The following is a 144179-nucleotide window of genomic DNA, read 5'->3' on the forward strand; positions in this document are numbered from 1 at the left end:
TCATTGAAATCCCTTCACTTGCTTCTGGCTCATTCTCAACTTTCCGCTTTCCTTTGACAAACAAACCTTCTAAATCCAGCGCTGACCTCTCCTCGCCAGTGGGATGTAAATTGCTTAATTTCAACTAAATATAAATGATAAAACTGAGTCAGTTAACTTAATGGTTACTAAAAGTGAACCACCAGTTTACCAGAATTATATTGCACAAATAGATATTTAATGAATAGTTAGACTAATATATTAAAATACCTGGTCAGCAGTTTTATCAAATAGGTTTCGCAAGAAATACGAGCGTTCTTGGACCTCTAACACCTCCCAACGCAGTATACGAGGAATTTCATTTCCTGAACTAGTAGCAACTGCGCTTTCAATTGTAGGGCAACACTCAAAAAACCAAGTTTGGAAAGCCAAAGGGAATCCATCATATCGAGAGGAATTAGGATGACCAGTTTTTGAACTTTTTCTCTTTAAAAAATCACAATTTTTCCAAGTACTGAGTTTACTTTTCAAATACTCCACTGTAAAATGAAACAAATCCTTCCCCCAAGGAAAATTTTCAAATTCCCCACTACAAACAAGATCAAAATTCTTATCACGAACATTTGACTCATCTTTGTTGTTATATAGAAAATTCTCAATAAAATACAAAACAGCCATTTGAAAAGCCTCTTCCTCATTATTCCAACGCTTAGAAACAAAGCTATCCTCCAAAAACTTTTTTGAAACTTTTTTTACATTTCCAAAACAGTTTTTTCTAAAGTCAGAAGACACAGTATTCTGAGACTTAAAATCAACACTGCCATTAACTTTCAAACCGGTTATTAAAGCAAATTCGTCGATTGAAAACTTAAGAAACTTTCCTGACACCTTAATCCACAACTCATATTTAACAGGCTGTTTAACTTCTCTAAGCAGTAAACAGTGAATCAACTGCCCTTGAAGTTTATACTCTTTCATGCGTAAAAAATATCCAAAAACAGATTTTGAAAACCTTTCTAAAGTTTCAGGTTGTAAAAGTTTTTTGATATTAGAAATGACAGAAACACCAGCATTATGAAGAATCTTGTGGGGAAAATGCTCCTGAGGCCTAATGAAATAGTCCCAATCCTGAAAAGTAAAATTAAAACTGATAAACATATGAATAGTAAAATATATAATATAGCAAAAAGAAAAAACATCATTAGAAAACATATAGAAAACCATATAAATATTACAATAATATAAAGTAAAAAACTAGATTCCCATTAACAACCATTAGGTAAACTATGATTAAAACTAAATTTAAACAAAACATTTGTAATAAAAAAAATGAATGAAAAACAAGCTCTTAACTAACACATAGTAACACAAAAACAAACCTATATACAAATATATGTATATTATAACAAAATTAGAAAACAAAAATAAAAACAGATAACCATTAGAAACTAGTAAGATAATTATAATATAAATTAACAATATTAAATAAACGAGTAAATTAACCACATAAGCATTTATAAACTGATTAAAAATTCCAAATCACACAATATTCACATTATTAACTAATAAATAACAAATAAAATGCAATTAATAAAAAAATGTAACAAACAAAATAATTAAAATACCTTAACATTTCTAATGGCTTTAGAACTTTCACCAACAGAAAAGTTTGATTTCATTTTTTTCTTAACTTGCATCGGAACTTCCTGAAAATCGTCGTCATCGTCATCATGATCATCTGAAACTCTCATTTCAGTCTCCACAAAATCAATCTTCCGTTTCATCGCTGGATTCTTTCGTTTAGGGATTTTAGAGGGAGATTTAGGATTTTTTTTCGAAACTGAGCGAGTAGTAACCATTTTGTGAAGAGTATGAAATTAAAAAACTGAACGCAAAGAACACTAAGTAATCGTGGTTGAGCAGTTAAGAAAACACAAAGTCAGTAAGGAAATGGAGCGGTTAAAAGAGAAAAAGAAGGAAATTTAAACATGCAATGACAGACAAAACACCTAGATTATAGCGAAGGATTAATAGCTGAGAGATAATTGAAATGAGATTAACGGTAAAATAAGAAACGAAAAGTACTAATCTGCAATACAAAAACAATAAGATCGTAAAAAAGATGGAGGATGGGCCGCGCGGTGCTGATAAGATTATTTAGGCCTTTTAACGTGCTGGGCCTAATTTCCACTATTGTTTATAAACAAAGCAGACATGATGGTGAGACCATTATCATTTTCAATTTCAAACTATTTTTACGGAATCCAAATTTTTGCCAATTTATTTCAGATTTAATCACTTAAAAATTCCCCGCTTTTAAATTGTTTTTCAATTATATTATGACTAGGAAAATTCTCTCAAAACTCTTACACCTTTAGATTCTTTTTCAATTTACTCTAAAATATTAAATTGACCTCTTTTCACATGATTTTTTTTTCAAAAATAATCTTTTATTTTTAATTTATATTCTAATTAAACACTAATATTATTAATAATATAAAAAATTATTCTCTCTAAAATTATATCCAATAACTTCTTAAATCAAAACCATAAAAAATTTCAATTTAGGGTACAATTGAAAAAAAATATAAAGGTGGGAGGATTTTCCTATATCAGGGTGCAATTGGAATGAAATTTAAAGGTGCGAGGATTTTGAGAGAGTTTTTCAACGTGAAGGTGCAATTGAAAAAAATATTAAAAGTGCAGGGTTTTTAAGTGATTAACCCTTTATTCCATGCAAAGCTATATCATTTCATTTTTATTATAAATCAATGCGTATTTCGATATTAAAATATTCAAGTACTGTTTATTTTTTATTATATAACATCCTAATATTAAAAACATCTCATTGATTTGTTATAAAAATGATGTAACACAACAGTTGTGTTGTGGAAATATTTCAAATTTTTATTTAGTAGGATAATTATTTTGTTTTTTTATATTTGACCAAAATGTTGACTATTTCTTTAATTTTTTGTAAAAATATTTTAAAATTTAAACTATTTATTAAAATACGGTTTAATTATATTCCTTAAAAATACCCCCTCCGTTCTATAATATTTGTCGCATTTAAAAATTATTTTTGGTCCATAATATTTATCACATTAGAGTTTCAAAAAAGCATTAATTGCTATTTTTTAAAATTTATTTTTAACGATAAATAATTTAACAAGATTAAAAGAACCAGTTAAACATAAAACTAGCGATAATTAATGTGGACAATAGCAAAATTATATACAAATCAAGATATATTTATTAATTTCTTAATTTATGTGAAATGGTCAAATGCGACAAATATTATAGACCGAATGGAGTATGTAATTTGACTGAAATATTTATAAAATGTAATTTTTAAAATATATTCAAAAAAATATAATGTTTAATTTTTTTTGAGTAATAATTCAAATTGAATTTAATCAAAAACAATGATATTCAAATTTTAAGGTTTAACTATTTATTTTTTATTGTTGAAGTGGGAAATCTAACATGATATCAGAATTTTATTTATTCACACAATCCGAAATCTGAAATATGTATTTGACCCAGTTTACACGATGCGTGAGGTGAAGTGTTAAAATGGGATAATTCTAAATCTGTTATAAGTGTAAATGGATATTTGTTTATATATCAGTTGGACCTCTTCATTTGATATTAATTGGTTTTAAGATAAAATCTTACGTTAAATATTAACAAACCAAACTACTTTTAGTTTAGATTAGAGTATCAATGCTCTTTTTCTTTCCGTAACTTATATTAATGCGAAATATCATTCAAATCAATTTATGTATACATAGGTAGTGGGTGATTGTCACATTTCATTTATTATTCTTTCAACAAAGCCAATTTGACATGCCCTTTTTGCTTTCTACCATCTTATACTAATCTTTCTTCCATCATTATTTTATCCTATGGTTTAATCCATAATTTATAAATTCTTTTATCTAAGATATGTATTTAACCATCATTGCCAGCTCTTAGTCACGTCCATGTTTTATCTTATAGCTAAGTTTTGGGGAACAATTTGGTTGAAGTTTGGAGTTGCTTTTCATTTTATTTTTTTTAAGTTTGAAACCAATATTTTTTATATTGAATTTTTTATATTAAATTTTTTTGGAGACACGAGATCAAAAGATTTAAAGCAATTAAACCATTTTATGAACATTAAAATTTACAAGCAAAGGTACAAATTAATATACTGGATTACTAAATGCCGTCCCTTTTTACTACCCACCGCCCCTACACTTTACCAATTTGTCCTTTTCTCTATTTCTATACAAAACTAAAACCTCTCAATCCATTCAAACTAAAATCATATTCTACGTGGCTGTCCCCCTTCAAGAGACTGTTTCCGGCTGCGACCGGAAACGTCGCAGCCGGGTTTTTTTGTTGAAAAAAATATAGAATTAATTTTTTTTGTAATTTTAGTTATTTTAGAAACTTAATCGATTTAATATTTACTGGATATTAGTAGTATAGCTTAATATTTTTCGTACGGCTGAATCAGAATTTGTGACCGAAAAAGACCGATCACCGTAATCATTTTCGTCACCGCTAAAATTTTCTAAATAAACCTACACAACATAAATAATTACGTTTAACAATTTATAAAATTTAAAATAATTTTTTTAATAAATATACTGTCCGGCTTTTCCGAGAAAAAAAAAAGTTTTTTTTTAAAATTATTTTAGGGACGTCCCGGAGGGACGTCCCTCCTCATAGAGGGACGTTGAAGTCCCTCCTCATAGAGGGACGTGCAACGTCCCTCCATGTGGAGGTACGTCCCCAGGGGACGTACTTCCTTGTGGAGGGATGTCCCTCCGGGACGTCTCCGGAATAATTAAAAAAATATATTTTTTTTTTCGGAAAAGCCGAAAAAGATTATTTCCGAACGTCGATAATCATTATCCGATAAACTATAATCGTTGTCTGTTATTTTAATCAATTTTTTACGTATTTGTTCGAATGGGTTGAGAGAATTTTTTAGTTTTAGTTTTGCTAGAATGGCGAAAATGTTTTTTTAGTGGCGGTGTTAAGTAAAAAGGGGCGGCGAATAGTAAAACCCTTAATATAATATGATGAAAAAAAAAACAAAAAGAAAATGTAATATGATGAGTGATATAGGCCCCTGAAAGATCCACTTATATATCAGGTTGACGCTGTAACGTACCAAGACAAAGTTACGACTTAATATAGTTTAATATTTAATTGACTGATGTGCTTTTGTAGGTGACATTTCTATTAATCTTTTCACATAGCATATCTTTGAAATTTTACCAGTGGGGACTATAGTAATTTTATATTGGCAAAATCTGTATGGAGGCCCCTCTATTTTATCATTTTTGTTCGAGAATTATACCAAAATTCGTCACATCCGGATCCTTATACTTTACAGAATCACATTTTGATATCCCTTTTTATGTTTTTTTCAGTCCCTCTACTTACAATTTGTGATTTTTCTGGTATACAAAGAATGACTTAAAAGATTATAATTTATAATTTGAAAGACTGGAAGAACAAATAAGGTAAGTAGAGGGACTTTACGGACAAAAAAAGTACAGGGGCTATCTGAACAAAAATGATAAAATAGAGGGGCCTCCGTAGGAGTTTTGCCTTTTATATTTAATTCCTTTATCGACGATGGCAACTATGAAATACAAAAAGTGACGTAATTGACTTAATTTTAAAGAGTTTCATATTAGTATAATTTAGTTATACAACATAGTATTATATTTATTTTCCATCTCATACTTCATGTCAGTGTGCTAACAATAAAAGTGTAAAATACAATTTTCTTAAGCTGAGTATATATGCAAATTTATCATAGTCAGCTTGATCTACAAGTTGAGCAGAAGTCTAGAACTTTACATTATAACATTAATTTTGTTTTTTGAGGACCAAAATTTTATCCAAATAAATTGCTTTGCTTTGTGGTCTTCCTTTCAATAATGCGTAAAAGCAAGGCTTAACCCGTCTAGAGGCCCCTGCACTTTACACTTTTTTTTCTGTAGGTCCTTATACTTCATTTTTGTATTATTTAGTCCTTCTACTTACCTATTTTCGATTTTCAGGTCCTTTTTGAGTTTTTTCGAGTCCCTCTACTTATAATTTGTTTTTTCTCCAGTCCCTATACTTACAATCGTTTTTTCCTCCAGTCACACAAAAGGACTGACAAAAACTCAAAAAGGACCTGAAAAATAAAAATAGGTAAGTAGAGGGACCAGATAATACAAAAATGAAATATAAGGACCTACGGAAAAAAAAGTGTGAAGTACAGGGGCCACTAGATGGGTTTGGCCTAAAAGCAAAGAAGGAATATACATATCACCATTAGATGAAACAGTCATTTGTATGCTTTGTCATTCAATTTTTTTTTTTTACCCTTTTCAATTTTATTTTATGCTTTTAAATCGTCAATTTTACTCTTAACTACTGTACCCATTTTTACAAATTGATTTTTTTTCATTCAAAAAAATTAAATAGATGTCTTTCATATTATGTCTTGCATATTAGGCATTGTACATTAAATAAGCCTTTAATGTTTTAATTAGATACAGAAAATTTATAATAATTTTAAATTCTCCAATTCAAATATCATATTTCCAATTTATCAATTTCAAATCTCTTTTTTGATTAAAGAAAATTTTTCTCCGGCTTCTACCTCAATAAATTATATCGGATTTTGAAATGGTGTATAATTTGAGACAAAATAAAATTGGTATATAATTTGACACTTTTTCTAAATCATAATTAGACAGATTGAGAACGTATAAAGTTTCTAAATTTTTATGACAGTGGCTCTTAGAAATATTAGAATTAGTGATGTTTTAGTATATTTAAAATAATTAAATTAGAAGTATTATGAAAATAATAACTGATTTAATTATTATTTTCATTTAAAATTAATTTAATTTATTTATATAAGAGAGATTTCGAAGGGAACAGAAAAACATGACCCAACCAGTAAATTTGACTTATATTGGTCTAATTTGAGAGTTAATGTGTAAAACGTTGTGTTCATTAAACTATACATCAACTAGCCTTTTTAAAGTGTTCTCTGTTCGTCCACGATCCGTATCCTTTGTAATTATGAATTGTCTTACCAATTCAAACACAGACTATAGGCACATAAATGAATGTACCGAATCAGAGAAAAAGAAAAATGTACATAGAAATACATTATTATTTTGCATTACACTTGTGTATATTAAATTATCTATTTAATATAATGTCAAAATGTTATAGATGTAAATTTTATTTTGATGTATTATTTATCCCCAAACAAATTGGTAGAAATATGGTTTGGAGTCTGATTCGAGTGTGGAGGTGCGATGATAGTTGGACCGTGCGTGACTAGCGGATCTGTATAAACAAAATGTAGATTGATTTGAGTTTTTAGGCTCAGACTCGATGTTCAAATCGATAAATATATATTAAATATTTTAATAGTAATAAATATATATGTGTAAATAGAGAGATTGTTGCCCTTTTATAAGCAAATGTAATTGACGCCAATGTGGAATTTGAGAGTTACACCATCATTAATCGCCACCCCCACCCTCAGCCCTCTGAATTATACTGTTATCGATGATTGATCCGTTAGGTGATACATGTGTTTATGGTTCTGTTGGCTTTCTTGATTATAGTCTTTATTGCTATCTTTTTTTTACCGTTTCTCCTTTATTTTTATATTGTCTTTATTGCTGTCGATGAGATCTGCTATTTGTCTTTGTTGATTTGTCTAGTTCTCTCCATAAGTGACTGATATCCAATTTTAGATTAGAGGTGAGAATCAAAAGATTTGATTAAAATGAAAAACAGCTCAGTAGAGCAGTTTATATACAAAATGTTAAGTCTAGCTTAACTAAAATAGAAAGCACCATAGGCTTACAAAACTCAGCTTACTAACTAATTAAATAACTAACTAACTTAGTAGTTAAGTAATCAGCTGCTTTCTTTACAATCCCCCTCAAGAAGAGCATAAATGTAATGAATGCTCATCTTGCTTAGCAATCCATGAAAAATTGCAGGACTCAATGCTTTGGTGAAGATATCAGCAAGTTGCAGCTTTGTAGGAATATGCATTGGTTTAAGGACTCCAGCTTGAATTTTCTTTCGAATGAAGTGACAATCCAGTTCAATATGCTTTGTACATTCATGGAAAACTGGGTTGTTGCAGATATGAAGAGCTGAAATATTATCACAGAAGAAGTGCACTGGGAGAGAATGCTTGATCTGAAAATCTGTCAAAAGATATAACAACCAAGTGACTTCTGAAGCAGTTGTGGCCATAAACCTATATTCAGCTTCTGTAGAGCTGCGAGAAACAACTTGTTGCTTCTTTGACTTCCAGCTAATAAGAGAAGATCCAAGAAATATGCAATAACCAGTGAGAGACTTTCTGGTTTCTGGACATCCAGCCTAGTCATTGTCACGGTATGCAGTCATTTGAAGAGTTGCAGTGGATGAAAAATGAATATCGTGACCAGGAGAGCCTTTTAAATATCGAAGTACTCTCGTAGCAGATTGAAGATGAATAGGTGCTGGTTTGTCCATGAACTGAGTAAGAACATGAACATCATATGTAATGTCTAGCCTTGTAAGAGTTTCCTATTAACTGTCTGTATCCAGTAGGATTTTTTAAAAGATCCTCAGTTTGATGAACCAGTTTATGATTTGCTTCAATGGGGATAGAAAATGGTTTTGAACCTGTTTGACCATAATCTTCAAGAAGATCTAGTACATATTTGCACTGACACAGTTTAATACCAGAATGATTTCTTGCTATCTCTAAACCTATAAAGTATTTGATGGATCCCAAATCCTTTAACTTGAATTGACTGGCCAGGCTAACTTTGAGAGTTGAAATAGCAGAGACACTAGAACTAGCTATAATAATGTCATCCGCATATAGCAATAGAGCAATAAAACCAGTAGAATCTGACTTAGTAAACAAAGAGTAGTCAGATTTAGATTGAGTAAAACCTTGTGTGAACAAAGAACTGGTAAACTTCATATTCCATTGTCTAGAGGCTTGCTTAAGGCCATATAAAGACTTGTTCAGTTTGCAGACAAGTTCTTTAGCAGGTTTATCAGAAGACTCCCCCTGAATCTGATAACCTTGAGGAATATACATATAAATCCCCATTAAGAAAGGCATTATTAATATCCAACTGAGCCAAATGCCAGTGTTTGATAGCTGCTAGTGCAAGAAATAATCTGACAGTGGTATGCTTAGCAACAGGACTGAAAGTCTCTTGATAATTAAAACCATGTCTTTGAGTGTAACCCTTGGCTACAAGCCTGACTTTGTAACGTTCTATGTTTCCATTGGAATGAAATTTAACTTTATAAACCCATTTTGATCCAATGACATGCTGACCAGGAGGTAAAGGTACAACAGTCCAGGTATTATTTTGATTAAGGGCCAGTAACTCTTCCTCCATGGCTTGTTGCCAATGAGGAGATAAAACAACTTTATTGTAGCTAGTTGGTTCACGATGAACAGAAACTTGATTAATGAAGGTTCTGTAAGCAGGTGAAAGTTTAGAATATGAGAGGTAATTGGTGAGGGGATGAGAAGTAGAACAAGCAGAAACATTATGTTGGTATTGAGATAAGTAAGAAGGTATAGTTTGGGGTCTTGAACTTCTGCGAAGGGGTACATGAGTAGAAAGAGCAGGAGTATTATCAGATAATGTGTCTGGGTGTGAAAGATTAGCTAGAATGGCTGTTTAAAGTAGGTGTAGGATGAGTGAAGTTATAGGGAGGTACAACAGGTAAAATAGGAGAATGTGAATTATCTTGAGATTGTATTTGAAAAGGAAAAGAGGTTTCATGAAACAATACATCTCTAGAGATTAAAATCGAGTTAGTGTTCAGATCAAATACCTTGTATCCTTTTGTGTGCATACGATAGCCAAGAAAAATGCATTTTTTGGCTCTAGAATCAAACTTCTTCTTGTGGGGATCTACATTTGTAGCAAAACATAGAGAGCCAAAGACCTTGAAATGAGAGTAATCTGGCTTGAAGTGATATAGAACTTCATATGGACTTATGTTATTTAGAACTGGAGTAGGTAGCTTGTTTATGATGTATGCAGCAATAAGAATTACAAGACCCCAAACCTTAATAGGCAAGCTTGCCTGAAATAATAAGGATCTTGCCACATTTAGTAAATGTTGGTGTTTCCTCTCTGGCACACCATATTGTTGTGGTGTATACACACATGTTTTCTGATGTATAATCCCTTTGGAAGCATAGAAGGCAGACAAAAGCAATTATGTTCCATTGTCTATTCTAATGATTTGAATAGACTTTTGAAACTGAGTGAGAACCAGTTGAAAAATTGATCAACAATATCTGCAACTTGTGATTTGTATTTCAACTAATGAATCCAGGTTACTTTAGAATAATCATCAACTATTGTAAGAAATAGTGATTTCCATTCAAATCAGAAACTGAATAAGGACCCCAGACATCCAGATGAATAAGCTCAAAAACTGAACTTGAATTATTTGTATGAACAGGAAAAGGTAATCTCTTCTGTTTAGCTCTTGGAAAAATGTCACAAACATTAGACAAATCAACATCAGCAATTGATAAGTCAGCTTTAAGCAAATGCATCCTAGGTTTAGATAGAAGACCTAGTCTACAATGCCATACATATGTTTTATTTGCAGTTATTGTAGAAACAACACTGGTATTAATCACTTTACACGGATATTAAACTCTATAGATCACTAACCTTTTCTAAAACTACAGAAAGGTCACTAAATACATTTTTCTTACAAAATGGTCACTGAACTATACCTTCTGTTATAAAAATGTTTCTGTTGTTACGAAAAGATCACTAAAGTTTTTGTGAATTACAAAAAGGTCATTGAGTTATACCTTTTATTACAAAAAGGTCACTGAATTATGTTCCTTTTTGTAATTTCGGCTTGCCACATAAGCAAAAATGTTGTATTTTTGCGTGAAAACGGCATGTTTTTTATGGGTGTACCCTTTTGTAATAAAAGATATAATTCAGTGACCATTTTGCAAGAAAAGTTTGAATAGTGACCTTTCTATAACTTCAGCAAAGTTTAGTGACCTACAGAGTTTAATATCCAACTTTACACTAAGAAGCTGCAAGTTGAAGATAGTATAGCCCTTGTAAAACTTTAGCCTGACCAATCCTCATCATAGTGTTGTGGTCCTGTATCAAATAATGATCAGCAAGGAATATCAAACTACAATTTCTGCAAGTAGTTAATTTGCTGATTGAGAGCAAATTAAAGCTAAAGGAAGGGACCAGAAGCATATTATGAATGGTCAGTTTTGGAAACAAATCAATAGATCCAATGTGAGTAATATGAGCTTTCATTCTATTTGGTAATTGAACATTCCAGTTTGTGAGAGGCTTGTAAGTTGAAAACAGTTCCAATGAGCATACTATATGATCAGTAGCCCCAGTATCAACTATCCAAGTTTGAGCATTAACTTTTCCAGATTGAGCATTCATTGCAACAAAAATAGATGGTGAGATAGTCATACCAGATGGAGTGTTGAGTGGTTCTGGAGTGCATTGAGGAGCAGAGTTGCACTGAGAAGCATTGGTGGAATCATTAAGCAGCATGTACAATTTCTGAATCTGCTCTTGAGAGAGATTGAGTGAAGTTTGGTCATTTGTCATGACTGGATTTTCATTTATCTGAGCTTGCACATTGTAAGCTGATCAAGGAACTTGTTGATTTTGATAAGAACCATTAGACTGAACTGGAGGTCTAAGTGTAGTATGTGGCCTGTATTGATTGCTGCCTGTGTAATTATTAACCAGATTAGGATTTCTTGTAGGAGCATTCTTAAATTAGAAGTTAGGAGGGTACCCAACCACTCTGAATCAAGACTCTCTTTATGCCCTTGTTTTCCACAGTTGGAACATATAAGATCAAGTTTACTCTTCTTTACAGCCATAGCAGCAACTGTATCAGCTATACTGAGTTGGTGAAAAGACAAAGTTCTTTGACTTTCATCTCTAAGAATCATGTTGTATGTTTGATCAATGTTAGGAAATGTCTTAGTATTAAACACTTGTGACCTTTCATTATGAAATGTCTCATTCAAGCCATTCAGAACTGAAACACATAATCCTTTTGCTGACAATCAGCAAATTTCTGAAAACAGTTTTCATTACACTTTCCACAGTTGTAATGTGGTAAAGGTCTATAACATTGAAGTTCCTCCCAAATAGCATTTAATTTTGTATAATAAGTGTCAATTGATTTATCACCTTGAGTAATTGTGCACAATTTGTGTTGTAATTGACAAATGTTTGCATCATCTGGTTGCAAAAATCTCTGACTCAATTTTTCCCATATCTTTGAAGCATCATCCATGAAGAAGACAATATAAATAATGGATGGGGAAATAGAACGTAACAACCAAACAATCATCAAATTGTTACATCTAGTCCAGGCATTAAATAGATTATCAGTAACTGAAGGTTTTGGAATAGATCCATCTAGAAAACCTTGTTTATTTCTGATTGAAACTGCAAGAAGGAAAGATCTCCTCCATGTAGCATAATTTCCAGAGTTCAATTTTGGTTGCACAATCACTGAACTATGATTTTCAGTTGGATGAAGATGAAAAGGAGAAGCTGAATCTTCATTTTGTGAAGAAGACACCATGATCAATCAAAGAACTTAGAACTTTGAATGAGGAAAAGCTGTGATTATACTTCGAATCAATCGAAGAAAAATAGTTTTTCAGAATGTGATCAACAATGCGAGCCAGAATATGTGATTTGATCAAGAAATGATCAAGAAATAAGCTAAATCAAGCTTGTTTGGATGCTGAGAAAGTGAAAGAAAATAAAACGGTTATCAGAAAGAAAATGCAGAAAAGACCTGCTCGGATACCATGATAAGAATGCTTCAATTTCAGATTAGAGGTGAGAATCAAAAGATTTGATTTAAATGAAAAACAGCTCAGCAGAGCAGTTTATATACAAGATGTTAAGTCTAGTTTAACTAAAATAGAAAACACCATAGGCTAACAAAACTCAGCTAACTAACTAATTAAATAAATAACTAACTTAGTAGTTAAGTAATCAGCTGCTTTCTTTACAGTGGCCTCCAAAAGCCTAAGAGGATCATCACCTTTTTCAGAGTTTGTTGTGATCTATATGTGTTTAGCTGCTTTAGAGGATTGTGATATTATCGGCTTTAGTTGTTTATTCTAGGGATTATTTTCAAAATACCTCATTTTGAAATATATTTACAGTTTTTTCACCCATCTTTTCATATTTTTCCTCTCTATCTTTATGTAAAACATAATATCGAAAATACCCTACTATATTTTAGGGCTTTATCTCATTTTAGGTTATTTGATTTTCATAACCGTCACACTTTTTCTCTCTCTCCTCACACAAATTCTCTCTTTCTTTATCAAAATTTTCCCTTCCTCTTCACTTCTCTTTCTATTAAATTTTTCTTTCTCTTTTTTTTCCGATCGCCGCTTTCTTCCATCTCGCCGTTGCACATCTTCGGATGGATTTCTCATCGTGTTTATTTTGCTATCGCGTTTTTCCGGTGGATTTCTCATCGTCGCGATTCTTCCAATGATTTCTCGTCGACGCGTTTCTTTTGATAAATTCCTCGATGTCGTTTTTAGATTTATTTTTTAGATTTTTTAGATTTTTTATGATAATTAAAATTTTCTGTCAAGAAAGTATTATAGATTCATTATTTTTTTATTTATAAAATTCATTTATTATTCATATAATTATTTTTATTTCTCTTGTTCATAGATTCATTCATTTATTTTGATGCTATTGATTTTATAAAAATGAATAGATTTATGGTGTAGTTGTAGTGTTTCTATTATAGTGTATTTCTGGTGTTTTTCTAGTGTATTTAAAGTGTTTATGATGTGTTTGAAGTGTTTTTATGGTATACACTATAAAAAAACACTATATATACAATATATTACCATATATACACTATAAAACACTATAATTACACTAAAAACATCATACATACACTATAAAAACACCATAATTACACTAAAAACAAACGATTAAAAAAAACACCAAAAAAAAAATGAAAAAAATGTATTTTAAAATTAAAAAAAAAAGATATTTTTGGTTTAAAAAAGGTACGATCTGTAAATATGTTTGCAAGCAACGTAAAGTTGAAAATAAAATACAAAATAGTACTTTCTCTTTATTTTGTCGACGACTTGTACTTTTGGCTGGTTATGTGCATGACGTATCATCCTTCAAAGCTGTTTTAATTTAGCATTCATTTAATATTTTCTCGGCTTTCGTGTAACTCCTTGCTTTATAGGAGGAGATATCATTTTCATTTTTTAGTATCGTTAATTTTCCAATAACTGTTTTGTGAATGTTATATTCTTTTTTATTTTTGTAATTTATCTTTAGTTCTTGAATTTTCTCATTTTTTACCCTTTTGGTCATTAGCTTCCTCTTAAATGAATAGGCTGCAAGTAATTTGTGTATGTTTTCCTTTTTCTTCCATCGCTGTATGCTTCTTTTTTTATCAGGACTAAAAGCAAATTTTTGATACTGTAATATTCTTATTTCACAGGTATAGTATCACGATCCGATTTTACGGACCGTAACCGACTCTAGAAAATGGGAGTGGATGGTCTGAAATCCGTAGCAAGTCTAACGGAACAACGATAATATGATCCAAAACATCCATAAGTATAACATATAACGATACTAGGGGGCAAACAAGTCTCCAAAAGCAGACTATAAACGATTGACAATAATTGTCATACTCAGCACAATCCGAGATTCCAACCTTTTCTAAACATCAAATAATTGCTCAATCTCACATCAAGACTCCAACAACATTAGCAATGCATCATAAAATCATAAAATAAATCTCTATTAACATATTATGATACATAATCATACAAAGGTTGAAAAGCTCAAAAACAAATTAAACCAAACTAGTAATTAATACGGTCTAGAGTTTAAAACTGTTATTAATACACATCGAGAATTAAACTTTCAGGAAGAAGACTTCGAAAGTGACGCTGCACGTACCAAACCGATAAAATCTGAAAGTTAAAAAAAACACGGGTCAATACAAACTAAGTGAATTCATATTATTATATCTAATTATTAAATTAAAATCAAAAACCATTAAAATGCTTTAATAAATAATTGTTTATCATTATGGAAACAAATGGAACTCTAAACCACAATGCATGATATTTATAAAATATAATCAATCAAATCAAAGATCGTGAAGTCCGAAAGTTAAACTCCACTGAGTACATCACCGGTCGCTTCTTATCCATAAGGTGTAAAACCCGAGAGTCAAACTCAATCAAGTACATCATTACAAAAACCTGAAAGTCAAACTCTACTGAGTACATTGCAACCAATACCATATCCATAATCCACATACACACACACACAACTAGTGCGAACGCAGTCCTATTGTCGTCTAATAGGTAGCCCGTACTAATGTTTCCATAATGATAATAAAAACAAATCAAAAACAGTTTCGAAAGTATGTGTATTAACAACCATTTGAATTCCACAATAACATAAATATAATAATACAAACTCACAAGAATCAAAAACTACTAGTAACCCCGTCGAACGCATCACTATATTTATTCTAACTCCAATGCTCTCGCGGGCGAACCTAAGGATAGCATGAAGCTAAAATATAATTTAAAAAAAATAAATTACACCTGACTCTAAAGAATACTTTCTCCACATAATTTAATAATAAGTGTAACAATTAGCATCCCACAGCCAAACATAAACGCATCAGAATCAACTAGGCTTTTGCGTTTCTATTACGCTCCAATAATAAAATCAATTATGGATATTCAAATTTCTCTTCAATTTAAAAGTTAATATCATGTTCAAACCAGTTTTTTTAAATACATTACTCGGCCAAATATCGACGATTAAATGCCGAAGTCAATTTTACTAGAGAAATATAAATTTTCTCGGTCCCAAGATGTTGATCCCCCACGTTGTAAATGACCAAGGGCTGTGTATAGACTTCGTTTTTTGGACGGGTATGTTCTATCTATCCCTGTGCTTTTGGCATTTTCACATTTTTTAAATATTTCTCTAGCGTCTGCTTCCATTGTTGGCCAGTAGTACCTTTATAAGGATACTTTCCTTGCTATTATTGTTGATCATTTGTGTGCCCTGCATAATCCATCATGTATTTTTCATAAATTATATTGTCCTTCTCTTTTGGACATGCATCTAGACCATGGGTGGCTGACTGATATTTTATATAACGTGCCATAGTAGATGGCGAACATGCTAGTTGTGCTTCTTAGTCTTTTTGCCTCTTTCCAGTCGTTGGGGGTCTTTTTAGTTTGGCAGTACTGCATCATTGGTTGCATCCATTGATCTACTTCCTATATGTAATAATTTGCTTGTGTATCAATTGTTGGGGTGCTTATTTCCTCTTTTAGTTCCATGAGTTGGAATCTCTCATTCTTTTCGGAGGTTTCTTTTACTATCAGGTTCGCCTCTGCATTGTCCTCTCTTGCTATTTTAATGATTCGCCATCTTACTCTATTTTCTATCTCTTTCAGTAATTCTTTTCCCTCTCGTGGTATTTCTTTCAAGTTTTCCTCCTTTGTAGCGAAAGTTTCTCCGATTTGCGCTACCACTAGTTTGGATCGTAGATGACTTTAAGGTCTTCTGTTCTTACTTCCACTGTCAATGCCAATTCGATCAGAAGTGTCTCGTATTCTGCGACATTGTTTGTTGCTGCGAAATCTAGATTGATCGCATATTGGATTCGTACCTTGTGTGACCCTTTTAATATGACGTCTGCTCCTGCTTTTTTTCATTCTTTGCTCTATCTATGTATTACTCCTAGTGAATGACTGGATTTGCCTCTATTTTGGAGTAGCTAATAAGTTTCGCCATGAAGTCTGCTAAAACTTATGCTTTCATTGCTTGTCTCGGCTCATACTGGTTGTCGTGTTCTTTTAATTGTACGGACCAGTCGGCGGGACAGTTCGGGACGCTGGAGTGTTTTTTTGCCATTCTTTGTGGCCTTTAAATGCATATTTATTCATTAAAAAGAAGATGATCTTTTACTTGAATAAGCAAAGTACACTAACATTTCGAAAAAAGAAAAGTACACTAAATTACTTTATTCATTCTCCTCCATATGCTACATTTAAACAGAAAGACACCTTAACTTGATGCATTAAAATTACAATAACTCCTCACTGTCACATTGTATAATGTTTGGTTTAATTTCATTGAAAGCTTCATTAATACTTTCTGGTTTTGTGACGCAACTATTAAAATCTTTTGATAGCTCACTCTCTTCAATTGAACAACTTTAGACTCATACCTCAATTTAGCGACATATTATGTTTTTAGTACTATTTTATATAAAATTTTCTTTTTTTTATCTCCTATTCTCTTTGTAAATTTAATGTACAAAACTACCCTTAATAAAGATAAAATAAAAAAAGAAAATTAATATTTAATATTTAATATTATTTTTTACTCTGTGTAAAAATATGTGTTTTTTATGGGATAGATACAGTATTATATTTGAATGTCAAATAAAATGGATATTAAACACCCTATATCACTGAACTTATATGTTATTACAGAAAGGGTACTAAACTTCATTTTGTTACAGAAAGGTCACTGAGTTATACCTTTTATTACAACGGGAGGTCACTACGGCGGATTCGGTCAAATTTTGTTAGAAAAAAGCCACTAAACATATCGTGAATTACAAAAAGGTCACTAAGTTATATTCCTATTTGTAATTCCGGCTTGCCACATAAGCAAAAACGGTGCGTTGTAGTGTCAAAACGGTGAGTTTTATACGAGTGACATCTCGTTGTAACAAAATGTATAGTTTAATGACCTTTTTGTAACAAAATAAAGTTTAGTACCCTTTCTGTAATAATAAGTAAGTTCAGTGACTTGGAGTGTTTAATATCCCAAATAAAATTGAAATCGCTTAAATTATATAAACGGTAAAATTATCCATGTTAAATTTAAGTAATATTATTGTTTGGAGTTTAAATTTCTAGTTAAAATAACAATCTTTGATCAGTAATTTTGGTTGTAGATAATATTTATTTCTCGATAATGGTTTTTTTATCGGATGAAGGCGTACATGTGGGAGAAGTTGATCACAATTTTAATAATTTGATGCCAAACGTTTATACCATTTGAGTTATAACTCGTTATTCTTTTTTCATCGTTTTATAAGAAGCATATAAACAGTGTTTTTTGGTAAAACATAAAAACAATATTGATTTCCATTAAAGTTAGTTTTTCAAAAATTGAATTGATAATTGAACTGGTGAAGTAATAGTAAATATATCGCATTCTAATTTTCAATTTGCCATCGAACCGATTAAACCGTGCGGTCTTGTTGGGTTCTTAAAATCTTGCTTCAAGCAACTCAATTCTTTTGGTTAAATTCTGTCGGTAGTGGACATTGTTTTGAATTAAAGATTATAATTTCCATTTCCAGAACCTAAATTTAGTAAAAGTAAACCCTTCAAGTCTGGTTCTGTTTAGCGTTAAGGTGACGTTAGGATTAGGTCAAATACAGAGTCATCAACTCAACATAAACCTCTATAAATAAACTCTGTTACTGCCCTAAGTTTCATCAAAAAAATCACAGTAATGGCTTCTTCAACCTCCTCTAATTTTCTTACCATACTTCTGTTTTTTCTTCTGTCACCTTCTTACATAACTTCATCTCCACACTTAGACAAATTTCTTCAATGTCTGAAAGTAAATTCTGAAATTATAATCCCATTTTCTAACTCATTTTACACTCCTGACAACTACACTTCATTCTCCACAATTCTCCAATCTTCTGCTCAGAATCTCCGTTACTTAACTCCGTCGGTACCAAAACCTGAGTTCATATTCACACCTTCGCATGAAACTCATGTCCAAGCTTCTGTGATTTGCTCCAAAGAACTTGGAATTCACCTCAGAATCCGTAGCGGCGGCCATGATTACGAGGGTCTTTCGTATGCTACTGAAATTGAGTCACCTTTCATCGTCGTCGACCTTTCCAAGCTCCGTTATATTTCTGTTAATATCGACGATAATACAGCTTGGGTTCAGGCTGGTGCTACCGTCGGCGAAGCTTACTATAGAATATCTGAAAAAAGTAAAACTCACGGCTTCCCTGCTGGTTTATGTACCAGTTTGGGCATAGGCGGTCACATTACCGGCGGAGCTTACGGTTCAATGATGAGAAAATACGGTCTTGGTGCTGATAATGTTATTGACGCTCGCATTATTGATGCTAGCGGTCGAGTTCTTGATCGGCAAGCTATGGGTGAAGATTTATTCTGGGCGATTAGAGGCGGCGCCGGTGGTAGTTTCGGTATCATTCTTGAATGGAAACTAAAGTTGGTTCCTGTTCCGGCAACCGTTACAGTTTTTACCGTTACTAAAACATTAGAACAAGACGGTACTAAAATCTTGCACCGGTGGCAAAAAGTCGCGCCGGAGCTGGACGAGGATCTTTTCATCAGAGTGATCATATCCACGGCTAACATCGGAAACACTACTGAAAAAACCGTCGCAACTTCTTACCAGGGTCAGTTTCTTGGTGATTCAACAAGATTACTACATGTAATGGAGACAAGCTTTCCTGAGTTAGGGTTAACAAAAAAAGACTGTGTCGAAACCAGTTGGATCAAATCGGTGCTATACATCGCCGGCTACCCGGTTACAACCCCACCTGAGATACTACTCCAAGGAAAATCTTCATTCAAGAATTACTTCAAAGCGAAATCAGATTTCATCAAGAACCCGATACCCGAAACCGGGATCGAAGGATTATGGAAAAGAATGATGCAAGAGGATAGTCCATTGATGATATGGAATCCATATGGTGGAATGATGAGCAAAATTTCAGAATCTGAAATTCCATTTCCACATAGAAAGGGTACTTTATTCAAGATTCAGTATTTAACATCATGGGCAAATGATGAAGAAAAAAGTGAGGAAAAACATATGGATTGGATTAGGAAACTTTATAATTACATGGCACCTTATGCATCAATGTTTCCAAGAACAGCATATGTGAATTATAGGGATCTTGATTTGGGTATGAACAAGAATAGTAATAGTAGCTTTATTGAAGCTAGTGGTTGGGGTAATAAGTATTTTAAGGATAATTATAATAGATTGGTTCAAGTGAAGACTAAAGTTGATCCTGATAATTTCTTTAGGCATGAACAGAGTATTCCACCTCTTCCTGTTTCGTTGCGAAAGAAAAGAAGAGGAGGACGAAGGGGAGGGATTAAAGTTTAGAGACAGTCGTTCGTTCTGAAAGAGGATGAATAATTGTTTTACAGAAAGACTGGTGAATTGTTATGTAGGTCTCTATTATGTTGCACGTAAATTTCTTTCGAGTATTATGTTCTATAATTTTATTTATATTTCTAAAACAACTTCAAAAACTATAAAATTCTAATTTTATTAAAAAAAAAAAACGTTATTTAGTTTTTTTTTTAATTTTAGCATTTTTGCAATTTGTATTTTATTTCCATACTGCATAAGTCTCAAGTGGTAATGCAAATTTAGTATGTACTTTTGTTTTGTTGGAAAAAAAAATGAAAGAAAAAATTAAAAAAGAGAGAAATTGTATTTTTCTTAATGATCCATTGTGTTGTATAAAAGGTAATTAATGTTATGGTACTCTCACTTTTATTGAAGTAGTGTGTTCTGGCTTCATATGTTTTAATCTCTTTATAGTATAGTACTTTTCAATTGTTTTCTCTTTATTTCTTTCTTTCAAAAGTACATCTTTCAGTGATTTGCTTTTGTTATTATGTTTCCATTGATTTCTAGTACTATTGATCCATAAGTGATAACATTTTGATAGGCTTAGAAAATAAAATAAAAACAGAAATGGATTTGTAAAGATTAAAAATGAAATGGGATGGTATTCTTGAAAAAAATGCTACAAAAGAGTGAAGGGTCAAACAAGAATAATAAAATTTAAAAAATACTTTACTAAAGATAAAAAAAAATTAATGTTAATATTAGAATCCAATAAATAAGTGTGTTTCTTTGTTTTCTTCTGATTAAAAACAAGTAGAAGCACATGTTAGGTAATACTAGGACATATTCTGTCAAACTGTCGAGATAATTTTTTAATGACGAATTATTGATTTCAACAAAAGCAAAAAAAAAGTGATATGCGATAATTAAGGACATGGATATAATGTCTTTGACATGCCTCAATCTCACTTAAAGTATGAGTTTTCATACATTAAATCTAACCTACCTTTCCTCGAAAAAACAAAAATCTAACCAACCTTTTTATTGTTTTTAAGCTTAATCACTCAAAAGCCCTCTATTTTTAAAATTTTTTTAATTGCATCCTGATATAGAAAAATCCTTTCAAAACCTCCCCACCTTTAGAATTTTTTCAATTGTATCCTAAAGTATTAAATTAACCTCTTTTCACATGAAAAAAACTTTAAAATATTTTTTTATTTTTAATCTACATTCTAATTAAACACTAATATTATTAATAATGTAAAAAATTATTCTTTCTAAAATTATATTTAATAAATTTTTAAAAATAAAAAACATATAAATTTCTAATTTAGGGTATAATTAAAAAAAAATCTAAAAATGGGGAAATTTTGAGAGATTTCCTATGTCATGGTGCAATTGGAATGGAATTTAAAGGTGTGAGGATTTTGAGAGAAATTTTAAATATCAGGATGTAACTGAAAAAAAATTATAGGTGGAGGGTTTTTGATTAGGTCTTGTTTTTATTTTCTATTAAAAAAATTAAAAAATAAGCATAAAATCTCTAAATTTAAGTATAATATTTTCATCATTTAAATTATTCTCAAAAAAAATTTATTTTATTACTATTAAATAATAATGTTGATAAATATCCATCATGGATTGGCTCAGTTGGTACTTGGTACTAAATGTGAACAGAAAACATAAAACTAAAAAATATCACAGGTTCGTATCTCAAACCCACTAAATAAAATTTATTAGAAATATTTATAAATGAATTGTTAAAAAAACATATTAATAGGAAAGTTTTCACGGTGGAATGTTAAATTAGCCTTTTTAAGAGTTTATTCAGATAGTCGGACTCCGCCCCTAAAAAGTGGCTGGACTCCGCTGAAAATTTTCTTATCACTAAAAGATAATGTTTGTGAATTTGAGTTATTATTAATTGACAATTATAAATAATACAGGTTTTTGTAAAAAAAAAAAGAGATATTTCTTTAGAAAAGTTATTACATTGCTTGATACGAATTTGACTCTATATAATAATTTTTTTCTTTTATTTAGACTTATGTTGGAAAATAACAGTCATCATATACATAGACTATAGTTAATTGACAATCCATTATTTTGAGATAGAATAATTATACTTATATTAGTTACTAATCCTATAGAAAAAAATAGTAGTCTTTCAATTTAGGGTATTTCATGTACATTGTTATAGTTTATGCGAGAATACAAAACATTAATTAACAGCATAAAGAAGAAGAATTAATCATTTTATTCAAAATTTAGTAGTGAAGAAAATTCAAATCTTTATGATTTTTTGTAATAAACTAATTTTTTTAATTTTATAGAATTGTATTTTTTTTGTTATAATAATAGTCAAATTTGTATTTTTGTTTTTCAAATTTAACCACCAATTTGAATATTATTATAAAAAAATACAATTTAATTATTATTATAAAAATTAAAAAAATTAATTTAATATTTTTTTGAGAAAATTACATAAAAGACTCTTTTTCGACTTATTTGTTATGAATACCTCATTTTTAAAAAATTATTTTTTTTACCTTTTTTTTTATTTTTAGTTATACTTCCAAATAATTTTAATTTATTAGTTTTTTTACTCTTTGTTGGACCCGTATATAACATTTTCTCTCTCCTTTTTTTTCTTTTATTCCTTTCTTCTTCCTCCTAATCATATTTTTCTTCTTTTTCTTTCCGCCGTTTCTTCGCTACTAGAGTACAGAGAATTACCGACGGACACTACTAAAATGCTGCTTTTTAGCAACGGATTTTTCCGTCGCTAAAAAGCAGAAATCCGTCGGGAAATGGTTTCCCGACGGATTTTCCGACAGAATGAGTCCGTCGGCAAATGTGGCATCGCTAATTATATTAGCGACGCCACAAAAACATCCGCCGCCAAGTATCCGTCGCTAAATGGCGCATGGCCGTCGCCAAACGCGTCGCCAAACGACGCGTTTGGCGACGAGCCACGACAGATGTGGCGACGGAATGAATCCGTCGCCAAATGCATTATTAGAACAACGTTTTCATGTTTAGCGACGGATATAATCCGTCGCTAAACGTAATTATTCCGTCGCCAAAATGACTAATTCTGGGCTAAAATTTTTTTCCCGGATTTTTAATTTAATACAAATCCTGTTTAAATACACAAATTGCAGAAAATACAAACAACACAGAAAATAGAAAAGCATCTAATATATATATATATATATAACGTACGATACATGAAAATCGTATACAAAAAACGTCCCTACACTACTACAGTACTAAAAAACTGTGACGTCGTCATCTGGGACAACGTCATCAGTAGACGGTGGAGCCGGAGCGGGTAGCACATCTCCCGGGGCTCGCTGCTGCATCTGCTGCATCGCCGCTGCAACCGCAATCTGGACCTGATCACTGTCACGACCCATTTTCATGAATCGTGACCGGCGCTAGGGCATGGGTAATGTAGTACCAACACCCGTAGCTAGCCTTTCTTATAACATACAATTTAATTAAACCTGCAGAAAACCAATGCTCGGGGGCAACCAAGACTTCAGCCTAAATCTAGCAGTTATAATATTCAATAATTAATATAACATGCTTATCCCCCCTGAGTCTAAAAATAGGCATAACATAAATAATCCGAAATAATTATATAACATGCCAGAGCAATATAACTAGTCAGACCAATCCGACAAACAACTGTAATAATAAAAAGACGTCTAGTCAACTACTGCGGTCTAAGAATAAAACAGTTTTAATAACTTTATTAAATAAAGTAAAACCTCCGAGGAAATAAGGAATCGGAGAGCAGCTGACTCGCTCAAATCATAACCCTGGAAAAATTGGGAAAACAACGGGGTCAGATATACTGAGATGAGTTCATACCACTATTTACATTTATCAAGTGGAAAATCTTTAAAACCCTTTTAAAACATTTAATATAAACATTACGTATAATAGTTGGAACCCTAATCCACAATACTAAATATAACCATAATCCGATAGGCCTGGTCCCGAGAGCTGAGCTACACCGAGTTACCACCGACCATTCTTAATCCATAACTAGAGTCCCGAGAGCTGAGCTACACCGAGTTACTCTACTGGTCCCGAGAGCTATGCTCACACCGAGTTACCACCACATATCACATACCTTATCTAGATCAATACCGGTGCGCACGCAGTCCTAATGATGCCCATTAGGTAGCATGTTCCAACTAAGAGCCATAATGGAAAAACAGTTCGCAATTGTACGTATACAATATATATAGATATTAAAATAATAATTTACTTAATAAAGCGGTAAATAGCAAGTACAAACTCACTGCTTGCTAATCCACGTGAAAACTCCTGGCAAGCAACCTAGACTCGGTTCGCCTCAAAAGCACGAACAGTCGACGAGTCTAAACACAAATAAATAATTATTAAAACAAACCCTAACTCTAGAGAGTACTAGACACCACATAGGACTAGCACAAACAACAAGTCAAGGTGAAGCCAACCAGAGTAAACATAGTACTCAATTAATTAATAAACCACACAAGTCAAGTTTATTGAGTTCCCGCTTTAAAATCCATTTCATAAAATATTATTTAAAACAATTATTAAATAATAAACCAAGTAATTTCCAAATAGTGGGTTAGCCGAGTTACCGGTAACTACCAAACTAACCTCACATGTCGGGTGACCCAAGTCTAACCCGACCCAACCATTTTATCAAAATATAAACCATAGTTTATAATCCCAAGATATGATTTGATAAAATAATAATTGCAAGCGGAACTCAATATCCATAAACAAAAGTAACCTTTAGATACCGACTAACTTAACTAAATTAAGTTTAAGAAAACGTCATAAACTCAAAACGTAACTTTAGCCAACTTGGCACCTTAAGCCAATAATTCAAAACAATAATTACCCAAGTAATTATTCGATTTAACGATTATAAAACAAGTAACATTTTTAAATATAACTTTCAAAACGATTCAATCAAAGTCCACACAACTTTATTCCAAATTGAAAAACGTTAACAATGGGTAGTTTAGAAATCAAAACGATAGTTAATCCGCTAAACACAACTCATTATCAAATCCCACATAATATGATAATGAAGTATGGAATACCAATTGTCACAACAGGGAAACCTCTTGTTGACAGTAAACCCATAACCAAACCAATAATAATAAGATCATTAACCAATATCAAACACAAGAGGGAGCACAATTTGCACATGAAAGGCAATCACAATATGAACATCCATGTTTACACTAAAACACCCAACAATGGCAGCCATGAAACCTATGCTGAAATGGCGAAACCAAAAATCATACAACAACACAAAACCCAATTTGATTATCAACAATAAAAGAGGTTCACAACGGTAACAACAAACAATTAAAGGCAGCAACTAAAGGAATAGTAGCAGTCCATAATATCAAAGCAACGATGCAAGAACAACAAGTCATTCGACATACCGATCGAAGATAACAACGCGAGATGATCCGGAGATGGTATGGCACGAATATGAACGCAAGACAAGGGCCTAAACATCAGAATAACCATGCCTAGAAAAAATTAATAATCGGCAGCCACAACACGTCACAGCGAAGAACCGTACAATGCAAAACTAGGAAGATTGAACGTACCGTATTGAGATTTACAATGTCCAAGAATTTGAGAACGGTAGGGGCTGGTGTGGTGATGAGTATGAACTTACAACGATGCTAAACAATCAGAGAATAACGAATCACGAATTGATAACGAAGTAAACGAATGAATAAAAGTGGAAGGGATGCGAATAACTTACCGAATTCAACGCGATTGCGAATGAAAGAGGAGAGTATGACCTCAGAGTATTTCAGAGTGTGAGAGTCGGTTAGGGTTTTTGGTAAACGAAATAAAAAGAGTTTGGTCGAGTTATGGGGTCTTTTTATAGGCTAGGTCATTAAATTTGACAGAGGGGCGCGATGGGAGGCGCGTTGCGAAGCGCGTTGGACCCATCGCGCCTCAATTTTCAAAGAAAATGCAGTTCAGCATGAGGCACGTTGCGAGGCGCGTTGGTCCCATCGCGCCTTCCATCGCGCCTTACTCCAAAAAGCTGTTTTTCATGAGGCGCGATGCGAGGCGCGTTGGACCCATCGTGCCCTCCATCGCGCCTCCTCAGAAACACGATCCAACCGCACTGTTTCTAGCAAATCCTCTCAGGAACAACATATCCAAACGCCAGCCCGATCCAACGGTGCAATTGGGAGATATAGACGTTTTACTAAAGCATGACTGATTTAGAAAGCACACGAACACATCATCGATTATAATCCGGAAACAAATCAAATTAACATCGAAAACTCACACGACACATGCGACATATACAAGATACAACTCAAACCGCAAACAAAGTGTTACACTTGCTAAGTCCACCATTAACAATCCGAAACTAAGTCGGAAACACAACAAAACCATGACGGAAAAACACGGGATATTACATTCTCCCCAACTTATATAAAATTCGTCCTCGAATTTAAAAGAATACAACCCGCGTAATAACATATCATAAAACTATATGCTGACCGAACGAAAAAGCATAGAGCCAACGTAAACACATAAACATGACACCCAAAGTAATCAAAGAAAGCAATTTTTAACAATTCTGTAAAACGAACTTTGTTTCGCAGGAATACTCCTCAACCAAGTAACCAAACCAAACTGTAATCATAGAAATTATGTGCTTAACGACATAAGTACTTGCGTAAGCAGAAACTCAAAAGGTTGTTCCTCAAACGATAACTCCAAACCACCACTTTCATAAACCGAACAATCTCAAATGATCATAAACAGTATCAACACTAATTTCCACTTAACATAAAATGATAACGCCCTTTCTAGGTGAAATCAAACGAAGGAATACAAACTCTCCGACATAAAGATCGACTGAAATATTTAGGATAATCAAGAACGATCCTCGAATCTCTTTTAATTATAACTCTAGACAAAATTTCCACCCAGAGAATGTCAACACAAGACGAAACACGCCGAAAACATATGGGGTATTACATTCTCCCCAACCTAAGAAAAATTCGACCTCGAATTTCAAACTGAACTAATTCGCACTATAACGGTCACGACACACAAATGCGCAAATTTTTCTGATTCCGATAACTCGTTGCTCTAAAGATTAAATTGATCAACACAATTTAACAATCCAAAATTTCCTAACTGATAGTGTCAAATACACTTTACCGGAGTGGCTTCCAAAACCATCTCGCATATTAAAAATTATAAAAATCCTCGATTATCAAAATAAAGATCAAGCCCTTTGCTCGACTATAGTTCTATAATTCCAAACTCTTTTGCCTCAAACAAAACAAAGATATTGCAAACATAGCTGATAAAATCTATCGTCCTAAAACACTTACTTACTTCCACTTATAGCATCTCTACATTAAATTGACCAAAACAAAACCCAATAAACTCAGATAATATTTCGGTTTTAGAACAACATTAATAATATCTAATCCTAACGATTAGTACCAACTCGATAATACCATTATCTTGTGAATCATAAACACAAAAATATCGCAATTCAAAGGAAGCAAACTTCTCTCATGACACAAAAATCTCTAGATCTTTGATACACAATATCAATCATAATGATTCTTCCAATCATTCAGAACATAATGCCACAACTAAACTAGACATCTACTGAATTTCACAACTCAAAATTTTTATCGCCCACACCAAGGGTTCAACCACTTACCCGAATGATATTTAAATATTACAATAACACCATTAATCAACTAATGGTTGTCGAAACCTATTAATCGCAATTCCCGATTCTCGAATTAGCTAACTCATATATCCAAATTAAGTCACCAATTTATTCCATCAATTAACTATTGCCACGTATACAACGAATGATCACCACGATCAAATCACCACGACCGGATTGTTAGTTATGCTCAAAACCAACCCCTGTGGGTATAAAATATATTAATACAAAATCTTCCACCCTGTTTAAAAGACTGTACGTCTTACACCTCCTTTTTCATTCAAACTCAAAATACCTTTACCGTTGAAAAATCATCGGTTTTGCAAACCCTTGAAATTTTTCAAAATATCCACATTTTGAATCTGAAATGTTCCCTTACTTTTCAATACGTTTATAAACTAGTTCATTTGGCAAAATTTATGTTCTCATTAAACCAAACTTGCTAAAATCAATTTATCCCCTCTTTGAAAATACACCAACTGTGGAAACATCTATCATATTGAAAATACACATTAATGTTTCAAAATATCACAAAATTTTAAGTCGCTTCTAAATTTTCTCAAATAAAAACACAATTTGAAGAATCGTTCAACCGAAAAATTTATTATTCCTTTTTAATTAATTACAAAATTTATTCCTTTCTTCAGAAGGATAAAATTTAACAACGCAATCTCTTTGTTTATGAAAATACTTTTATATCCATTTACCCAAAGTAATTGGAAAAAATCTAATCTGAAAGATAACATTTTTTTTTTCAAACGCAGTGTATAAACACACATGGAGCATAACCAACATCCTTAATCCACAAATCGTAAATTATCACGAAAGCTTTCTATTCTAAATTACTCTATACTGCACTTATCACAACTATTTCTCGAGCGCAACCTCAAAATCATTCTTACTCATAACCACAAGATTCTGATCCTACAGACCAATCGCTCACAACGTAAACGTTCAATAACCATCACCATCATCACATAGTATTTGTCTAGCTACCTTTCGGTAAAAGTTTCAAAATCATTTGAAATCCAACAACTTTATATATACATTTATCACAATGTGACTCGCGAGATCGTTTCAAAACGTATTTCTCAAAAGACTTTATCGAAAAATCCATTTTACCTAATTGTGCGCCAGGGTGATGACATCTCTCATCCCCAAAGAGTTGCATCCAACCCTAATCATTACTATGCACGTGATGCATGTACTATTATGCATGTATCAATTTTTAATTTATCTTTTATTTAGTGAACATACTTAGTGCTCGATGCAATCCTGTTCGTGACATTCAAAATGCATGTTCATGATATGTCTGGGCACAATTACGTTTTAAAAATATTTCAAAATTTTCAACAACCAACCTTTGAAACCAAATTCTCAATAAAATATTTGCTAGACGTTACACTCTGTGAGATGTGCACTCGATAACCTCAAAATATTCCTCAAACTCCGTACTTGCAACCTACCAATATTCAATGTTATACAACAACCCATCCTAATAACTTCATTACAACTCTACCATAAAAGATATTCAACTAACCTCAACTCTAATTGAAAATTATACCCAACAAACATATCACATACATTCCTATGAAATTTACCGCTAGCTTACGCATCGCATCATCATACTTGATGAAAACACCAGTGTATATATACACCGGCCTATCTTCTCGGTTCAGAATTTTCAATATCCTTTCAGGATAAAAGAAACCATCGACAATTCCAGAGGAATACTTCCCTCGACTTCCTCAACATCGAAACCCAAAGGTTTCGATCCACGAAACAAGAGCAAAACCGATCAAGGCGAACATGGTCTAAACAGAGGTCTTACTCAAAGGTCAAACCATACATCGAGGTAAGTCAACCACGACCACATGGTTAAATCCTCGCACGTGCTACACCGCACAAAGAGACAAAACAAAAACAATCAACTAAGTCCAACTGACAAGCGATTTATACAACGCAAATTATTTCTAAGGGATACCAAATTTGTAAATTATAAGCCATGCAAGCATGCCATTCAACAAAACAACTCAATCATTCTTAAAGACAATCATTAAAACATGCTACAACAAGCTTGAATCTTTGTATCGAAATCATCTTGCAATAATATCATCCTTTAGGAATACGCTACAAATTTTATTTTGAAATTTAAAAGTCAAATACAAAAACTTCCAAATTTTGTTGATCCCCACGGTTAAAACAAAATCAGTTTCTGTAAAAGTCTCTTTTTATTAATCAATAGCTTTAAAACGGATACCCAAGCATCTCGAACCATAAATTCATCGAGCTAATCGAGTCATTTCAACTACCAAGCTCAACTCCTAAAGTTGGGTGACCCAAGTCGAACCCAATGCAACTGTTTATAAAACATAATCAAAACATTTATAAATATGAAAAAAACAATATGTGAATAAAATTTCCATCCTTTAAAAATTGAGAGCTCAACTTAATCCGAGCGCTAAACGGTAATTTAAAACTCAAGTGAGAAATCTTTGATTTCAAACATCTATTCCGTAAATCCCAAAAATTTAAAATGATGACATACTACATCATGATAAAATAACTTCAATTTAAATTCTTAAAATGATGGCTCATCTCATAAAATATGATTTTAAAATCATCGCTTGTTAACACCAAGCCAAACATAATATTTCAAAATAGAAAAAAAATCTTTTTACTGGTAACTCAATCAAAAATCAAACTTTTTTTTTTTAGAATTTAAAACCAAACTTCTCTTATGATTCTGTGTCGAAGCACAAATCAGAATAAACAAATATTCTCAATGAAAATTTTAAAACAACATGTGGTCAAACAATGTATGACCACCAAAACACGTTTTAAAATTTAACCCAAAATTTAGGTTAACGCCTAAATGTATCCTCATAGGTACTAACGTATATAGCACCCAACAATTACGACCAAATCCAAATTGTACTACCATATAATTCATCGTTATTTAAAACCATTAATGGCATAGAGCCAAAGTTTTTCAAACAACATTATACCCAAGTATGAATTTAGAACACATCATCAACAATAGATTTCCCGAGAAATCAGAAGCAATTAAAATCACCCAAGTGAAATAACCTCAACATGATAAAACACAGTAAGTAACATACAAGTGAAATAAATTGTCAATCATAACATCAACACCAAATAAAGACTGACAGACATCACCTATAGGATGTAGGCTGAAAGTTTGAAAAAAAAAGATGACGTTTTTAAGGACATGACAGAATCCTATATCCGCAGTAGTTCCTAAGACACAACCATATTTAACAGAGTAACACATAGCAAGCAATTGGCCTTGGTTTGAAACCAAAGCTCTGATACCAAGTTTGTCACGACCCATTTTCATGAATCGTGACCGGCGCTAGGGCATGGGTAATGTAGTACCAACACCCGTAGCTAGCCTTTCTTATAACATACAATTTAATTAAACCTGCAGAAAACCAATGCTCGGGGGCAACCAAGACTTCAGCCTAAATCTAGCAGTTATAATATTCAATAATTAATATAACATGCTTATCCCCCCTGAGTCTAAAAATAGGCATAACATAAATAATCCGAAATAATTATATAACATGCCAGAGCAATATAACTAGTCAGACCAATCCGACAAACAACTGTAATAATAAAAAGACGTCTAGTCAACTACTGCGGTCTAAGAATAAAACAGTTTTAATAACTTTATTAAATAAAGTAAAACCTCCGAGGAAATAAGGAATCGGAGAGCAGCTGACTCGCTCAAATCATACAAAAAACGTCCCTACAAACAACACAAAATAGAAAAGCATCTAATATATATATATATATATATAACGTACGATACATGAAAATCGTATACAAAAAACGTCCCTACACTACTACAGTACTAAAAAACTGTGACGTCGTCATCTGGGACAACGTCATCAGTAGACGGTGGAGCCGGAGCGGGTAGCACATCTCCCGGGGCTCGCTGCTGCATCTGCTGCATCGCCGCTGCAACCGCAATCTGGACCTGATCACGGATCGTATCCGCGAACTGAGCGATGAGATCAGTATGGAACCTCGCATCGGCGGCTGGCGACATGGTCTGAGAGGAGCTGCCGGCTCGTCTACTAGAAGTACCCCGTTGCGAGGCTACGTACTCAGAACCAACTGAGCCTAATCCGTAGATACGCCGCTTCCTCACCCCCTCAACAGCAAGATAAACTTCGTCCGAATCCACTGGGGTAGATGTTGTACTCCCCTCGGCTGTCTGTGTAGCGGCCAGCATCTCCTGCTCAAAACGCTCCTACAAAAACAATTTAAAACAATTAGTTTCATATGAATTACGTGTTTCAAACAACTTAAACATTAATTTTAATAAAAATCCGGCAGCATTTCGTTTATTAAATGAACATCACCCATTTTTCAGGGAAATCCTGCAAACTTCAAAATGTACAAAATAACATATATCAACAACCAAACCACTTAATTCAAAGGAATAACAATGATACCTAATTCAAATAAAATAAATTACGTGTTTCAACAATTGAGCTATTATATTCAAACTATTTAACTACTTAAACTATTTGAATACTACTTTCAAATAATAAAGTTTTAAAAAAATACTTACAGCCGCAATCCTCGCGCGCTCATCCACGAATCGGGTCGGGTCAGCCTTCAGAGTGTGCATCCTCCTATGCACCTCAGCATGTGTCGGCTCGCGCCCCAGCTCCTTAGCCTGCCAGACAAATTTAGTAATTATAAGTTCATTTAACAAAAAAATATAACATAAAATACTATAATAATTAAAATAAAAGATAAATATCAAAACAGCCTTATGCTTCAAAGCAGACATCGACCCTCCGGTATGTCGAACCGGTCCAGTGCCAGCTCCGGCCGGCTCGCTCATCCGATTGGCCCGCGCCTGGGCCGATTTCTTCTTTGCCTCATCAGAGTCTCAAACTCTCTCTCAGGCCTGCCACACGTCGTCTGTAATAGACACGTCTCTCTCACGAGAATTCTTGTAGGTGGACAACCTGTCAGAATACCAGTTCGCAGCATGCTTCTCGAAAGTACTTCGGATGACTCGTTCCTCGAATTCGTCCTCCTAGAAGAATTTTTTCTGCAAAAGTGTTAATTTTAAGAAATTAATTAAAATAATAAATATATATATATAAAATATATAAAGTTTTAATTAAATTACCTTAAACTCCTCGATGTAAAAAGAAACAGCGTCCTCAAGCAAAAACCTCCAAGCGGTGCCTACTGCCCACCACTGACTCTGGAAGATTTCCCGCAACTCTCTAGATACCGTGCTGGTATCGAGCAACCTGGTCCTGTAAGTCGAAAATCAACATGACTTAGAAAAAATTATATATAACAAATTTATTACTACGAAATATAAATTTTTTATTTACCTCTGTGCGTTGGGGATGACTCGGATTCTGCCAGTGGCATCCAATACTTCCCCCTCAACAGGCTGGCACCGAGCTCGAGGTCTACGAGGTGCTGGAGCTGGCTGCACACCCTCTTGCGCCTCAGCCACCTCTGGAGGTGCTGTCTGGTCGTCCTCCTCCTCAACAACCGCTAGTGTGGGGGGCCGAGTCCGGCCTGTCCCACTAGCACTCCTCCCTCGCATATCTGCAAATAAATCAATATTAAACACATAACATACATACATATACATATAAATCATAAAACAAAATTAGTTTTTGAATGAACATCTAAGATATAACTACCTAATACAAAATTTACCTACTAATCGTCATCGTCATCGTCTTCAAGTATATCTTCTTCGTCTGATATTGACGGCACTTCTTCTTCGTCCTCGACCTCTGGAGGAGCGAAAAACACATCTGTTTCAACTTCCCCGACCGGATCAACCAACATTCTTGAAACCTCATCTGTTATAACGTTTAGAGGTTGTTCTATAATGTCCTCTTGAAACGCTGGAGTAATGGAATCGGGCATGTCTATCTCTGATCTGGCCCTCATCTTACATACTGTCCACCAGTTGACCTTATCTTTCTTTTTACTTGGATATGTGCAGTAATGTACTTGACCGGACTGCCCGGCCAAAATAAATGGTTCGTATTTTCCGTACTTCCGTTTATGATTGACGTCCACAATATTATATCGAGGATGCACTGACATACCTCTATCAGTCGGATCGAACCAATTACACTTGAACAAGGCAGTTCTCTTAATTGGCAGAGCCGGGTACTCCAACTCAAGAACATCTGTTAATATGCCATAAAAATCACTTTCCATTGGAGCGTAGAGTGATCCTTTGACGCAAACTCACTATTCATGGTTAATTGATTCTCCCCATAAGCCTTTGTTTGAAATTTAAACCCGTTTACAAAATATCCTTGAAAATGGTTCGCTTGCCTAAGCGGTCCCTTAGCCAGACTCGAAATATACGGATTACTTATATAGTTAGTTTGCGCCTGTACCACATAAATGTATACTTGTCAGACCTTTTACATAAGAAGTACGAGATAATCTGAAAAATCATTTTGGATACTTACATATCGTTCAAACCAAGAGGCAAATTCAGTCTCGAGTTTCACTTCTACTTGAACTTGGGTGATTCCGGGATTGATTTCGTACAACTCGTCAACATACAAACTTTAAAAAGAACCCAATACTTGTTATTAGAGTAAGGTCATGTATTTGACAAATAAATTTAAAAGTAGAGTACGACTTACTCCTTGTAATGCTCGATTTCAGGACAGTTCAAGAGAATGTAACTATGGGCGGCGGTGTATTCGTCCTCCTCCAAACTTCGTTTTTTAGAAGCACCTATAGGTCGGCCATTCAGTTTGAAGATTGATAGCCGATCTACATCATCATCCACGACATCATCACGTGTCTCGTTTTGTTGCAGCCGGTCATGCAGCGTCGGATCACCGTCATTAAAGTAAAATGACGCAAATTTGGCTATTTCTTCGTACAAATATCCGGTGGCAATGCTACCTTCCACTTTAGCTTTGTTGGTCACTTTCCGTTTCAATTTTCTCAGATATCTGTGCAATCAAATTATTACGGTGTTAACACATTTTTTTGATAGTTTTCAATGAATTTTAAAATTAAAGAATACTTAACCTTTCAAAGGGATACATCCACCGATATTGCACAGGGCCTGCCAGCTTCGCTTCGTAGGGTAGGTGTATAGGAAGATGTTCCATTGAATCAAAAAAGCTAGGCGGAAAGATACGTTCCAACTTGCACAATATTTTCGCAATGTCTTTCTCCATCTCAATTAGGTCGTCCTCTTTAAGCGTTGTGCAAGTCAGGTCTTTAAAAAAGATGCTCAACTCTGTAATAGGTTCCCACACGGACGGATGAAGAAATTCTCGAAAAGCAATTGGCAAGAGACGCTGCATGAAAACATGACAGTCGTGGCTTTTCATACCGATTATTTTCAGCTTTTTCAAATCGACACACCTACCCAAAACGGAGTGCCTGTCATTCCCAGGCCATATGGGTTCTTCGGCCGCACGCATCATATGATAAAACTTCTGAGCTTCTGCATTCGGAGGCTCTTCTGTCCATACTTTGGGACCACCAGCATCAGTAACCATTCTCTGGAATGAACTGCAACCCTCGTCTTCATTTCTATGCTCCCACATGTTTTCCGCTTGCAGAACATTAACAGGCACCTCGACCCTCCTATTTTCCTCACCATGGTGAGTCCAGACGTGGTAATTACTCACAAACTCGTCTGTGTATAGATGAAACTCCACTTCGTCAACAGTTCGAAAAGCAGTGTTCCGGCATTTGGGTTTAGGGCAAGGGCATTTAATCTGAGCCCCACTCATACACTCGGGGTGTTGCAAAGCAAAGTTCAAAAACTCCCTAACGTTACTGATGTACCCTTCAGTCAACAATCCTCTGACCAGTCTCCCACTATACATCCAACTGCGGTCTGAATTCATTTCTGCAACACGTACATTTAGGTGGGTTTAATACTCGGTTACAGCAAAGTCAATGTAATTGACCGCTTAAAAAGGTAGGGCCCTATCCCATTCGCAAAACTGGGTCTACTTAATACGATCACGATATATGTATAAATACGGAGAAAAATATTTGGCAGCCTTCCGGCGCAGTTCTCCAAGTGCATTATCAAATATATGCTGAATAACGCGAAATACATATTCCGTTAGGAAATAGCGTTACGCAGCATATACTAGATAGCCACCGGAGAACATACAACGGAAAACTACCAAATATTTTTCTACCGCATCTACACATATATTTTTTCCGTGATCGAATTACGTAGACACCAGTTTTACGAACTGTACACACGTACAATCCTGTGTCGTTCAATCTCTTGAGGACACGGGACGGGTTTTCTACGGCTAGGTGAAATTTTATTCGGTGTGAATAAAATCTTTTGTAGTTTGTTTTAAGTTTATTGAGTTTACTACAATTAAACAAAAAAAAACAAAAAACAACGGTACTTACTTGTTGTAGAGCAGAACCGCAATAAAAAAGGGAAATATGAACGGAAGATATCAAAAATCAACAGCTATCACCAAACTGTCAACCGGACACAACTGCAGCAATAGTTAAAGTATAAGTTTTTTTAATACTAAAAAAACTTATCAATTGATAATATACTTTTATTAACCATTAATTAGTTATTATATAAGTTTTTAACGAAAAACGGGCAGCATTTCCCTTAAAAAAAGAGCATCACCCATTTTCCAGGGAAGCCTGCAAGCAAACAAAGCTTTTTCAAAAACATCCAACACACAATTTCAACTACCAAAACAAATTGTAGTAATAATTTACTTTATTTACTTACTTATAAACGTGATAACATATTTATTATATATTAAGTTACTTTAAATAAAAAACTAACCAACCTAATTTACATATATTGAAACAAAATATATTTAATTAGTATGATAAGCTAACATACACAAAAATCTAACCTAATTTTAGGTATTAAAATCTAACATAATTTAAACCTATTTTTAAATTAATTAAAAAATACTACACCCTAAACACTTAATGAACCAACTGTAATAAATAAATTCTAATCTAATTAACAATTAATCCATTATTTAAAAATAAACTATTTTCAATTAACCTAATTTAAATTAGACTAACTTCAATTAACCTAATTTTTAATCTAACATAATTGACAATTCTAATTAATTTATATTTAATTAATTAGAATTGTAAATATTGAATATAACCTAAACTTAAGAATTAACCTAAACTTAATAATTAACCTAAAAATATTAACCTAAAATAAAAAAATTATTTTAATTTAACCAAATTACACTAAATAATAACCTAATGTAATTATTAAGCCTAATTTAACAAATGATCAACCTAACTAAATTCACTAAACCTATATACAGTAAATAATAATCTAATTTAATTAACCCTACTTAAACAAATTAAACAAAATTTATATAAATTAAACCTAATTTAATAAATAAAACCTAATTGAATTAACTAGGTTAGGTTACCTGCGAACTGAAGGAGGAGGCTGATGGCAGTCGGACGGCGGGTGGCAGCGGCACCGAAAATTTGGAAACCGATTTTCTATTTTTAAATAAAAAACAAATTAAAAACCCAAATTAATTAAAAACTACCAAATAAAAGAGAAAGAAACAAGACACTTACCTGGACGGGGAAGGAGCGGCGGTGAAGGAAAGAGCAGCAGCAGCGGTGGAGGAAAGAGGGGCGGTGGAGGAAGGAGCGGCAATGAACGGCAACAATGGAGAAGAAGAAAGAAACGGCAGAGAGAGCGGCGGTGGAGGAAGGAAGAGCGGTGGAGGAAGGATCAGCGGTGGAGGAAGGAGCGCCGGTGGAGGAAGGAGCGCCGGAGAAGAAGAGAGAAACGGCTGAGAGGGAAAAAAAGAAACTGAAGGGCACTGGAATTCGACGGATTCAATTTAATAGGTTTCAATTTAGCGACGGATTTATATCCGTCGCTAAATTAAACAAATCCGTCGCTATGGATAAATGGAACGATACGTTTCATTAATGCATACATTAGCGACGGATATCAAAAATCCGTCGCTACATTTAGCGACGGATAATTGATATCCGTCGCTAAGACGGGCTCAGTGAAACGGTGTCACGACCCGATTTCCACCTCGAAACTCGAGACGAGACCGGCGCTAGGGAATGGGAATGGTTGTTCCGAAACCCGTAGCAAGCCTAAAACCTCTATAAATTTTTCGCCTCCTAAATATAAATATAGATCGTATCTCGCGTACGACCCGTTTTCAGAAAACACCGTTAAAATATTTTTCCACTTTAACGTGGAAAACACATTCTGAAAATATTCATATAGGCGATATCGCGTTTCCAGAAATGCTGGTTGAATAACCCCAGTTATTCTGACCCACGCACATTTCTGAAAACCGGTGCGGTGGTACAGGGACTTGGCTCACGTGCCTTGCCTCGCAGGCACCCCTGTCTCAAACCGCGCACCCGAACAATATGTTTAATAAAATATATCGAACACTTTCCTTTTCAAAGCGTTATATCAAACATATTTAAAAACATGCACAACAGGCACACAAACGTAAGGCCAGCTAAAACTACACACAGTGTCTTTGCAGACCAAAGACACGAAGCTTGGCCCACCCGTAGGGGACACCATAAAACACCATATGCCTATTAAGTAGCCACTTATTAGAGCTAGACAAAGTCAGGTTCCTATCAGAGTATATAGACAGAGGAACCATGACGTGGCTACAGGCATATCAAACCTATATACACTATTGCAGCAGCTAAGAGTTTAAAGTGTTATTTACATAAGAACAAGATAAGCTTCCCTGATGGAAAAGGGTGGAAGCTCGACCAGAACCCGGTAGCTAAGTACCTGAAAATAATAAACAACAACGGGGTCAGAAATATAAAATATTTCTGAGTGAGTAGATAGGTTTACAGTTAAATACCAAAATCGCGTATAGACAAAATATCGGTATATAAAAATATTACCAGTCCTCGATCCATATGAAACCCTAATCCTGATTACGTTATAATGCTATCATATATATAATGCATATGCACAGCTCTTGTTTAATACAGGATGAGCTGTATACATATGTATCACAGCCATCTTGACTCTGTATAGGGTTGCTGGGCCGGAACTTAAATCACTGCCACCTCAGGACTACCCATTAGGTTTAAGCCGCTTAGCAAGCATCTGGCTTAAAACCAAATCTCAGTATGTATGCTTATAATATTTACCTCTCATCTAGTTCATTAACACCGGTGATCACACAGTCCTATTGTTGCCCAATAGATAGCTCGTTTCAGTGGATCTTCCTTGGCTAAGTTTCATACTTAGTGCGATTTATGATTTAAAATCAATTGAATACTAATATTCAAAAGTAAACAAATGAACTCACAAACACCGCTAGATCTGGAACTTAATCCTGTGGTTGTGGTTAGACTGCTGGCTAGCTGGTCGGACTAAACACACAAAGCAAACAGGATAAAACACATCAATATATGTTTCCTATAAACTTCTAGGTCCTTAAACCCAGATCTAGGTCAAACATATAATCATTTAAACATATAGCACTTATGGTCTGTTTTCTTTTAAAACCATATTATAAATTCTCGTTTTGAGAAAACGTTCTAACTTCTCTCTAGAAGTTATTTTAGGTATTGCAATACCTAGAGAAATCCATTTATAGTATAGACCTAATTGTCAAAACAATTCTCGGTCATATACTAAGTATTTAGCAAAACCGATTGCTAAATCTTTAAAACCGTTTAAACGTTGACTTTAACTCTTTTAAAGTCCATTATAAACGTTTAACTTTACTTTTAAAATCTCCTTTTAAAAGTCTTTAGGTTTAGTTTTGGAACTCATTTCACTTTCTTCCAAAAGAAGTTATTGTTTTAAAACGTTTTCGGATCAACAAAACTACGTCAAGTTCTTAGGGCAAAAAGCCCCGAAAAGTCCCCCCTTATCGACATCTCGGCATGGTGCACGATCGTGCACCTTGGGGTAGTGCACGATCGTGCACAACTGGTGCACGTTCGTGCACCCCAGATGGTGCACGTTCGTGCACCTTGGGTGCACGTTCGTGCACCCTCTCATGGTGCACGTTCGTGCACCAAATGGTGCACGTTCGTGCACCCGAGTGCACAGCCCCGAGAAAGTTGATTTCTCGGGCTTTCCGACGTGCTTTAACTCCATTTTTCCGTCCCTAACACGTATACACATTCCAATCTATCCATATTCACGTTCGAAACGTAAAACTAATACGTTTACGTTCGATTCGATACGGTAACCGTTTATAAACAAATATATATTCGAAATATATCGATATATATCAAAATAAACGTTTAATACGGGTATACTACCTCGATTACTTGAGTAATCGTTGAAGAAATGGAGTTAGAATCGAGAAATGGACGAAGTGGTTCGGAAACCCTAAGTCGCCGCACTGTTTGAGAGCAAGCTGCTCAATTTTTCTTTCTGAAATGAAAGAATGAAGGAGATGGCCTTCATTTGGTGCATATGTTGTATATATATAGTATTGGCTAAAGTACTCTTTAGTACTAGCTCAATCATGCACTTTAAACCAACTTCTAAACTAGTCGTTTGTAGTCTAAACGGAAACGATTTCCAAATTTCATGAAAATTTTACCAAAAATCAAATAAAATATAACGAGAATAAAAATATTATTTTTATTCCCATCCGACATATATTTTATCCTTAATAAATCATTTTTGATTTATTAACGCCGCATTGACTGCGCTTGATAAAATTTCTGCTTCCAAATTTTATCAAATTTTCACGATAACCTTTTTAAAATATTTTGCGAATATTGGCACCAAAAATATTCGCTAGGGACTTATGAATTATTCTGCACCCAATTCATAAATCCATATTCTCTCCGTTAACTATATAACTAATCAAATTTAAATTCTAAAAATTTAAATTTGCAATCCTATAGCCATATTAAAAATTTAGGGACACTTGTAAATTAAATTTATCTTTAAATTTAATTTACCTACTCCCGTCTAATAAAATATTAGACACGTGGCTATATTTTAACTCTTAAATTTTCGGGTTATTACATTCTCTCCCCCCTTATATAAATTCGTCCTCGAATTTACATATACTTACTTTTCACTTATTATCCAAATTTCACTTATACTTAATCTCAATTTATGCTTTAGAGAGCATAGTATCATCTTGTCTGGCATTTTCAATCATATCCCTCTTCCTCGCTGTTGTTCTTATCATCTGTTTGAACTTCTGTTCAGCAGCAGATTATCCACTTTATATACTCCTCTTGATCCTATAACTCGTATAGAATACCTTTTTACTCCTTAGTTTAGCGTCCTACAACGCATTCCAAGAACTAATCTCTAGTCTCTTTCTTGCTAAGCGATCCAAATAGGTTGGTATAAGTTAATACCATTTAACTTACTCCAGGGTTATCATAAAACTAGGTTACCTTTGCTAGCTTCTGATAATTCCTCTTTTAGTATATCACCTTTGTCGCACATCTTTATTTATTTTTATTTTTCTTTCTTTTGTTTTCTTTTCAACCGTAGTTGTTTGTTTATGGCTCATCTTATTATTGAGATGATTTTTTTTTTTTTAGTATGTTTTATGATTACTATTTCATAAACCAACTACTTATCTTTTACTTTCCTTATATTTCTATACCTTATATAGAATGTCCTTTATTTTCTTCCACAATCTATAGTAACTTCCTGTTACAGATTGGGTAACTGATCTTCTCTCTTGCAGGAATGTGGTTGTATAGGTGTGGGTGTGGTTATAATCTAACTACCTCACTATGAAACACCTTCTAATTTCCTTTACAATCACCGCAAAACTATACTTTCATTCCTAGTTTTTCGGGATTTCCAATGTTAATTAGACTTCTTAACTTCTTCTCCATATACATATCTTCCTTGTTCACAGCTAACAGTTTTCATAACTGTGCTATAGCTGTTACTATCATGTTTAATTAACTGACTATCAACTGTAGTTCCATTTTCAAAACATTTTCACATTAAAACAAAAGGTTTATTAAATATTTTTCCACTTTTAGTCGGCCATGCATTATGCATTTCTAACCCGACACTCAAAATACATGTACGCTACATGTATATTCCGTTACCAGTCAGCCTAGACTTCACAGTCATATGGCCCGGTTCTCGGAATTTATCTTCTGAAATTACTGTCTCAACACAGTTTTCAAATTCATTTTGTATACATATATGGAGCTTATGTTGACAATTCCAAGCTAACTAAAGTTTATACTTACTATCGTGATCACTTGCGCTTTTGGCTCACTGCCAAAATTCACGCAAGTTTCACAGCATCACCTTCATCTTCAAGCATCATATTCCTCTCCGTTCGTCAATCGCAACGGTTAAAACTTAGATAACCGTCCTGGGATTATCCTATCCCAATATCAAACCGATCTAACGGTTCGATCACTAGTTAATGGGGTTTTACTATATTCTGTTAGTATCCAGATAATATCTGAAACTTACTTCTTCAGTTCACTATTTTTTTATCTCCTTCTTACCTTGATAACATTTTTATCTTATGTTAATCCAAGGTTTATTATACTGTTTAAGTATATTGTTTATTTATTAAATAATTAATAATCATTAATTAATGAATACCTTGTTTGACACGACTTCACAAAGTCTGTCTGTCGTTAACATAATCAACGACTCTCTTTATTCAAATCAGAACTAGTAGTGTAACTACTTGGTTCTGAAAATTATTTTCCTCTTCATCATCTTTCTTTTAACTATTCGTTATTATTTATTAGTTAAGTGCCGAGGTTTACTCCTCTCAGACTTATGAGTTTTGGTTTATCTAACCACTCGTTTGGATTCAAGAGATATGTCCATTACTGACATCTGCTCTGTCTGTAAGACCAATCTCAAATCCATTTTAATTAAACACATGCGTATGACTTTGTTCACCGACAGTTACTTGAAGTCAAACTAACCGAGTTGTGTTTAATTATATCCTACTCTCTCTTATCTTAATCGCAGTTATCTTCTATTATCTAGTCTTGAACTTTTATTTATCATAAAAGTCCATCACTAGACTTATCTCTTAGTCTATCTTAGAGTAAGAATGTAAATTCTCACTTCCTACTCTTCTCAATCCTTAGTAATTTCTGATGTTTCGGAATGAAACATTAGAATCCAGATCTTTATTGTTTATTATGAACAATAAAATCACATCTTATCTTCGCTATCTTGTATCCTACCTTGAGTTTATTATAGAGTTTTCGTTCGAGTATGCTTACATTTTAAAACAAATACAGTTTGTTTTGTAAACAAATTGTTTCTCAACAATTTATTTCACAACAATTTTATTTTATAAACAAATGGTTTCTCAAAACAATCGTTTCAAACATATGTGCATATACACATATTCACCCACATATATAAGTATATATGTGTGTACCAGCTGGATTTTTCTTTAAATTCATCTCTTCAAAACTGTGAATCTAACAATTCACATTTTTAAAACTTTTGTACAATTGTGGCTCAGGGTGATGACATCTCTCATCCCCAAAGAGTTGCTATGCAATCCACTTTCTCTTTGATATACTAATATACATGATGCATGTCCTAACAAAATCCTTTTGTATAAGTATATGGAATTTAAGTATTCCTTTTTCTATAGTGATTGTTGCAATATGCATTCATGATGCATCTGAGCACAATAATACATTCTTTTAAAACAAATCCGCAATACTCATTCTGTAAGCTTCTTTCAAACTACTTCTCCGTAATATTTCAAGTTTCTTAATCCTAATAATTTATCCTCACATTAGGATTATTATTGCTTTACATCATTTGATTGATTATCAATAATTATTGATTTTTCCTATTTAAGGATGTACATTTCTAACATCCATAACTTATCAATTCTCATTTATCATTTACCTTTTAATGTTTATTTGTATGTGTATTTCTTTTTGTTTAAGAATATAATTTATATCTGTAGTTTATGTTTTCCAATTCTATCGTGATATTGAAAACACATAAACAGACTGACTTAAACATCAAACACATAACTAAACATTACCAGACGATGATCGCGAAGACGGAAACGCCTCACGAATCATCGGGCCTTTACCTCGCCCTCCGCGGAATTTCAGTTTTCCCTTATCCTTTCCCCCTCGCGGAACAAAGTAGGGGTTGTAGTGCCTCGTGGGTCCAGAGTTTCCTACCCCAGGAAATGTAGCAGTAGGTTCTTCAGGTTTGGTGTAATAGTACGGCTGGAGGGGTATGTCATTCCTCCTCAACTTACTTTCTATCTGCTTTGCACGCCCAGCCAGATATGCTACAGAATCAGACTTTACCGCCATGAGTTCCTCGAACTCAGGCCCCAAACCTTTGACGTACCTACTCGCAACTTCCTCACCATCACGAACTAACTCAGGTACTTCTTCACATAAACGCATAAACTCAACAGTATATGCCTCCACATTCAAATCTTCCCTAGTATACTTATCCATATAATCCCTCAGCCTATCCAAACTTTGGTTCTCTTGCACCTCCCACTCGCTCACGTATTCCCATGACTGATTCGGCGAGTGTCTTATTTGCTGTTGAACCCTCCTTAGATGGTCCACCTCAGCTAAGAACTCTTTTACCTTAAATCTCAGATAAGCTGATGTAGCAGTCGATTCAGATACAGAGCTATGGCTATTTCCAGTACTGTTTATGTCTTCATTCAACATTCTCTCTAATTCCTCTACTCCAATAGCATCCTCCCATATGTCCATGTCACATGCTGATGTTGAGTCAACAGCCTCTATGGGAACAGATGTATCAGGTATAACAGGCAAACCTGGCACACTATGTGGATCAGACCCCACATGCGTATGAGCTCTACTAGGCCCAGACATACTGAAACACATGAAATTTCAGCATAAGTACCGTATGTAATAGTTGTAGAAAAATCACATTTTCATATAACAGGTATCAACTATTAAACCTATATAAGCAAAACATATAACAATCACACACAATTCAGAGAAAATCTAACTATTTTCTCGAACAAAAATTCAGAGGAAATCTTCGCTTTGTCCTGTGTTCAAACAGAACCATTCTCCTCAAATACTGGTCATCTGTTCTGACCATTCCGCTCCATGTTTGTAACGTGTTTCCAACTTAGGAACATCTCACATGTTTCATCAGTTATAACGTATCTCGAACACAAGAACAACTCATGTGTTCTTAATCAAAACATCAATACACACTACACACATGTATAGTTGCTATCTATAGCTGATTGTATTCAATAACTGACAACTGATCAAGACATGACTCGAATCCTATGTTGCTGCAATAGTTCACTAGGAATTCTTATGACTTCTAGTACTTCTACTTAATAAATATCAGCAACAATTTTTGAGACATTCAAGTCCTAAAACATTGCTCTGATACCACACTTGTCACGACCCGATTTCCACCTCGAAACTCGAGCCGAGACCGGCGCTAGGGAATGGGAATGGTTGTTCCGAAACCCGTAGCAAGCCTAAAACCTCTATAAATTTTTCGCCTCCTAAATATAAATATAGATCGTATCTCGCGTACGACCCGTTTTCAGAAAACACCGTTAAAACATTTTTCCACTTTAACGTGGAAAACACATTCTGAAAATATTCATATAGGCGATATCGCGTTTTCAGAAATGCTGGTTGAATAACCCCAGTTATTCTGACCCACGCACATTTCTGAAAACCGGTGCGGTGGTACAGGGACTTGGCTCACGTGCCTTGCCTCGCAGGCAGCCCTGTCTCAAACCGCGCACCCGAACAATATGTTTAATAAAATATATCGAACACTTTCCTTTTCAAAGCGTTATATCAAACATATTTAAAAACATGCACAGCAGGCACACAAACGTAAGGCCAGCTAAAACTACACACAGTGTCTTTGCAGACCAAAGAAACGAAGCTTGGCCCACCCGTAGGGGACACCATAAAACACCATATGCCTATTAAGTAGCCACTTATTGGAGCTAGACAAAGTCAGGTTCCTATCAGAGTATATAGACAGAGGAACCATGACGTGGCTACAGGCATATCAAACCTATATACACTATTGCAGCAGCTAAGAGTTTAAAGTGTTATTTACATAAGAACAAGATAAGCTTCCCTGATGGAAAAGGGTGGAAGCTCGACCAGAACCCGGTAGCTAAGTACCTGAAAATAATAAACAACAACGGGGTCAGAAATATAAAATATTTCTGAGTGAGTAGATAGGTTTACAGTTAAATACCAAAATCGCGTATAGACAAAATATCGGTATATAAAAATATTACCAGTCCTCGATCCATATGAAACCCTAATCCTGATTACGTTATAATGCTATCATATATATAATGCATATGCACAGCTCTTGTTTAATACAGGATGAGCTGTATACATATGTATCACAGCCATCTTGACTCTGTATAGGGTTGCTGGGCCGGAACTTAAATCACTGCCACCTCAGGATTACCCATTAGGTTTAAGCCGCTTAGCAAGCATCTGGCTTAAAACCAAATCTCAGTATGTATGCTTATAATATTTACCTCTCATCTAGTTCATTAACACCGGTGATCACACAGTCCTATTGTTGCCCAATAGATAGCTCGTTTCAGTGGATCTTCCTTGGCTAAGTTTCATACTTAGTGCGATTTATGATTTAAAATCAATTGAATACTAATATTCAAAAGTAAACAAATGAACTCACAAACACCGCTAGATCTGGAACTTAATCCTGTGGTTGTGGTTAGACTGCTGGCTAGCTGGTCGGACTAAACACACAAAGCAAACAGGATAAAACACATCAATATATGTTTCCTATAAACTTCTAGGTCCTTAAACCCAGATCTAGGTCAAACATATAATCATTTAAACATATAGCACTTATGGTCTGTTTTCTTTTAAAACCATATTATAAATTCTCGTTTTGAGAAAACGTTCTAACTTCTCTCTAGAAGTTATTTTAGGTATTGCAATACCTAGAGAAATCCATTTATAGTATAGACCTAATTGTCAAAACAATTCTCGGTCATATACTAAGTATTTAGCAAAACCGATTGCTAAATCTTTAAAACCGTTTAAACGTTGACTTTAACTCTTTTAAAGTCCATTATAAACGTTTAACTTTACTTTTAAAATATCCTTTTAAAAGTCTTTAGGTTTAGTTTTGGAACTCATTTCACTTTCTTCCAAAAGAAGTTATTGTTTTAAAACGTTTTCGGATCAACAAAACTACGTCAAGTTCTTAGGGCAAAAAGCCCCGAAAAGTCCCCCCTTATCGACATCTCGGCATGGTGCACGATCGTGCACCTTGGGGTAGTGCACGATCGTGCACAACTGGTGCACGTTCGTGCACCCCAGATGGTGCACGTTCGTGCACCTTGGGTGCACGTTCGTGCACCAAATGGTGCACGTTCGTGCACCCGAGTGCACAGCCCCGAGAAAGTTGATTTCTCGGGCTTTCCGACGTGCTTTAACTCCATTTTTCCGTCCCTAACACGTATACACATTCCAATCTATCCATATTCACGTTCGAAACGTAAAACTAATACGTTTACATTCGATTCGATACGGTAACCGTTTATAAACGAATATATATTCGAAATATATCGATATATATCAAAATAAACGTTTAATACGGGTATACTACCTCGATTACTTGAGTAATCGTTGAAGAATGGAGTTAGAATCGAGAAATGGACGAAGTGGTTCGGAAACCCTAAGTCGCCGCACTTTTTGAGAGCAAGCTGCTCAATTTTTCTTTCTGAAATGAAAGAATGAAGGAGATGGCCTTCATTTGGTGCATATGTTGTATATATATAGTATTGGCTAAAGTACTCTTTAGTATTAGCTCAATCATGCACTTTAAACCAACTTCTAAACTAGTCATTTGTAGTCTAAACGGAAACGATTTCCAAATTTCGTGAAAATTTTACCAAAAATCAAATAAAATATAACGAGAATAAAAATATTATTTTTATTCCCATCCGACATATATTTTTTCCTTAATAAATCATTTTTGATTTATTAACGCCGCATTGACTGCGCTTGATAAAATTTCTGCTTCCAAATTTTATCAAATTTTCACGATAACCTTTTTAAAATATTTTGCGAATATTGGCACCAAAAATATTCGCTAGGGACTTATGAATTATTCTGCACCCAATTCATAAATCCATATTCTCTCCGTTAACTATATAACTAATCAAATTTAAATTCTAAAAATTTAAATTTGCAATCCTATAGCCATATTAAAAATTTAGGGACACTTGTAAATTAAATTTATCTTTAAATTTAATTTACCTACTCCCGTCTAATAAAATATTAGACACGTGGCTATATTTTAACTCTTAAATTTTCGGGTTATTACAAACGGTGAGTTTCATAGAGCCCGTGTTAGCGACGGATAACTAATTCGTCGCTACATTTAGCGACGGATTTCATAGACCCGTCGCTAATACACGATAAAAATAGGGCGGGAGATTTCGCGCCAAGCGATATTAGGATTTTGGCGACGGATTTTACATCCGTCGCCAAATCCGTCGGGAAAATTGAATTTAGCGACGGATATAGTATCCGTCGCTAAATTCCGTCGGGAAAACACTGAATTTTAGTAGTGGGGAAATTTTTGATTTAACGACGGATTTTAGCCATTTACCAACAAAAAACTTAATTTACCGACCTATTTCAGCCTTTAGCGACGGAAAAATCCGTTACTAAAATGCAGTTTTCTAGTAGTGCTTTTTTTTCTTTCTTTCATTCCATTTCAATGAAATTTCGTAATAAATTTTATCTAATATTTTTAAAAATTCATCTATATTTTCGATCTATAACACAAGCAACAAAAATATAAGATAAAAAAGAATCTGCGATGAAAAATTTGACCGGATTCGTCCCAAAAAATTAAAATTCATCATGCCATCACAAATCCTCTTATTCAGAATCTTCTTGTTCTACTTCTTCTTCTTCTTTCTATATTGTTTTGAATTGTATTAGTATCGTTTTCTGGCAGTTTTTTTAATTTTTTTAATGAAATCATCATTTTCTTCATTAATTATGTTTTGACCTGATTTTTAAACGTTTCGTAATTATATTTTAGAAACCGTTTGAAACTATTTTTTAAAAATTGTTTTAAATGTTTGAAATTTTGGTAAACCGTTTGAAATTATTTTTTGAAACTACTCTTTTTTGAGACTTTAAAATTGTTTTTTGAAACTGTTATTTTTGAAACTGTTTGAAATTGTTTTTATAAATTATTTTAAACTATTTGAAATTTTTATAGATTGTTAGAAATTATTTGTTTGAAACCGTTTGAAACTATTATTTTTAGAAATTTCTATAAACCGTTTGAGAAAAAAAAAGTAATATGTGATAATTAAGGACATGGATATATGACTTTGACGTGTCCGATCACACTCAATACTATGATTTTTCATTCGTTAGATATAAGCCTATATCTTGGTCTCTTTATTGTTTTTATTTTCTATTAAAAAAATTAAAAGTTAATCATAAAATCATTAAATTCAAATGTATTTTTTTATCCCTAAAGTTATTCTCAATGACAAATTATTTTGTTACTATTAAATAATAATGGAGGTCAATTTGATTCATTACTAATTGAAAATTACAAATAAGTATAGAATATTGGAAGGTTTCTGTTAAAACAAAATTACATACTTCCTTAAGAAGGTTATTACTTTCCTCAATACGAATTTGACACAATATAATAATTTGGTTTCTTTTATTTAGACTCATTTTGAAAAATAACAAAAAATAGAATTTCATCATAAATAAATCATATAGTTAATTGATAATCTAAATTTTTATGATAAAATAAGTATCTTTAAGGATGAAAAATTACCGACTTTTTCTTTTTTCTTTCAATAGCACCCCGACCTTATTAAACGTCAATTTTAACCTATTTTGTATTTTTAACTTTTAATTGCACTCTAAATTGAAAAAGTTAGAAGATTTTAAAAGATGAAAATATTAAAAAAAATCAATTTAAAGTTTATGTCATACTATTTTCTAATTGAACAAATTCAAATATATTCTTTAATTTAAAAAAATTTCAAATAAATCTTAAATAAAAAATTAATTAGAGATATTCTTTGAATCCACCGCTTTCGTCGAACCTGCGACCCGCCGCAGCCCACTGTACTTCTCCAATTTATAAACCATCGTGGCTATCAAAGAAATTAGTAGCTGGTTTGTGGTTCTGGCTTTTCCATAGAGAAACCATCTCCATGGAGAAGAAAGGTTCGTCTTTCCATTGTCTTTCCCATGGAAAAGACGAACTCTTCGTCTTCTCCATGGAGAAGACTTCATCCTTCCATGGAAGAACAAGCATACTTCGCTCGTCCTTCATGGAAGATGGTGGCAGGTCTAAGGGCGAGCGGTGGGTCTGAGAGAGGAAGGCGACCGAGTTGGAGGTCTCTTGTTTATTTAAATTAGTTTTTTAATAGTTTTTTAAATTTTATGGAGAAGATGGTTTTTTATGTAAGGGTCTATTTTGAATACTATCCAAATAAAACAATCAATTTGATGTTTCCGGGTGGAACAATTAAACAACGTCAGAATAAAAATTGACCGATATCAGGGTGCAATTGAAAGAAAAAAGTAAGTCGATAATTTTCCATCCTGTTAATTTTTTTGGATTAATTACATAAAAAAATCACGACCTGTATTCAAAATTCATTTCAATCACAACCTTTAAAAGGTTTTATATGAAATTATGATCTTTCATTTTAAAAAAAAAATTATCATTTTAGTATAATTTTGTAGACTAAATTTTTCAATAAACTATTAATAAAAGACATAAATTATAAATCAACACTAAATATTATTATCTTTCAGTATGTGGGATTTGTAATATTTAATCAGAAAAAATACATCAAATTTTCTTTGTCGATAAATTTGAAATAAAACGAAAAACCGTGTCTTTAAATGCCAATTTTTAAAAATCGTAATTAAAATAAAATTTTATCTAAAGATCGTGATTTTTTTATGAAATTAGCCCTTTTTTTTAGTTAATAATCCTATAGAAAACAAAAAAAAAGTAATAATAATAGTAGTCTTCCAATAAAAGGTATTTCATGTACTACATTAATGTCAATGCAAGACCAGGAAAAATAATAGATTTAATGTCTTAAAAAAACCCGACCTTTCATTCCCTTTTCAATCCTACCCTGACGTTGCAAATGTGTCAATTTTATCCTATTTTACATTTTTTTATTTCAATTGTACCCTAAAGCATAAAATGGACCTTTTTTTATTTGGCAAAAATTCTCTAAATTGACCTTTTTTGCATTTTATTAACTTTTTTATATTAAATTAACCATTTTTAAAAAAAATTATTGAACTTTTGTCAAATAAATAAAGGTCAATTTTATGCTTAAGGGTACAATTGAAATGAAAAAATACAAACTGAGGTAAAATTGATAATTTTTCTACGTCAAGATAGGATTGAAAAGGTGATGAAATGTCGAACTTTTTTAAAATATTAAGCCAAAATAATATTAATAAAAGAGAAGAATTAATCCTTTTATTCAACTCTAAAATCCACTCTTTCTAAAGATGAAAAAAGTTGAGGGGCCGGGGTTCCTAGATAGAAAATTAAACTTGAAGACCACTTTAAGAAAAGTGTAAAGTAATGTGGTTGGATATCTTCAACGCATTGACAAAAGTTAAGCGAGTGCATTCTTACATTTAAACGCGGTACTTCAATTCATAAATCAAAATTAAATAAATTTATTTTAATTTTTTAAAATTAATTAATTTCTTAAATTTGTATTCTGAGATCAAGTAAGGCATATTTTTATCAATCAAATAGATCTTTAAACTTTTATTTTGGAATTAAATAAATTTATTTCAAACGTTTTAGGCTAATTAGGTTTTCAAATTTGTATTTTCGGATCAAATAAGTCACCTTTTATGTTATCAGTCAACTAGATTTCCAAATTTATATCTCAGGGGTCAAAATCATACACCGTTTAAAAATTCAACGAAAATTGTTGACCTGTCACTATCCAGTTCGTTAATGTATTTTACTATCTGATTGCCAGCTCAACAATTTTTACCGGATATTTGAACGGTGTATGTATTTTGAAAAAAAAAATTGGCAGTTCTTGTATGAAAATAATGATTTTTGAACGACGTGATTAAAATGAGAAAACGTTTAAAGTTTGTGAATTTTATGACATTAACCCTAAATTGTTTTATATTTGAACGGTGTATGTATTTTGAAAAAAAAATTGGCAGTTCTTGTATGAAAATAATGATTTTTGAACGGCGTGATTAAAATGAGAAAATGTTTAAAGTTGGTGAATTTTTATGACATTAACCCTAAATTGTTTTATATTTTCATAAAGTGGCAGTAACTTTTCATAAATTTTATAAATAATTGGAAAGGAAACTGCAGACACATATTTTCAAGACAGGTAAAAAAGTGATAAGGGACTGAAGCATATAATGATAATTTTCAGAGAAATTTGTTCGGGAGACGAGCTTGTGGCCCACTTGTTTGGATTCAAGCTGGTTAGATCAGTGCGCAGTTGCAAATTTGAAAGATTGAAACGTAATTAGTCGCAAGTAGTGTCACGACCCGATTTCCACCCTGAAACTCGAGCCGAGACCGGCGCTAGGGAATGAGAATGGTTGTTCCGAAACCTGTATGAAGCCTAAAACCTCTATAAATTTTTCGCAAATATAAATCTAGATCGTACCTCGCGTACGACCCGTTTTCAGAAAACACCGTCAAAACATTTTTCCGTTTATCGTGGAAAACACATTCTGAAAATATTCATATAGCGAAATCACATTTTCAGAAATGCTGGTTGAATGACCCTAGTTATTCTGACCCATGCGCATTTCTGAAAACCAGTGCGGTGGTATAGGGAATTAGCTCACGTGCCTTACCTCATAGGCAACCCTATTTCAAACCACGCATCCGAATAATATGCTTAATAAAATATATCGAACACTTTTTCTTTCAAAGCGTTATATCAAACATATTTAAAACATGCACAGCAGGCACACAAACTATACACAGTGTCTTTGCAGTCCAAAGACACGAAGCTTGGCCCACTCGTAGGGGGCACCACAAAACACCATATGCCTATTAAGTAGCCACTTAGTAGAGTTAGACAAAGTCAGGTTCCTATCAGAGTATATAAACAGAGAAACCATGACGTGGCCATTGGCATAGCACACCTATATATACTATTGCAGCACCTAAGAGTTTAAAGCGTTATTTACATAACAACAAGATAAGCTTCTCTGATGGAAAAGGGTGGAAGCTCGACCAGACCCGATAGATAGGTATTTGAAAATGATAAACAACAATGGGGTCAGAAATATAAATATTTCCGAGCGAGTAGATAGGTTTACATTTAAATACCAAAATCGCATATAGACAAAATATCGGTATATAAAAATATTACCATTCCTCGATCCAAATGAAACCGTAGTCCTGTTACGTTATAATGCTATCATATATAATGCATATGCTCAACTCTTGCTTAATAAAGGATGAGCTGCATACATAAGTATTACAGCCATCGTAACTCTGTATAGGGTTGCTGGGCCGGAACTTAAGTCACTGCCACCTCAGGACTACCCAATAGGTTTAAGCCGCTTTACAAGTATCTGGCTTAATCTAATCTCAGTTTGTATGCTTATAAGGTTTACCTCTCATCTAGTTCATTATCACCGGTGATCACACAGTCCTATTGTTGCCCAATAGATAGCTCGTTTCAGTGGATCTTCCTTGGCTAAGTTTCATACTTAGTGCGATTTATGGATTTAAAAACAATTGAATACTAATATTCAAAAGTAAACAAATGAACTCACAAACACCGCTAGGCCTGGAACTTAATCATGTGGTTGTGGTTAGACTGCTGGCTAGCTGTCACGACCCAAAATATTGAGCCGCAACCGGCGCTAGGGAACGGGAGTGGTAGCTCCGGAACCCGTAACAAGCCTTAAACCGCTAATAATTTCTCGCAAATAATAAACAAATAACAATAAACAACGGAAGAAAATATACATATATAACACATAAACAAATATCTACACTAACTGTTCTGTTAACCTCGCGGGCTCTAGTTACCGTACCCTGTACGAACTGGCCTCGCGGTACTATATACATCAGTTAGTGAAACACAACATATCATCGGCATCTGGTGCCGTGAATAAAATATAAAACACATAGCCTATCAAAACGTATAAACAGGACAACAAGTACTATGTACACTCAAAATGTACTGTTGTCTAGGCTACGACTCTGTCACCGCGGGACCACTACTGCAGCATTCATAGAAGTCAGAAACTATACATACACAGCTGACTTCTCGACTTCAAAATTGGCTTCTAGCTAAGTCCACACGCTAAACACCTGAAGACATCAAGGGTAAGGGGTCAGGTATTTGGGAAAATACTGAGTGAGTTTGCATTTACTAACGGTATTATTATAAAAACATAGCATCGCATTTCAAGAAACAATCATATAAAAGTAATACATATAAACAGGTATTTGATCCGTACGAAACTAATATCCTAGCATGCGACACAACTTTCGAATAATCAAATCATACTGATCCTGATAATCCGACCCGGGAGTTCTCACACTCTACCTCGTCGATCGCAACCTATCTCTTAGTCCCAAAGTGTGAGTCCAACTCACTAGATACGGGGACTCCAGACTACACTGTAGCCGAGTGCTCGCTCGTATCGCATTCATTGTCCAACTTCAAAATTCACATTCATATTGTATCATTTCATTTCATATCGTATTAAATTATCTCTCATATGCAAACACACTAGACTGACTCGATATTGGGGATCACACAGCCTATTGACACCCAATAGGTAGCTAGTTTCTTCGGATCGCATACTAGTTCCTCGTATATAAAAACTTAATAAAACATATAACATTTCAATCAATCATATATGATGCGATGCGTATAAACAATATACATATATAAAATAACTTTAATATGTAATACACGAAAGTAAAGTGCAACTCACAGAAACCGCAATCCAATCAATGACGTTGTCAATGAAATGATATGCCCTCGCTATCCCACGTCTACCGACCTCTCTGCTCGCTAACACGTCTGATACATGATAATTAACGTTTAATAGTTAGATGTTAATCTCGTATGTTACACATATGATATTTTTAAGTTCTAGGGTTTTGTTTCATTCTTAATGTTATTTGTGAACTCGATATTCCTTCATCGTATTCACGATATATCGAACTATGTTTCTCGTGTTCGAGAAACGTATACTATCTTTAGCGTTTTCTATTATCGTTGCCCACGTAAAACGTCGAGCTAAATTCTCACCTTTTAACTTATCGGGGTCCTTAATTAGTTATTAGGGTCTAATATCCAAAAATACTAAATCCCGTTCAATTAGGGCTAAAAGCCCATTTTGGTCCCTGTGGACCCACTGTGCGGGCGTGCAAAGGCACTGTGCGTCCGCACAGTGCAGTGTGCGTCCGCACACTATGGGTGTGCGTCCGCACACCGTGTGCGATTGCGCACACAGCCCCGGAAACTCACTTTCCGGGCGTTTCGCCGATTCCTACTACTTCCGACACCCTTTAAACATCATTTCCGACAAAACCCGTATCGTCGTTTTTCATTAAAACGCTAATATAAGTTAAAATCATCAAATTCATTTATCCCCCACAACACAGCCCATAAACTTGATTTTAGCACCAAAAATCCGAAATTTTACCTTGAAACAAAGCTTAGGATCGATAGAGAACGGAATTCTGGAGAGATCGCCGCGAAAATCGCTCGAATCGGACGTCGAACGGAGAAACGGCGGCGAAACGACGGTATCGTCTATATTTTCTCAAACTCTCTCGACTCTTCTTCTTCCTCTTCTGATTCAATCTTATTTCTATATATATTTTGGCTAAAATGTCATTTTGATCCTTGTTCTTTTTTTTGTTATAAATTATCCTTTAAACTTTTCTTTTATATGATTTAGTCCATAGCTAAATCAATTAAAACTTTAATTATAACTTATACGTATTATTTATATCCAATAAATAATACGAAGCTCGATATTAATACTTTCCCGTCAAAACCTATAATTTCCATTTTCGACCCCTAGTGGCTAAATTACCACTTTAGTCCCTGCACTTTATTTTGGACTTTTCTTGACTTTTTTCCTTTTAATTTTAAATTCTAACTTTAGAATTGAAATATAATATTAAATTCTCCGCAATAATCTTTTCCAATTGAAATATAATATTAAATTCTGACTTATTTATCTAAATTTTATCGGAAAACTTTTCGATAACGCCACTCTGGCGAGTCCAGACTGGACACGTGGTCCAATTAGATAATTAAACATTTTGGGGTACTACACTAGCTGGTCGGACTAAACACACAAAGCAAACAGGATAAAACACATCAATATATGTTTCCTATAAAATTTCTAGGTCCATAAACCCAGTTCTAGGTCAAACATATAATCATTTAAACATATAGCACTTATGGTCTCTTTTCTTTTAAAACCATATTATAAATTCTCGTTTTGAGAAAACGTTTAACCTTCTCTCTAGAAGTTATTTTAGGTATAGTAATACCTAAAGAAAATCATATATAGTATAGGCTTAATTGTCAAAACAATTCTTAGTCATATACTAAGTATTTAGCAAAACTGATTGCTAAATCTTTAAAACCGTTTAAACGTCGACTTTAACTCTTTTAAAGTCTGTTATAAGCGTTTAACTTTAACCATTTATAGTATATACTTAATTGTCAAAACAATTCTTAGTCATATACTAAGTATTTAGCAAAACTGATTGCTAAATCTTTAGAACCGTTTAAACGTCGACTTTAACTCTTTTAAAATCCGTTACAAACGTTTAACTTTACTTTTATAATCTCCTTTTAAAATTTTCACTTTCTTCCAAAACAAGTTATCGTTTTAAAACGATTTCGGATCAACGAAACCACGTCGAGTTCTTAGGGCAAAAAGCCCCGAAAAGTCCCCACTGATCGGCGTCTCAGCATGGTGCACGATCGTGCACCTCAGGGTGGTGCACGTTCGTGCACCCTAGATGGTGCACGTTCGTGCACCTTGGGTACACGTTAGTGCACCCTCTCATGGTGCACGTTCGTGCACCCGAATGCACAGCCCCGGAAAAGTTGATTTTGCGGACTTTCCGACGTGCTCTAACTCCGTTTTTCCACCCCTAACACGTATACACAATCCAATCTATCCATATTCACGTTCAAAACGTAAAAACAATACGTTTACATTCAATTCGATACAGTAACCGTTTATAAACAAATATATATTCAAAATATATCAAAATATATCAAAACAAACGTTTAATACGGATTTAATACGGGTTTAATACCTCGATTATTTGAGTAATCGTTAAAGAAACGAGGTTAGAATCGAGAAACGGATCGAACGGACGTAACTCTAATCGTCGCCGCACGTTAAGAGCCTAAGCAGCTCACTTTTGTTTACTGAAATGAAGAAATGGACTTGCTGTGTCCATTTCTCTTCACTTATTATATATATATATATAGTAATTGGCTAAAGTGCCGTTTAGTACTAGCTCAATCATGCACTTTAAACTAACTTCTAAACTAGTCGTCCGTAACCCATACGGAAATGATTTCTGAATTTCGTGAAAATTTTACCAAAAATCAAATAAAATATAACAAGAAAAAAAATATAATTTTTATTCCCACCCGACTTATATGTTATTCTTAATAAATTATTTTCGATTTATTAACTCCGCTTGATAAAATTTCTGCTTCCAAATTTTATCAAATTTTCACGATAACCTTTTTAAAATATTTTGTGAATATTAGTACCAAAAATATTCGCTAGGGACTTATGAATTATTCTACACCCAGTTCATAAATCCATATTGTCCCCGTTAACTATATAGTTAATCAAATTTAAATTTGTAATCCTATAGGCATAATAAAAATTTAGGGACATTTGTAAATTAAATTTATCTTTAAATTTAATTTACCTACTCCCGTCTAATAAAATATTAGACATGTGGCTATATTTTAACCCTTAAATTTCCATGTTATTACATTCTCTCCCCCCTTATATAAATTTGTTCTTGAATTTACATATACTTACTTTTTACTTATAATCCAAACATCATTTATACTTAATCTCACTTTATGATTTATCTCACTATATACTTTACAAAGCACAACGTCATTTTGATTGGTATCATCGATCATATCCTCTTTCTCATTGTTGTTCATATCATCTATTTAAACTTCCGTTTATCAAACTGATTATCCACTTTATATATACTCCTCTTGATCATATAACTCGTATAGAATACTTTTTACTCCTTAACTTAGCGTCCTGCAACGCATTCCAAAGACTAACCTCCAGTTTCTTTCTTGCTAAGCGATCCAAGTGTGTAAGTTAGCATTATTTAACTTACTCCATGATTATCGTAAAACTAGGTTACCTTTGCTAACTTTCGATAACTCCACTTTTAATATGCCACCTTTGTCGCATATGTTTATTTATTTTATTTTTCTTTCTTTTGTTTTAACTTATTTTATTTATGGGTTTCTTTCAAATTTTGGTTATCCATTTACGGCTTATCTTATTATGGAGATGACTTTTAGTATATTTTATGATTACTCTTCCGTAAACTAATTACTCATCTTTTACATTCCTTACAATTCCATACCTTGTATAGAATGTCCTCTATTTCATCCTCAATCTATAGTAACTTCCTGTTACAGATTGGGCCTTTCTTGCCGGAATGTGTTTGTATAGGTGTGGGTGTGGTTATAATCTAACTATCTGACCATAAAACACCCTTTAACTTCCTTTATAATCACCGCAAAACTACACTTCCATTACTAGTTTTCAGGATTTTCAATGTTAATTAGACTTCATAACTTCTTTTCCACATACATAGGCTACTTGTTCACAGCTAACAGTTTTCATAACTGTAACATAGCTGTTACTATCATGTTTAATTAATTGACTATCAACTTTAGCTCCGCTTTCAGAAAAAATTACATTAAAACAAAATGTTTATTAAATATTTTCCACTTTTAGTCGGCCATGCTTTACGCATTTCTGGCCCAACACCCAAATACATGTACACTACATGTATATTTCGTTACCAGTCAGCCTAGACTTCACAGTCACATGGCTCGGTTCTCGGAATTTGCATCTTTTGAAATTACTGTCTTAATACAGTTTTTTTCAAATTCTTTTTTATACATATATGGAGCTTATGTTGACAATTCCAAGTTAATTAAAGTTTACACTTATTATCGTGATCACTTGCACTTTTGGCTTACTACCAAAATTCACGCAAGTTTCACAACATCACCTCCATCTTCGAGCATCATTTATCTCTCCATTCATCGATCGCAACCGTTTAAACTTAGATAACAGTCTTGGGATTATCTTATCCCAATATCAAACCGATCTAACGGTTTGATCATTAGTTATTAAGGTTTTGCTATATTTTGTTAGTTTCCAGATAGCATCTGAAACATACTCCTTTAATTCACTATCTCCACCTCTTCCTCACCTTGATAATATTTCCATATTATGTTAATCCAAGGTTTATTTATACTATTTAAGTATATTGTTTATTCATTAAATAGTTTAATAATCATTTATTAATGAATACCTTATTTGACACGACTTCACAAAGTCTGTCAGTCGTTAACATAATCAAAGACTCTCTTTATTCAAATCAGAACCGGTAGTGTAACTACTTGGTTCTGAGAATTATTTTCCTTTTTATCATCTTTCTTTTAGTTGATTTGTTGTTGTTTATTGGTTAAGTTCTGAGGTTTACTCCTCTCAGACTTATGAGTTTTGGTTTATCTAATCACTCGTTTGGATTCAAGAGACATGTCTATTACTAAAATCTGTTCTGTCTGTAAGACTGATCTCCAATCCTTTTTAATTAAACACACACGTATGACTTTGTTCACCGACAGTTACTTGGAGTCAAACTAACCGAGTTGTGTTTAATTAGATCCTACTCTCTCTTATCTTAATCGCAATTATCTTCTATTATCTACTCTTGAACTTTTATTTATCATAAAAGTCCATTACTAGACTTATATCGCAGTCTATCTCAGAGTAAGAATGTAAATTCTCACTTCCTACTCTTCTCAATCCTTGTTAATTTTCTGATGTTTCGGAATGAAACATTAGAATCCAGATCTTTATTGTTTATTATGAATAATAAAAATCAAAATATCTTATCTCTACTATCCTTTATCCTACCTTGACTTTATTACAGAGTTTTCGTTCAAGTACGCTTACATTTTAAAACAAATACACGAGGTCAAGTTGTAAGTGATCTTCGAGGGAGCAACAGAAGCATATGAGAATGGAAGTTGGAGAATATAGTTATGGACAAGAAAGTACGAAGTTAGTTGCAGTTCAATGAACTACAATTTGTATTTGGATAGCAATACATATCCGAGTTGCAACGAGTTAGGAATGAGAATATCCTTAAATAAGATGTTCAGGGCATTGTAACCTGAGACACTAATAGTAAGAAAGAGGGGATATAACCTACTAATTAAGCAGTGATTAAGACGTTAGAGATACGCAATTTCTTATTAGCGATTGGTATAACTCGAGTTTAGGAAAACTCAAGCTAAGTAGAAAATAAACAATTTAAGGTCGAATAGATAGAGATAGTGAGTTGATGAAGTGAGTTTCAGATGGTGTCTGAAAACCGACAGGGTGTAGTAAAACCCTGATATCTTTTGATTGAACCGTTGGATCGATTTAATTTTGGAATATTATATTCCTACGATGGTTATCTAAAGATTCGTCATTGCGATCGTTGAACGGAGAGATAGATGATGGTTGTTTTTGAAAGTAACGATGGGAAACTTGCGTGGACAAAAGTGCAAGTGATAAAGTATGAAGTATGGAGTTCAATTAACTTAAGGTTATCAAATGTAAGCTCCATATATATGCAAATTAAATTGAAAAGTGTTGTGAAACACTGGTTTCAAAATGTGAAAATTCTGATAACCGGGCCTTGTGACTAAAAGAAGCTTTGTTTCTACTGATGTGACATTTTTTAGTCAGAACCATTCTTTTCAGTTTCAACAATTAAAAGCGTTATTCCCCTTCCAACTATAGTGACACCATCTCCATTGCCTCCTCTCCCAATTTCAAAACCCTTACAAGTGTATGCCAGGAGAAATGTTGACCAATCTGCTCCTCCCTTACTACCATCACAGTCAATGTATTATGCTGATGATCCTAATGATTTTCCAATTGCTCTTTGTAAAGTTAAACGCACTTGTACCAAATATTCTATAGCTTATGTTGTTACTTTTAAATATCTTGGCCCTATTTTATGTTGTTTTGCTTTGTCTTTGTCATCTATATCTATTCCTAGAAATTATCAACAAGCAGCTCAAGATCCTAATTGGAAACAAGCTATGGATGAGGAAATGGTAACTCTTCTTAGTAGATGTACATGGGACTTAGTACCTCCACCTAAAGGGGTTTCACCAGTTGCATGTCGATGGGTCTTTACTCTCAAGCACAATCCCGATGGCTCTATTGATCGGTACAAAGCCCGACTAGTCACCAAAGGATACACGCAGACACAAGGCATTGATTTCTTTGAAACTTTCTCTCATGTTGCTAGACTAAACTATATTCGTGTTCTTATATATGTTGTAGTCAATCAAGATTGGCCAATGTATCAATTTGATATCAAAAATGCATTTCTCTATGGAGATTTAAATGAGGATGTTTATATGGAGCAACCATCTGGATTTGTTGCTCAGGGGGAGACTCACTCAGTGTGTAAACTAAAAAAGGCTATATATGGACTAAAGCAAAGTCCAAGAGCTTGGTTTGATAAATTCAGTCAAGTCATTTTTGCAGCAATATTTAAGCGAAGTCAGACTGATCATTCTCTATTTGTGAAGCGCATCTCATCCGGAATTGTGATACTTATTGTTTATGTTGATGACATTCTCTTGTCAGGTAGCGATAAAAAAGGCATTGAATAAACCAAAAAGCATCTACAACTTCAATTTGTCATGAAAGATCTTGGTCAGTTAAGATACTTTCTCAGTATTGATATTGCTCGTGCTCAAGAGGGTGTAGTCTTATCTCAAAGAAAATATATGACTGATCTATTACAAGAGGCAGGTGTATTTGGTGCAAAACCAACAAATACTCCAATGGAATCTAATCTAGACTTATGGAGGAAGGATGGGGACTTTGAGGATAATACGCGGTATAGAAGACTTGTTGGGAAGCTTATTGATTTGAATGTTACTAGACATGACATTATGCATGCAGTGGGTTTGATTAGTCAATTTATGGAAAAATCAAAGAAGTGCTATTGGGATGCTGCTTGTAATATTTTGAGGTATATTAAAAAGTCTCTAGGGGAAGGATTGTGGTTCAAAAAGAACAAACATGTAAGGCTAGAAGGCTATTGAGATTCCAACTATGCCGGCGACAAGAATGATAGAAAATCTACATTAGACTATTGTACTTTTGTAGGTGGAAATCTAGTAAGAAGTATATAATAGTGTCCAGATCCATTGTCGAAGCTAAATACCATACAATGGCTCATACCACTTGTGAATTAATTTAGTTGAAGGCTCTTTTGGAAGATTTCGGTATCACCTTTACAGATCCTATTCATATGCGTTGCGATAATCAAGCATCAATTCATATTGCAAATAATCCCGTCTTTCATGAACGGACAAAACATATTGAAGTTTATTGTCATTTTGCGAGAAATGTCGTTACTGGTAAGAAGATTTGTACTTTGTTTTCACCTTTTAAAGAACAGATAGGTGATATGTTTGCAAAGGCACTTAAAAGGAAAGACTTCATCCGATTGAGTGGCAAGCTTCACATGATTGATATCTATGCTCCAGTTTGAGGGGAAGCGTTAGATAATTTCCTTTTCTATAATTTCCTAATTTAGGTCTGTGAATTAGAGCCTAATTGATATGCTAATATATAGATGTATCCGTATATTAATTAGAATAGATTATTTCCTTTTTCTTGGACTCTTGTATGTGTGTGTGTGTGTGTGTGTGTGTGTGTGTGTGTGTGTATATATATATATATATATATATATATATATATATATATATATGTAGAAGTCTATATGTACACTAATTCATAAGATATATACTATCATTTTCTCTCTAAACAACCTTCATAGACAAGCTATAAATGGCGACATGAACTCAATAGACATAATAATATTATTCCATATGGTAGAATATTGAACTTTAATATATTTAAAAACATTGCTAATTGACATACGTTATGTGAATCTGACAAGCTAGTGTTTAATCTAAATGTAGAAGTGAAGACTGCAATAATACGAATGGGATAAATTCTTTAACAGAATAAAATTGGTAATAAAAAAAAGATGTTATGGAAGTGGCTCAGATAAAAACATCGTGAGTGTGTCGGCTAACATTGTAAAGAACATGAAAGTTTCTATTACTGTACTCAACGTGACACAGTTATCAAAGTATCGGTTCGACACTCACACATTAGTATACACACAGACTAGAGGCAAAGAGATAACGGATGAACAAAAAATTGACCCATTGCACCATTTAGATTCCAAACTGCAAACAACAAACATTCAAAGAGTTTGTTATAAAAAAATGTGTTTTTGAATATGAAGAATTAAGAGAGTGTAAGAATAGATGTTATTGTTTATAACATTGAAAAAATGAAAATGAGTATTTATTTATACTCACGGGAAAACAACACTCTTCTAAGCACTTTACACAAAAAGAAAAATACAAAGACAAGTCAGATCGCACCCGCGACTTCTGCTTCTGTTAAAATTCTTCAACGGTCACTTGCAATGTGTTACCATTTAATTGGAGCATTCAAATATATTTGTTGTGGCTTCAATTGTTATGAAGGTCGCGCTCGTGGCAGCTCAAATGTCGCACCCACAATACATCTTCAGAAATCAGGATTTCATACAAATGTAGGGTCGCGCCCGTGATTGATAGCCCGCTCCCGTGACACGGAAATTTCACCCTCGCAAAAACGCTACTGGAACTCAAAGTCTCGATATATGATTTTGCACTTGATGGTTGATAGGAGTATTTTACTCCTACAATTAGGGTCGATTTTACTCGGTTTTTATAACATTTAGTATTAATTTTATACATTATTTGGCAATTTTTATGTTTGATAGTGTTTGTTAGTATTTCAGTGGAAATTAGGTGAAAATCGAGTATTTGGAGCTAATTTATGGTGGATTAAGCGTTGGAGTAAAAGTGTAGCTTGCGGACGAAGGAATTAACGTCGTAAAGAAAAGATTACAAAGTCTCGAACGAAATTTGTGCAGTAAAAGGATGTTCCCGTTTGAAAAACACTATTCTCGAAGGGAACCATGAAGTTTTTGCATGAGTCTCGAACGAGAAAGCCATTCTCGAACGAGACTCAAGAGGAAAAGGTGAAGGTACGTTCGAGAATAGGATGGGCAAACGAGAATTTTCCCTCGGTCAAGGTTTTTTTCGAACGGGAAAGAGATTCACGAACGAGAACCTTGTGATTTTGGCTTAATTCCCGAACGGGAAAGAGAGGTACGAACGAGAAAGAGGTGAAATTTGCCTAATCAGAATTGGACTTGGACTTAATCTCCTTTTACGACTACAACCGAAACTCCTATTTCAAATTCGATTCGTCAATCGACTTAGAAGATTCCAGAGCTTCCTCCACTATATAAAGGCATTGTAATAGCATTAGTTAAAAATCAATAAATAAATTAGACATTAGATTAGAGTAGTTATAATTTAGGATTCATTAAATAGCTTTTTAGTTTAGTTTTTTCCAGCAGTTTATAATTAGTTTCTGCAAGACGATTGTTGAAGATTTCAAGTTTAATCAAGACGATTCTTTCCGAAATTGACAACTCTGGTATTTATTGTTTAATTATGCTTTCTTCTTCATCATCCTTCTTGTTTTTTTCCAGTTTTAATATGAGTAACAAAAACCCTTGTTCGAGGGTTGATATGAACTTATAAATTGGTAATTTACTTGGATTGGATAGATTAGTGTTAATTCGTGTCTTAATTATTAATCTTATTGCTTGGATTAAATTAGCTACTTAGTTCATAATTTTGTGTTTAGTTAACTAATTGAGAGATTGTTAATTAAATAGACATAGATAATTAAGAACTTAGAGAAAAACGCCGTGAGAGCGGGTTGGAATTTAGGTAGTCATTGAGTTTGCTTCATAATTATAATTTGATTATTTAATTCAGTTTTAATATCGTGAGAGCGAGTTAATAATTGATTAGTAAATTAGGTTGTGATTTTATTTGAATCTTTGAGGCTTGAGAGAGCGGGATTCGGTGCATTAGAATAGCTCGATTCGCGATAAAATCACTAAGAAATCCTATTCCATAATTTTACTTATTTATTTGGGATTATCAATCCTTGACCTTTTTAATCTTATTGTTTTAAATCATATTTTATTATTTGTTTTCAGTTTATATTAGTTTAATTAAATTACAAAACCCTATTGATTTTTCTAGCTAGCCGATTAAAGAATATTTGAAATTAGTGATTAAGTCCATTGTCTCTGTGGGATCGATACTTGGTCTTCCAAGTTATATTACTTGCGCGATATCGTACACTTGCGATTATTTGCCAACAAGTTTTTGGCGCTGTTGCCGGGGACAATTGCGTACTTAATAAATTAAGAGTATTATATTCTTGATTGTATTAGCCTTTATTTATTTTTCTTTTTTTTGTTGAATTTTACGTGGGGTGTTCTTGTTTTTGGGTGTGCAGAAAATTTGATATTTGTTGGTTTATCCTCAAAACAATTTTTTGGTGTTCCTATTCTGGAAGAAGTAACGGCATGGAATCAAAATTATATGCGGTACCAAAATTTTCAGTATAATTGTGAAATTTGTGGGGATTTTGGTCATACTCGAGCTGAATGTCATGTACTTTATCCAGATTGGAATGGACATGCCAACAATGTGGGTGATCAATGGCAAGCTAGTGAAACTTATGGTTGGAACGATACTTGGGAGAACTTCAATGAAAATTTGAACTTTAATTCAAGTTATCACCCACATCAAAACGAATGGGATTTCAATTCCAACTTTGACAATGAACCACAACAATCACCGGATTTTCAGCAAAATTGGAATGTGGATATTGACGAATTCATTAAGGAGATGAGAATCGCTTTCCAAAATCAAGCCGCTGTCAACCACCGTCTTGAGACGCAAATTTCTCAATTGGCTATTTTGATTCAAAATAGAGCTCAAGGTGGTCTACCATCTACAACAGAATCAAATCTAAAAGAGCAAGTAAAAGCGATTAAGCTTCGAAGCGGAAAATCACTTGACAATCCTCATGTTACGAAGGTGGTTCAAGTTGACGATGTGCCGATCAATAGTGAGGATGAGATGGCTGAAATTCCATATGTCAATGCTTTAGTTGGACATCATCCAACAAAGGTACATGTAGAGGTCAAAAAAGAACAGTGTGAGGATGGCGAACTTGAAACTCCGATTTTCCACCTAGTTACAACATCCATGAGCTTAAATAATGAAAGTGGAGAGCAATTTGGTATTACGGTACTCTACGAGGAATTTAACAAAGCCTTTGATTTCAAAAATCCATTCTTAGAAGGGTTTGATTCCGAGTATGATGGAAATAATACTAAATATATGAATATGCTTCATACTCCTCATGTTCCCTACTATAGAGTACAAGCATACTCTATATCATCCGAGTTTTATTTGAAGGAGCCAACAAGAAAAAAGAGGAAGAAGATGCTACCAAGACGGCTTCCTCATGTTAGGTTGTATTTTTAGCAACCTTACGCGAAGAGTCAAGCTTTAGACTCTAACTAAAGCGCACTTGGGAGGCAATCCCAAGAGGTATTATTTTCCTTTCATCTTACACTCATGTTTTTTAATTTTTTTTATTTCATTACATTGAGGACATTGCATGAAATAGTGTGAGGATGAGGGAAAACATATCGTTTAGTAAGATTTTTTTTATTGTTTGTTTATTTATGTTTTCTTAGGTTTAGTTTGTTTGTTTTTTTTATTATTATTATGTTGTTTTTCTTGTGTTTTTGTGTTTTAGTAGATTGTATTAGGGTGTTTTAGGATATTCGTATTTATTTCAATGTCTTGTATCACTGTAATCTTTGTCTTGAAAGTATGGAAAAAAAGTGTTAGTTGATTTGGTGTTATATTTAAAATTTGTCAATTTTAGATTTCCCCGAATCGATGAATGTATGAACGCGACTTCTTAATTCGACAATTGATAAGTGATGCTTGCTTAATGACTTAATAATTCGTTGACATAATCCGATGAAATAAGGGTGAATTCAAAATTTAGACATGTTCAAATCGTTGAAACATAATTGAATAACTTGATGCGGATTCATGACATGTCGATTGTTTATTTTTATAGTCGTTTCTATACTTTTGGCATAAGTAGCATAATTTTTGTAGGAATTGAGTTTATGGCATAACACTACACACTTTTGAGAGTTTTGAGCTTAATTTCCTTGTTGTGAGTGTTGATTTCGTGTTTTATTCCTAGAACTTGCTCGGTGTCCGTTTAAAGTTACACGATTGAGTTTTCAACAATTAGATGATTATGGCAATTAGGTATAACCTTTCTTTTAGACCACTTAAATAGACTACCCTTTATCCCCTAGATTACACCAATTTGAGCCTTAAACTTTTTTATTGTTTTTACCATATTTTACCATTTACCGTTCTATGTTTAACCTCTTTTGTTTATCTTATTGACTTGATATATTATTTGTTATGACTATGATGAATATAGGTGATTAATAACTCAAGATTAGTGAAAAGAGAAAGTGAACTACATTGTGCTTAAAAGATAAAGTTACGCCTTGAAAAAGATTGAAAAAAAAAAAGAAGAGATAAAAATTTGCAAGTAATAGCTCAAAAAGAAAAAAAAAATCTGAGATTGCAAAAGGCAATGAGTAAAGCGTAATTCAAAAAGGAAAAGAAAGTTAAAAGTTCACATAAAACGCAAAAGTGGAGTTAGATCAACCTAGAAGTTAATAGTAGTAATAAATAGTATATTAAGTTGATATGTAGCCTTTGATTTATCCTTTTTACCTACCCTTTACCTTAGCTACGTTACAACCTCATTAAAGACCATATGATTTTTGTTGATTACCGAATCAAGTAGCGGAGTCCGGGACTATGAGCAAGCTTATGGTGAGTATACATGTTCTCAATTGTGAGTTTTTCTTTGATATATATCCCTATTTGTTGAAATATTGATGCCATTAGCTTAGTTTTTACTAAATTGTGTTATGATTTGCCTAAGTTAGAAATTGATTATTTTCCATGTCCCCCGAGTGATAGTGAAACTTGAAGTGTGATTCAATTTGACCTTGTATTAATGAGTTAGTAACCTTTGTTATATTGAATTATGTCATAAATTATTATTGTTATTTGATTGCATCATTATTTAGTTGTCGGGTTTAGAAGTTTTGATTGTTCATATTGTTCATAGGTTGGGGGATTTCTTTGATTGATTTATTGTTAAGTTATATGCTAAGGATTTCTAACATATTTTGTAGAGTAAGATTTATTTGGGTTAATTCCTAAAAAAATCACGAACTTTACACGAAGTTTCATTTTAATCATGACCTTTAAAAGTTGCCATTTAAAGGCACGAACTTTCATTTTGTTTCAAATCTATCATTTCAGTGTATTTTTGTTGACTAAATTCTTCAATATACCATTAATGAAAGACCCAAATTATAAATCGACATTAAATCTTATTATCTTTTAGTTAGAGTATATAGGATTAGGAATTTTTGGTTCGATACAATATACCGGATTTTACTTTAGCGATAGATTTGAAACAAAATGAAAGTTCGTGCCTTTAAATGACAACTTTTAAAGTTCATGATTAAAATGAAACTTCGTGTAAAGTTCGTGATTTTTTTAGGAATTAACCCGATTTATTTCTTGCTTGAGGACAAGCAAAGATTAAGTGTGAGGAGGTTTGATAGGAGTATTTTACTCCTACAATTAGGGTCAATTTTACTCGGTTTTTATAACATTTAGTATTAATTTTATACATTATTTGGAATTTTTATGTTTGATAGTGTTTGTTAGTGTTTCAGTGGAAATTAGGTAAAAATCGAGTATTTGGAGCTAATTTATGGTGGATTAAGCGTTGCAGTAAAAGCGTAGCTTGCGGACGAAGGAATTAACGTCGTAAAGAAAATATTACAAAGTCTCGAACGAAATTTGTGCAGTAAAAGGATGTTCCCGTTCGAAAAACACTATTCTCGAAGGGAACCATGAAGTTTTTTGCATGAGTCTCGAACGAGAAAGCCATTCTCGAACGAGACTCAAGAGGAAAAGGTGAAGGTACGTTCGAGAATAGGATGGGCAAACGAGAATTTTCCCTCGGTCAAGGTTTTTTTCGAACGGGAAAGAGATTCACGAACGAGAACCTTGTGATTTTGGCTTAATTCCCGAACGGGAAAGAGAGGTACGAACGAGAAAGAGGTGAAATTTGCCTAATCAGAATTGGACTTGGACTTAATCTCCTTTTACGACTACAACCGAAACTCCTATTTCAAATTCGATTCGTCAATCGACTTAGAAGATTCCAGAGCTTCCTCCACTATATAAAGGCATTGTAATAGCATTAGTTAAAAATCAATAAATAAATTAGACATTAGATTAGAGTAGTTATAATTTAGGTTTCATTAAATAGCTTTTTAGTTTAGTTTTTTCCAGCAGTTTATAAGTAGTTTATAATTAGTTTCTGCAAGACGATTGTTGAAGATTTCAAGTTTAATCAAGACGATTCTTTCCGAAATTGACAACTCTGGTATTTATTGTTTAATTATGCTTTCTTCTTCATCATCCTTCTTGTTTTGTTCCAGTTTTAATATGAGTAACTAAAGCCCTTGTTCGAGGGTTGATATGAACTTATAAATTGGTAATTACTTGGATTGGATGGATTAGTGTTAATTCGTGTCTTAATTATTAATCTTATTGCTTGGATTAAATTAGCTACTTAGTTCATGATTTTGTGTTTAGTTAACTAATTGAGAGATTGTTAATTAAATAGACATAGATAATTTAGAACTTAGAGAAAAACGCCGTGAGAGCGGGTTGGAATTTAGATAGTCATTGAGTTTGCTTCATAATTATAATTTGATTATTTAATTCAGTTTTAATATCGTGAGAGCGAGTTAATAATTGATTAGTTAATTAGGTTGTGATTTTATTTGAATCTTTGAGGCTTGAGAGAGCAGGATTCGGTGCATTAGAATAGCTCGATTCGCGATAAAATCACTAAGAAATCCTATTCCGTAATTTTACTTATTTATTTGGGATTATCAGTCCTTGAGCTTTTTAATCTTATTGTTTTAAATCATATTTTATTATTTGTTTTCAGTTTATATTAGTTTAATTAAATTACAAAACCCTATTGATTTTTCTAGCTAGCCGATTAAAGAATATTTGAAATTAGTGATTAAGTCCATTGTCTCTGTGGGATCGATACTTGGTCTTCCAAGTTATATTACTTGCGCGATATCGTACACTTGCGATTATTTGCCAACAATGGTTCCCAAAGATGCCTTGAGTGTTCCATTAAAATCATATACACTTATGAAGATGATTAGAACATTCATAGTTGATTATCAAAGTCAAAATAAAGGAATTCGAAAGGACAAAGGTCCAAAAGTTAGAACGATAATTAATGTTCAACATAATTTTCAAATACACATGTCTGATATCTCAATATATAAAACTAAAGTTATGTAGATTATTGACTATGATGTAAGATTGGATATTGCACTTGTGATGACTGCTCATTGGGTTGATCGAGCAGATTTTTTTGTCGACTAAATGAAAATTAAAGGACATGCTACGTGTGAGCGGAGCGGGGTTCAGGGGCCGCTCGCCCAAGGCTTGTGGCTGACTTCTCGATCTGGAACTGAATTTTGAAAATTGGAGTCGCCGCCTAGTTCAACTAGGAAATGCCTTTTAATCGACTAGGTAACCTTACTCGCTTATGGGTAAGATTACCGTACATCGGACCAAAGACTAGGGTTCGTGGACTTCCTGAGACTCATGTGGTTGGCTTATTTTTTTCCGGATTTATTTACTAGACACATTCGTTTTAATCTCATCTCAACAGTATATGCAGTTCATAGCATATGAAAGCTGGAAATAAACAGGTATGGTGATTAACACGTTGGACGCACATATGACTCGATCTGGACTGGACATGTAAAGCAAGTAGCAAGTATTCCTAAGCATACATATAACCTTAGAGGTTTCTAACAAGTAGCAAAGTCTGGCCAGTCTGGATTGATTACATGCACAAAGCCTAAAACCGGATGTCTAAATGAGATTGATTTTATTACGTGATCTTGAATAACCTATACAACTATTACTATTTTTTTGTGGTAGTACTAAGATGTCTAAGTGACTAGATTAAATTGCATTATATGGATAATTTATGTGATTAGTCCTTTAACCGGCTAATATTTAATTTGCATGCTTTTAGAAACCGATAAACATTATCGACTGGCCCATGTACAGCTGGTATACATACAAGGTTAGAGATACTTTTAAACCTCGGTGACTTTTTGAGTGTCTGACACTGGCGCGGGTTGGTCAGAATTGACTCTCGGTCAGGACACGGAAATTGTCCATCTCGTCAATACAGTTCAGTCGATTTGAAACGCGGTTGATTCCGAGTTCTAGTGAACCCGGAATCTGCTCTAGAAGTTGTTGGGTTTGCGGGCCTCGAGCTTGTGGGCCCGGTGTATATTTTATGTTACATCAATGGAATTCGGTGTCCGTTTTACATCGGGTCTGGCCCATTATAATACAGAAAATTGAACTACATTAAATTTCCTTCGTGTGGGTTCAAACCGGGTCTAATTCGGCCCGAACGAGTCCGAAAATACGTCTGGAAGTTTGGAGCGAATTTGGGAGGATCTGTGAGAAAATTTGGGTGCGACGAACACGGCGCTGGTGTGACTGCCGGCGCCAGTAGGTTGGGGTTGCGGCGTCGCCACTTTGTTCTGGAGGCACCACCGGTTACAGCGGCGGCGGCGTTGCGAGCAGCAAGTTCGGGGATTTGTTTTTTGGTCTGTTCTCACACGTTTCAGCTCCGTTTTTTGTGCAAAAACGGTCAAAACGCATAAAATTTAATAAGGAATTCAAATTTTGCAATAAAAGAGTGTTTAAACATGATTTGATCATCAAAAATATGGATTTACAACACTAGCTTTTTCTATGCAAAAAAGCTTAAAACACATTAAACATGCATCTTAAGAGCTATAATTAACTGGGTTTCTGGATTTCAATATACTAAACACATTAAATCAGTTATTAACATGATTATTCATCGATTTCATGGCAATTTGATAAAATATTGAATTTAACTAAACATGGCAATTTTCATGGCAAAATCAACAATAAGCTAAAATATGAAATTTTAAGCAACTGAATTCAACATGCATGAATATAAAAAATCAATAAAGAGAGGGTCCTCATAAGTACCGTTCTAAGTTTTAGGCTCGTTTGCTGGCGAATTGGATGCGGAATCCAGTTTCGAGTCTTTGCAGGGCTGTGTTCCTGGAGAATCAAAGGGTTATATAGGTGTTTTAGGACAAGATTGATGTGCAATTTGTGTGTGTGTGCGCGCACGCTATAGTGTTTGGCCAAATTAGGGTTTTTATGGGGGAGGGGATCGAATTTCTATGTTAGAGTTTATGTGTTTCTGGTCCGACCCCTGACTTAGTGAGTTAACAGTAGTATTTATAGGGGAATGGGTGACCTAGGGTTATCTTAGAGTTTTCTAGGGTTTGAATTTCTGAGGGCATGAAGTATTAGGTATAGCTTTAAACTCTATTTAATTAATTAAATTTGTATTATGGCTTGATGACTAAGTAAAAAGGTGCTAAAAGTGCGTTTTGGTGCTTGAAAGTGATAAAAAGGCTAAAACCTTATGAGTTTGGTTATGGTCAATTTTGGTCCGCAAAACTTGCAAATTGACCCATAAACTTTTAAAATATTGCAATTAGTCCAATTTCTAAACTTTGAATACTATCTCTTTGGATTTTTATAGGCTATTTGCGGCTAAATACGTTTTGATCCTCCAAGTTTACAGCTATGTGCAGATTTCGCTCGCTTAGATTCCAACAAGCAAATCGATAGCTCACCACTCGGGCAGATTTTTCTGGAAATCATCATTGGACGCTTCAGCCCCTTATCACTTTTTAACTGTCCGAAAAATAGGTGTCTAAACTACGACTGCAACATTTATTCTGATTTAATCATTATATGTTAATAATAACTTCTGTTTCAGGTATGAATTTTAGAGCTAATAAAAAATTTAAAGTTTCGTATTATTTTGATTGATACACGTGAAGATAGTTAATCTTCACGGTCAGTTCGGTCAATTTCAAAATATTTTTGGAGTTTATGTGGTTTTCTTTATAATCTTTTGAAATAAGTCCATTTTGGACTTAAAATGAAGAATGTGGAACAACATTAATCACAATTTTATTAGAAAATTGAAGTTAAAGCGGAGATTGTTAGTAATAATAACTAAAAATTTATTAGATTAGGTTTCTTGACATATTTAGAGTTAGGATAATTTTATTATTATTTATCAATTAGAAAGTATAATCGAATTATGATTATTACTTATAAATTTATATAGACAATTTTTCTCACTATATAATACCTATATGCCATATGGCTTAAGACAGTATGATAGATGCGTGAGATGTGAGGCATTTATGTTGTTCCAAATCTTTTTTGTGTTAATTTTTGTAAAACGTTAAAACAATTATGAATTGGGTTATGTAAAAACAAGGCAAAACCCATGCTAAGGCCCTCATACTATACCATTTTTATTCCGGAAGCCCCTACTCCAAACTTGCTCACATTCGAGTCCCTGTACTTTGCAAAGTCGAATTTTAACACCCTTATTTGGACGGAATTTGGCAAGTGTGCCTCACTCGCTGTTATGTGAGAGTGTAAAATAAAATCGCCTGGTTTTTTTAACTTTTCACCCTTATAAACTAATGGATAAAATATACATAAAATATAAGGACCTCTAACTTAATTTTTCCCTTTCTTCCTCACCTCATCTTCTTCACCTGTAAATTTCCACTTCAACACAATACTATTTATTTCATCTTTATCCCAACAAAATCTTAATTCCTATAATTCACTCTGTTTTAATAAAACCCATTTTAAATCTTCTTTTATAATCTCAAAACCCGGTAACCATTTATGAAACCCTCTCATGTGTTCTGTACATCAATGAATAAAGATCTGTTTCTGATTTCTTCATCTGAAAATCAGATTTAATTCTTATTTTATTGAGACAGAAGAAAAAAATTGGAAGTCAAGCTTATTTCTTCACATGTAATCATTATCATTCATTCAAGAAATCTCAAACATCATAGCTCCAATCCCCAACAAACTTTAATGTTGTAGTGCAAAAACTTGAAACCTAATACTACTGCGTATTTATAATTATGGTGTAAAAATAAACAAAAGAAAGTTGGAGTTGAAACAGACCAAACAACTCCAAAAAAAAAACGGATTCAAAAGAAATGTCGAAATGAGCTTATCATATGTGGTAATTTTAAAAATCGACCAAGAACACATTCAGACATTTCAATTTTGAATTTTGGTTAACGATTCTGGTTGCGGAAAGGAGAACAACGATAGATGGGTTCAAGAAAGGAGAAGCAGTTGGCGATGGATGGGTCTATGAAAGAAAAACGACGTCTATTAAAATCTCAGAGTTTGTTAATTAAAATTGGGAGAGAAGATGATGGTCAAATGATAGTTTTGCCATCAAACTTATTTAATTTTACAGTTTTTCTATTAAGTTATAATTTTATATGAGATAAGTCTTTAAAATTGATGCCACGTAGACCTCAACATATGGAAAGAAATGCCATGTCATATTTTTCTGTTAACTAACGGAGAGTGAGGCACACTTGCCAAATTCCGTCCAATTAAGGGTGTTAAAATTCGATTTTGCAAAGTACAGGGACTCGTACGTGAGCAAGTTTGGAGTAGGGGTTTTCGGAATAAAAATGGTATAGTACGAGGACCTTAGCATGGGTTTTGCCTAAAAACAAATCACAAACTTTACACGTTTTCTCATTTTAATCATGAAATTTAAATTTTCTCATTTTCATACACGAACTACCACTCTTTCCTAAATTCATACACGGTGTTAAAGTGGCACTTATTCATTGGTGTAAAATGATCTCCGCCTCAGTGAATTACACCAATAGAGACGTGACACCTCAGCATTATGCATGAATTTGAAAAAAAAATGGTAGTTCGTGCATAAAAATGAAAAAATTTAAAGTGAATGATTAAAATGAGAAAATATATAAAGTTCGTTAGTTTTTATGACACTGCCTCTTATGAATTTTACGTTTCAAGGATATATTTACTAAAAAAGTTTTTTATTTGGTGGTTTTCCACCAATCTGTACTCCTTTTGATAGTTAGTGGATGTTTTAATTTTTTCGTCCATAACTATAAATTTAATTGTTGAACTATGTAATTTTCTTGTGTTATTTATTTTACTATATTATTATTTATTTGATTAAATTTATAATTATGGACGAAAAAATTGATAAGAGGAAAGGCAGAGGTGACAATTGGTAAAAGCTATTTCTTCTGAAGAAAAATGATGCCGAATGAAATAAAACGACAACATGCATATAGACTCGTACAAACTTTAATCTCCGTTTGCTTTATTGTAATTATCGCTTTCTTTTGTTTACAGCCGTCCATGCAAATCACATTTCAACTCATTAGAAACTACTGATATTTATAATGCACCAATGATTGGTGGTGTGATACATTAATATGATTTCATTTAAAATAATATATATGAAAAGGAAACATAAATGTCTAAGAAATTATATAATGTACTTTTTATTAACTAATAAATAAATAACTGTAAAATTTTAATTTAACTAATAGATATATTAAACAAAACATTTTATGCTCATTTCCCTTCTTAATAAATAAATTTATAAGAAAAATCAAGTGGATGTGTTTGTTTCCCAATTTTAATTAATAAATAAATAATCATAATATTTTGATTTAATTTATTAGATAGATAGAATAATTAAGTAAATCTTTGACAAAAAAAAAAATCAAGTAAATATCCATATCATCAGCCCTATTTATATGTATATTTTAAATATCTTATTGCTATTTGCTAAGCCAACATCTGGAAAGAGATACAATGAAGCACACTATTATAGCATTTTTTGTGTTGCTTATAATTTCATGTGCAAATTGTGGTCAAATCCATGAAAATTTTATTGAGTGCATGTCAACTCAATTCAATGCCTATACTAAATCTTTTGATATCATCTTCACTCCTGATTCTCCTCTTTATTCATCTCTATTGCGATCAACTCAGCAAAATTTGAGATGGGTAAACTCCACCAGATCAAATAATAAGCCTCTTCTCATCATCACACCATTCCATGAATCTGAAATCCAAGCATCCATACTTTGCAGTCAAAAGCTTGGCTTACAAGTTAGGGTTAGAAGTGGTGGCCATGACTATGAAGGCTTATCTTATCAGTGTCGGACACCATTTCTCATTATCGATCTCTTTAATCTTCGAGCGATAGAAGTTGATCTCGAAGATGAAACAGCTTGGGTGCAGTCTGGAGCGACCCTGGGTGAACTTTACTATGCTATTAGCAAGAAAAGTAGAGTTCATGGATTCCCAGCAGGGTTGTGCCCTACTGTTGGAGTTGGCGGACATATCAGTGGAGGAGGGTTCGGCACCATGGTTAGGAAATATGGGCTTGCAGCTGATAACGTTGTTGATGCTTACTTGATTGATGTTAATGGAAGAATCCTCGACAGAGAAACAATGGGAGAAGACGTGTTTTGGGCTATCAGAGGAGGTGGTGGAGCAAGTTTTGGAGTGATTCTATCCTGGAAAATAACTCTGGTTAAAGTTCCGTCGAAAGTGACTGTTTTCTCCGTTCCGAAAACAGTAGAACAAGGTGGTATCGAGCTTATCCATAAATGGCAACACATTGCGGATAAACTAAATGAAGATCTCTTCATCAGAGTCATCATTCAAAACATTGTAGGTGATAAGACAACAAAACCAGACACATTTCAAATCATATTCAACTCGCTATTTCTCGGCGGAGCCGATATATTACTAATGATGGTCAGTTCGAGTTTCCCCGAGTTGGGGCTGAAAGGTGAAGATTGTACAGAAATGAGTTGGATTGAATCTGCTGTCTATTTTGCAGGATACCCAACAGGAAGTCCTATAGAGGTCTTACTTGACAAGACACAGTTGTACATAGCAAGCTTCAAAGCGAAATCCGACTTTGTGACAGAACCTATACCTGAAGGCGGACTCCAAGGAATCCGAAAGAGATTGCTAGAAGAACAGATAGGATTCGTGATAATGGACCCTTACGGTGGAAGAATGAATGAAATTTCAGAATCAGAAATTGCCTTCCCACATCGGAAAGGTAATTTGTATAACATACAGTACATGGTGAAGTGGGCAGAGAATGTAGACAGGGAAACAAAGAGGCATGTGAAGTGGATCAGATCCTTACATAGGTACATGGAGCCCTATGTTTCCAAGTCTCCAAGGGCTGCCTATCTTAACTACAGGGACCTTGACTTAGGTACCAATAAAGATGCTAATGCAAGCTACCTGGAGGCGAGAGTTTGGGGTTTGAAATACTTCAAAGGAAATTTCAAGAGGTTAGTCCAAGTGAAAAGAAAGGTTGATCCCGACAACTTTTTCAGGAACGAGCAGAGTATTCCCTCGCAATTTTCATAGATGAAAATGGAAACAAGAAAAGCTTGGCTCTAACATAGCAAACACAAGAACCAGCAAACTGAAAATTCAGAACAAAGATGTTTTCTTGTTCCTCTTTAATTTGAGTACAGTGCAATGCTTTCCAGCAACAACTCTATCCAGCTCCCAATTCTTTTCGCTCTTTCTCAACACTTCTAGCACGCCTTACCATAAATTTATTGCTTATAGCATCTCCCTTCTGTAGGGAAATATTATTTCTTGATACCTTCACGTAAGAAAAGGGTCTCGGTCGATACTATTAACAACTAAGCTAACACAAAAAGGGTCTCCTTAACATCCAAAACTGCATCAGTTAACCTACTTTGCCTTCAAAAAAATCTTTGTATATCAGCTAACCTGACTACTCGATAGTCCAGAACATACATTTAACAAGAAAAGATAAACATGTGAGTAGCTAAAATTTTGACTAATAAATGCCCTGGCCCAGCGACAAAGATAGAAAAACAAACAAGAGAAACGAACCCCTTCAGAAATTAGTTGATATACTAATTGATGCATATGTTAGGTTGAAAAGATAACTACAAAAGACGATGGAAAAAGTTTACAAAATTGTGTAATGATAGAAAAAATTTACAAGTTGAGCAATGATACGAGAGCTTATCTCAAAATTGCCCTCTAGTTGCTCTTAATCTCCCTACTCCGATAGCAGAAAATCCATCAATTGGAAAACTCCAAACAGTTGGTTCCTGATTCACTCTATAATAACTTCCGGCTGATGTGAATATCTAGCTAAAGATCAAAAAAACATGGTCTGGTTCAGCTTGAAGTTACAGCAGTAGACTGTAAGAGACTACATGCCAAGGTTTGTTGCTCCTTACTCAGAACCAAGAACCACTTTCTTATAAGATCAACAACATACACAAATTGACTTGCAAATTCTGGAAGATCCAAAGTACTGTTGACTGCGTCGTCAAAGTCAAGACACAGAAGCCCCAGTAAAGAAGTGATAGTAGCAATTTGAACGGGAAGAGATGATGTCATAGTGTTATTGCGCCAAAGGAAACCACATAATTTAGATTTAAAAATCTCAACTTCCTTGTCCTTGCAACCACGACTAGCAACTCCAAGCCTGAATAATAGTTTACAATGAAGTTAAATCATCTACTAATTTGCAAAAGAGAGTAACATGGCTAAACAAAAAAACTACAAATTTTGATAATGAGATAAGACCTTAAAATCAATAAAATATACAAAGAGTTAAGAGACACACCGAAAGCAAATTTCGTTTTAACTACAAGATACAGAAACAAATTTGAGATTAGCTTATATTGTCCATACTTTACATATATGATGAAATCAATAGTTCTTAACCACTAGTGCCCACTGCAAAAGCTACTACAACATTATGTTTCTGTGGATTGTAAATATTAGCCGGTATAAACAGTGAAATCAGGAATGGGCTCTCCCCTGTATACAGATCAATAGGCCAATGATGGATAACCACATGCATGTGTATAGGTCAATGACAGTAAACCACATGCACATAACGATCCTGAATCCTAGGTACAACATTGAGCGTTTGAAGAATCAAAAAAAAGGAAAAGAAAAAAGGATCATCAGGATCAGTATTCAACATCAGATGAGGAAAGTCTTCAATTAACAAAACATAGTTTCCCGATTCATCATGTCTCGGGTATTATAAAAGATAACAGTCCAATATATTTAACCTACTAAAAGTGACTCCGAAGAGTTGAATGATAGATCATAATCCCCTACTTGTGTAAATTACATCAAACAATTGAAGCCCAAAATTGGAGTAATCTCCAAAAAAGATGGAACAATACCTATGGCTTCCTAAATCACCTCTAATATTTTTAGATGTTCCACAACTCCACAAGCAGCCATAATCTGAAAGGCTTTGCTCACTCTAAAATCATCAGACATTCAAGGGCACCCATTCCCAATTATATGCACTATACCCAATCATCATGTACTTTTTTCCTCATTTTCTTCTGGTTTAAAATTTACATACAAGACACCTAGATTTATAATTTCCACCTATCTAAGCCCACCAATAACATCAGCCAACATCAGCTAGACTCTCATTTGTTCAAATGTATCTATTTTAGTTCAAAACCGGAATGATTCTGATATACGAGGAAACTTTAAATGTATTACAATGCTATTTCTACTAGTCCACTAAGTTCTTTCATAGGCTGCACATGTCAGATAAGTAATTTCATTTAGTTCAATTATACAAATGAAGTTTATTTTCATGACTTTTGGCCAATTGTACATATCATCACCAAAATTACATATGGAAAGTTGATGTTCATAAGATTTACCCAGCATGCACCACTTTGTTTAAATGGTTTTATCAATAAAGGGATGTCATAGGAACTGTAGAACAAGTGAAAAAGATAGATTAATCCATATAGTGTTCAGGCAACAGATAAGAACATCAAAAATAAAGCTCCCAAAGAATAGAACATGGATAATCTAAAGAGGCAAAACAAAGAAAGAACTCAGAGAAACCAAACGTTACGCATCACATACAATTGGTCACGAAAACACATACCTCCCAATCTGACCTATAAGAAGAACCACAGCAACAACAGAGTCTTCTAATAACGGTCTTCCTAGAAATTCCAGTAACACCGGTATAACATTGCCACATATCCACTCCCAGCTCTGATTAAGCACATAAAAAACACAAAGTGTCAGCTTAAGGCTTAAGCCACGAGTTAAAAAGAAACAGAAAAAGAGAACAATTTTATAGGCTTCTTAGATTTACTTTGAAGAAAACAAATGAATGCAATTCCTTAAAGTTTGGTACAACATGCACTAGCAAATATATTACTTTGAAGTTTGAACTAGTTAGCTTCTAAATGAAATGATTTTACGTCAGCCATACAACCTTCTTCAAACTTCAATACAATGTTTCTACCATTAACCTGGCCCTTTTAGAGTACATAATCAAAATTATTAGTAGAAGAGAACTATATCTTACAACCCCAACCGACTATCAAGGTTCTTGAAACTAAAGTATTTCGTTAGCATATTAAATGCGAACCTCAAAATATAGACTATGTTGACAGAGCCATGATTACTGAATCCTTAAATAAACATAGTAAACAACAACTGCATAAATCTTTGGTTATCCGAGACAACAAAAAATTTACCAACCAACTTGACTGCTGAAGGTGTAGGATCATATAAGGAGGATCTATAAGAATAATCTCATAAAGAAAAACATCTACAAACCATTCCAGGACCATAAGCATACTCCAGAACTATGAGAGAACTGTAATAAGATTTTTAAAAAGGGATAAAATAAAATTTAATTAACCAAAATTGAGTCACATACCATGTAGCCAGCAACCAGTTCCACCAACGACAGGACATCACTGAGATCAAATGAAGTTTCACTACAGGCAGAGCTTGCATGACTAGAAGATGCTGCGCACTTATCTAAACCATCAGAGTTCACACCATGTGCACCAAATATTTGTTCATGACTTGAACTCTGACTAGCATTATCCTCATGAGGGACGACATGGGAATTTGATAAACTAACTGATTCCATCAGATGTTGATGTGTGGTTACTGGAAGAGCATAACTATGAAGCTTTTCCAAGAGCAATGTTATAACTGTATCCACCGACTCTGCACCAAAGGGACATTTAGCGAAGAGGTGGAGCTTACTTCTAACCTTATGAGAAGGTGAAAGGCAAGAAGCTGAAGCATCATATGAATTCTCCCCCTCAAGAAGAACTACTATTGATTTCAACACAGTCATTATCAAACTGTGCTCCTTCGATGAGAAAAACTTATCACCGGCCAGGTAAGAAAAAATATGAAGGATGGTTAATAAAACAACAGCATCATATTTACAACTCCGCAATAGATTGTAAGAAGCCTCACAAAGAAACTCAATGTGGTCTGTTGCTGCACATACTGATGCTAAAATGGTGCTCCCTGCCACCAATTGGTCAGCTGAAGCTGGTTTGGAGGATAAATTAATATACATGCCATCTATGCAGATATTCATCCTTAAATCACATCCACTCAATGTTTCAGAAGATGCATTAGAGTGCACCATCAATCTTCCATTAACAAGAAAATCTTCAATGAGACCAACCACTTCATCCCAAGAACACAACTGTGCCAACAAACTTCTTGCCTCAACATCAGACACCACTAGAAAAAAGAAATAAATTAAGTTTAATAAACAAACCAGAACATGAAAAATATAAACTTTAAGGAAAAGACAGCTTTTATAACAAGACAGAATGCTTGAACATGTCCAGATGAACATACCTTCATTAAATTGGCAACCATAGGAATCTAGGCAAAGGAAAAAATCCTTATCTGCAAAACTTTCAGATCTCAACGAAGTACACCAAGAAAAATTTAGCAGCAACAATGTAAAGAAAGCACATGCCTTCTCCCTGTAAAAAGTAAAAGAAAATGCTGAGTTTCATCCTTTTGAAACACAGAAAGCCAATTTAAAAGCTATTTGTGGACTAAAGAAATGTAATTCCCTTAAAATATAAAACTAATAGTTTTAAGGAAAAAGAATCATTAAACTTCACAAACGGTTGGTATCATATACACCACTTCAAGCATATGGAAATTATTACTTACTTGAGTAAAAGTTTCTCTTCCATTTTAAGAGTATGCAAGATCTTTTGCACCGTGCATTCTCTTTCAGTATCCAAAGAGCAGCGGATCCAACAAGTTCTTGTGGCAGAAAAAATTCTAGAAACAGTCTTACAGTCAGTAACATTAGAAAACACCACGCAAAATGCAGGAATATTGTCCTGTGCACAGCAAAGTTTGTTTCCAGATTTAATGTTTAAGGACTTCAGGCCTTCAATACTAGAACATGGTGTGATTAGCGTCTCAACGACTCCAGAATCCCTAGTCTGTCTGTCAGAAATTCCTGCATCAAGTGAGTCAACAAATCCTTCGTCTCCATGTAGTAGTTCAATACAGGCAGTTCCTGAGGCATTGCATCCCAAGTTGTTGGAAATGATTCCAAAATCATAACTGTAAGAAGGAACCACAACTTCCTTCTCATTGGATATTCTTCCATTGAAGCTACTGACTACTTTTGACTTACTAATATCAAACTCAATACAAATTTCTAACTCAGGAAGAGTAGGGGACAAAGGCATTTCCACTGCTCTTCTGTAACATTCCTCATCTGCAATATTATCCAAGTCTAGCAATTTCATATAATCCCCATTTTCTACATCCTCAACCCTTTTCATAATTTCAACATCACTTCCCCAAGAATCCTTTAATCCCTTGAGGGATTCCTGTGGGATGCCCAAGGAAGATATGGTAGGAGATGAGCCAAGTCTGCGCACATTTAAATCACCATTGATATGATTTTCCAATTGTGTAGTATTCTCCAGCTCATTAATGGTGAATAATTGTTGTGTTCTTGCCCTTTTATCACAAAAACCCTTCAGCGTCTCGTGACCCTCCTCAAATTTGTTATATACATCACCTTGCACACATGCTTCCGCATATTTTGATTCTTCTACCAGTTTGTTTTTTTCCTTGTTTAACATACCATGCAAGAGATAAAGTTTTTCTTCCATCTGCATCTGCAACTTCTTACCCTCTGAACATAAAATTTTAACAGATTGAACTGCGTCAAGAGCACCATTAAACTTTCTGGCATGTCCGTTAATTTTCCCAAGGGCATAAATTCTTTGAGGACTTCTAACACTATTTTCAGCCGCTACAGCAAGATTTTCATTGCCCTGTATTCTGGTCACTTCACCAGACACGCAAGAAGTTGTTTGTCCATCATTTTCCTGTACCCATTTCTCTGATGTGATGGAAACAAAAGCACCCTTTTCCTGTGAGCCGGACAACTGACCATCAGAAAATGATACTATACTGGAATTCATTGCAGAAGAGCCTACAAGCAGAGGCTCCAATTTAGAATCAATACCTGAAATAGATGCATTACAACTCCCTCCAGATAAAGGGAGTTGCAGAACAGTACTTTCCCTGATAGGGTCAGAGGCAGCCATAGGCATGCAGCTAGACTTTACAAGTTTTTTTTCAGGTTGAGCATACATTGGAAATGGTTCTAAATCAGAGAATTTACTCTTCAACTTTGAACTTCTCATGTTTTCTGCCTGTAGAGTGCATCGAAACACCAGTTATCTAACTAAAAAAGGAAGCCAGGGAAGTTTGGATGATGTAGAAAGACACAAACTATGAAAACTATCAAATTCCAAGCCAAGAGATGAAATGACGATCTAAGATTAAAGTTCCATAAGTAGACAGCAGAGTATAAAATTATTATCAAATGCAAGTTGAAGCACGAAGCATAAAATGCAGCTATTGCAATGTGGAACTAGAAATAGCAGAAGGTGGATAAAAGATTCAAAGGCTATGATTGTACAACATCCTATTATGCGTACGAGCTTAAGATACTACACCAAATGAATGAGTTGCATCTCTCCATATATATTTTACTAAATGTGCAACATTAGTATCCCAAACAATAGATGATTGTAGGCATTAACATGAAAGACAAAAAGAGGGAAAGGAGAATAATCTGTGATCCAGGAAGCATTTTGAAGCCAAAGAAATCATGAAAATGACGGAAAAAACAAAGAGAGAGACTGCGCGAGTTAAATAGAGGAGAGCTTGTGTTTCTCATCCTTAAGGTGAAGAGGGGTTTTCAAACCACAATTGCAATTAATACATTTCGACCGCAGAGAATCCTGAAACTACTCACAAAAAGAGAAGAAAAACTAAGAGCAATTATATGCTCTATGACCTAGATAAATTATATGCTTCTGCAGCTCCTCAACTTTATGTCTGCTTTCCTCAAGCTGACAAGACAGCTGATCAGCACGAGATTTTTCTTCCATTGCCATCTTCCTGTTTTCTTCCACAAGCTTTTTTTTCTGTTCTGCTTCTACCATTCTTATTTCTGAAGCTTTTTTCTCTAATATTGCCTTCTGTTTTCTATCCTCAAATCTTTTCATTTCTTCCTCATGTATCTTATGTTTTTCTCTTTCTAACTCTTTAATTGTCTTTTCAAGCTGTAGTATCTCAGACTTCAACTTTACTTTTGTTTCATTACCCTCTTTCCTCAAGGCCCCCAACTGAATCCAATAGTTCTTAGCCTTCTTCCGTTCAATATCAGCATTCTTCTTTTCTTCATCAACTTTCTCCTTTTCCAATTTCACACATTGCCATGCTTCATTGGCACTCTTCTTCTCTTCTTCAGCATTCTTCTTCATACAATCTGCCTTTTCTTTCTCTTTTTCAAGAAGCACTTTGAGATGACTGATCTGTTTTTCCCCTTCAGAAATAGAATCTTGGAAAAGCTTTCCCTCCCTCATTTTTTCTTGGATATCTAAACTTTCTTTTTGTGGTACGAATGAGATTTTTGTATTCATTGTGGGAGCCTTACTTTGATCACATGTATATTCAGAATTCAAATTTCTGGAGGACATAATGTTAATTTTATCCTTCTGTAATTCCTCAATCTTTTGTCTAGCATCCTCCAGCTTCTGAGAAAGATTATCAGCACGACTTTTTACTTCCATGAATTTCTTCTCATTTGCTTCCACGAGCCTCCTTTGCTCCTCTGCTTTAACCATCTCTGAATCAGCACTTTTGCTCTCTTTGGTCACTTTATGCTTTTCTGCTTCTATCTGTTTGACTGCCTCCTCAAACTTATTCGTCTCAAAAACCAACTTTGACTTGGCTTCCTCAGCTTCTTTCCTAAATGCCTCCAACTGAAAACGATATTCTTCAGCCTTCTTCTCTCGAATAAAAGCAAGCTTCCTCTCTTCATCAGCCTTAACCTTTTCAGGTTTCATAAGTTTCAGCGCTTCAGAAGCACTTTTTTCTTCTGCCTCAGCACTCTTCTTTTCAGAATCAGCCCTTGTTTTCTCCTTCTCAAGAAGTGCTTTAAGCCGCACAATTTCCTTTTCTGCTTTAGAAATATTATCCTTCAGAAGCTTCAATTTCTTATTTTCATCTTCGACATCTGCACTGCCTACCTGTTTTAAAGAAGATAGTTCTAACTTCAAAGCAGAAACCTCATTCTCTAAAGTAACTCTAGCTGCCAAGTCTTTCTCTTTCACAGTTGCTGCTTGCACCTGTTCTTCCTCATGAGCTACAGAAAAAACAGTGAAACATTATACAATATCATAAGATATAAAAGAAAAAGAAAACAAATGTCTGTCCATATCGTCATATGCCATTCGGTCCTTGTACCTGAATAAAGTGGTTCTCTTTCTAGCAAACCTATAGTATACTATGTTTATTACTTACAAGGTTAACTCCGACTTCATCACAAGTAAAGCATAAGTAGATATGGTATTCAAATACTTCCTTCGTCCCGTTTAACGTTTAAGAAGGGACATATCTCATTTCTGTATATCTCATCTAAAAAGCCCATATCATGGTTTTTGTGCCATTTTATAGGGAATTCCTTTTATACCCCTTTTTCTTTCTAAAATTAATGATTATTACTCTGTACACAAATTACAAGACCACCACTAATAGAGTTAAAATAAAAAAATAATATTATTTTCTTTTTAATCTACGTGCAAAAGGCAGTTGTCCCTTCTTAAACGGAAGGGAATGTGTCGCGTTGAAGTGGTTTTGCAACTTTCTAACGTGTAAATCCAATTATAAGTGTTATTTATCTAACATGTCTGATTTGCAAAATTAAACTTAAAAAACTAATTTCACCTTTCTTCAAAGCGAGATTCTCAGCTTGAATCTTATCAGCTTGTTCATTAAGAATTTGCACAGCTTGTCGTAAATGTTTCCGTCCAGCTTCCAGCCTCGAACATTTCTCCCTCCACTGTTTAAAAATCCAATCAATATGTAAATAAGTATGTTAAACGGAAAATTCAAAATTATAAACGGAAATTCAAATAGAGCGTACCACTTGACAGCATTGATTATTTGCAGCCGATTGCTTGACCGAAACATCTTCTGCCATTTCTAACGTTATCGATTAAGCTTTAGCACAATTCTTGATTCAATAATGCAGCTGATAGACAAACCCTAACCTGTTTTTTCTCATAAACCCTAATCTTTGTTCACTCTTCACAGTAATCTGTGTAACCAAGGTTTTGGCTACAAGGAGGCAATTTTTATCCGACTCTTCAACTCTACCCGACTTAAAGTCATAATTGGTAGAAGGTAAAAACAAACCCCTGAACTTTTTCAGAGAGTACAAGACAGCCTTTAAATTTAATTTTGGTACAAATCGACTCTTGAACTTGTAAAATTGAACAAAAAGCCCTTCCGTCCAAAATCTAAATTAACTAATGACGTGTAGCACATACGGAAAAAGTTCAAAAACAGCCTTAATGTATAAAATATTTACCAATTTTATATTTATGAATTTTTTTAACCATTTTAACCTTCTTTTTCATTTATATATCTATAATTAAATAAATGGTTAATGTCATAAAAATTCACCAACTTTACACTTTTTTTCAATTTAATCGCATTTTTTAAAACTTCTCATAAACATACACCAATTTTATTTTATTTTCCAAATTCATACACGGTGCTGACGTGTCACTTATTCATTGGTTAAAAATGACTACCTCAGCAAATTGCACCAATGCAGTGTCACGTCCGTGTATGAATTTGGAAAAAAAAATGAAAGTTGGTGTATTTTTATGAGAAGTTTTAAAGAACGCGTTTAAATTGAAAAAACGTGTAAAGTTAGTGAATTTTTACAACAATACTCCTTAAACAAAATTATAAATTAAAACCAATTAAAATTAGATTAAAATAATTGAAACCCAATTAAATCAATCGAAACCTAATTAAAAACGCAATTAAAAAAAATAATTGAGTTTCTATTTGTTTAGTTGGAATTCGATGTGTTTAAAATAATTAAACATATCGAAATCCAATTAAACAAATTAAAATCTAATTAAATACATCAAAACCTAATAGAAATAAAATTAATTTAAAAAAAATTGAAACCACCCCGGGAGGAGAAATCTCTGGTCGCCGGCGGAGAAATCTCCTCCGACGGATTGTTCCTCAAGAACTGATTTGGTATGCTATTGAAGAACACAGCAGTTGGTATGTTCTTCAAGAACAGACCGCCGGAGGAGATTTTTCCGGCCGGCGACCGGAGATTTTTCCTCCGGATGAGGTTTTAAAAAATTAAAATTAAATTTTGATTGTGTTTCGAAGTGGTTAATTAGGTTTTGGTTGATTTAATCGGGTTTTGAAGTGTTTAATTATGTTTCGATTTATTTTAATAAATATTTTAATTTTAAATATTTTTTGATTATTGATATTAAATGATAAAGAGGGTGAAAATTGGTAAAAAAAATTTAAAAAATTGTTGTTGGCGTTTTGCGTTTGTAATGAAAACCGTAACAAGTGTGTGAATGCGGGCGTGCCAAGAAGCGGATTCCGATTTGTAATCTTAAAAAGAGCGATTGGGGCTTGGTTAACCTTATAACAAGTACTCCAATCAAGTAATGCTAAAACAAATAAATCCAATTGTAAATGTGTTTACTAATTGAATACATTAAAAATACAAGTGTTTGAGTAGAAAATGCAGAAGTTCAATCGTAAAGTTCTTTACTGATTGAAGGAAATTGAATTGCTGAGATTGAGTGTTTTTTGCCTTTGGGCTGGTTTTTTTTGTATGATTGATCGGGGGTTGCAAATTTGCTGCTCTTCCTTTATAGCCTTTGTCATTTGAAAACTGTTGCTTCATCACACGTTCTTTTCCACCTTCAGAAACTGCCAATCGTGTCTTTGTTAAACCTGCACGTGCTTTTCAACTTCTGTTCTTCTGAAAATAATGCCCTTATGGGCCATTTAAAACATAATTTAATGGTCATCTCAAATTTGTAGGCTTAACCTTCTGAAAATGGATTTGGGCCTTTTGAATCTCTTGAGGAATAACTCGTCAACCTCTGGAAATCAACTCATGAAATCAACTTCTGAAATATATTGAGTCAACCTTTGGAAATATCTTCTGGAAACTAATTTCTAAAGTTAATATCGAGTAGTCAACCTCTGGAAATCAACCTTTGGAAATATCTTCTGGAAACTAATTTCTAAAGTTAATATCGAGTAGTCAACCTCTGGAAATCAACCTTTGAAAATTAACCTCTGGAATCAACCTTTGAAAATTAATCTCTGAAGTCAAACTAATCTTTTGAAAAAAGAATATCGGCTTTTATGACTTTTTAGCCATATGTTTAATTTTGGTGCAAAGAAACATTAAGGATATTTTTTTAAATTTTTTTAATATGCCACGTCACTGTTTAACAAAGATTTTGGACGGAAGGGTTTTTTTGTTCAAAAAACAATTAGAGGGTCGATTTGTACCCGAAAAAGTAAAAGATCTGTCTTGTACTTTTTGAGAAACAAAGAGGTTTTTTTGTACGTGAGCCTTTTTATTTTTATTAACATTTCAATTTATTTTCAAATAAATATGAATAAACATTATATTTTTATAAAATTTAATATGTTAAATAAATTTAATTTAATTTACTTTTCTGTATTTAAATATTTATATTTTAAATTCTTACTTTGTTTACTTTCTAAAAATAAAAAAAAATCAAAAATTGAAATACTTATAAATATTAAAAAAATTAAGTTAATATTATCAAACAATAAAAAAATTTGCTAAAATAAAAAAATCTTCAAATTATCCAAAAAATGTATATATTCTAGTTTTTCTTGGCTAATTAGACATCAATATTTTGATGCAAACAAACCACTACATTTAAAAAAAAAGGTTAATTGCAAATTAAATCACGAATTTTTGTATAATTTGCAATTACAACATAAAATTTAAAACTTGACAATGTTGGATACCAACTATTCATTTTTCGATACAAATTTATTGAACCCAAAAAAACATAAACGATTAAAAATTTGTTACAGAAAATAAACTTTTTAATAAGATTCATCTTTCTTATTTATATGTATACTCCCTCTGTCACACAAAGATAGACATAATTAGGGCTGGCAATTTCTTACACGACCCGTTACGTTATGGTTATTTTAGAGGTTTGTTATTTGATTGTACTCGTTTAATTAGAAAAATTGTGTTAAACGGGTTAAATGGATTATTAATATACGTGTTAATATGTTAAATATGTGATGTTATGACCTATTTTACTAAACGGGTTAAATATCTAAATGTGTTAACCCGTTTATCATGTCGGGTTAGGGGTTGATATTTTGACACGAATTGCCACGATGACACGAATTGTCAGGCCTATGCGGGAATTAAGAAATATAAGTTAAATTAATTATTGTTAGTTAACTTTCTATTATACCCCTTAAATTAATTATCTAGATGTTTTAAATAGTCTTAATTAGTATATTTTGAAAACCACCAATATTGCTTATTGAGATTAAAATTAAGGGTAAACTTGACATTTCAACTAAATTAAATGGAACTTGGCCTGTATTTTGAGACGCCTAAAGTAGCAATTTGACCTATCTTAATGGAAATATAATTCCTATATAAATCAAATGAGTTTAAAATTTAATAAGAGAAATATCTAATATCTAAAATAATAATTGTTCATAATATTTACAAAAAATAGCAAAATAACAAAATTATATTCAATAATTTAATTAATTGTTAATATATATAATTGTCATAGAAATAGCATGTGCAATATTTACAATCTAAATAAAAGTAATTTTTAACAGTTTATTTTATGCCCATATTATGATTCTAATTAATATTAAAACCCTACAAAATTGTCATTCAAACTATATATATTTATATGCCTCTAATCTGATCATTCAAAACTCATCTCGTCCGTTGTAGTTGCATAATAAATTTAAATAAGTTTTAAATTAAAATATTATACAAAATAAACGTCATTTAAACGAATAATATTTTAGTATGGAAACAATATTTTATTTAAATTTTTTTATGAACTGTATATTAAAAATGAAATGTAAATGAAAAATAAATTTAAATTTAACAAGTATAGAGGTGTGATGAAATTAAACAGAATATTTAGGGGTCAAATATTTTAAGTCCATAGAATTATTTTGAGCGGAAAAGATTGTGTGGATCAAGACTCAACATTCTGAAAAGTGCAATGAGAACTATAACATTTTTAAATTGATTAAACGTAATTATTGATTAGGTCCAAGTTCTACTTGCGCGACGGAAAGCCAAATCTTAAATCCTATTTTTTGAAGTCAAACAAACAAACATTTGACAGCGAAAAAAATATAAGACATTTGCATTGAGATCATGTACGCAAATTGAATATTATAACTGCGGGGAATCTAATTACCAACCAAACGAAACAAACTAATACATAAAACAGTTAATAGAATATTGAGAGAAGAATTATTATTAAAAAGTTAAGTTAAGTTTATTTGTTAATTATTAGTTTGGACAGTGATTAGGTTCATGCTTCAGATGTTAACTAGCATTAAAAAGTTAAGTTTATTTGTTAATTGTTAGTTTGGACTGTGATTAGGTTCATGCTCTTAGATCACTACCCTTAAACCCTAATAATCTGACTGTTTGCGACCATCACTTGCGGTTTTATCTCCCAAATCGCCCTAATCCCTCTAAATCATAATCCTAAACCATCTAAGAGCATTCCCAAGAGTTTGACAATAAATTAGGAATCCAATCTCTATTCTATATATTTAGAGTAGAGAGTGAAAATGGCTCTTCACATGCAGAGAACCATTTTTCACTCTCTACTTCATTTTTCAAATAAAAAAATTTTAAATTTTAGCAAATAAAATGGTTTTTTTTACTTTTAGTAAAAAAACAAATAAAAAAATGAATAGAAAATTAAATTAAAAAAATATTTTATTAATATTTAATATTTTATTAATATTTTTTTATGAAAACAAAATAAATAAAATTTAATATTAGAGAGACAATAATATTATTATTTAATACTTATTTTATTATTAATTATTAAAATTATATACAATAAAAAAACTGATATTAAAGAGTCCATTGGAGTAAAATTTTAAATATCACTCTTTATCTTTAAGATGCTCTTTATCTATAAAAGCACGGATTGGGGGGGACATGCAAATTTACTGAATAATCCTTTCAATTTATTAATAAATAAAGGTTTTATAGTCATTAACTAATTAGTTATTTAATTAATCACTATTATAATTAAAGTCCTAATTAGAATAGGTAGCTAAATTATCTCCAATTTAGTTTTTAGTATGTAAAAAATAACTAAATTGTCTCTAAATTAGTAGGAATACCTATCTTTTAGTTTGATTAAACTACAAAATTAAAACAATGTATTGATCAATATATTATTATTTAAATTTCAATCTTGAAAAAAAAACTAATATCTGAATATATTATATTTACTTTTACAAAAATTCTTACTAATTTAATATTAATTATAAATAAAAAAATGATATAATTATAAATAAATTTATTGACGAGTTATGTTACGAGCCACGTGCATAGCACGTAATGCGAAACTAGTTTTATAAAAGATGCTCTTTATTTTAAAAAATATCATTGGGATGCTCTAACATCCCCTCCTAATACATCCAAACCCTAATTCTAAACCATAACGTTTGTAAAAAATATAAAATATTTGCATTGCACAATTTTTAAATCACATACACAAAATATTATAACTACGAGCTAAAAAAATTAGAGAAGTAATTTTTTTTATGAAATTCAGATTTTAACTAGTATTAAGTTATTATTTGTTGGTTTGGATTTGATTAATTGTTTAATTTTTTTTTTTTATAGTAAGTGATATTAGAGGTTCATTGTCTCTATCGTACTTGCGGTTTATCTAACACTTAGCTTCTAAATCGCTAACCCTTTAATCCTAATTCTAAACCCTAATCCTAAATCCAAACCTTTAACCCTAATAATCCTAACCCTAAATCATAAACCTCCTAATCCTAAACACTTATCCTAAAACCTAAAAATTGTAATAAGCCCTAATCCAAAACCATAAGCTTATCCTAATCCTAACCAGATACTAGTTTCTTAAACAGTGATTACCTACCTATCTCTTTGAGATCTATATTAGATCTTCTAAATTCTATTTTCACGATACCGTCACTTGCGGTTTTTGCTAACTCTTAGCTCCGAAATCGCCATAATCCCCCTAAATCCTAATCCTAACACTCTAAATTCCAAAACATTTAATCTCCTATACACACTAATTTATTCTAAACCCTAATACTAAAAGCCAAATCCTAAATTCTAATCAACAAACAAAAAAAGATTTGACGACAAAATAAATGTAAAATATTTGCATTGCACAAATTGAGAGAAGAATAATTTAAAAAAAAACAGATTTCAACTCAAACCCGAAAACGTTTAAACAAAAATTGAAAATAGGAGGGCAAAATATTATTCTTAAAAAAACATTTTAAATTGTTATTCGACATTCACAAAAACAAATTTAGAATACTCAAAGAAATGATGTGAAAAACAAACAAACTATCCATAAATATCAACATCTTTGACAAAAAAAATCAAATATGGAGATGGTTTGAAGCCAATTTTGCTTACCATAGGCCACTCTAGAAATGGCGGTTCTATTAAATTAGTATATGTTTTATTTTTGTTATGTTCATGTAATTAATATGACAAATTTATGAATTAAAATGACAAGATGACATGCATTGTCGATCGCCTTGAACAATGATTTTGTAACACTTTGTTGAATTGGGAGGAGCATTTAAAGTGATAAGAACTGGAAAAAAAATCAGATAATTTTCACTTGCTCTTTACCTTTGCCTTTTACCATACTCATTGATCATAAAACACTTAAAAGGACTCAAATGATGCATGCAAGCAATCATCCATTTACTGTCTCAATCCGACGAGCCAGTAAAGTGCGGTAGAGGACCGCGACAACGAATAGAAACGGTAGAAACACATAGTCTTTAAACTCATACTTGAATTTAAAACAGTAAAAAACATAATTCAATTTGAAAATAATTCTGCTGGCCTTAATAGAATCTTGAGATTTGGTTATAACTGAAAAATGACAGTTTGGATCTTTAATATACCACCAGTCATTAGATAAAAGTTGTAGAACTTATAAAGTCAAAATTATACAAACGGAGTATATATAAATTCAGTCATCCATTGAACAACAAACATAAAAACTCAAAAAAGGAACAAAATAATATGGCAAAGAAATGAAAATTAAACAAACTGCAAATTCATCAACAAGGTTGGAAGAGCATATAATATATAATAAGAACACTGACCTTCACAATTGATGGACGCAGTCAAACTAAATCAAAAGAAGACGATGTTCCTCCGATACCGGCAGCCGATCTATGAACAAAAAAAAATCAGATATAGATAAATAAAATTTGAATGGAGTAATGAGAAACTAGTAATGTTTTTTCTTTTCATGAAGGAAATGCCCGTTATTTCAAATTGAAATGAAGTGAAACTTAAAAAGAAGCGACAAAAATAACAAAACGAATTCAAAATTATCAACACCCATATCAAAAATGTGCATGCTTTTTCAATACAACACACCAATTTAATCTAAATATACCAAAAAACTAAAATTAAACTTTTGAACATACAGTATTGAGTTTCGCCGCCGGTGAGTGACGTGAGTCCTTGGACACGGCGATGGCCTCCATCGGCTAACTTGAAAGCCCTTAACTTAGAAAGAAGCGATGAAAACAACAATACGAAATCAGTAATTAAAACCTAATCATAAGCCCTAATCCTATACCTATTAAATCCTAATTATAAACCTAATCCTCAACCCACCACTAAAATGTACTAACTCTGATTTGAATACTAATCCTAATCCTAATCTCCTAATCCTAATCCTAATTATAACCCTAATGCTAATTAGATCCTAAACCCTAAACCTAACTTTAATAATAAACATTCATGTTAATATTATAAGAAAACTAGATATGGAAAATTGAAAACACTGACCTTCACAATTGATCGACGGAGTCAAACTAAATTAAAAGAAGACGATGTTCCTCCGATACCGACGGCCGCTCTAGAAGTGGAAAAAAAATTCAGATCATTTTCATAGATAATTAGAAAAATTCAATAAAATTTGATTTTAAAAACAAGGAAAGGGAAGGATTTGTAGGGTAAATAAAATTCGAATAGAGTAGAGAATTTTAAGCTTTGTTTAGGCTTCATAGTTTTCTGTTCAAAGAAACTAGTAATAAAATGGTTAAAAAGACGCCATAATAATTTGAGTTCAATTATCAAAACCCATATCAAATATGTGCATGATTTTATAATAAAACCACAAAAATTAATCTTAACATACGAAAAAACTAAAATTAAACCTCTGAACAGTAATGATCAGTTCCGCCGGTGAGTTATCGGACACGGCAGCAGCCTCCATCGCCTGACTTGAAAGCCCTTAAAATTAGAAAGAAGCAATGAAAACAACAAAATATATTCAGTAATTAAAACCCAAATCAAATAAAACACTAAAAAATTAATCTAAACATGCAAAAAACTGAAATTAAATCTTTAACCAGAATAGGGTAAGTAAGATTTAATTTGTTTTTGAAATTAATATCAAATATGTTTTGGGATGCTGCGAGAAAGGCAATTTATAGATGATATTTGGCTTCAGGGGAATTTTTAATTTGCAACGGTAACAAAATATATCCGACCGTTGTCTAATTTTATTGGCTCTTCTGTTTTTATAAGAGAGTCAATTTGTTGATGTTATGAAGCCTCTAGAATCTTTGAGTTTATAACGGTAACAAAATCCTATTGAAAATGACTCCTGATGGCACTACAAAAAATATATGACCGTTGTTTATATTTTTGAATATAGCAAGTGTGTTGATCTTAACAGATAAGTAGTGTAATTAATGTAAATTTATACTTTGAAAGTGTAAGTGTGAGATTTGTTTACCGTTGCTGTTATGATGTATGAAAGTTACACAAACTAATTGGTAAATTCATTCGGTCACTAACAATTAACATAATTAGGATTAAAGAACTGAACCTTTAATTAATTAAAATTTCTAATTTAAATGCTAAAATGTTAATGAAACTATTATAACAATATGAATAAATTATAAAATAAATGAAACACAATAAATATAAAACTATTGAAAAGTTGTAGAGAGAAGGACCCAAAACAATTATAGAAGTTATATATTGAATTTGTATTTATGAATAATCTATTTAAAACTGACAAATGACTTTATATATATCTTTGATCAAAATGACAAAAATATTCTTAGAAAAGTTTATGACAATCATATCCATCAATTTTGTAATCTATGATAATTATATCAAATTCTCAATTTAAATTTATGTCAAAAAAAAAATTGATGATTTAGTTTTTAATTTCATGAATGATTATTTTACACAATTGATCTTTCATTCTATATTATGAAGAGTTATGAAGTTATTATGAGTTTAAATTGAGAATTATATGCTCAATAATAGATTTAAATTAATAGTTAGATATAACTGTTGCAAATTATAAAATTACGAATTGGATTACGATAAAAAAGTTTAAGGATATGTTTATCATTTAGTCAAAGATTTAAATATAAAATTATTTGATCTTTTAAAATTTTGAGTTTTTTTACATAGATGAGTGAAAGAAGAGAAGATAATCTATAGTTTTTTTTTTGAAAGCAAGATAATATATAGTTATCAATACATGAAAGGATTGATTATTTTCAATAGGAGAAAGTGGATAATAATGGGTAGAAAATAAAATAAAATTATTTGACACCATACATGTTTTTTTCTATATAGTTTAAATTAATAATAACAACCTATATAAAATAATCTAATGTTAGTGCTGATTAATTATCAACAAAAGAAAAGACAACGTCAGATCATTTTTATATTTCGTTTAATGGGGATGAATCTGTCTCCATCTCCATTCCCATAAAATTTGGGGTTTACTATTCGCCGCCCCAAATTACTGGCCACCGCCCCAAAAATTATCATTTTACTCTTATTGTAAAAAAAAAAAAAATTCTGAACCAAAAAAAAAATTTGTTCTCTCAAATGATAGTAGTCCACATTTACTAATTCGATTAAAATGACGGATAACGCTCGTAATTCGTCCGGAAACGAATATCCACCATCCGAAACTAGCGTATCCGGATTTGCCGAGGTATTTTATCTGTTTTACGTTCGTTTAAATTTTTTTTAATTTTTTTTAAATATTTTTAAATGGTCCATCGCCGACAGATGGCGATGGACCATATGGGCCATCGCCCAACGATGGCCCATGGCCGCATGGGCCATCGCCATCTTTGGGCGATGGCCCATATGGTCCATCGCCATCTTTCGGCGATGGACCATATGGGCCATCGCCCAAAGATGGCGATGGCCCATGCGGCCATGGGCCATCGTTGGGCGATGGCCCATGCGGCCATGGGCCATCGTTGGGCGATGGCCCATGCGGCCATGGGTCCCTCAGGGACGATTCCGTCCCTGAGGGACAATATTTTTCTTTTTTTTTTAATTTAAATAAAAAAAAAAATTTAATTAATGAAATAAATAATTAAATGTCTTTAAATTAATTAATTTTTATTAGTTAGAGATCAATTAAATTCTATTAGTTATAATATAAGTTTAGTGTTTTAATTAAATTTTATGTGGACTACTATTTATTTGTTAGTGTTTTTAATTAGAGTTTCGATTAAATTTAACTTTTTTTGTTAGCGAATTTTTGTATTCACTAGTGTAATTTTAATTTATTTTTCTGAAAATTGTTACAATTATTTTCGTTTTGCAGGTTCATTTAGAAGATTATGGCAGTGACGGTATCGATTACAGTGAACGGTTTTTTTATGAAAACGGGTTTGAAAGTGATACCGAAGCAATAAATTGGGCAAAGGGAATTGCTATACAGATTGGGTTTGAGCTGGTTATTTCGTCTCACAAGAAAGGGGGGTTGGTAAAACTTTTGAAATGTTGTCGGGGTGAGAGATATAGAGGGTCGCACACAGATTTAGATTCTTTTGCACGAAAGAATACGAAGACGAAGGCCTGCCAATGCCCTTTCAGGATTGTGGTGAAATTTATTAATGGCACATGGACTGTTCTTGCGAAGTCTGGGATTTCAAGTATGCACAATCATGCGTTAGCTGTGTATCCTGAGGGACACCGTCAGATGAGCGGACTGAGCGCTGCGGCCAAAATGATTGTGCGGGATATGAGTGCGGCACAAGCTAAGCCGTGTGCTATTTTGGCGGCTGTTCAAGAAAAATTTCCATCTGACAACCCTACAAGAAGACAAGTTTATAATTACAGAGATAATTTGAGAAAGTCCAGCTTTGAGGATAGAGATATGGTAGGTCAGTTTTTTCATTTGGCTCTGACGCACAACTATTTACACTGGACGCTTTCTGAGGAGAGCACAGGTGTGTTGACCCATCTTTTCATGTCGCATCCTGACTCCGTGCGGTTAGTCCGAACTTACCCCTGGGTGATCGGTATGGACTCCACGTATAAGACCAACAAATACCACATGCCTTTCTTTGAGATTATCGGTATGACTCCTTCTAACAAGAACTTCTTAATTGCATATGCAATTATGAAGGATGAGACCGAGGGGAGTTACAGATGGGTGTTGGAAAGGTTGAGGTTTTTGATTGGCGACCACCTACAGCCGACTTGTATTTTTACTGATCGAGAGTTGGGGCTGCTTAAACCAGTGAAAGAGATATTTCCACATACCCCTCATCTGCTTTGTACGTGGCACATAAATAAGGATGTAGAAGACAAAGTGTTCAAACTGTGTGGGAGAGACACCGCAATAACTGATACTTTCATGAATGGGTCGTGGAAGAAACTTATTAAGGCTCAAACAGAGGAACAATACGTAGCAGCTTTGACCACTGTGAAAATGCGGACTAGAGCGTTTCCAGCTGTGATGCAATATCTTGACCGTACTTGGTTGGGGCACAAAGAGAAGTTTGTATCATGTTGGACAAACAAAGTCTTACATTTTGGAAACACCACTACGTGTAGAGTGGAGAGTGCACATGCTCAGCTAAAGCAGTGGCTCAACTCTAGTACAGGTGCTCTAGACACAGTTTGGACGAAGGTGGACTGCGTTATACAGTCCCAGTTGACTGATATTAGGTATGTTTCTATAATAATTAATATTTTCTTAATAATAAAAAATAACGTTGACATTATCATTAATTTAGTGTGTTGTCTATATTGGCAGGAAAACACTCGAGGGCTCCAGACAGACTATAGGCGTCCATCGACGAGGTTATCCATACGACCATGTCTCCTACAAAGTGTCCCACTACTGTCTTGATTTAGTGGCGAAGGAACTAAGGCGTATGAGAGAGTTGAGTTGCGATGTTCTAGTTCGTTGTGGTTGTGTGCTAAGAACAACACATCAGATTCCGTGTGCATGTGAGCTGAAAGCGGGTTTTGGTACGTGTACCATTCTGCCTTTACATTCATCTGATATCGACTCACGGCCACTGAGAGAGATAGTGATACTATTTTTGGGTAGATACGCTCATTTTGTTCGTCTAGATTTATGTGATAATTTTCCAGTCCCTCCTATTGCCTCGTTGTGGTTCACAAACAGGGATGCTACCGTTGAGTATTTGGAGGGATTGTACGTTCTCAGGAGAGCGCAATGGCAGAGATTGTTAGATGCTTCTGTTTGAGGCCGTATCACTTGTTTTACTTAGTAATACATTTGGTTGGTGTTGTTGGCAAATATATATGTATTTGTGTTTTACAGGAAGTCCCTGAAAATGGGTGATGCTACTATTATAGAGGAAATGCTGCCGAATTTTTGTTAGAATTTGTTGCTAAAAATACTCTGTAAATATAATATGTGTTTTTTGGTTGGTGTTGTTGGCAAATATATATGTATTTGTGTGTTTTACAGGAAGTCCCTGAAAATGGGTGATGCTACTATTATAGAGGAAATGCTGCCGAATTTTTGTTAGAATTTGTTGCTAAAAATTATATTTTTCAAAATAATGTGTTTTTAGGTTGGGATTGATGCTATATATGTATTACGCTAGTAGTATAGAGGAAGTGCTGCCAAATGTTTAGATATAAATTGTTGCAAAAAAAACAAAAAAAAACATAACATAATAGAGTACTAAAAACATAACATAATAGAGTACTAAAAACATAACATAATAGAGTAGTAAAAACATAACATAATAGTACAACAAACAAAACAAAAAAAAACCATAATATCATAGAGTACTAAAAACAATAATCTCAATCTGCCAGCCGCCAGTCTGCAATGAGTCGCTCCAAGTCAGTGGTCGACTCAGATATGCTCTGATCTATCTCCGGAATGGCAAACGGCGCACTAGCCGCAGTGATACGCGTGAGATTTCTCTGGCTCAGGGAACTGAAACGATTTACCCACTACAAAAGGAAAGTAAATTAAGATCAGTTAAACAATTAAATATATATATATTAATTACTAAGTTAATAAAGACTTACATAATCAATGTTGGAGCGAGAAGGACGGCCTCGTGAAGTTGTAACGTCAGAGCTAAGGACCTGCGGGTGGGAAAATCGTGCGTACCACTCCAAGTACGCGGGATGGCAAGCTCCAGCAAGAACAGTGGCTGGCTCGAGCAACGTCAAAGGAAGCATGCAAGTCATAGGAAAACCCTGCCACCCGTCGACCGCACCAATCTGAGCCATCTCCACATTGTACAACTTTGAATTCCACGCCCTAACGGCCTTTTCCGGCCGAAGAATAGGCGACGGTATGCTCTGCACATACCCCAGCTGACGTACAAATCTGGCGGACATGTACGGCTCAACAATGTCCCTGTACACTATCCAACCCATGTAAGCAGTCCGCTGAAGGACTGCAGCAGGGCCACCACCAAAGGGAAGCCACGACACCTGCCCAAAATATATAAAATTATTAAAAAATAACATGTTAATTTAATTCAACTAAATATAGAAAATTGAACTATACAATTACATTCAACGTACCTCGTCGGCAGTCAAACTGTCTATGCGGGCACGCAATGACTGAAGCCGGATCTCTGTGCACTCTGTCCCGGATACACTCCAACTGAGTGCTCGAGGAGTGCCAATCTCTGTAATCAGCCTATCTCGCTGGGGTCTGAAACATGGAAAATACTCGTATATCCAAGCCTGGAGAAGTGTCAGACACCCAGACAAACCGTGACAGTCGCCTCTAGAGGCGATTCCTAACTGACGAAATAAATAGGCCAGTGTAGCAGAACCCCAAGAATAATCCTTCGCGTCTGCGACTCCATCCCTAACCTCCCAAAGACAGGCTGGTTTAACCCGGTGGCCAGTCTTATCGACGAAAAGAGTGCAACCTAGCGTCAGCCACATCCACGCTATTGCCTCAACCTCAGCACTCAAACCCCGTCCACAATTCCTAAAAATGGACTCAATCAGAACCCCTCCATTTTCATAATGCTTCGTCGAATTAGCTAACAAGTCATCCATAGAGATCCCTAAAATCTCTACACAGGAGGCAAGCAACAACTGTTTCCCGGGCTTATCTGAAAACATATTGCAGCCATGTATTATTTTAAGGAATACAAAATAAATTATTAAAATGAATATGTAATTTAAACAAAAATATAGTAAAATTTACCTGAAACCACTTTCCCGTCCACAGGAATACGGAGAATAATCCACACGTCATGCAGTGTAATGGTCATCTCCCCGAATGGCAGGTGAAAAGAGTTAGTATCAGGCTGCCATCGCTCCACAAATGCAGAAAGGAGCGGAATATCCAAGTGACTGAACATAATATCAGGGAGATGCCCCAAACCACTCTCGGCTATCAGGTGTTTGACCTCGTCTGAGGCGTCATGATGCCATGCTGACAGCCTCTTACAAACTGCATGTCTACTCTGACACTTCAGAGTGCCTCGCTCCTCCTTCCCTGTCCATATTCCATAAGCGACATGTCCAAGGAAACTGGGAATAATACTCCCGTCCTCAGGTCCACCTGGCACTGGATCACTAACAGTCCAAGCAGGTATTTCAGTCCTGGCTCTTCTACTCGTCACTGAAATTACAATTACAACAATTAACATAAATTTAATATCTTTTAACTATTATTATTAAATTAATGAAATAATTAAATTTTATTTACCTGATGACGTTTCAGCAATAAACCGTCCATCTTTCCCCTTTTTCCGTCGAATGTTCACGATTGGTCCTAAACTCTCGTCCTCAGATGTCTCAAAATCAGCATCGTCTATCCGACGGTCTTCCATGTCATCATCCTCCATCCGATCATCCTGTATCTGATCATCGACTGGCGTCTCACTAGCTCCCTCAATAGCAGGAGTCCCCTTCTTGTGTCGTCGGACTGAGGCACTCACACCACGCTTTCGAACATTTCGTTGTCCCGACTCCTCAAAATCAGATTCAGCTATAATAGGCTTACTCTTTCCCCTGCCACCATTACCGGGTCCTTCTTTCTGCAATTATCAATTTTACAATCAATAATATTAATTAAATTATACTATTAAACTTAAGCAAATAAAAATATATTAATAAAATTCTAAATTGTAAATATCTAAATTTATTTGAACAAAGGATCACTTTACCCCCCGAACTTGGCACAAAGTATCAAAAACGTCCAAATTAGCAAAACGGGATCACTTTTACCCTAAACTTGTCAAATTTAGTACAAAAACCCCCCTCCCCACTCTCACCTTAGAGAGTGTAACTCACTCTCCGGTTTTAATAGTGGTTTTGGTTTTCTAAGGTGGTTTTTGCTTGAAAAAAGTTTAAAATGGTCCTAATTTTTTTTAAACGTTTTAAATTAATACCTAACAATTTTAAAAAGGGACAATTTCATCCTTTTAATTTCAAATTACAAATTAATCCTCCAACTTTTACATATATACCAAATTAATCCCTAAAATTTATATTTTTAATAAAAAAAAATCAATTTTTTTTTAAAAATTTCCTCCGGCGAGGAGGAGCAGCTCCTCCTCGCCTGAGAAGAGGAGCTGCTCCTCTTCTCAGGCGAGGAGGAGCTGCTCCTCCTCGCCTGCTCCTCGCCTGAGGATTGGTCCTCAGGCTGAGGAGCAAGGAGCAGATCTGCTCCTCGAAAAAACGAGGAGCAGATCTGCTCCTCGTTAACGACCCACCGCGCGGTGGGTCGTTCAAAGCAGACCCACTGGTGGGTCTGTTGTTAACAGACCCACCGGAGGGTCTGTTTGTAACAGATCCGACGTCGGCAACAGACCCGACGTCGGGTCTGTTGTTTACAGACCCTCCGGTGGGTCTGTTAACAACAGACCCACTGTTGAGTCTGTGTTAACAGACCCGACGGTGGGTCTGTTGTTAACAGACCCACCGGAGAGTCTGTTGGTGGGTCTGTAACAACAGACCCACCGGCGGCGGGTCATGAACAGACCCGCCGGTGGGTCTGTTTTTGAAGAACAGACCCGCCGGTGGGTCTGTTCTCCTTCAAACAGATTGGCCGGAAAATTTTCCGGCCAATCTGTTTGAAGAAATTAAAAAAAAAATGAAATTTTTTTTGTTGGGGAAAAGATTCAAAAAGATCCCTGATGTTATTTATTTTAATTAAAATTTAATTAGAATTAATTAGTATTTAAGTGTAATTAATTAGAGTTAATTATGACTTTTATTAAACTCACTCTCCAATTAAGTGCCACGTCAGCATCGAGGGGGATTTTGAGCCGGTTTTGCCAAGTTCAGGGTAAAAGTGATCCGGTTTTCGCAATTTGGACGTTTTTGATACTTTGTGCCAAGTTCAGGGGGTAAAGTGATCCTTTGTTCAAATTTATTTAGTCCGTAAAATTAAAGATTATTTCTTAAAATCTAAAATAATATCACTATCAAAATTAAATTTAATCTATATAATAAAATTTAATTAAATAAAAAATTATATTATACAACCTAAAATTATACTACTAAAATTTAATTTAACTACACCTATAACTAATAAAATTTAATTTAATTACACCTATAACTAATAAAATTTAATTGTATTTTTCAATTAATTTTTTTTAATTAATTTTTAGGTTATTTTATTATTTATTAAATCCATTAATTTTAATTTTTTAAATTAAAAAATATATATATAAAAAATTTAAATCGATTTACGGCCCTCGGACGGCGGCGGCGGCCAGGCCGTCGCCGGCGGGTCCTGGCCATCGCCGGCGACGGCCTGCACCATCGCCGGCGACGGCCTGGCCGTCGCCGGCGACGGCCTGGCCGTCGCCAGGCGACGGCCTGCACCATCGCCCGGCGATGGCGATGGTGCAGCAGACCATCGCCGGGCGATGGCGATGGTCCAGCAGACCATCGCCATCGCCCGGCGATGGTCTGCCAGACTTTCGCCATCGCCAGGCGATGGCGTGCGCCATCGCCTGGCGATGGCGAAAGTATGGCAGACCATCGTCGGGCGATGGCGTGCACCATCGCCGGCCGATGGCGATGGTGCAGCAGACCATCGCCATCGCCCGGCGATGGTCTGCTGCACCATCGCCATCGGCCGGCGATGGTGCAACCGGTCATCGCCAACGCCGGACGATGACCGGTTTCCGTAAAAAAAAAATTAAAAAAATTAAAAACTGAAATTAAATTACTTACCGGAGGTCCCCGTCTTTTATCTTTCGCCAATTCCGACATAAATCGGCTTCGATTATTGCTTGAGATTTTGTAATGGATTTTGGTTTGAGAGGAAGTTGAGAGGATGAGTTTTTTGTTTTTTGAGTTGAAAAAGGATTAGGGGTAGTTTGGTCAAAATTGGGGCGGTGGGTAGTAATTTGGGGCGGTAAATAGTAGTCCACTAAAATTTTCTATATTAAATTGGGCCGATTCATCTTGGGCTTGGACTCATATTTATGGTTTTACCAAAAAAAATCCAAATATTGGTCTAACATACCTATATCAGGAATTTCTTTATATGCAAATGTTTATAACTGTTTTATAACTGTTATGGATTAATTGGAACGTGCTACCTATTAGGCGACAATAGGACTGTAAGCACCGCTTATGATCATTGAGGAGATTTATGATATGATTTTTATTTGATCGGTTTGGAGGTACGTCTCACCTATAGTGAGGGCGCTGGTGGTAGACACGTTTCTTAGGACTCATGAAGTTATTAAGTGATAGTCAGGACTTGTTGGAGATACATCTTACTACCATGACACCTGGATTATATATGTATTATATGATTTTGTACTTATATATTGTGGACTAGGGTTCCGATTGTTATCCATAACGGTAAACTATATTTTCAATATTTTGAAAAGGTTTTCACTTATTAATTAACTAACCCCGTTATTTTTCCCACTTTCAAGTTCTATCATTTGTATGCTCTGTGTCACTTATGTACCCTTCTTCTCAGAAGTTATTTTATACTCATGTATATTTAACAAATGTTTTAAACTCTAGATCGCATTAGTCATAGTAAATTATGTATGTTCATCGAATTGTTCAATGTATGTCATTGTATAGCCGTATGTTGTTCATGTATGGACGGAAGGACATTCATGGATGATTATGCATGTATTGGAGTCTCGGATTGGTGCATATCGTTGATATTATCATTTTGTTTATGGTTGCATAACGTTGGAGTTTCGGTTGCCCCCGAGTAATGGATATTTGATTATTAAATATTATATTGCATTGTGTTCCGTTTAAACTTGCTATGGATTTGGGAGTGAATATTCTCATTTTCTAGCGCCGGTGACAGTCCATGATTCTGGATCGCGACAATTACACTATTATTTTCAGTATTTACTTCCAATTATTACTTTATTTCAGCTTTTTAGATTGATTATGACATATATGATATAATATATTGTGGTATGTAAATGATGACATTCTAAAAGAAATCGATAAACTTAATAATGATATCATTTATGCAAGCCATATTTCGGACCATAATTGTTAGTACGATATAAGCTATCATATAAATCCCAGATAATGAAGTACATTAATTGTTCTAATAAAAGGCAGTCTTAGCAAATTATGTGGCGACTCAATTTCAAAGTTGATTACGAGACTATCATAAATTTGAAAATCTGAATCTGGAATAACTAGCAAGACATACCTATAACACATAGCTCTAAAGAAGCATTTAGTCTTATACTTCTAAAAAAATAGGATTTTAAACTAGCTTTTATTCAAATTAAATGCCAAAGCTAAATTAGATGTATATGTGAAACTGATTTTAGAATTTACTATCTTTAATGATTACTAGTACAAAACCATCGCGATGCTTCGGTAGAGTTGATTTTTAAAATTTAATATGTATTATTAATAATAATATTTTATTGAGACTATGATTTAAATTATATTAACAAAAACTACTATAATAATAATAATAATAATAATAATAATAATGTTTATTTTATAAACCAAATCCCAATATATTTTCCATTAAGAAAACTGCATGTTGTTTGTTCGTTTTGAATAAGTCTTTAAATTAATAATTATAGATACTAAAGATAATTTAAAAGATTGCATATACAATTTTAATGGAAAAAATTTAATGAAGCACATAAGAAATATTTTTTTCTCATGATAGTTTTTCCAGTAATCCTATCACTTCCAGCGTAGCTTTCCCCATTCTACGAAAGCTCCTTTTCGATTTTTTGATTTTAGCCACCAGCTTTTCACACTCATATTCAGTATTAACGTTTTCAGTTCTTACTCTAAGTTCCAAAAGCTCTATTTTATTTTAATTATAAATGTACAGATCATAGTGATGCTTCAAGAACTCTATTGCATAAAGAGTAGCTACTTTTTTTGCTTCTTTATCACTTTCGAAACTCATGGTCATCATTTCATGACAATTTTGGCCTACTTGGGCATCAAAGAAATTAAAAACAATTGTAGATGTATGCATATCCAGTTCTATTTTCTCATAACATTATAATGAGAAGTTGATGCAAAATATAGCCTAACACAACATCATTTGGTATTCTAACCAAAGTCATTTGGAATTTTTTAAAAAGCAGAAAAAGAGCATATCAATTTTTTTATTGATGTTACAGATACTCACAGCAAAGAAAACAAATTAAAGCACAACAACAAAATAACAAAAAGAGTACCGATAAAACACTAGAGAAACATATATTACCTTTTTATGCTTTTGATCTCTGTTCCAAAGTCTGCAGAAATTGATAAAATTAAATATCAGAAAACAACAATTTTCTTATATATATATATATATATATATATATATATATATATATATATATATATATATATATATATATCATGATACTTTGCTATCTAAAAATTACCTTATTTTTTGTTTGTATATGCATGTATCTGGTAGGAAAAAAAATTATTTATACACAGTTGAATAACACTCTAAAATAGCCACCAGCTGCTGTGAATGAGATGTTGGGTTTTATAGGTTCATAACGCAGCGGAATTTCAAAAATTTATCTAAACACCCAAACCAAGATCCATGTAATTCGAATTAACAGAATAATTACTTACTTGTATGTCGAATTCAACAGCAATGTAGGAAGGAAGGAAGTGGTTCACTTTGGTGATACCTGGCCTCGGATCAGAACGCCTCCAAAAGAACGCGTCCTCTACGAGTATCCACACGAACAGACCTTAGCCAAAACTAGTGCTTGTGTGCTAGCACTATTGCTTCACAAGCAATTTCGAATTTTAGTGATTTAGTGAATAATGAATTTCGTGATTTTCAAACCAATTGCTTAATGTGTATTTATAGTGATAAACAACACTAGGGTTTGAGACAAATTCGAATTTCAATCTCATTGCAATTCTACAAGTTTATGTTTATCAAAAACTCCTTTTTGATAATTATCCATATATATTAATTACTATATTTATTATCTTCCAAAAAATAATAAATTAAGGAAAACACTTATCCTTAAATTTCAAATTAATATATATATTTATTAATATATATATTACGAATTTTATATATATATATAATTAATCACTTAATCACATTGGGCTTGTACAACCCATAACTGTTTTGGGCCTGTTCTTAGTGTGCGACCCTGTAGGTTCATATAACGTTGGCAGTAGGCTCGAAATCCCTATTTCAGCCCACAAGTCATAAGTGGCCTCTAGCAAGACATTATGACTACCCAAGTTATACGAATATCGATAATCCGATTTAACCATTTACAATAATATTTTAATCCCTTTATCACTCGATATCCAGATTGAATATAAGGCATAGTCCTGTCATCCTTATAATATTCAATCATTAGTTTCTTAACTCTAAGTAGACTGAAAATGATAACTCCTTATCAATTAGCATGGCCATGCATTTCCTTCAGTCTATCTTCTTTAAGGGGCCCATAGATATCTTACTCAAATAAATGAGGGACAAATTCCTTCTCAGTCACTCACATTTCTCACATAGTTACTTTCATATCCAATGACAATCTATTCCATTATCCTATTAAAGATAATGTAATACTGTATCAAAATATGAAATAGCTATGTAGAAATCCATGATGATTTCAAGGTCAAAGGATTATACTAATAGAACTGTAATGAGAATTACTTATGACAGTGATCTATGTAGTATTCTCACAGTGGGTCATCCAGTGCCTTATTTCTCAAATAGCACCTATGATTTGACTTAATATCTCATATACATGATTAGTAAAACATAATCATCAGTCAACATCATACTAGTCTCAATGTTCTATTAAGACTAGGGATAGATGGTATATAATTCTTTTATTAAACCTAAGGGTTCTACTATCAAGTCACATACTTGATGACCTTAGAAAGAATTAACCATTCAAGTATTTTAATCATTAATATAAAATGATAAAACTGCCAATCAATAAATAATAAAATGATAAAGTCAAAACATGGTCAAACATGATTGACCTAGTGCATATCACTAACATGAGATCCATATGTCTAATTAATATTTGAGCTGGCAACATTGTATTAAACTATATTTTGAGCTGGCATGTTTTGATCATGCATCAAATCTCAGTAACACACCTCATGTTTATCCAACGTAAATTAAACAAATGTAGGAAATTTTTCTGAAAAAGATAAAGCCAAAATTAATTATAACTAGAGATCTAAGAGAAATTATAGCAATTTAAAACAAACAAATTAAAAAAATAGTAGAAAAAATCGTTTCAATTTTTTGATAATAAAAGTAGACAAAATCCTTTTCTGTTTCTTTTATAATTACAATAGACAAAATCAATTTTAAGAACGTTATGAGAAAAATTTGGCCGCAGGATGAATTAGAGAAACCGAAAAAAATACTAAACAGTAGACAATCGATTTTGAAATCAAGGGGAAAAATTGGAGATTAAGATGAATAAGAAAAATAGAAATAAATAAATAAAATAACAATAAAAATGGAAGTAAAAGAAAGAATCAATAGCAAGAAGAAACATGAAAAGTATTCTAGAAAGACAACGACTGTGTGAAGAAGAAAATCTTAGATAGAAGATATTGTTAAATAGAAAATCCTAAAAGATTTAGTGGAAAAATTGTAGTTTAAAACAAAAGGCATTGCACTAAATAAAATTGAGATGTAACCCTATTAGGTCTAATGGCAAAACTGTAATTATTAATAAAAGATATGGCATTGATGAAAATTGAGATGTTCAGCGGTTAAGTTGTAATTTTCAACAACATGCATGATAATAATCATAATTGAGATAGCAAAACGTCATAGTTTTATTAGTAAAATGAGACAAATAGAAATTCTGTAATAAGATAAAAAGAGAGAATCTAATTTGAAACCCAAAAACACTCTGCTATGGTGTTTTTGGTCCAATTTTAATGTTATGTAATAAATTTACACCTTATTTTTTCTTGGACATTTTTAGTTTATATATTATTGTGTAATATGGACTTAAATTGGATTGTTAACTAATCTTTCTATTATTATAAAGTGTAAATTTTATATTTAAATACTAACATATATCATTATACCCAAATGATGAATGAAGCATAAAAAGCTAGAAATACTTTTAATAGATCATTAGCTAATTAGTTTTGATCACATGCATTTGGTGATGATTAATAATTTGTTTGTGTTCTTATTATATGAGCTCGCAGTAAAAAAGAAGAAACATTGCACTCTTATAAATTGCAACTGTTACCACTATATTGGATAATGCTTAATATGAAATGAATATTGAATCCTCTTTTTGAGTTTCTTTCTCTGGTTAATTTTTTCTTCTTTTTCAAGTTTCTTCTTCTATCTCTTCTATTTTTTATCTTCTTAAATTTTCTAGATTGTTCATTTCGATGTATGTAAAAATTAAATCATTAGCTAATTAGTTTTGATCACACGCATTTGGTGATGATTAATATCTTTGAGTTTATATTTTGTACCTTTCATTTTGTTTTCAATTATGTTATTTATTTTTATCCTTATTGAATGAGCTGACACTAAAGATAAAAGCATTGCGATCTTATAAATTGCAACCTTCATCATTATATTGGAGATACTCAATATGAAATGAATATCGAATCCTGTCTCTAAGTTATGTTCTCTGGTCAACTTCTTCTTCTTCTTCAAGTTTTTTTATCTCTCTTTTATTTCTTATTTTCTTAAATCCTACATAGTTCATTTGGTATAAGAGCAATTTAATCCTTATATTTCAATCAACGCCGTCTTTCGCAAAATCCAAATAGCAAAACATGTCAAGAGCTGGCCACACCAGAAACCACGAGTAGAAAAAAATTGGAGGAATCCATGATTTTTTTTTCAAAGTATTAGTTCAAGGGAGCAACAATAAATTGGAGGATACTAATAGAAAACAAGGCGAGCTCCAAAACAATATGAGTACCATATAGTTTGAGTGAGTAATGAGGTTAAGGAGCTAAAAAAATATGATATTTTCTCTTCTACTATCATCTCAACAAAGCTTTGTTTCTACATCACACACCCTCAACCCATTAACAAACCAAGCAATACAATAGTACTAACACATATCAGATGGCAACCAGAGTCACAAAAATTAGGTTTTCCATGATTTGGAGAGGTGGGTTTTCAAATGTGAAAGGTTTTCTCAAATAGACTTCACTCCATTAATGCTAAGGTCAAACTTGCAGCCATACATTTGGAGGACAGACCTTTGTAGTGGCACGAATCTTTTATTAAAAATAGAAATGGATGGGAAGAGTCACCGTAGAAGAAATACCTTGCCGCTTTCAGAGTGAGGTTCGATGAACAAGTCTATGAAGACTCCATGACAGACCTTAAGAGGTTAACATAATCAGGAGATATTCAAACATATATTGATGAGTTTAATGTATTGCCCTATAAGGTCACTGTATTAGTTGTTTCATGAGTGGAATCAAAGATGAAATCAGAATTTGTTTGAGGATGTTGGGACCGAAATCCTACAGCAGGCCTATGCTTTGGCAAGAATAAAAAACTCATACCTCACAACTACTAAAAATTCTAAAACCTATTTCAACAGATCAAACATCTTCACCCAGCTCCCTTCCCAAGCCCCTAAACCCCTATTACTACCTATACCTGTCACTTCCTAAACAAACTTTCAACAAATGAACAATGTTGTTGAACCTTTCATGAGAAGATGGAGTTTATCTGATGTTGAAATCAATAAAAAAATGGACAAGAATCTATGATTTTGGTGTGATGAAAGATCCTCACCTGTTCACTCATGTAAAATGAAACAAGTATATATGATTATGGTGCAAGATTTTCCATAACATGGAGCGGTGAACGATTCTTAATGGTACGAAAAGGGTACAACTAACAATGGTAAAATAGTTAAGTAGAAGGAATCACACATCTTCTGAAAGTAATTTTTACAACAGTTATTTTCATATCTTAACCTTGAGGTCAAAGTTGTTCAAAACGGGATGGATTAATGCATATAAAAATTAGGTCATTAGCTAATCAGTTTTGATCACGCGCATTTAGTGATTATCAGTATCTTTGCATTTATGTTTTTCACCTTTTATCATGTTTGTCAATTCTTTTATTTTTGTCCTGTATGAGTTGACACTAAACCAAAAAACATTACAATCTTATAAATTGCAGCCTTTACTGTATTTAATATACTCAATATGAAATGAATATTGAATCCTCTCTCTTGGTTAACTTTTTTTTCTTTAAGTTTCTTCTTTTATTTCTTATCTTCTTAAATTCTACACAGTTTAACTTTTAACTGATTTACTGTTTAAACTCGTATATAACAATACCATTAATAAAGAAGTAATTGCAACCATTCCATATTTTATTAAACTCGATTGACCGTTTTAACTTTTATATAGCAATACCACTAATAAAGAAGTAATTATAACTATTCCATATTTTATTAAACTGTAATGGAACATTTAAAACACATGTATAAAATAGTATATACAATAGAGGTTGATTATGAATACCAAATTATAAAAAAAAAAACAAATTTTGGAACAATTTTACACAATCTGGCGTGATAGCCCCCCGATAAAGTGGCTCGCTACATAGCTAAAGGCTCCAATTCAAAATGTAGTAGACCAATATTTTAAAAATCGAAACGGTAGGTCGGACCGGTTTAACCGAGAACTGGCTATATATTTGATCCGATTATATATAAAAAATCCAATAGTTAAAAAACCGTTTCAAATCTGATAGAACCGGTAAAATCCTGTTATTAGCCAAAACGGTAAAATCCTATTTTAGAAAATACACCTGAAAATGCATTATTTGTTCTAAAATAAATGTGTGGTCCCCAACTTATACCTCTCTCACTCTCAAATTCTCTTTCTTTCTTATTTATATATGTGGTCCTCCTAACATATACTCTCTCTCTCTCTCTCTCTCTCTCTCTCTCTCTCTCTCTCTCTCTCTCTCTCTCTCTCATGGGCTTGGATATTCGTCCAGTCTCGCCCAAACCAACTTCTTAGTTTGGACAATAATTTTTCGTCCCAAGTCCGACTCGAGCCCGAACCCAAAAAAAATCTGCTATCTTATAGGCGGGCTCGGATTTTCATTTTTCTAGATTTTACATGTAAACCAGCCCAAATCTGGCCCGAGCCCACAAATATATAGTGTTAGGGTCGGGTTTTGGTAGGAAATACAAAACCCGATCCTGGTCAGGCCAAACTTGAGCTTGTATAAAAAATAAATAGTCCGGCGGGCCCGGCCCGAGCCCGGCTCATGAACAAGTCTACATAATACTACTATGTGGTCTCCCAATATATACTCACTCTCTTACAAAAGTGAGACAATACTGTTTAACAATTAATTCTATTTAAATATATTCTCATATTTTTTTTCTTAGGCTAAACTTCAATAAATTAATTGGAAGTATTTACAATACAAAGATAACAACTTCTCATCACAATAAGTGAGTGATATCAAAATCAAATGATGATACTGCAAAACAGTCATCCCAATAACCGAAAAATTAAACTGAAACTAATTGTCACTTCAGCTCTCATCATCAGTAAAGAAATAAATTTTGAATTATGATCGTTCCTTTAAGATGAGAAGACACTATAATAACAATTTATCCATATGTGTCTAAAATTTCAGTAATATTGCTATAATTAAATAAGCCAAATATTAACCAAAATAAAATAAAATTATCCATTAAATAAAACTGTTACTTTGTTTGAAAAAGATATTATAATTCATTTATTTATTATTATTGGAAGAGTTGTACCAAATTTCTTCCAATAAAAAAATAAATTAAGTAAACTACAGCAAAATAACCATAGAAACTGCCATAAAAATGTAAATATTTTGTGTTATTCTCATAAAATTTAAATCACTTATGAAAGCATTCAATATAATATATTTTAACAATTATTTTAAATAGATGAAAATAAAAACAATTACTAACCTAATAATATATGTGATGAAACAAATTACGATACGTAAAAGAAAGTGAAAAAAAATGGAATAATCAAATTAACTGAGCATATGATTTGAGGTACCCGTTTTCGGCGTTGAATAGTTCCATATTTCATCCAAAATTAAATGTATTGCCAAATATATAAACTTTACCCTTTAAGAGCATCTATTATGGAGTCTTTATAAATTTAAAAGTTGTTATTATGACATTATAATAATATAGAACAATACTTCAATGAACTTTTTATTTTAAAAATAAAATAAAACTTCAAGTTAACTCTACAAATTTAGACGGTTAAAATGATTTTTTATTTAAATATAATATAAATCTTATTACTTATCATTTATTTTTCAATTATTTATTTAAAATTATAAACACTATAATCATTAAATTTAGAGAGTATTAAATAAAATTAATTTGAGAAAATAAAAAAAACCACATTAGTGACTCACTATTTCACATAATGCAATATTAATTAATTTATTTACTTTAGTATAATTTTTCTTTTACAAAATACCAACTTTTATTATACTTTTCAACTAACACCACTTTTCTCCCAAACCAACACGTGTCCACTACATGTGTCCTATATAATAAAGAGAAATTATAAAAAAAGGATCGAAAAGACCCCTGCATATAAAAAGACCACTGCATAAAAAAGGACTAAAAAGACCCTCCACTACACATGTCCACTACCTTGCCAAACTTAAAGTGCACCACCTGCTATAATGAAGGACCTGCGCATCACGCAAGGGCCATTCTTAACAAAATTCAGGTGCACTTTTTGGTGCACCTGACACACTTTTTTTTAATATAAAATATATATTTATATATTCATTTAAATTGTACAAAAAATTTATTTATTATATTTGAATTTTAAAAATATTAATTTAATTTAAATTTTAAAAATATAAACATATTACTCTTTTTCTTTTATATTTCCGATACATATTTGATATATCTCTCATATACTGTATAATATATTTTGCTGATATATATATATATATATATATATATATATATATATATATATATTTGATAAATATTCGATTGTTCGAACTTATTTTCTTCTTTTTTGATATATTTTATTACATATATTGTTTAATACTTATTTGATACATTTTTGACATGTGTCGAAATATTTTTATATATATTATATTTATATCTTTTATACATATTATATATATATATATATATATATATATATATATATCTTTTATACATATTTTTATTAGGTTTCGAATTGGTTTCGTCCGTTTCTCGATTCAAACTCCATTTCTTCAACGATTACTCAAGTAATCGAGGTATTAAACCCGTATTAAACGTTTATTTTGATATATTTCGAATATATATTCGTTTATAAACGGTTACCGTATCGAATCGAACGTAAACGTATTATTTTTACGTTTCGAACGTGAATATGGATAGATTGGAATGTGTATACGTGTTAGGGGCGGAAAAATGGAGTTAAAGCACGTCGGAAAGCCCGGGAAATCAACTTTCCCGGGGCTGTGCACTCGAGTGCACGAACGTGCACCATTTGGTGCACGAACGTGCACCATGAGAGGGTGCACGAACGTGCACCATCTGGGGTGCACGAACGTGCACCAATTGTGCACGATCGTGCACTACCCTGAGGTGCACGATCGTGCACCCAAGGTGCACGATCGTGCACCCAAGGTGCACGATCGTGCACCGTGCTGAGATACCGATAAGGGGGATTCTTTTCGGGGCTTTTTCCCTAAGAACTTAACGTAGTTTTGTTGATCCAAAAACGTTTTAAAACGATAACTTGTTTGGGAAGAAAGTGAAATGAGTTCTAAAACTAAACCTAAAGACTTTTAAAAGGAAATTTTAAAAGTAAAGTTAAACGTTTATAACGAACTTTAAAAGAGTTAAAGTCGGCGTTTAAACGGTTTTATAGATTTAGCAATCGGTTTTGCTAAATACTTAGTATATGACCGAGAATTGTTTTGACAATTAGGTCTATATAATAAATGGTTTTCTTTAGGTATTGTGATACCTAAAATAACTTCTAGAGAGAAGTTAGAACGTTTTCTCAAAATGAGAATTAATACTATGGTTTTTAAAAGAAAAGAGACAATTAAATGATTATATGTTTGAACTAGATCTGGGTTTATGTACCTAGAAATTTTATAGGTTACATATATTGATGCATTTTATCCTGTTTGCTTTGTGTGTTTAGTCCGACCAGCTAGCGAGCAGTCTGACCTCAACCACAGGATTAAGTTCCAGACCTAGCGGTGTTTGTGAGTTCATTTGTTTACTTTTGGATATTAGTATTCAATTGTTTTTAAATTCACAAATCGCACTAAGTATGAAACTTAGCCAAGGAAGATCCACTGAAACGAGCTATCTATTGGGCAACAATAGGACTGTGTGATCACCGGTGTTAATGAACTAGATGAGAGGTAAATATTATAAGCATACATATTGAGATTAGGTTTTAAGCCAGATGCTTGCTAAGCGGCTTAAACCTAATGGGTAGTCCTGAGGTGGCAGTGATTTAAGTTCCGGCCCAGCAACCCTATACAGAGCCAAGATGGATGTGATACATATGTATACAGCTCATCCTGTATTAAACAAGAGTTCAGCATATGCATTATATATGATATTACTATAACATAACAGGACTAGGGTTTCATTTGGATCGAGAACTGGTAATATTTTTATATACCGATATTTTGTCTATACGCGATTTTGGTATTTAACTGTAAACCTATTTACTCACTCAGAAATATTTATATTTCTGACTCCGTTGTTGTTTATCTTTTTCAGGTACCTAGCTACCGGGTCTGGTCGAGCTTCCGCCCTTTTCCATCAGGGAAGCTTATCTTGTTGTTATGTAAATAACACTTTAAACTCTTAGATGCTGCAATAGTGTATATAGGTTTGATATGCCTGTGGCCACGTCATGGTTCCTCTGTCTATATACTCTGATAGGAACCTGACTTTGTCTAACTCTAATAAGTGGCTACTTAATAGGCATATGGTGTTTTATGGTGTCCCCTACGGGTGGGCCAAGTTTTGTGTCTTTGGTCTGCAAAGACACTGTGTGTAGTTTAGCTGGCCTTACATTTGTGTGCCTGTTGTGCATGTTTTTAATATGTTTGATATAACGCTTTGAAAAGGAAAGTGTTCGATATATTTTATTAAACATATTGTTCGGGTGTGCGGTTTGAGACAGGCTGCCTGTGAGGCAAGGCACGTGAGCTAAGTCCCTGTACCACCGCACCGGTTTTCAAAAATGCGCGTGGGTCAGAATAACTAGGGTTATTCAACCAGCATTTCTGAAAACGCGATTTCGCTTATATGAATATTTTCAGAATGTGTTTTCCACGTTAAACGGAAAAACAATTATTTTAACGATGTTTTCTGAAAACGGGTCGTACGCGAGGTACGATCTAGATTTATATTTGCGAAAAATTTATAGAGGTTTTAGGCTTGCTACGGGTTTCGGAACAACCATTCCCATTCCCTAGCGCCAGTCTCGGCTCGAGTTTCGAGGAGGAAATCGGGTCGCGACAAAGATGGTATCAGAGCAGTATTTTAGGACTTGAATATCCGAAGTACTGTTGATGATATATGTTAAGTAGAGGTATTAGAAGTCATAAAGATTCCTAGTAAACTATTGCAGCAACATAGGATTCGAGTCATGTCTTGATCAGTTGTGAGTTATATAATACATTCAGCTATAGATAGCAACTATACATGTGTGTATTATGTATTGATGTTTTGATCAGGAACACATGAGTTGTTCTTGTGTTCGAGACACGTTACAACTAATGGAACATGTGAGATGTTCCTAAGTTGGAAACACGTTACAATCATGGAGTGAAATGGTCAGAACAGATGACCAGTATTCGAGGAGAATGGTTCTGTTAGAATACAGGACAAAGTGAAGATTTCCTCTGAATTTTTCTTCGAGAAAATAGTTAGATTTTCTCTGAATTGTGTTTGATTATTGTGTGTTTTGCTTATATGGGTTTGATAGTTGATACCTGTTATATGAAAATGTGATTTTTCTATAACTGTTACATACGTTATTTATGCTGAAATTTCATGTGTTTCAGTATGTCTGGGCCAACTAGAGCTCATACGCATGTGGGGTCTAATCCACATAATGTACCGGGTTTGCCTGTTATACCTAATACATCAGTTCCCATAGAGGCTGTTGACTCAACATCAGCATGTGACATGGACATATGGGAGGATGCTATTGGAGTGGAGGAATTAGAGAGAATGTTGAATGAAGACATAAATAGTACTGGAAATAGCCATAGCTCTGTGTCTGAATCGACTGCTACATCGGCTTATTTAGGATTTAAGGTAAAAGAGTTCTTAACTGAGGTGGACCATCTAAGGAGGATTCAACAGCAGATAAGACACTCGCCGAATCAGTCGTGGGAATACGTGAGCGAGTGGGAGGTGCAAGAGAACCAAAGTTTGGATAGGCTGAGGGATTATATGGACAAGTATACTAGGGAAGATTTGAATGTGGAGGCATACACTGTTGAGTTTATGCGTTTATGCGAAGAAGTACCCGAGTTAGTTCGTGATGGTGAGGAAGTTGCGAGTAGATACGTCAAAGGTTTGGGGCCTGAGTTTGAGAAACTCATGACGGTAAAGTCTGATTCTGTAGCATATCTAGCTGGGCGCGCAAAACAGATAGAGAGTAAGTTGAGGAGGAACGACATACCCCTCCAGCCGTACTATTACACCAAACCTGAAGAACCTACTGCTACATTTCCTAGGGTAGGAAATTCTGGACCCGCGAGGCACTACAACCCCTATTTTGTTCCACGAGGGGGAAAGGATAAGGGAAAACTGAAATTCCGCGGAGGGCGAGGTAAAGGCCCGATGATTCGTGAGGCGTTTCTGTCTTCGCGATCATCGTCAGGTAATGTTTAGTTATGTGTTTAATGTCTAAGTTAGTATGTTTATGTGTTTTCAATATCACGTTAGAATTGGAAAACGTAAACTATAGACATAAATCATATCCTTAAACAAAAAAATATATACACATATAAGTAAACAGTAAAAGTAAATGATAAATGAGAATTGATAAGTTAGTGATGTTAGAAATGTGTATCCTTAAAATGGAAATCAATAACTATTGATAATCAACCAAATAATGTGAAGAAATAATAATCCTAATGTGAGGATAAAGTATTAGGATTAAGAAACTTGAAATATTACGGAGAAGTAGTTTGAAAGAAGTTTACAGAGTGAGTATGCAGTTTTGTTTTAAAAGAATGTATTATTGTGCTCAGATGCATCATGAATGAACATTGCAACGATCACTATAGAAAAAGGGAATACTTAAATTCCATATACCTATACAAAATGATTTTGTTAGGACATGCATCATGTATATTAGTCTATCAAAGAGAAAGTGGATTGTATAGCAACTCTTTGGGGATGAGAGATGTCATCACCCTAAGCCACAATTGTACAAAAGTTTTAAAATGTGAATTGTAAGATTCACAGTTTTGAAGAGATGAATTTAAAGAAAATCCAGCTGGTACACACATATATCTGTATATGTGGGTGAAATATGTGTATATGCACATATGTTTGAAATGATTGGTTTGAGAAACCATTTGTTTATAAAACAAAATTTTGTGAAATAAATTGTTGAGAAACAATTTGTTTACAAAACAAACTGTAATTGTTTTAAAATGTAAGCGTATTTGAACGAAAACTCTGTAATAAAGTCAAGGTAGGATACAAGATAGCGAAGATAAGATGTTATGATTTTTATTGTTCATAATAAATAATAAAGATATGGATTCTAATGTTTTATTCTGAAACATCAGAAATTAATAGAGATTGAGAAGAGTAGAAAGTGAGAATTTACATTCTTACTCTGAGATAGGCTGAGATGAAAGACCAGTAATGGACTTTTATGATAAATAAAAGTTCAAGAGTAGATAATATAAGGTAATTACGATTAAGATAAGAGAGAGTAGGATCTAATTAAACACAACTCGGTTAGTTTGACTTTAAGTAACTGTTGGTGAACAAAGTCATACGTGTGTGTTTAATTAAGATGGATCTGAGATTGGTCTTACAGACAGAGAAGATGTCAGTAATGAACATATCTCTTGAATCCAAACGAGTGGTTAGATAAACCAAAACTCATAAGTCTGAGAAAAGTAAACCTCAGCACTTAACCAACAAATAACAACGAAACAACTAAAAGAAAGATGATAAAAAGGATTTCAGAACCAAGTAGTTACACTACTAGTTCTGATTTGAATAAAGAGAGTCGTTGATTATGTTAACGACTGACAAACTTTGTGAAGTCATGTTAAATAAGGTATACATTAATAAATAATTATTTAATGAATAAACAATATACTTAAACAGTATAACAAACCTTGGATTAACATAAGATGAAAATGTTATCAAGGTGAGAAAGATATGAAGATAATGAATATTCAAAAGTAAGTTTCAGATGTTATCTGGAAACTAAGTGTAGTAAAACCCCATTAACTAATGATCGAACTGTTAGAACGGATTGATATTGGAATATGATACTCCCAGGACGGTTATATAAGTTTTAACCGTTGCGATCGTCGAACGGAGCGTTACAAGATGCTTGAAGATGGAGGTGATGCTGTGAAACTTGCGTGAATTTTGGCAGTGAGCCAAAAGTGCAAGTGATCACGATAATAAGTGTAAATTTTAATTAAACTTGGAATTATCAACATAAGCTCCATATATGTATAAAAATGAATTTGAAAACTGTATTGAGACAGTAATTTCAAAAGATAGAAATTCCGAGAACCGAGCCTTATGACTATGAAGTCTAGGCTAACTGGTAACATAATATACATGTAATGTACATGTATTTTGACTGTCGGACCAGAAATGCGTAAAGCATGGCCGACTAAAACTGAAAAATATTTAATAAACATTTTGTTTAAATGTAAAATGTTTTGAAAATGGAGCTACAGTTGATAGTCAGTTAATTAAATATGATAGTAACAGCTATAGTACAGTTATAAAAAAAACTGTTAGCTGTGAACAAGGATGCTATGGCTGTGGAGTAAGTTAGAAGGTGTTTCATAGTGAGATAGTTAGATAATAACCATACCCACACCTATACAACCACATTCCGGTAAGATAGAGGATCAGTTACCCAATCTGTAACAGGAAGTTACTATAGATTGAGGATGAAATAAAGGACAATCTATATAAGGTATAGAATCGTAAGGAAACTAAAAGATGAGTGGTTAGTTATGAAACAGTAATCATAAAACGTACTAAAAGTCATCTCAATAATAAGATAAGCCATAAATGAATACCTAAGGTAGAAAAGAAAACAAAAAAAAAGAAAAAGAAAATAAAGATGTGCGACAAAGGTGGTATATTAAAAGTGGAGTTATCAAAAGCTAGTGAAGGTAACCTAGTTTTATGATAACCCTGTAGTAAGTTAAATGGTATTAATTTATACCTACCTATTTGGATCGTTTAGCAAGAAAGAGACTAGAGAGTAGTCCTTGGAATGCGTTGCAGGACGCTAAACTAAGGAGTAAAATGTATTCTATACAAGTTATAGGATCAAGAGAGGTATATAAAGTGGACAATCTGTTTAATAAACGGAAGTTTAAACAGATGATATGAACAACAGTGAGAAAGAGAGGTATGATTGAGGATGCCATTCAAGATGGTGTTATGCTTTCCGAAGCATGAGATGAGATTAAGTATAAGTGAAGTTTAGATTATAAGTAAAAAGTAAGTATATGTAAATTCGAGGACGAATTTATATAAGGGAGAGAGAATGTAATAACCCGGAAATTTAAGGGTTAAAATATAGCCACGTGTCTAATATTTTATTAGACGGGAGTAGGTAAATTAAATTTAAAAATAAATTTAATTTACAAGTGTCCCTAAATTTTTAATATGGCTATAGGATTGCAGATTTAAATTTTTAGAATTTAAATTTAATTAACTATATAGTTAACGGAGAGAATATGGATTTATGAATTGGGTGCAGAATAATTCATAAGTCCCTAGCGAATATTTTTGGTGCTAATATTCGCGAAATATTTTAAAAAGGTTATCGTGAAAATTTGATAAAATTTGGAAATAGAAATTTTATCAAGCGCAGTCAATGGGGGCTTAATAAATCAAAAATGATTTATTAAGAATAAAATATAAGTCGGATGGGAATAAAAATTATATTTTTATTCTTGTTATATTTTATTTAATTTTTGGTAAAATTTTCACGAAATTAGGAAATCGTTTCCGTTTAGGCTACGGACGACTAGTTTAGAAGTTGGTTTAAAGTGCATGATTAAGCTAGTACTAAAGTGTACTTTAGCCAATACTATATAAACATCATTAGGATATCAAAATAAAGGCTCAGAGGCCTATTTTCATTTCATTTGAAAGGAAATAAGGAGCAGAAGCTCTGAAGTGCGGCGGCGATTAGGTTTTGAATTGGTTTCGTCCGTTTCTCGATTCAAACTTCATTTCTTCAACGATTACTCAAGTAATCGAGGTATTAAACCCGTATTAAACGTTTATTTTGAAATATTTCGATATATTTCGAATATATATATTCGTTTATAAACGGTTACCGTATCGAATCGAACGTAAACGTATTATTTTTGCGTTTCGAACGTGAATATGGATAGATTGGAATGCGTATACGTGTTAGGGGCGGAAAAACGGAGTTAAAGCACGTCGGAAAGCCTGTGAAATCAACTTTCCCGGGGCTGTGCACTCGGGTGCACGAACGTGCACCATGAGAGGGTGCACGAATGTGCACTAAGGTGCACAAACGTGCACCATCTGGGGTGTACGAACGTGCACCAATTGTGCACGATCGTGCACTACCCTGAGGTGCACGATCCTGCACCCAAGGTGCACGATCGTGTACCGTGCCGAGATACCGATAAGGGGGATTCTTTTTGGGGCTTTTTCCCTAAGAACTTAACGTAGTTTTGTTGATCTAAAAACGTTTTAAAACGATAACTTGTTTGGGAAGAAAGTGAAATGAGTTTTAAAACTAAACTTAAAGACTTTTAAAAGGAAATTTTAAAAGTAAAGTTAAACGTTTATAACGAACTTTAAAAGAGTTAAAGTCGGCGTTTAAACGGTTTTATAGATTTAGCAATCGGTTTTGCTAAATACTTAGTATATGACCGAAAATTGTTTTGACAATTAGGTCTATACTATAAATGGTTTTCTTTAGGTATTGTGATACCTAAAATAACTTCTAGAGAGAAGTTAGAACGTTTTCTCAAAATGAGAATTAATACTATGGTTTTTAAAAGAAAATAGACAATTAAATGATTATATGTTTGACCTAGATCTGGGTTTATGTACCTAGAAATTTTATAGGAAACATATATTGATGTATTTTATCCTGTTTGCTTTGTGTGTTTAGTCCGACCAGCTAGCGAGCAGTCTGACCTTAACCATAGGATTAAGTTCCAGACCTAGCGGTGTTTGTGAGTTCATTTGTTTACTTTTGGATATTAATATTCAATTGTTTTTAATTCCACAAATTGCCCTAAGTATGAAACTTAGCCAAGGAAGATCCACTGAAACGAGCTATCTATTGGGCAACAATAGGACTGTGTGATCACCGGTGTTAATGAACAAGATGAGAGGTAAATATTATAAGCATACATATTGAGATTAGGTTTTAAGCCAGATGCTTGCTAAGCGGCTTAAACCTAATGGGTAGTCCTGAGGTGGCAGTGATTTAAGTTCCGGCCCAGCAACCTTATACAGAGCCAAGATGGATGTGATACATATGTATACAGCTCATCCTGTATTAAACAAGAGTTCAGCATATGCATTATATATGATATTACTATAACGTAACAGGACTAGGGTTTCATTTGGATCGAGAACTGATAATATTTTTATATACCGATATTTTGTCTATACGCGATTTTGGTATTTAACTGTAAACCTATTTACTCACTCAGAAATATTTATATTTCTGACTCCGTTGTTGTTTATCTTTTTCAGGTACCTAGCTATCGGGTCTGGTCGAGCTTCCACTCTTTTCCATCAGGGAAGCTTATCTTGTTGTTATGTAAATAACACTTTAAACTCTTAGATGCTGCAATAGTGTCTATAGGTTTGATATGCCTGTGGCCACGTCATGGTTCCTCTGTCTATATACTCTGATAGGAACCTGACTTTGTCTAACTTTAATAAGTAGCTACTTAATAGGCATATTGTGTTTTATGGTGTCCCCTACGGGTGGGCCAAGTTTCGTGTCTTTGGTCTGCAAAGACACTGTGTGTAGTTTTGCTGGCCTTACGTTTGTATGCCTGCTGTGCATGTTTTTAATATGTTTGATATAACGCTTTGAAAAGGAAAGTGTTCGATATAATTTATTAAACATATTGTTCGGGCGCGCGGTTTGAGACCGCCTGCGAGGTAAGGCACGTGAGATAAGTCCTTGTACCACCGCACCGGTTTTCAAAAATGCGCGTGGGTCAGAATAACTAGGGTTATTCAACCAGCATTTCTGAAAACGCGATTTCGCTTATATGAATATTTTCAGAATGTGTTTTCCACGTTAAACGGAAAAACAATTATTTTAATGATGTTTTCTGAAAACGGGTCGTACGCGAGGTACGATCTAGATTTATATTTGCGAAAAATTTATAGAGGTTTTAGGCTTGCTCCAGGTTTCGGAACAACCATTCCCATTCCCTAGCGTCGTTCTCGGCTCGAGTTTCGAGAGGGAAATTGGGGAGTGACAAATACATCTCTGATACATAATTTATACATGACAGATACATATTGATACATTAATTGAATTAACTGACTAATTCGATGAGTTTGTTTTTATATTTAGAAAAGTTTATAAACATATATGCAATAATACTAATTAAAATGAACCAAATATTTATTGTTTTATCTATATTTGACTGGTTTGTTTTTATGATTTGAACGGAAGCCCTAGGTGGAAGGAAGAGAAAAGACGAGTAGAAGTGCAAATTATTCGATAAATATTTGATACATCTCCAATATATATTTGATGCATTCAGATACATATGTGATATATTTTCGATACATAATTTATACGTGATATTTATAAAAAAAATATTAAACATGATAGATACATTTTTAAAATGTACTTACTAGATACATCGCTTATACATAATTTATACATGATAGATATATTTTTTAAATGTACTTAATGGATACATCGCTGATACATAATTTATACACGATAGATATATTTTTAAATGTATTTAAATAGATACATAATAGATATATTTTTGCTAAATATATACACGGTATATATTTTTAAAAAATGTATTTAATAGATACATCGCTGATACATATTTTATACATAATAGATATATTTTATAATATATTAAATAGATAAATTGTTAATACAAATTGTTAATTATTTTATTTTATATTTTTATATTTTTAAAATTTAGTTAATTGTTTTAAATATATTTATATTTATATTTTAAAAATTAATTATTATTATTAAATACATTTAAAATTTTCAATTAAAAATTAAAATTTATATATAATAAATAATTTTTAATATAATTTAATATAAAGTTTTTATATTTAAATAAAATATTTATTAAAAGAGAAAGGATCTTTTTTTTAAAGCAAAGGCTCATGCATCAGTTACTAAACTGATGCATGAGTAAGCAGGGCTGACCCGCGTCAGCCCTGCATGGCCTGACGCGCGTCAGGTCAACACATCAGACTTGACGCGCGTCATGTTATAACAATATTTGTTTTAGTAAAAATTTATATATTTAAAAAAAAAAATATTCATGTGTTAATAGTGGATAGGTGTTAATTATTGTTGTAGAGAAAAAAGAGAGAATCTTCACTGATACACGTGTCCCTATTCTAATGGAATGTGCTAATGAAAACTTTTTGTGTTTTATGGTAAGAATAATAAATAAGTGATATAAGTGGTAATGTATGTAAATGCATGTCATTTTTGTGGTATTTTTGTGATTTACTCAATTAATTTTTACTCTTTATAATTGAAAACTTTTTATTTATTTAAAGATGCTCTTAAAAGTAAAAAAACATCATTTAAAATGCTCTAAAGGGAAAGCACTAAAAATGTGTATTCTCATATTTTTAATCAATTATAATTATATTTTACATATTTAACAATTAATTTTATTTAAATATATCATTATATCTTTGATTTATAAACTTTTAGTATATAATTTTAATTTAATAAAATAAAAAATGATCATTTTATTATACATCTAATTATTTAATATACTCTTAAAACTATCATTTATAATATTTCACCAATAAAATTTAAAAAATATTTTAATTTTAAATTTTATCATATTTTAAATTTTAAATATTACATATTTTTAATCTAAATAATTTATATTTATTAAAATTAAAAAAATCCGATCCAACATTGGTTGAACCATGAACATCCGGTGAAGCCAGTTCGCGTTCCGGTTTTAAAAACATTGGTAAAAACTAGTCTAAAATGATTCTCTACCAAAAAATTGAACTTTGAGGGCCTTCAAATTTGAACCAAACTAAGCTAAGAGTGATTACTGAAGTTGATAACCAAAGTGTCAAAACAACTGATATAGAACATCACAGAAGAACTAATGGTCTATGTTATTTATATTCATTGAATTATCTAGTTGTTAATCTTTATCTGGTAGGTAAAAGATTGTAGGGGGTGTAGAATATAGCAATTGCTCAGATCATTTACTTATTCCATCCATCAGTAGAATAAATTTCTTTTCGAATCTTTTATCGTAAATTCCATCTCCTGAATTGCGAATGTCAATCAATGATAACATTTTCGGTACTTAGAGGATCCATGGAAAGAAACTAAAACCTGAAGGCGATATAGACAAGTAGAGAGCTTTCTCTTCACAAGCAAACAGTGAGTTTGTTAAACAAATTTACACAGAATTTCTCATAGAAATGAAAACCACAAAACTCAGAACATCCTCTGATGTGCTACAGAAAACCCTCACTTAGATCTTAGCATTACTAATAAATAAGAAAGAATGTTTAGGAGTGGTGATATTTAGAAACAAACCAACCTTCATCTTCGCTAAATATAATGCTGCACCCTCCAAGTTAAATTAAATTATATACTCTTTCCGACAATTTTTGATGGTGGCAGTGTTCTGAAAACCCTGTCCCATAGTGATGAAGTAATTCCAAATCCAAGAGTTTGAATCCTGAAGTGATGATTCAAATGGTATTTCTGCAACATAATATAAAATAAATTTTATTCAGCATATGAAATACCTAAAAAATGATAAATTAAAATGTTAAACAATGCGACATATTCCATATTCAGCGTTTCTTTACATGATGGATAAGGCAGCATTTATACATGAGTAACTAAAGCCTGTTGAGCAAATGAGAAATATTTTCTTACCTTGAGATCTTTAGGCACTCCACGTGCGGGCTGACCATGATGCAAGTAGTAATGAGTGCAATCGTACATCACATAACCCAATAAACCACCTCCGAACAAAGCAGGAGCAGTCGAGGGAGTAGCAAAAAGAGCAATCAAGTTCCAGAACTGGCAAGAACAGCAATTTGCAGTTAATAACTGGTATGAAAAGTACAAAGAAAACATCATTCTGCCTGATTGATTTACAACCGAACAAGGTTTTAATCAAAACCATCATAATTTACAGCCGAACAAGGTTTTAATCAAAACCATCAGTTTCTAGACTATCACAATTTGCATATTGACATTTAAATGCAAATTCAAAACATGGTAAGCATTCAATGTAGTTAAGACATTAGGTTACTTCTCTATGAGTGCTGGCTAACACAACACAAACAACTAGATAACTAGCCAACAGTTTATGTCCAAAATGAAAATGAACTTCAATACGTTTATCATTCTGCTGACCCTACAGCTTCCAGCATATCCAGTCTGTACCTAATACTGCATCGGTGGCTGAATACAACTAACATCATCTCATTCACAAACTTTATATATGAAGAGCGAACCAATTAACTGTAATAATCGATGCTGCATTGTATCATATCACTTTTTCCCTTTTAATATAAACTATAAAGGTAAAGATTTTCGTGAACCGTTATTCTAGACCAGCAAAAATTCTTTCTATAGGCAGATTCCTCCTTCATTACCAGACATCATATTCCAGTAGTTTCATAATGCACATAAAGCAATTGAATGGCCAGATTATCTAAGTGAATAATGCCTAAGAAAGCTGTATGCTCTTGCAATAGCATGACCACAGTTTAATGAAGAGCTTTATGCATTTTACAGCTCAATTATTCTGTTACAATGATAGAAAGTACAGACGTAGGTAGAATGTACATACTGGCACTAATAAAATGGCAGTGGCAGCTGGAGGAAAGACAAGCCTCAAACCATCCATGGGGTGCTTATGATGGCAGCCATGAAGAAGATAGTGTGCGGTGTTCCCCCTAGAGCAATATGATAAATTGATTTAACACACGTGATAAAAAGCAGTGCAGAAAAATCTGCGCCTGGCACATATATGCATTAGTGTGTGAGAGAAGAAACTGACCAATAACTCGTTGTTTTGATGTGGAAAAGAAAACGATGCAAACTGTATTCTAGTAATGTCCAGATGAAAATGCCAAAGCCAACCATTGAGGCTATCTCATAGGGTGTGTGGCCCATTCGTACAGACTTTGAGACGAAATAGCACACAACTGGAAGCCAAATAACTGGAATGGCCCACCAAACTGTGCGTGTCAAGAACTGTTCCAAAAGACATCAATGATTCAGCCATTTATTCTTGATAGATGCATATGAAGAACCTTATCCTAAAAAATGAAATTTCTAGAAGAACCTTCATTTGTAAGAGATGCATGATTGTAAGGCTAGTAAAAATTTCCATGTATGTAGACATTGATAGAGGTCACTGGTCATACCTCCCAAAAATCACTCGCAAAAAATCGAGGGCCTTCCTTGCTCACAATAGGCTGGTGAACCCATTCCTCGTAAGCTTCCCCAAGATGACCAACCTGTCATAAAATCACAAAAGCAAAACGTTTAGAGTCGCCAATAAAGCTCATAGAAACACAGCAGAAAATCAAGCAAATTTCACAATCCTTTTAAAAATAAAGTTAATAGCATTAGAACGAGCGTAATAAATGCACTTAAATTTTTCATTCAAGATCATACTGACAGGTGAGAAATATAAAACAAAAAAATTAACTAAGAAGGAACATTTTCACATGAAAAAAGATTAAAAGAAAAAAAATAAGAACAGAGAAAGCTAATTTGCTGTAAAATAATGAAACTGAAAAAACCAAACAATCCATAACATAGGCTAAACTGAATGATCCAATTATGTAAGTTCCTACAAAATGCTGCACCAAGGCAGTGCAGCCTCACCTGGAAGACAAGAGGCTTATTGAGATCTACAGTGAAGCCCTGCGCAACCATCCTGGCACTATATTATTATGTACCTGAAGAAGCACACAGCCAAATAGGAGGAAGAGATGAAAAAAATATCAAATAAGTAACTTTTCTGAGCAAAAGATGAAGAGAAAATGAAGGCAATCTGTCAATATTTGACCAAAACATTTACAATGTAACCTCAATTATGACTATTTTTATGGTTTACAACTAAACCACAGAATTCTGCAACTTAATACATGGAAACATAAGTAGGAAACTTAAGTATGACCAAATAAGGTTTATACTGTCAGCGACAATACGTAAGTTTCTATCATCTTTATATTTAAGAGAGAACACACTCCATAGTTTTTCAGCGATCAATAAAGTCAAGAAAAGAAGAATATAAATGTAACTTATGCATGAATAAAAGAAAAATCACATACAATAGTTAGAATTATTCAACTGCATTTGATATTGTTGCATCATAATGCATACTACGATTATCAACATCAATAAATTGTTATAAACTTGAATTTGATGAAATTTAATTTCATGTAGAGGCAATAATTCTTATAGCATTAAAAGAAAATGGACCATATAGTAATGCTTAGAGGTTAAGTATGCAATCACTATCAACAGCAGTGCATGAAATTGGGTTTTTTGCATACCCACTAACAAAATAAATCATATGATATGTCACTGGTCCCACACAGAAATCTGCTCCAGTCTATCCTGATTTACAAAAGGTTTATATCAATGATATATAATTTAAGCTTTCAAAATTTCAAATTTTATAAAATAATATAGTAATAATTATTATCATTAAGAAACTTCAAACTGAAATGTTTGTAAATAACTAAATATTCAAATTATCAAATATAAAAAACACTGCATTTTTTGATATTTGATAATTTGAACCTACAGAACACGTCAATCATGTAAACCTACAGAACTTTACGGTGTCCATTAAAATCTAGGCTTAATTGCGCGTTTTCAATTTTAACACGAACTCTATGTCAGACCAACTTTCAAATTTTTACAATTTTAAACACCGTGCAATTTTTCATCATTAAAATTGCTCGGCGTTCGAACTTGTTAAAAACAGTTCATATATTAAATTGCCAAAATTGGAAGTTCCGTGTTAAAATTGAAAACACAACTTTTAAAGCAATCAAGCCTAAAATCTACGAACGCAAAATTAAGTGCATTGCAAAAATTCAATTTCTTGGAAAAAAAATTAGTACAATTACTTACTTAAAAACAAAATGAATCAAAGCACGAAATTATAAACACAAATTAATATTATAAAAAACAGATAACGATGCAATGCAGCTAACAAAACCAGCTCAACCCACAGAAATCCATCAAATTCAAAAACAGATCAAATCAAACGATTAAAAAAAACCCAGATACAATTTACAACAAAACGAAAAACCCAGATCTTAAAAAGCAATAAAAACACAAAAAATGTCTCACCCAATAAGAGAAATGCGGGACGGATCTAACCGCGAGAAGCTTCCGTTTCAATTCAAATAAATAAATTTTTATTGCGAAAAACAAAAACGACCACAACCACAGCAAAGTTGCGGTGTTTTTGTTGGATTTTTCCTGTTTTTTGATTATTTTTTCTCTGTTTGGGGTGGAAAGTGAAATTTATGGAAATTTATGGAAATCTTTTTGGGTGTTAATTGATTGGACTGGGTTTGAGAAATCTAGACCGTTTATTTTTTATTTGAAAGAATCTCGTCTAGAGGATTATTCTCACGTTGGATTCTAACGGTTGCCAGCCTGGCACTTTATACATTCAGATTTAAAGGTGGGTAAAGGACTGTTTTGGTCCTTTGATTTATCGGTGGAGTTCATATTTAGCCTGTTTTGAAAATTGGATCAATAATGGTCCAAAATGAGATAAGTTGAGAAATTCTTAGATAGATTCAGTCATTAAAATAGTGGCACTACCGTAATTTTGTTTGTCACTTCTTTACACTTTTAAATAATAATATAACGATATTTCCACTATTTTAATAACATGTTATATAATGTGATTAGTTTAGTCTATAGATGACTTGATAGATTAAGTATACCTAAAAATTTCTAAGAGTTATATTCAATTTTATATTTTTTTAGAGTACATGAAAATTGATTTCATTTCATATTTACTACATTAGTTTTAATGAACTTTTATTTTTAATTTAATATTTTATACCAATTTTAATATTATTTATATTTAATGTCTTTATTTTTATTTTTCATGTATTTTGAAAATATTAGAGTTAATATAATGGATTTGAGTTTAAAAAATATATAAATTAAATAATTTCAAATAAGCTAAGTTTAATTTATCTAATTTTTTATGAATAATTTAAAAAAATCATGATAACCTTTGCTCACTTTTTTTAAAATCAAAAAAATATTAAATCAAATTTGGAGCAATTATATTTGTAAGCAATTCGAGAAAGTTTAAAAATTCATTATAATGACCTGATATGTATAGACACCTCTTTCTGGACGGACATAAAAGTAAAAAGGGACTGAAGCATCTAATAATAAACTATTAAAATATCCTTTCTGGTGACGAGTTTGCAATCCGCTTGTCAAAATTCAAGTGGATTAGATTGACACATAGCGGTAAACTTGAACGACTAAAGCTTATGTGTTCCAAATAACACACATAAAATCCAAAGGACTATGATAAAAATTTAAGAGATTAGACTAATTATAGTGTCTTATAAATTTATGGGCCAATTTGTAGATTTTATTGATCAAATTAGCCAAAACTTAGCCATAATAGCCTTGAAGTCTGTTTTTGAGATTTTCAAAGATTAAAAATAATTTTCCCACCTTGTTACGACATATATTGGTTAATCAAAATTTTGTAAAATAAATAATAAAATATTAGATATTAATTATATATTAAATGAACAAAAGATCAATTGACCTTCTCAACTTGACACAAAATATAAAAAAAGCCCAATTTTATAAAATGAGGTAAAAAAATTCAATAATTGTCAAAATCAGTCAAATACACCCCTCTCCTACCCTCGCTCATTCTCCCTCGTGTTTAAAACGCACTCTCCATTAAAATATGGTAAAAAAATTTAAATAGTCTTTAATATTTTTTTAATCCTTCAATTTAGTACTTGAAGATTTTTCAAAAAAAAAAAAAAACAATTCCTACAATTTTAAAAATTCACATATTAAATAGTGTTTAAAAAAATTAAAGAACTTTATTGTATTATTTTTATCCCTTTACCTCACACCCATCGAAAATCGCCGCCACACACTGGTAACCGTAGTCGCTTCTAAATCCGTCGGAGAAGGAGCTGTTGCTCCTTCTCAGGCAAGGAGGACCACCACTCCTCCTCAGACGCCGATGGATACAAAGGCGACAACGGATTTCTGACGGGTGTGCGGCAGTGGGTTAATTAAAATTAATTTATATTAAATTAATATTAAATTAATATTAAATTAGGTTTACTTAGATTTAGTATTAAATTAGGCTTAATTAAATGTTTGGGGGAGGGGCGTTTTTCACCCTTTTTGGATTTTTTTACCCATTTTATCAAGTTTTGGATTTGTTTTATTCTATTTCAAGAACATGAGGCTTTGTGATATTCTCTCCCAAGTTAAAGGGGTGAATTGATCACTTGTTCATATTTAAACTTAATCACAATCTTAAACACCACACATACTAATCTTACCATAATTTGTAAAAGATGGACCAGTGTTTTAAAAACCGAACCGGTGGCCGAACCGGTGAGGCCACCGGTTTCCGGTTCAACCGGTTGAACCGGTTCAATAACCGGTTCAACCGGTTTGATAAATTTAAAAAAAATTAAAAAACTTTCTGGTTCACCGGTTTTTTACCGGTTCAATTCGGTCTGATCCGGTTCAACGTCCGGTTTTTTACCGGTTCAATCCGGTTCAACCGGTCCAACCCGGTCCAACTCAAAGATCCGGTTTTTTGCAGTTTCAGACCGGACCACTGGCCGGTTCGCGGTTTAACCGGTCCGACCGGCCGGTCCGGTCCGGTTTTTAAAACACTGAGATGGACAATCAAATCAAGAATAAACAACTAAAAGAATTTGTATTAGAAAAACTAAAAATCTCAACTACCATACATAATTTACAGCCATCATTGTACATTAAACATCAATCAAATCAATTATTCAAGAATAAACTCTATAATAATCTATACTAGATTTTATATTCGGATCATCAAAAAATGACTCTATAACTCAGAACATTACTATTAAAAATCCAAATTAGTCCCTATACACTCATGAGTAACATTCATTTTATTGTTGTCAATGAAAATCACTAAAATTGCATGTGTTAGAGTTTTCAATGTTCTTGAATGATTTATCATGATTTCAATTGATTTTAATCTAAATCCATATTTAGGATATTTTTTATTGTTTTTATGTGTTTATAAATTAATCATCACTCTTAGATACTTTACTACGTGATAATCCAGTAAGGGCAAAACAACCTCCAAAAACACATGTTTGATATATTATAGCAAAATAGAAACAACCAGGCCCATAGGCCCACGAGAATTCTAATCCGGAACGGAGCTTCTTCTACTCTAGGGATACCTTGTGTCTCATCCCAGATTAGTGTCACTAAGGAAGTTGTCAAGTTTGAGGGATAGAGAATATTACTTATTTATTTGCTTTTCAAGCATGTCCAAATCCAGCATTAATAAGTTTAATAACTTAACCATATTAACTTAACTCTAAATCCAGTAAATTACCTAAAAAAATTAAGACGACAATAAAAATATAATGAATGGTTGTATATGCACTCAATATGACTAATTAAAATCAATCTCATATAAACATTCGGTTTATACTTTGTGCATGCAAAATGAATAAAATTCACCTCTATCTGCTTCATGATAGAAACCTCAGGAATAAATACTTGTTTAAAAATATTTTCTACATGCTCATATGCAAGTTTAGATCGAGTCACATTTATCAGCTTTCTAGACTTGTTTACTTTCCAGCATATTATCTTGTGGACTGCATGTATGATTAAGAAAAGCCACGTACAAGAATTTTGGTAGTGTTCATTGGACATGTTTTTTTAGTCTAATGCATGATGATCTCATCTAAAACACTTCTTCTCCATAAATTCAAAAAATAATTATATAAATAATTATATAAATCGTTTAATGTAAATTAATTATACTAATTTTTTATATTTAATTGGAAAAACGCCTCCAACTCTGCCACCCTCAGACCCGCCATATGATTTGTCTTCCATGAAACAAGGAGAATTGAGAGTTGATACCTTATGAAATCAATGAACATAGGTAACTCATATTTGAAATAAATCCAAGACTACAAGAACACATCCACATAGGACAAATTAAACCATGAATCAATCAAAACGATAAACTAAGGATTAAAAACAAAAAGTAAATGATTAAATCATTTAACAAATGATCGAGGGCGCAAATGATTGATGAAAAATGAAGGGAATAAAGTGTTTACTCAAATTTAGAGATTAGTGGTCGAGTGGGGGCTGGAAAAATCGCATTTAGGGTTCTAGTTTCGCATCAAAGGCGAAAACAACTTTTTATATTGAAAAGACGCACTCAATAATCGTTGGCCGGGTCATTAGGCAGCTCGTGAAGTGCTTGGATACTAAAAAAATCCAGCGGTGAAATAAAAGATAATCCTCTTAGAAATAACATGTTCCAAGATGAGCCCAATTCAACGATTCAATTGGGAGTTATCAATGCATTACTGAACTAAGACATGTTTGAAAAACATGCGAACACTGATTCGATAAACGTCTGAAAATAAATCAACTCAATAAAGGTACCACATATGCTAATCGTGTTGAATCAAGTCAAAAAACATGGCGTGTTACATTTATTCACCTTGCATATGATGTATAGAGTCTTGGCAATTACAAATGGATTGTCACAAGTTTTGCAAGAGAAAAATTAAAATATTATGAAGGCTTTGGACATTGTACGTGCTGTAAAGGTCAAGTTCCAATCATTTAGGGAGAATTGATGGAATGATCTTTTTAATGAGATTCACAAGTTTTGTATTGAAAATTCTATCTATGTGCCTAATTTGAAAGATAATTTACTGATTCGTTGTCGGTCAAAACGTGAAGGTCAAATTATAACATATTCTCATCATTTTCTTGAGGAAATTTTTTTTAAGGTTAGTAATATTTTAATATACTATTCTTTTATTATTATTACACTTCATAATTTTCTTAATTTTAATATCTTTTTCTTATATTAAATTATTGATGTGATTGTGCAAGAGATGAATGACCATTTCTCTGAAAGGAATGTCGAGTTGTTTTCTTGCTTAAACTGTCTTGATCCAGGACAATCGTTTTCTAGATTTGATGCATTGAAATTGCATTGTTTAACTACATTTGATTAGACGATGTTGAGCGATTGATTAGAAATATGCATACATGATGTGAGGCAAAATAATGATTTTGTTGAATTTGTGGGAATTGGACAACTTGTAAAGAAGCTGATTGAAACAGAGAAGTGCATTGTTTATCCCCTTATTTATCGATTGATTGACTTAGCATTGGTTTTGCTAGTTGTAACTGCTTCAGTTGAAAGGGCATTTTTAGCAATGAATATTAGTAATAAAATGAGGGATGAATTTCTAAACAACAACTTATCATGTTATATTGAGAAATAAATATTTTGTGAAGATTGATGACAAGCCCATTCTACAATGCTTTCAAGCTTTGCAAATGCGAAGAATACAATTGCCTCGCCGTTATAGAAATTAATGTAAAAATCTATTATAATAGTTACTATTTTTTATTTTTATTAATATTAATTTTATAGAAATGAATTTATATATTATTAATTATATGTTATTTAGCTCGGGCCGGGAAAAAATTCATGATTCCACCACTGGACATATATCATTTACATATGGCAAAATAAATTTATCTATCCACAAATTTTAGTGTTTTTACCAAATATTATAATTTTTAAATTTTGCTAGTTTGGTTCAATATGTTTTTAATTTTTGCCAAATATTTCGATGACTCGTTTTAACCTGATGTGGCACAATATTATTCGTCTATATACAAAAAATTATACTATGTGGCGCATACAACCTTGTGCCATTTTGGCTTCAAATGAGCCGTGAGTATACTTGACAAAGATTTAAAATATGATATACCAATTTAATAAAATTTAAATATCGTGGTATATTTAATAAAAATATTTAATTTGTGATTAGATAAATTCATGTACGTTTACATATTAGATTAATAATATTAGATTAATAGTCTAACAAATGTGAGTTATAATATTGCATATCATATCATAAAATAAAGGGCTTTTTACACAAACAACCAACTTTCTCTAATATTTTACTTTTATACAGGTCTAACTTTTGTATCTCAAAAAATACGGTACACGGGTGAAATAATATCTTTTATACAGTTCACATATATACCCCTCCTCTCAAACAAACCCTCACAATTACAATTATTTTCTCTTTCCTCATATTTCTCTATCATCTCTCTCTCAACTCAAAATTTTACAAAGCTTCTACTTCTTCTTCTCCATAATCATCTTTGTTCATCTTTAGTGCAGTAGATCGGCATCTTCAGATCTGTTCTTCGCGCTCCATCTCCGCCGTTCCACCTTTGCCGCTATCAAAGTCATTTTCTCCGCTCGTTTTTACTATCGCCATTTTTTATTTTGATTTCATCAGATCTGAAATTCATCGTTTCTATTCTTCTTCTTCGTTTTAGATCTGCGATTTTTTTTTTTTACTTTTTTTATAACAATAATTTTTCATCATTAAACATGTATAAAGATTATCTTTTCATGTTATATAAAATGATTTTATGATTGTATGGAATAAAAATCTATTATTTCTGCATTTTTACTGTGTTTGGTTGTATTTCTGCGTTTTTTTAGTTCTGCAGTATGATTTGTTGATGATTGTTGATTGATGAATTATTGTAATGTTACAATGTTGTTGATTTTATATTGATATTGTGTTGATAATCTGTTGATATATTTTTTATTTTGACATTAACAAATAAGATAATATTGTTCGTGAAATAAACTAAAAATATAAAAATTAAACTGAAACTGGATAATTATAGGTTAACATTGAGGAAAAAGACAAATAATCATGTTGAATTATTGTAATGCTATAGTGTTGATATTGTGTTGATTTTCGGTTGATATTTTGTTGATTTTAGCGTTGGTGAAAAACCAATAATAATGTTAAATTATTGTAATGTTACAATGTTGATATCATGTTTATATCGTGTTGATGTTATGTTGATATTTAGTTGATTTTAGTATTAATAAAAAAACCACACTCTACGTGAAATAAAATAAAAAAATAAAAATTAAATTGAAAAAATGATGAAAAAATAAAAAATAAGTGTAAAAAAAGATTTAAAAAATTAAATTAGTTAGTTTATTAAATGTTGTTGATATTGTGTTGATATTAAAACTGACGAAAAACATCAACAGTTAAAAAAAGTCAAAATTTAAAAAAAGTCAAAAAAATTAAAAAAAATAAAAAAATTTAAAATTTAAATATGTGATATATATTAAATGCAGGAATATAATGGTGAAAAAATAAATTAAAAATAATAAAAGAAAATATTAAAAAATAAGGATCAATATGGAAAGTAAAGTTTTTCAAAAAGTAGTATAGAAAAGAAAAGAAAGTTGGTATGAAATGATTGAGAAAAAACAGTATTTTATATAAAAAGCCCTAAAATAAATTCTACATTGTTTTATTGATAGGGTATATAAAAATGAGGTGGCATTGATTTTGCATGCTGGGAAGGGTGAAGAATTTAGAGTGGGTTGTATAAATATTGTATGCATTTCTCAGCATGCATCTGTATAACAATTAGAACTTGATAAGGATTAGCATAATAGAACTATGTCAAGAATGTGAAGTTAATTATCTATATGGAAAAAGAAAATTGATTCGATTCTGTTTTTGAGTAGAAGCTCAAGCTTAAAACAAATATGGTTTAGTGAAGTAATCTTAACCAAACTCCGTCAAAAGGAACAAAAATGGAATAATTAAGAAGTAAAAAAGGATTAGAAGAGCGATGAACATGTCTCTCTGCCCTGATGCCAACCCTCCGGCCACTGATGAATCCGATCGTGAAACAAAAAAAGTTAAGAATCGTACTGATACCGATATTGATCTAGCACAGACTGCCTCTGATATTGATGGGGATATGGAGGTGGAAACCATTAGTGACGACATGGCTGCTGTTGAACATGCTCCCCAACATGTCTCTTTTAAAGATAAACTTCTGAATAGCGACAGGAAGGATTCCAGTGTAAGAGAAGAGGAAGAAACGTGCTTCATTATCGCTGACAATGATATTGAGAGAGGAATTGCGGGAGGAATCCCCACCATCAATTTTTCTGATAGAATTCAGAATATCATAGCACAGAATATGAAACTCTGCGTTATTGTCCGATTACTGGGAAAAACTATTGGATATAGAACCTTGTTTGGTCGCCTGCTCAAACTGTGGAAACCTAAGTCTAACCCTAGCCTCATTGACTTGGATAATAATTTTTTCATGGTCAGGTTCTACTCCATGGAAGACTATACTACGGCGCTATCTGGTGGTCCTTGGGTTTTGTTTGGACACTATCTTACGGTGCAACCATGGAATCCTTCATTCTCGCCGGATAATATTAATGTGGCGTCGGTCACTGCTTGGGTTCGTTTTCCTGGCCTTCCGATCCAGTATTACAGTAATCATGTTCTTAAAGCTATAGCCTCTACCATAGGCCACGTTATCCGGATAGATTACAATACAGAAGCTATGGAACGTGGAAAGTTTGCTAGATTGGCTATCAATTTGGACCTGTCTAAACCGCTAATCTCTAGAATTCTTATTGATGGACGGGTTCAGAAAATTGAGTACGAAGGTCTGCCGATAATTTGTTTCGATTGTGGCAGATATGGCCATAGAGAAAATAATTGTCCTTTCAACAACAAAACCGAAGGGGATACCACGCAGGCCAAGTCGCCCATTCCAAACACCGTTCAAAGTCCGGCAACCACGACGGCAGAGGCCCCCTTTGGTCCATGGATGCAAGTGACAAATCGTAGAAGGAAACAAAACAACAATGGTAACAATGGCACCAATCAAGGGAACATTCCTTCTGGCTCAAGATTTACTTCCATAGCTGATTTGGAGGAAGAAAATCAAGATTCTCATTTCGATAATGGAAAGGAAAAGGAGCTGACTCCAACGGACATCTTAATTAATGGAAGTCCTCAAATTATTATTGAGAGGAAAGATAATTCTAAGGCCCTTCATGCTAAAGGAAAAAGTAAAGCCCAAGCTTCAAAACCCAACCAGGTTAGCACCCAACCTGCTCCTCTCATGCAAAACCATGCAAAACATGTTGCAACGTCCTCTACATCTTGCCCAAGTGCTCATAATGCGCCTGCCTCTCTCAAAAAAAATGTCAAAGAGCTCTCTCCTGTTTCTACTTCCCTGGACCCAAAAAACCACTCGGCGGTTGCGACGCCTACGATTCAAGGCTTATTCGTTCAACTCTCTCAGCTAAAACGGATGACCCTAAGAGACAAATTCAACCCCAAAGGTCCGGATATAACCCGTAGCCAATGGAGTGTTAAAATTAATAAAAACTCTAAAGGACAAGTTAAGGTTAAGAAGAAGAAAGATTTAGCTCTTCCTCCTGATTCTTTCATGACCGAAATGTTGGTAGAAGCAGCTAAGAGTACCAGCGACAACAACCACTTTGTTGAACCTGCTATCCCTCAGCCAGAAAATCTTATTAGCGGCAATACCGCTGTTGACTCCACTCGATAGTGGTTTGTTTGGTTTCTTTATTATTTCTTTTTTAATGAATTTAAACCTCCTTATTTGGAACTGCCAAGGGGCAGCTAGTAACAATTTCCTTCGCACTTTATTATCCTTTTGTGAATGTCATAACCCTGCTCTTGTTGTCTTAGTCGAACCCCGGATTGCAGGCACGAAAGCAGACAAGGTTATTCGAAGGTCTGGCTTTGATTACTCTCATAGAGTCGAAGCGCAAGGGTTCTCCGGAGGCATTTGGATGCTTTGGAAGTCGTATATCCAAGTGACTGTGTTGCTTAACCATCACCAATTCATCCACGCCTCTATTTCGTTCCCTAACATGAATAATACTGATTCTTTTTTATTAACTGCAGTGTACGGCAGTCCCCATCCGACTACTCGTCAATGTCTTTGGAGGGATCTCTCCTCTTTGGGTTGTGACATTACTGAACCGTGGCTTTTGGCAGGAGACTTTAATGCTATCCTTAGTGCGGAAAACAGAAAAGGAGGCTCCCCCAACCGCAACTTTGGTTGCCCTGCCTTTAATCATTTTGTTAATAATAATGCTCTTGCTCAGCTTGACTTTGCAGGTCCTAACTTCACTTGGAGACGGGGAAGTTTATTCCAACGGCTTGATAGAGGCATTTGTAACACCAACTGGCTGCTCTCCTATCCAAAAGCTATCACCCACCATCTTCCGAGGATCCAATCTGACCATCGACCAATTCTTATTAAGCTTAATACCTGCAACAACACAGCCAGAAATCAAAAACCGTTTCGTTTTTCGGCTCCGTGGCTTGCTCATCACAATTTTACCCATTTTGTAGAGAGCTGTTGGAAGAACGATAATTCTTATGAAGAGAACATTAATTCCTTTTCGACAAGAGTTATTGATTGGAATTCTAACATTTTCGGTAATGTTTTCAGGCAAAAAAAGATTCTTATGGCTCGGATAAACGGTATTCAGAAATTCTTAGAGAACCGACCCTCTAAGGCTCTCCAGGAGTTATATACTCAACTCCGCAAAGAGCTTGATGAGATGCTTCTCCGAGAGGAAACCATTTGGCTGCAAAAATCTAAAAACAATTGGATTATGTTTGGCGATAAAAACACCGCTTATTTTCATGCTAAAACCACGGCTAGGAGAAGAAAGAACCACATTCACTCTCTGCAAATTGCTGATGGCAGCTGGTGCGAGAACAGTTTGTACCTCCAAAGCATGGCTGTATCCTTTTTTATTGATCTCTATAAGGAAGATATTAATGACAGACCTGTTTATCCTTACCGCAATTTTTTTCCTGTTTTGGATCGGCGGGTGGTTACCGCGCTGAATAGCGGCATTAGAGACGACGAGATTCGTACTTCTCTCTTTCATATGGACCCTTGGAAAGCTCCGGGCATTGACGGCATTCCGGCAGCTTTTTACCAAAATCAGTGGACTGTTGTGGGCTCCTCAGTCTGTAAAGTAGTCCGCAAGATTTTTATTGATGGCAAGATGGATAATGATTTCAATAGAACATTGATCTCCCTAATTCCTAAATCTGAGAAACCGACCACTATAAGAGACTTCCGGCCTATCAGTTTGTGTACTGTTATGTATAAGTTGGTTACTAAGATTATTACTAATCGGCTAAAAAGTATCATGCCTCACATTGTTAGTCAGACACAAGTCAGCTTCGCTGCGGGCCGCAATATCACCGATAATATCATTATCGCCCAAGAAGTGATTCACTCCATGCGCAATAAGAAAGGGAAAGAGGGGTGGTTTGCTATCAAAGTTGATTTAGAAAAAGCTTATGACCGACTCAGCTGGAGTTTCATCGAGGACACCCTTCACGATGTGGGCATTCCTGATAATCTCATTCACGTGATTATGCAGTGTGTCTCGACCTCTTATATGCGGTTGATTTGGAATGGGTCGACGACTCATGAGTTTAAGCCTTCTAGGGGGATTCGTCAGGGGGATCCCCTTTCTCCTTATCTTTTCATTTTATGTATGGAACGTCTCTCTCAGCGAATTTTTCTAGCAATTCGTAATGGAGAATTGCTGCCAATTAAGTTACATAAATCTGGTCCTGAACTTTCTCACCTCTTTTTTGCAGATGATCTCGTTCTTTTCGGAAAAGCGAAGATCAGTCAAGGAATCGTCATAAAATCCATTTTGGATGAGTTCTCCGACAGCTCCGGTCTTAATGTTAATTTGAAGAAAACTCAAATTTTTTACTCCTCTAACGTGGAGTCTAAGGTTGCCGACGATATCAGCAGTACGGTGGGATTTAAAAAATCTCAAGACCTGGGTAAATATCTGGGGGTTCCTCTTCTCCACTCCCGTGTCTCCAAAGCAACCTACTCCTATATTCTGGATAAAATCTGCAGCAAGCTGTCTGGGTGGAATGCCAGCTTGCTTTCCATGGCTGGCAGGCTGACTTTGGCGAAATCAGTATTGATGTCCATTCCCAGTTACGCTATGCAAACTACCTCGCTCCCCAGAGGTCTGTGTGATGAAATTGATGGCACTGTCCGAAATTTCATTTGGGGATCTAATGCAGGTGCTCGCAAGCCCAGTCTCATTAAATGGCAGGACATGTGCACTCCCTGCGCTAATGGAGGTAGCGGTATTCGAGATCTTAAGAAGCAAAACAATGCCTTCCTTATGAAACTCGGTTTTGCTATTATAACTAAACCCGAGTTACTTTGGGTACAAGTGATTCGAAGCAAATACATATGGGCGGATAATGAAGCTCCGATCAAGCGCAAAGGACCTCGCTCTATCATCTGGAGAAGCCTCGCCTGCCTCTGGGACAATATTTATTCAGGTGTTCATTGGGCTCTCGGCAAGGGCGATAGAATCAATTTTTGGACAGATAATTGGATTAGCAACATCGGTCCTCTCAAAGATGTAGCTTCCTCGCCGCTCACGGATGAAGACCTCCATAAGAAAGTAATTGATGTGGTTAAAAATGGAACTTGGGACTGGGAATATATCTCAAGCATGGTTCCTTGTTCCATTTTACTTTTCATCGCAGCGGTGAAAGCACCAATAGTTTCTAATGAGATGGACCAGAATTATTGGGGCCTTACCAGCTCCGGCTTGTTTAGTGTTCGCTCAGCTTACAACAGCCAGGTTAACCATCCTTTGACAGAAGAAGAGGATATTTGGAAAATTATTTGGAAATGGCCAGGAGCGCAAAGAATCCGCACTATGCTTTGGATCACGGCAAAGAATAAGCTCATGACTAATTGTGAGCGCAAAAGGAGACACATGTCTAACGACGAATCTTGTGCTATTTGTGGGTTCATCACTGAAGATAGGGATCACGTCCTCCGCTCTTGCATTTTAGCTAGGGAAGTTTGGCTCAAAATTATTCCCACTCAGCTTATTCATAATTTTTTCAGTTTACCGTTTGATTCTTGGCTCTCTGATAATTTGCAGGGAAAGAACACGCTGGATCGAGAAAGCTGCTTGATTACTTTTGGAGTTGCGTGCTGGTCGTTGTGGACTCATCGCAACAATCTTATTTTTAACGACGAGAGGCGAAGTTCCGATATGATCGTCAAGAATGTCCTTCAGACAGTGAACTTCACCATCAAAGCAAAGCAGTTTGCGCTGCTCGAAAATCCTGGTCTCAAGCAGAAGAATGAAATTCTCGTTGGTTGGGACCCCCCTCCTACCGGCTGGATCAAGCTCAACACGGATGGTGTTGTCCGTTCATCAACAAATCATGCTACCTGTGGAGGTTTGGGTCGGAACAACAGTGGGGAATGGATGTTTGGTTTCAGTAGGCACATCGGTAGCTGCTCGGTTCTTCTTGCTGAGCTCTGGGGTGCGCTAGATGGATTGGAAGCTGCATGGAGGCGTGGGTTTCGTCACGTTATTTTAGAAATGGACAGTAAGCTCGCCGTGGATATCTTGAATAGTAAGGAAATCAGAATTAATGCTGCTACAAATTGTAAGGGTTGTTGATGCGGAAGAATATTTATTCGGGAATATAAACGACAAACTAGAGAAATAAAATAGACACAAATGATTTACGTGGTTCGGCGTAAGCCTACTCCACGGGCGAAAGAGAAGTAAAATCCACTATATGAGAATAGGAGTACAAATGGAGAATATCACTCAAAAACCCATACCCCAAATAACACTAAAATAGTGTAACTCTCTAAATGTACTAGTAAAATAACTC

General features: G+C 33.5%; 8 protein-coding genes and 1 long non-coding RNA gene across 11 annotated transcripts; 3 read left to right on the forward strand and 6 right to left on the reverse strand.

Annotated features, from left to right (window-relative positions):
* The first annotated feature begins 18618 nt into the window (after nucleotides 1-18618).
* Nucleotides 18619-20704, forward strand: LOC126674911 (berberine bridge enzyme-like 13). The gene has a single exon (XM_050369457.2). The coding sequence runs from the start codon at nucleotides 18648-18650 to the stop codon at nucleotides 20298-20300; it is 1653 nt and encodes a 550-aa protein (XP_050225414.1). The 5' UTR covers nucleotides 18619-18647; the 3' UTR covers nucleotides 20301-20704.
* A 12267-nt stretch (nucleotides 20705-32971) lies between these two features.
* Nucleotides 32972-37568, reverse strand: LOC126672714 (uncharacterized). The gene is made up of 5 exons (XM_056105052.1): nucleotides 37491-37568; nucleotides 36472-36563; nucleotides 33420-33642; nucleotides 33206-33338; nucleotides 32972-33109 (listed from the first exon to the last, which is right to left on the reverse strand). Exons 3-5 carry the CDS (start codon nucleotides 33638-33640, stop codon nucleotides 32972-32974), a joined length of 492 nt encoding a protein of 163 aa, XP_055961027.1. The 5' UTR covers nucleotides 33641-33642; nucleotides 36472-36563; nucleotides 37491-37568.
* LOC126672716 (uncharacterized) lies at nucleotides 36703-50358 on the reverse strand. The gene is made up of 6 exons (XM_050366672.1): nucleotides 50166-50358; nucleotides 41854-41936; nucleotides 41676-41798; nucleotides 37648-37868; nucleotides 37491-37566; nucleotides 36703-36723 (listed from the first exon to the last, which is right to left on the reverse strand). The coding sequence occupies exons 1-6, from the start codon at nucleotides 50356-50358 to the stop codon at nucleotides 36703-36705; spliced, it is 717 nt and encodes a 238-aa protein (XP_050222629.1).
* A 26006-nt stretch (nucleotides 50359-76364) lies between these two features.
* Nucleotides 76365-78018, forward strand: LOC126672004 (berberine bridge enzyme-like 22). Its single transcript, XM_050365875.2, has one exon. It carries the CDS (start codon nucleotides 76365-76367, stop codon nucleotides 77949-77951), a length of 1587 nt encoding a protein of 528 aa, XP_050221832.1. The 3' UTR covers nucleotides 77952-78018.
* Nucleotides 78019-78455: 437 nt separating this feature from the next.
* Nucleotides 78456-87253, reverse strand: LOC126672717 (uncharacterized). The gene is made up of 9 exons (XM_050366673.2): nucleotides 86875-87253; nucleotides 86676-86790; nucleotides 84717-86094; nucleotides 84281-84296; nucleotides 82578-84115; nucleotides 82251-82381; nucleotides 81298-82130; nucleotides 80509-80621; nucleotides 78456-79059 (listed from the first exon to the last, which is right to left on the reverse strand). Exons 1-9 carry the CDS (start codon nucleotides 86929-86931, stop codon nucleotides 78747-78749), a joined length of 4494 nt encoding a protein of 1497 aa, XP_050222630.1. The 5' UTR covers nucleotides 86932-87253; the 3' UTR covers nucleotides 78456-78746.
* Nucleotides 87254-94029: 6776 nt separating this feature from the next.
* LOC126671626 (uncharacterized) lies at nucleotides 94030-95447 on the reverse strand. 2 transcript variants are annotated; one of them, XR_007639062.1, is made up of 4 exons: nucleotides 95259-95447; nucleotides 94888-94957; nucleotides 94521-94597; nucleotides 94030-94260 (listed from the first exon to the last, which is right to left on the reverse strand). It is a non-coding gene; the product is annotated as an uncharacterized LOC126671626 (long non-coding RNA). The 2 variants fall into 2 exon arrangements; XR_007639063.1 differs by having other exon boundaries at nucleotides 94521-94602.
* A 1538-nt stretch (nucleotides 95448-96985) lies between these two features.
* LOC126672718 (protein FAR1-RELATED SEQUENCE 5-like) lies at nucleotides 96986-99694 on the forward strand. The gene is made up of 4 exons (XM_050366674.1): nucleotides 96986-97069; nucleotides 97697-99048; nucleotides 99137-99590; nucleotides 99674-99694. Exons 1-4 carry the CDS (start codon nucleotides 96995-96997, stop codon nucleotides 99692-99694), a joined length of 1902 nt encoding a protein of 633 aa, XP_050222631.1. The 5' UTR covers nucleotides 96986-96994.
* A 433-nt stretch (nucleotides 99695-100127) lies between these two features.
* LOC126672719 (protein MAIN-LIKE 1-like) lies at nucleotides 100128-102392 on the reverse strand. Its single transcript, XM_050366675.2, has 5 exons — nucleotides 102053-102392; nucleotides 101546-101965; nucleotides 100906-101450; nucleotides 100399-100812; nucleotides 100128-100320 (listed from the first exon to the last, which is right to left on the reverse strand). The coding sequence occupies exons 1-5, from the start codon at nucleotides 102189-102191 to the stop codon at nucleotides 100168-100170; spliced, it is 1671 nt and encodes a 556-aa protein (XP_050222632.2). The 5' UTR covers nucleotides 102192-102392; the 3' UTR covers nucleotides 100128-100167.
* A 24241-nt stretch (nucleotides 102393-126633) lies between these two features.
* Nucleotides 126634-130806, reverse strand: LOC126674775 (dihydroceramide fatty acyl 2-hydroxylase FAH1-like). Of its 2 annotated transcripts, none has more exons than XM_050369281.2 (7): nucleotides 130630-130806; nucleotides 129148-129221; nucleotides 128682-128774; nucleotides 128312-128508; nucleotides 128102-128207; nucleotides 127177-127323; nucleotides 126634-126999 (listed from the first exon to the last, which is right to left on the reverse strand). In XM_050369281.2, exons 2-7 carry the CDS (start codon nucleotides 129196-129198, stop codon nucleotides 126880-126882), a joined length of 714 nt encoding a protein of 237 aa, XP_050225238.1. In that variant the 5' UTR covers nucleotides 129199-129221; nucleotides 130630-130806; the 3' UTR covers nucleotides 126634-126879. The 2 variants fall into 2 exon arrangements, with proteins under 2 accessions (XP_050225238.1, XP_055961190.1); XM_056105215.1 differs by lacking the exon at nucleotides 130630-130806 and adding an exon at nucleotides 129822-129859.
* Between the last annotated feature and the right edge of the window lie 13373 nt (nucleotides 130807-144179).

Source organism: Mercurialis annua, linkage group LG3 (assembly GCF_937616625.2).
Source record: "Mercurialis annua linkage group LG3, ddMerAnnu1.2, whole genome shotgun sequence".
In the NCBI taxonomy this organism is placed as follows: domain Eukaryota; kingdom Viridiplantae; phylum Streptophyta; class Magnoliopsida; order Malpighiales; family Euphorbiaceae; genus Mercurialis; species Mercurialis annua.

Bases quoted from the DNA above. Each gene is read 5' to 3' on its own strand.
- LOC126672004 (XM_050365875.2), top strand. From the start codon at position 76,365: ATGAAGCACACTATTATAGCATTTTTTGTGTTGCTTATAATTTCATGT.
- LOC126672718 (XM_050366674.1), top strand. From the start codon at position 96,995: ATGACGGATAACGCTCGTAATTCGTCCGGAAACGAATATCCACCATCC. The intron at 97,070-97,696 runs GTATTTTATCTG...TTCGTTTTGCAG, and splicing joins GCGTATCCGGATTTGCCGAG to GTTCATTTAGAAGATTATGG. The intron at 99,049-99,136 runs GTATGTTTCTAT...CTATATTGGCAG, and splicing joins TCCCAGTTGACTGATATTAG to GAAAACACTCGAGGGCTCCA.
- LOC126674911 (XM_050369457.2), top strand. From the start codon at position 18,648: ATGGCTTCTTCAACCTCCTCTAATTTTCTTACCATACTTCTGTTTTTT.
- LOC126672716 (XM_050366672.1), bottom strand. From the start codon at position 50,358: ATGAAGTCTTCTCCATGGAGAAGACGAAGAGTTCGTCTTTTCCATGGG. The intron at 37,567-37,647 runs GTAAGTGTCTTG...ATTTAAAAATAG, and splicing joins GCCGCTCCTTCCCCGTCCAG to AAAATCGGTTTCCAAATTTT. The intron at 36,724-37,490 runs GTAACCTAACCT...GTTTGCTTGCAG, and splicing joins CCTCCTCCTTCAGTTCGCAG to GCTTCCCTGGAAAATGGGTG.
- LOC126672719 (XM_050366675.2), bottom strand. From the start codon at position 102,191: ATGGAGGATGATGACATGGAAGACCGTCGGATAGACGATGCTGATTTT. The intron at 101,966-102,052 runs GTAAATAAAATT...TTGTAATTTCAG, and splicing joins TATTGCTGAAACGTCATCAG to TGACGAGTAGAAGAGCCAGG. The intron at 101,451-101,545 runs GTAAATTTTACT...ATATGTTTTCAG, and splicing joins GGACGGGAAAGTGGTTTCAG to ATAAGCCCGGGAAACAGTTG.
- LOC126674775 (XM_050369281.2), bottom strand. From the start codon at position 129,198: ATGGTTGCGCAGGGCTTCACTGTAGATCTCAATAAGCCTCTTGTCTTC. The intron at 128,208-128,311 runs GTCAGTTTCTTC...ATATTGCTCTAG, and splicing joins ATCAAAACAACGAGTTATTG to GGGGAACACCGCACACTATC. The intron at 127,324-128,101 runs GTATGTACATTC...TGTTCTTGCCAG, and splicing joins CTGCCATTTTATTAGTGCCA to TTCTGGAACTTGATTGCTCT.
- LOC126672714 (XM_056105052.1), bottom strand. From the start codon at position 33,640: ATGCGAGGGAGGAGTGCTAGTGGGACAGGCCGGACTCGGCCCCCCACA. The intron at 33,339-33,419 runs GTAAATAAAAAA...TTCGACTTACAG, and splicing joins GTCATCCCCAACGCACAGAG to GACCAGGTTGCTCGATACCA. The intron at 33,110-33,205 runs GTAATTTAATTA...AAATTCTTCTAG, and splicing joins TTTACATCGAGGAGTTTAAG to GAGGACGAATTCGAGGAACG.
- LOC126672717 (XM_050366673.2), bottom strand. From the start codon at position 86,931: ATGGCAGAAGATGTTTCGGTCAAGCAATCGGCTGCAAATAATCAATGC. The intron at 82,382-82,577 runs GTAAGTAATAAT...TACTTTTTACAG, and splicing joins GAAGAGAAACTTTTACTCAA to GGAGAAGGCATGTGCTTTCT. The intron at 82,131-82,250 runs GTATGTTCATCT...TCTTTTTTCTAG, and splicing joins TGGTTGCCAATTTAATGAAG to TGGTGTCTGATGTTGAGGCA.